Here is a 124,798-nt window from a genome sequence, read left to right as displayed (position 1 = left end):
ATATAGGAGGATTAGGATTTCGTGATTTTGAGAAATTCAAACTTGCTTTGCTTGCAAAATAAGGTTGGAGGATTCTCAAATATCCTAATTCGCTAGTATCCAAGATTCTCCAAACAAAATACTTTCCTAACTCAGAATTTTTGAAAGCAAAATTGGGCACATCTCCCTCATTCATATGGAGAAGCTTACTATCTGCTAGAGCGCTACTGCAACAAGGTTTAATTTGGAGGATAGGGAATGGTGGCTCGGTAAGAATCTGGGAAGATCCTTGGATTCCTCAACCTAATTTGTTTAAACTTCAAAGTGGCAGGAATCGATTGGGAAGAGAAACAAAAGTGAAAACACTTATACAGCATGAAACTAGAGAATGGAATATCCCTTTTTTAACAGTCAAGAAGTTGACCTTATTACTCATATTCCCATCAGTTATTGCAGACAACATGATCAATTAATGTGGAGAGGAACTACCGATGGTGACTTCACAGTAAGGAGTGCATATCACCTTCTAGGGGACCTGCAAGACAGAAACCAAGCTGGGATATTTAACAAACTATTCCTAAAAGAAGACTGGTGTAAATTATGGAAGCTCCCTATTCCACTAGCCTCGAAGAGCTTTTTGTGGAGAGCCTGTAGAAACATTTTGCCAACTAAAGATAATTTGTATAAAAAGAAAGTTTTGACAGATTCAACCTACCCAATGTACCTAGAACTACCTGAAACAGTGGAACATATTTTGTGGAATTGTGTATTAGCTTCTGATATTTGGAGTGTCTCCTCCAGAAAGATTCCAAAGAGCTTCATGGCACAAAATAATTTCAAACAGATCATGCAGGTAATGCAATAGAAGCTTATACACTCACGGCGCTTGCGCACTCCACAATTGTATGTAGAATTACTAAGTATGTTTAAGGGACACGTGCGCGGAACCGAAATATGAATGTAAATATATAATCCCACAAATCTACCCACAGATTATGCTAATGTTTCCCATTGATAGTCTGAAACAAGCCTGGGTTTCACAAATTTGGCACCATCTATACATATGTATAGTAAATTATAGGTCTCTCATTTGATAATGGCTTATGCACATCATTTTCATGAAAATCACTAAAGATATACCTCATAGACATAGTTAGCTTGTCAAGCAATTGATCCCATGAGCTTAAAAACACATACTAAACCAACAAAGAGAGAAGCTCAGTGACAGTGACAAGTCCTATAAAGGAAATTACCTTTCCTCTAAAACAAGTTGTTTAGGTATCTAACCCAAGTGTCTATTATCTTTAAGCCTATAGAAGCATTTATCAATAGCTACATGATATTAGTTATTTGGTGTATGAAGAGAGCAAATTGAAATCATGTCATAGGTCTATGATTCATGTTATTTGGTAACTTGATGGACTTGAAGTAGCCTATCTTGATCCATGTTATAGTCAATAGAAATACATTGAAATCCAGTCAAGATTGCTTATCAAGGCCAAACATGATTGGGGATCACAAACTTGTGTGTTAATAACATCATATCAATATATAAAAAATTAACTAAGACACATTATATATGACTGTTGGGCCTCTATGTGTAGAGTCTGGTTGTGTTTATGGCGATCCGGTTTGATGACCCGACATAACAATGATCCATTATGGCTTTTTGGTGGATTTTTAATGAAGTTTTTTGACCCATTTTGGCTCTTATTCTGACCTGACCCGCTCCCTAGGGTTAACGATACATATATTATATTATTATCTTATACGACCGCTCCACCTTATTTATTTATCATTTGAAATAAAATTCTTTGCAACTCCGTAGATTGTCGGAGCAGATACATGCAGTCACCAAAATCTTTTGTATCAGCAAATTGCCAGTAATAAGCCTGAAGTCATGCCCCTTACGTGAAATTGAATCAAAATCATCGATTAATTCTTTGATATCACGATGTTTATTAGTACAAACCTCCCCTGTAGCCCAAAAGGTGTAGGGAGAGGCACAATTCAAGAGGTAACTCATACAAAGGGAACAGAACAATTTAGAGGAGGAGGCTCTGAGCCTTTGTCAAGCTCTGTCTTCATGGCAAATGATCACAGCCATTAACCACAAGACTCTGAGCTACTTTCCAGACATCTTACCCAATAAGAACATTAGTTGTTATTTTATAGTTGTAATTAATTGAGACATGATCGATCTAATATAACTCAATTTATAATATGTATATCATCAAGCTGCCGGAGCTAGCGTTGACCGTTGGAGTGACTGCGGCCCAACCCCAAAATATCTATCAGTTTCGATAGAATATGAACGGAGGAAACAAATTTCTTTATTTTATGGCAACGTCTATCCATCTGCTGTTAATTTTTTTTTTAGTTTATGAAGTGCTTTTTATCTAATAATTTTCTAGATTTTTCTAAAAAGGAAAAAAAAATGGAAACAAATTTAAAAACCCATCTAATCTGATTTATATTGAATAACTTTTTAATTTTATCTTTCCACTTTCACAAATTATAATACAAAATATATCTCAAAACATTTTTATTCAAATAATTACTTTTGATTCTATTTATGTTAGTATGAAAAAATAAAAATCTAAAAAAAGATCTCTAGAACTTTTAAAGGATTTCATTTTATTCTTCAAAACCTATTAATATTGATGAAAAATTCTTCTTATCAATCACTATTCACCATCCCACATCCCGCACTCTATGAAAAAATTATAGGTATGAAGTGTAAGAATGAATAGTGACTGATGCATAATATTCTATTGAGATGCCATTCCTTTTAATTGCAAAGTTATAAATTTGATTTCTTTGTCTCTGTGTGCGTGCAAAGAAGTAACTCCATTGTTTCCACGCAATTCTCCTTATATCTCTTGGTCACTAAGTTTCCTTAAATATCTCTGTCTTCACTTTTGGTCTCATAAACCCAATCGGATGAAGCCCTTTTTGTTCAACCTTTTTTTTTTTTTTTCAGATAAATATTACCAAAATTATGTATACACATGATTGCTAGTCTCCCAATTTGCAATATATGGAACAAACTAATCCAACCACATTGTTTTGAAATACATTTTCTATGCAGCAAATAACTAACATTGAGAGAGATTAAGATTCCGTCAAAAATTTTAAGAGAAAGAGAAAGAATGACGGGAAGTAAACTCTACAACATTTATTTTTCCCTTATTACTGTCCAGAATATTTAAACGGACAACAATAAATATTATAGAGTAAGTACACTTCATATGTCTCTTTCACAAGAAAACCCAAAAATCTATTAATTCATAAATCAAGTTCCTCATATGTGAGAGACCATTCATTCTCTAATATCTTAGTTCTTTTTGTTTCAAATGATATGACACCGAGTAGTACTCCTCATGTTACACATGCCAAGTTGTTACTTAGGTGGGATCACTTGTAAATATCCACTATAATAATGGAGATTAGATTTGAGTACGAGATTTGTATACATTTATGCTTTAATTCAATGGGTATTAAGCTCGAAAGAAAATATCAAATGGGTCTTGGAGTGATTTAATTACTCTTGCGTTCCTTTTATGTAAAAGTCCTACAAGACGTCTATAAGGAAACTATTTAGTATTTACTATCGCTCTGTGACAGACTGGGCTTATGTCCATAGAGAGAAAAACTTTGGTTTCGTTTTATTCCCTCTTCTCTTCCCCTCACTTCGGCCGTAAATTCAACCTCACACACATGAAAACTTAGCTGTCTTCACAGGTACTCACTCTCTTCTTTCTCTTTCCCTTGTTCCTTTTTTTTTTAGAGTGTGTTTGGTTCTTGTTTGGATGTGTTTCGTAGTAAAGTTTTATAGGAGTTCTGAATCAATGCATAACATGAAAGCCCATTTACCCAGGCTTTGTATCTCGCACTGGCTATTCCATGGAGGTTATTGAATACTTAATCTCTTTCTCTTTACTTAACTGCACTACTGTTTATCTTCTCTGATGTCAGTTTATGCATTGGTATTGTTGCGTATGTATATAATGTGTTTAATTATCAGTTAATTTTTTTTCCTAGGATCAATGAGAATTGTTGACACGAGCTTTGGGTTCTCAATGATGTTATTAGTTTTGTTGTGATTTGATTTGAGTTTTCAACTCTGCACAACTTGTTTGGTTTGAGTTTTTTTTTTTTCTTTGTTTATTCGGTTTGATTTCAATTGTTGAGCATGTTCAATTCTTTTTTTATGTTGAAGCCTTATAGGACAATCGATCTGGGGTTGCTTATTTTCTTCTGGGTTTGTGACCTCGAAATTCTCTGCTGCGTGTTTTCCTTTTCTTCTTCTTCGTCTTCTGGTTGAGAATATGTTGCGCCTTGAGTTCACGTATTTGGGATGAGGCCTTAACTGGGTGACCACTTTATGCATGTCTCTTCACAATACCATTTTTATAGAGTGAGGATGTTGGCCTGTTGAGAAAGAGGAAGAGAGGGGATTGTGTTTTTCAGTCTGGAAATAATGATTGATGGGTTTTTGTGTAAGGCTTTGACTCTTGGATTTTATTGGGTGCTCAGCAAATTTATCTTCCTTGCAATATTGGTTGTTTTAGATCGACAATTTTCTCTAGTTGGCTGGGGAAGAGAGACCGTTTTCTTCTTTGCTTTTATTTCTTATTTCTATTGATTAAGAAAGTTTCTGTTTCTTCTATTGCCTTCCAGTTGATTCATGAGGTTTCCCTTTTACTTTTTGGATGTTTTCCTATTGGATGGTCTCCTTGATGCGTATGCCCTATCCCCGTGCCAGCCAGTGTCAAATTACCTTCACACATGCCTTGTGTGAGCTCATCTACGAAAGCTTACACATGGGCAAAAACATGCAAGCTTTTATGTTTACATAATTTCAGAGATGCTGCATTATATTGGCATTGTTAAGTAAATGCCCTTTAATTCTATCCAGGCACAGGACTATGGGTGCTTGAGGGGAAAAAAATAGCGGGATTAGGGTTGACGATATAAAAGAGACTTGTAATATTCATCCAAGTTGTTGAAATCATTAAGATGTTTAGCGTTGACAAGAAAGTGAATGTTGGGCATTTATTGGTATTATATTATGGTGGACACATTGGTTGTTTTTCTTCAGTTCTCTCACTCACTTCCAAATACATTTTCTGCTGATTCAGGAGCATTTTTATCCTTGGTTTTGGTAAGTTATTAACAAAACTCAAGCCAAGGGACTATATTAGTACTGTTTGTTTTCTTCATAGATTAATTGGTTAATAGCACTGTGAAGAAACATCTTATGCATTAACTTCCTGCATAGAATCTCATGTAGTTTGAGAAAACTCAGGGTATAATCCAATATCTTGAGGCATGAATTCTCAAACCCGCTAGGTAATTAATGGAACATTGTGCTTCCTGTTATTTGAGCACATTACTTGCGCTCATATTTGCCTGCTTGTAGTCCTAACTGTTTGTTTTGGGTTCATCAGTCTCATTTTTCTTTGTTTTATGTTAGCAGATGGAGTCAGTTGATCTGGATCATAATGGTAATTGCATTGAAGAAACATCTGACAAGCAGTTATTTCCTCCAAGTTCTCCTGATAGAAGTGATATATTTGGAGATCCACAGGTGAATACACGAGTTGGTGATGATTACCAAGCAGAAATTCCCTCCTTGCTGACAGAATATGAGCATCTTCAGCTTCTACTGAACCCTGCTGATTCAGGTGTCATGGTTGATGATTCCCAATCTTTTTTAACGGGTTTGCCTATCCCAATCATGTGGGTTCAGGAAGTTAATAGCATTGGAGATAAAACATGGGGATTTCCTAGTAACCATGATGAGGAAGTTAATCCAAACAAGCCTGCCGAGTCGAGAAACAGAAAAAAGATATATATTAAGTTGAAGAAGAAAAGTTCAGCAATCAATCTTGAACCCTTAGATGTTGGGTTGGAAAATGAAAAGGAATCAAAAACTGCAAATGTTGGAAACATCATGATAGGGAAAACAAGCATTGTTGGACTACATAAAAGCAAAAGGTATTCCCCAGTTCCAGGTTCTAAATGTGACCCTTGGAGTGATCCTGACGTGAACAGTTTCCTTCTTGGTTTGTACATATTTGGGAAGAATTTTGTTTCAATCCGGAGATTCCTAGAGAACAAACTGATGGGAGAAATGCTGTCCTTCTACTATGGGGAATTCTATAGATCTGATCAATACCGTAGATGGTCAGACTCCCGGAAGGCCAGAAGTAGGAAATGTGTAACAGGAAGGAAAATATTTACAGGATGGAGGCTACAGGAACTGTTATCCCGTTTGCTTCCCCATGTCCCAGAGGAATTTCAAAGTACTTTGCTGGAGGTAAAGCTTCTGTTCCAGTATCATTTGGTTGACTGTGTCACTGAGAAATCAATGTTTAAACTCTCATTAATTTGTTGTTATTGTAATTGAACTCATCCCACGTTTGTTGCCTTATGTGTTAAAATGTGCATCATACCATCTAGGATTCTTTCATAGTTTTGCTTCATGCACTGTATTTACATATTTATTCTCCTTATTTACTCTTCTGCACCTGGATAGGGGAGAAGTGGTAGAAGAATTTTGGCAGTATAGTGGATAACTCGGTCCAGAATTTTTTATTTTTCTTGGGAAAATTCTTTCACCTGTTCCATAACTTTTAATATATAATTGAACAATGCAAAATGAATAAGATAAATGCATATATAGATTGAAACATATTAGACCCAAGGCTTTTTTAAGGGGCAGTTTAGTAATTTTATTAATTTAGTATGTTTTATTTTCTATTTTTATTTTGAATATTCGTAGGTCTATTTCAGTGGGCTTTAAGAAAGTGTTTAGAAAGTTAAATAGGGCCTAGATAAATAAGAATTCGTTGTCAACAAAAACAAGACCGTTTAGTACCACCCAGTCTACCCTTTTTTTTTTATTTATAAAAAATTTATTGAGACAAGCAATGAGGCAAAGCCAAGTACACAGGAAGTATACAAAAACTGAACCTATTACATGTCAGGAACTAGAAAAAGAAACAAGAAAATCATGAACACTAGTTCCATTAAATACAATAGCTGAAGCCCTTTGAAATAACGAATTAAAGAAAAAAAAATCTAAGTTCATCCACCAAGCGCTCCTTATCTTCAAAGCATCGACCTTTCCTCTCTATCCAAATGCACCGCATAAGGCATAAAGGTATCATATTCCAAACAGCGGCAATTTGCACATTACCCCTTAAACCTATCCAGCAAGCAAAAAGGTCCACCACCCTCCAAGGCATCACCCAAGTCAACACCTATTGAACACTTCATTCCATAACAACCTTGTCGCATCACAGTGTAATAATAGATGTCCACGATTCATCAGATTTCTTGCATAAGAAACACCAATCCAAAACAATTAATCCACACTTCCTGAGATTATCCAACGTCAAAATCTTCCCTAAGGAAAGCAGACCAACCAAAGAACGCAACCTTTGATGGCACCTTACTCTTTCAAATAGTCTTCCAAGGAAAAGAATGAACCCCATTGCCAAGACGGCTTCTTATACCAAGAACGAACTGAAAACTTCTTATTACCAGTATGCTTCCAGACCATCTTAACCCTCATATCCCTCCCAAGCTGAGTAGCATACAATAAACCAAACAATTCAGAAACTACCCAGGTTACCCTTAATAAAGTCTTGCACAGAAATAATTTCTTGCTGCAGGAAGAATAACAAGATGGGTGTATTTACTGATGACTGATTAAGTGTATTTTAACTGCATCAGCTGCATCTAAACATACCTCTTTTTCCATTTTGTTTTTAGTTGGGGTAAGAGGGTATTTAATAATTACTTATAAAAAAAAGGGAGGGTATTTAATAATTTATTGTGAGTGAGTGGATCTGGTACTCAAAACGAGCACTGCCTTGCCTACTCTTGATTCTTAACTCCAACTTAAAAACTCTTTCTTAAGTAGTTCATCCAAATGATAAATACCATGGAGATTTTAAATTAACTTTAAAAACCATGAATATACTGCTGATTCTTAGAGACTAAAGAAGCTTTCGTTTTCTCTAATTGTTAGCAGAAAATTAGGTTTGGAAAATAATCTGAAATAAATTTCCCTTTTATTCTCAAAATTAAGCTAAGGTTTAAAATCTATCAGTTGAGATGGGATAGCTGGTTCCTGAATCTTAACTTTGTAACTAATTTTTAATAATTATAGCACATGTAAAATCACAACTTTAGGACCATGCTTAGCAGCTGAACTCCTAAAATCACATGACCTGGAGACCCAGATTTTGAGGAAAAGAAAATGACGAAGGAAGAGGTGAGGCTGGAATGTATGCTACAATTGCAATGGTGGAGACAAACAAAGTCAATAATGCACCTGTCACCTGTATTGCTGAAATCATGGGCACAAAGAAAAAGAGAACAAGAAAGAAAAATGGAAAGGGAATATTAGATCTTGTGGCTCACTCTTTAAAGTATTGAGTGTATAAGGCGTCTAGGTTTGGTGAAGAGAGAAGAACCTTTATGTAAAAGGATAATTTCCCTCTAGGATCCCATGATATGATGAGATGGCATCTGACTTTGAAACCTCATCATATGTATTGGACATTACGTCCATCCACTTGTTAATCCATGGTACAACTCTGAAATGGTAATTCACCTTTCCTAACCTGATGGTTCCTAGAAAGTAAAAGCTTCCCCAAAATGTGCGGTTAGCAATTCTCGTGTATAAACTATAACCATTGCATGCCGCTTACCTCAGCTTCTATGAATATTAGGTGGCTAATACCCATTATACTCATATCTGATTAGATGCTAAAAGGATCTTTGGATCTTTGCTGCAGATTGACTGCTTTTCCAATTACTGTGTTTAGACCCAAGTTGTTGCAGCTATATCTTTTTTACTTTGCTTGACAGAGAACTATATGTCCTTCAACCCTCATTTTGCTTGTCTTCTATAGGGCTTCAAGTCATTTGCGGAGGGAAGAACTTCATTTGACGAATTTGTCTTCTATTTGAAGTCAACTGTTGACATTCAGATTCTTGTGGAAGCTGTAGCTATTGGTAAGGGGAAGGAGGATCTCACAGGCCTTGCCTTAGAGTCTGGAAAGACCAATCAAATATTTCAAGTTTTTCCTAACCTACCAACCGGCAAAGATTGTTCCTCTCTTACTCCCAGTGACATATTAAAGTTTTTGACTGGAGGCTTCCGGTTGAGCAAAGCCCGGTGTAATGATATTTTTTGGGAAGCTGTTTGGCCCCGTTTGCTTGCGAGAGGATGGCATTCTGAGCAGCCTAAGAATCAGGGTTATGTGAGTTCCAAACATTACCTTGTTTTTCTTGTGCCTGGGGTTAAGAAGTTCTCAAGAAGGAAACTTGTGAAGGGAGACCACTACTTTGATTCTGTTAGTGATGTTTTGAGCAAAGTGGCATCTGAACCAAAACTTCTTGAGCTTGAAGCTGAAGAAGCTACACTCAGGAGCTGTAATGAGGATGGGTGGGTTCAAGAAGTGACATCGGATCCAGATGATTCATCAAATCATCAGCGCCATTGTTACCTTAAACCCCGAGTTACTACTTCCTCTCCAAATCCTATGAAGTTCACTGTTGTTGATACTAGCTCAGTCCATGGAGGAAAATCATCCAATGTGAGGGACCTGAGATATTTACCGGTTGAATACAAAATTACTTCTAGTATCTCCAATAATTATAGAAAGTCAATGTATGACTTTGAGGCATATGTTGCTGATATGCCATTGAAGGCTGAAAAAAATACAAATAAGCTTAACCACAATAAGGGTACAGTTTATACAAGTGGTGCAAATGGTTTGAAGTTCACTGTTGTTGATACCAGTTTGCTTCGTGGAGAAAAATCATCTGAGGTGAGAAAAATTAGATATTTACCCATTGAATTTAAAGGTATAGCTGATTTTAGCCATCTTTTGGGAGAAACTGAAGGGACCTCCTCTGAAGATTCACTGGATGCGCATGAGATTAATGCTGTTGACATGTTGTTGAACAGTGGAAAGAATATTGTACCTGCTAGTGATGATACAAACAGAAAGGTAATAAGTAATAATTCAGATATTACTTCGAGCCATCGAGATGATAAGGGCATTATGTCCAATGACAGGCAGCTAAAAACAACTATCAAGCACCAATTTAGTCGGAGAGTAAAATCTGGTAATTCAAAATCTGTTTCTCCTGTCATCAAAAGGCGAAAATTAACTGTTTGTTCTAAGTTGAAGACACAAGGTGTTATTGAGGACTTCTCAGAAGGCTTGGAGTTAAATCAAACAGGACTCTGTTTGCCATCGAGTTCTCCAGATGCAAGCAAGAATGTTAGTTCTCCAATGGATTCTCAAGAGAATGTGTCTTTAATTATTTCTTCACCTAAAGGCAGTCCAGGTGAGGAGACTATTGGAGGCATTCTCATTGGAAACTCGTCTGCCTTAGGCATGTCCTGTGGGATGAATGAGAAACATCAACCTCAGCCATCACTTGACCTGAACCTACCCCAGGTTCTGATAAACTCTGAAGTGGGTGAAGCATTAATGATGGAGGTGGAAGACAGCCATGGCATAAATGCAGACGGTTCATGCCTTCTATCTAAGGGAATGGACCTGGTTCCTGACACAATGACTTCTATGGATGTGGATAATGTAGAGCAGCAACTGATGAACCTGAACCCCAGAAGGCAAAGCACAAGGAAGCGACCACCCACCATCAGAGCATTGGAAGCTCTTGCAAATGGTTACTTAATAGTCCAAAGGAGGCAAAAGGGCACAGAATTTCAGACACATGAAAATCCATTCTCTAGTCCTTCCCGCAAGGCCCGAAGCAGAGTCAAAATAACTTCAAGTCGTGGTAGCACTAGTACCAAGACCAATGAAATGGAAAGAAAAGAAGTGAATGATGCTTGTGATGATAACAAAGGTATGGTTAGCAAAACTGTTGATTGTGTTGAAAAAAAATTGGCTCACTAAATACTCGGGATTTTCAGAACCACCTATCATCCTAGTGTTTTTAAGGACGATCTGGTAAGGTTTTGTTTTTTCCAATTGTGATTAGAAAATGGGTTTTTAATTACTCTGAAAGACTACCAGAGCAGTCTGTACCCCTTGTGGAAAGAAAGACTCTTGCTATATTTATTGCCATGACCTGGAAAAATTGTAGTCCGTTGGATGCTTTACCAACCATGGTATAGGAGAGTCCATCTTCACTTGTTTAGTTCACATAAAAACTAACCGTTCACAGTGCCCTTTTACCAAAAAGCTGAGGGCCCTTCAGCGATTTTCTTATGTCAATGACTACAGCAGAGAGGTGAATTCACTCTGCGATACATATGAAAATGTTATAGGCTACCTAATGGCAGATGTGTTGCTGGTAGTATTTGGAATGCAGGCAAATTGTCAAGATTCTAATCATAACTGGGCTGCTTTGGGATAGGCTTTGTAGATGCATACCAAGTTTCATATAAATGTGAAGATATCAGTAATCAGAATGGAGGTTGAATCACTTTAAAATGGCTGTTGGCGGAAACTCCTTCCAAGATAGAATGCTGTTTCAAGAGGTCACCCACCAATCAAGTTTCTGTATCTTCTCAGTTGAGCAGGTTCCTGTTCTCGATAAATGTCCATTGTGATGAGTACACTCTTCTTCTGGTGATTTTTCTGAAGATGTTTACTTAGTGACTCAGATTTCTTTTGTGATTTTATTGTTCTGTCTGTGTGATGCTTAGTTGAAAATAACGGGCTAAATATACTTTTTACCCCTAAACCACAGGGATTTTAAACTTTATGCTCTGGATTACCAAAATTGATACATTGCAACCTTAAATTACCTAGAATTGGCAAATAGTAGCCTCCCAAGTCTTCCCATTTAAGTGGAGAGAAAATAGGTAATATGACAAAATCTTGTTTATCTAATTTCAATGGAGGGTGTTATTTCACAATTGAGGTAGTTGAACAGGTAAATCTACTTATTTATTTTATATCTTAATACTTCCTTTCAAATGTAGGCTTGACTCCCCTTTAATAAGTAGACTCAACATGTCGAATATTTTAAATAATGTAATTAAGGTTCAAAATTAAGACTTTTGCTCTAATATCATGTCAAGACGTGTATTTACACCAAAGAAAAAAGGTTAAGATGTTAGTATATGCTCTTGTGATGGGATGATTTAGTTATTCTGAGCTGCAACTACATCGGCCTCCCTGCAAGGTGCAATTTTGTTGGGAACTTTGTTTTCCCCTATGTTCTTATGCATGTAGTAGTATGGTTGATTTGGTCCGATGTATCTTAATGCTTGCTCGAATGCAGAGTCTTGGTTGTTTGGTTTTTTGTATAATATGAATGGCATGATGTGAAAAGCAGGCATAAATTCTTTTAAGCCTGAGAAAGCCTGCTGCTGCTGCTGGTGGCATTGGCACAATAATCCATCAGGTATTTTTCAAAGCAATAAATATAGATAGAATCATGAGTAGAAAAAGTGTCAAGTCTGATCTTTATGTTGGTAGCATAAATTCTTTTTGTTGCAGACCTTAAGCAGGTTTTGTGGGCAAAACAGTTATAATGTCAGGTTTGGCCTACGTCCACATCTACCCTTTTATCTGTAAAAGTTGGATCTGGCTTCCTAAATCTGGCCCTGTCTGGTTTTGCAGTCCTATCTTGGCAACTGGGTTTGATGGGTTTCAACCCAAGATCGTGACCCACATCATCCCTATGGGACTAGTAATACATTACTTTTAAGATAAATAAATGCAAAAATATTTCATAATCATATGTTAAAATTAAAACATTTTTATAAAATGAATATATTTTTATAAATTATTTATAAAATTATCCTTAAGAGTTTAAAAAAAAATCATGTATTTATCATTTTTAGTGCTAGTTGCTAAGCATGAATCACGTGCTTTGTTAATTTGGGTCAGGAACCACAATAATGGATAGTTTATGAGAAAATTAAAGGGTTCAATTCCATGTTTTTGAAATTGTCGGCCAACAACCTTGTGGCCGAATGGCATCACACATGGTCTTTAGGAAAACATTGGGTCCATACTAGGGGTTCAAACCCCCCAACTACTAGGACTGATGTCTCTAAAAAAAAACCTACCTAGCAAATAAAAAAAACTTGAAATTGTAAATGTTATATAGTTTATTACCTAACACTATTGGATTTTTCTGATCAAATTTTCATTTGTATTAAACTTATTAGAGCACTGGCATTGGATTATATATCTATATATTTGCATAATATGATCTTAAATTAGGCTGCATTAGATTGTGCATGTCTAAAAATTTACATAGCTATAAACAGTGTTTCTACAAATTTAAAGATGCATTGTTCACTCTTCAAATATTATTTTATTATTTTTTTCTCTCTCCTCCCCCTCTCTCTCTCCACCAACGTATAGAATTTTAAATGATAAAATTTGTAGTGGTGCTAATTGTAAAATATAAAAAAATAATAATAATTTTAGGAAAATAAATCAATAATAATATTTTATTATTATTTGACTAAAAAATGCATAATCTAATGTGAGAGTTTTTCTTGATATGCAAAATCATTCTCTAAAAGCTGTGATTTTACATATGCTGTAGAGAAACCAATACTAGTGATCTTAGATGTGAGACACGTGTTTCTTAACAGGACAGAAGAAACACATATCTAACATTTAACGGGATTGGTTCATAGGCTCCAATTCTTGTCAAACATTACGTGATTAGTACAACTCTTATATATATATATATATATATATATATATATATATATGTACACACACACAATCCTTTTGGATTTTTTCAAGGACTCACATGCAATGCAATGTGGCAAAAGTTAACTCATGATTAAATTAACTCATGATTAGGAGATTTAAAAGTGTATGTGTGAAAAGCGTATAGCAAACAAGGGTAAAAAAAAAAATGTGAATGTCAAAGAACTTCCCACATCAAGTAAAAACAAAAAGAGTAGTTGGTTGGTGTCGTAGGAATGGATCAAAATCTAAAGACCTCAACTTTTTCCGTTCACCATTAATGTCTCAATATTCTATATCAAGATCTTTACTCAAAACACACTACATAATTGCTATATTTATCTCTATCCCCTCCCAAACAAATGGTATTAGAACAGTTTCAGAGCGTTTGAACTTAAAAAATAATAATAATAATTACCCTTTAGGTACATTTCACTGTCAATCAGCATCAATAATGTCATGAAATCTACTTTTTTTTTTCCCTTCATAACAAAAATTGAAACATTTTCCAGGAAATTTCAAAGAGGGAAAGAAAAAGTTTCCCTCTCTTTTTCTTTTTTTTTTTAAATTTTTTTGCCATATATAATAATGCTTGTTAGCCAAGTGATTGAGTACAGTCTTTGTCATTGGCTCCAATTCCATGAAGCAACTTCATTTGGGGCCCCTTTCTCTCTCACTGATGACTATAAAACACCTTATGTTTTCACGGATCATAACATCTTGTCTATATATTAATAAACATTGCAAATCCTTTTGCAAGATTTTATTACTGTACATGTAGAACACCTTTTGCCTGTTTCGCATTTGAGACAGCTAGGATTATTCTTGTATCAGTACGTTACAATTCTCTTTTCTTTTCTTTTCTCTTCTTCTTATCATAAATGATATTTGCAGTGCAAATCTTACTCCCTTTAGAAATCTGAAACTCACATGATACATACAATTATAAAATACATAAATATATACCGCGTAATCGCTTTAAAAAAAAGTGAGATCCACTATTAAAAAAAGTAATTTTTTTCGTGTGGGTCATTACACGGCAGTTACATAATTCACGATTATAAATATTTTTTGTTATTTTTTTAAATGAGTGAACGGCACTTGTACATTCTAAAACTATATATCTAGCACTATTATTATTTTGTTTTTCCTTTTTTTGAGTTTTATTATAAAGTATAGAGTAGATATAAAATATTTAGATTTTAAGTTTTTCTTATTAAGGACGCCCATTGCCATTGGCATCCCATTGCGAGACATTAAATCATGCATGGGATCCTTTTTTTGAAAGTAACTTTCTCAGCAATTTCTTGCAAAAACGATGGACCCATAAAGCAAAACCTTTTATCACATGTGAAAAGATCAGATCAGATCAGATCAGATCAGATCAGAGACAACACAAAATCCCTTCCCAACTTTCTTTCAGATCTGTCTCGATGCTCTAAATTTGAAGATCCATTGCCACATTTGTACCGCCATCAAATAGTTTGAAAAGGAAGCAAACAAAGGGTTTATTAGTTTCTTATAGTTTCAGGAGTAGGAATCTCATGTGTAAGGGAGGTTTACCCATGGAATCCTTAATTTATAATAACCATATAAAATAGAAAAATTATCTTTTAGTACTTCCTAATGTGATAATTTGATATTATCAAATGATTAATATACATTTAAAAAATAATAAATAATTCTCTAATTATTCTATCAACATTATAAAAAAAGAAATGATAGTTGCAGTCGTGAATGCGCAAGCGTCGCACAATCATTTTAAAAAAAGTAAAAAAAAAAGAGAAGACACATAAAAAAAAAATTAATTAATTTTTTAATAATTGACTCTACTCTTTTTCAAAATGACTGAACGAAACTTACATACTTCACGATTATACGCAAAGTTTTAAATTTTGTACCGTACCATCCGGTACGGTCAAAATTTTTCGTTTCGGCCGTCCGGCCGGTACAGGTACTATACCTGTTCCATACCAACCAAAATACCGGCCGATACCGGCCTCAATTTCGGCCTGTGTTTTTTTTTTTCGTTTTTTCAAATTACAAACTTATTTTTTAACCCTCAATTCAGACTAGACTATTTATAATTTATATATATATGTATTTGTATATAATTTATTTATATATAAACTATTATTTTAGAATATAATTTTTATATATATTTATATATATAATTTATTTATAGATCGACTATCCCGAAACGTTATCCTGAAACGCTATCCCGAAACGGTACCGGTATCGAAATATTTCATTCCAGTGTCTTGACCGGTACGCTGTCCAGTACGGTATTCAAAATATTAATTACACGTAGTATTACTTAAAAAAAAAAAAAAAAAAAAAAAAAAAAAAAAAAAAAAAAAAACGATGATTATAAATTTCTAATCAGGAGGGCATGCATGTGCAGCATTCGTGTCCTGAAATTGCACCCTACAAATGCAAATTATAAGTAGGTTCAGGTTCAGTACTTCTTTACAAAATTATTAGTATAAATCATTAATTTCCATCATTTATGTACTAGCTAGCAGCTAGCCCCCTAGCTAGTGTCATCTGTAATGTGTATTTTATATATATATATATATATATATATATATATATATATCTGCTTTTTCGGCCAAAAGGAATTAAACATTTTGCTTTTAATTAAATGATTGAGTATTTCCTTTGATCGATCATGATCATGTCACATGTTTTTTTCTTTTTTCTTTCTTTTTTTTTCCTTCATAGAATTTCATGTCATGTAAGAGAGAGAGAACAAAAAAAAAATGTATGGGGTTGAACAAAATCACCAAGTGTTCTATATATATATATATATATATATATATATATATATATATATATGGACAACCATAATCATGATCACCTTGAAGAATAAACTAATAATGAACAAGTTAATTGTAAAGGTCGCAATCATCATTGCCATGCAGAACAAGACACATGAACACGTCACTCTCTCAACATATTTAAAAATTCTTTTTCTTGTTTTTTAAATTTATCATATACTTCGCAATACTATTTTTTTGAAAACCATCTATCATCTTTCCTTGGTAAAGTATATATCCCTGTCAAGTGATCATGTACGCATGTATAATTACCAATTATTTAAAAATTTAAACCGATGAAAGAAGGTAAATTTTATTATTTATATTTTTAACACTCTTTCTCACGTGTTGATCAGACTCATCTTCAATAAGTAGACCCGGCACATAAAATATTTAATTAATTAAATAAAATATAAAGTCAGTATTCAAACTCAAGACTTCTACTATAATACTATATAAAATTATTACTTGTTCCAAAAATTTCAACATATAGATTTTGTTATTTATATCTTTAATTAACAACTACAAAGAAAGATACGAAGATTTGGCACATACTAGGGAAAAAAATGTCAAATTTATGGAAGGTATATGTCGATCATGATCAAATGTTGATTGATATAAACCCACACCCGTACTATAGATCAGTAATGTTATTAGATATAGTTTTAAAGTGTACAAATATCATTCATTCTCTACGAAAAAGAGTGAGATCCACCATTAATTTTTTTTTTTTTTTTTTTTTTTATGTAGCTCTCATATTTATCTTTTTTTTTTTTTAAACGAGTGTGCAAGACTTATATACCTAAGATTGTAAATATATATATATATGTCACGTAACTTAATTGTTTTTAGGACATAGTTTGTGTTCCCTTCTCCTTAAATTCAGTGATATATTCAGCCAGAAACGAAAACAATCAGTCCAAATATATTTATCCAAGCAAGAAAACTACAAGAATATTAATTTAGCCGTTGGAATATCTTGACCACAATATAAAATTAGCGGCCTAGACCGTATGTTTGATAATTCTACTTTCTGTCCTCTTCTTGTTTCCTATCCTATCGTTTATATCTTATCTTTTAACTTTTAATAATATATGTGCGAATACAATTATATATAATATGTGCATGTAGGGACAAGAACGTGGATCAGATCAGTACTCGACTTTCAAATATTTATTTATATAATGATCAGCGCTAGTGGACATTTTTTTTTCCTTCATTATCATGGGAAACAAACAATTTCTTGCATGGTATGAGTACCCTAGAGCTTGAAAATAAGCAATTTGGCAATTGCTGGTAGCACATCTTTTTACTAAACCCGTTTTCTCCATTTTAGAGGTTTCGGATACTTTTTCATTTTTTTTTTTACCCCCTCAATGCTTGAAAAAGTCAAAGTCAAATAATTAAAGCCTTGTTTAGATCGATGTTGAGATGAGATAAAAAATTTGTAAATAGTAGTGAAATAATTTGTGAATAGTAGTGAAATAGTTTGAGTTAATATGTTTTATGGGATTTTGAAAAATGAGAGGAAAAAAAGTTGAATGAAAAAATTAAAATTAAAATATTGTTAGAATATAAATTTTTTAATATAATTTTTATTTTAGAATTTGAAAATTTTGAGTGGTTTTTTATGTTTCGTTTGGAAGTTTAGAAAAGTGAGTAATGATTAGATGGAAAAAATTAAAATTAAAAATTGTTTGAGTGATGCTTGGATGTTGAGATGATATGAGATTATGAAATGAGTTGAGATCGTCTCAACATCCAAACGGGGCTTTAATCTCAAAGTACTTATATAACTTAGTCGAAGAGGGTTAAGATAATATTACATTAATTCGACTAAATAATTTAAGACAATTGGTAGAATGAAATGGACCAGAAAAGACCACTCAACTTAATTAATTCGACTTTACATGGCTAATTTGCAGATCATTGGACCGATGTCATTAGTTAATTGGTTAATTAGATCATATGCATATGGTAAGAAAAAAGAAAACAATGCGCATCATGATCGGAGTTGTTTTCTGAGGAAAGTTTAGTTGGTTGTTGAAACAATGCTTAGAAACTAAGAAACGTAATACATGCATGCATGCTTAGGACAGAAATAACAAGATTAATTAACCTAGCTAGATTAATTATTATGCACCTGAAGTACTAGATCATGAAGTGCGCGCGAATGAAAATTTTTTTGCTTTTGTGCGTAATTGGTAAAAGTACATCTCCCGATAAGATATAAGCATGTGAAAATTTTTCTCATCAATCACTATTCACCATCTTATACTTTAGATTTTATGAAAAATACTTATACATTCTATGAAAAATACTTCACATCCTATTAAAAACTATAAGTGTAAGGTGTGTAATGTGAATAGTTGTTAATTTGTAGTAAAATTTTAAATATTTTATATCTGTATTTTGAAAAATACATTATAATAATTGTTTTTATTTTAACGCAAATATTGTATTTAGTTTATATGTACATTAAACAAGAGTTTCAATAAGAGTGCTGAAAACATGAATTAAAGAACAAAAAGGAAATAGTACTTAACAAAAGAAAATGGGGTGACACAATAAACGGAATTTAAGCTATTTATCTCAAACAAATAATAAATACGTATTATTTTTCACAACTACATTTTAAAATAAAATATATTTTTATAAAAATAAAATTACTTAAAAAAATACTCTTATTTTAAAATATGTATAGCGAAATCATGTGTTGTAGATATCATTTTTTTTCTTTAAAAAAAAAAAAAAAAAAAAAAAAGAAGAGGAGGGTGGGTTGACGTGCTCATCCCAAAGAGAAGGAAAGTGGAAAGAAGATGAGGATGAAATGAAAATGGTGTACTGGTACGACAGACAAGCATTCACATGATTGCATTCCTAAAATGTAGCGAAGCAAAAGTCCACACTACCTAAGATCTATGCTAAGCTATAGCTGCCCCCACTCAGTCTACATCTCGACTCCCTTGCATGCAAGTAAGCATGCTCTCTACGCGCGCCTCTCTATCCCTCTCCGCCCCTCCCTATTCTCATACTTGTGCTAATTTCCTACGTTTCTTTCTCAATATATGCATGCACGTGTCACGCGGTTTTCTAAAAAAAATATATATTTATTTTGAGATAAGATGAGATGAAATGAAATGAAATGAGATGAGATATTTAAACATCTTCTAATAAAATTTCAACACATGCATTGTAAAAAAATATATTTTAAAAAATTTAAAAACTTTTATAAAACTTAAAAATTGTCCATATTTAAGAAAATAAGTGAAAAAAATTGAAGACGTGGAGTGGCCCTTCTAATAAATAGACATGAGTTTTCACCAAGTCAATCTTTTTAGTGCACACTTGGGAGTGCCTTAATTTACATTTACCACATTGGTTCTTGAACCAACCGCACATTATCTGATCTAATGACCTTTTATAAAGGGTTTGACTACATGTTCGCCAATCGATAAAATTGTGTGTTTATATTTAGTGTTGCAACACGAGATCGATATGCATGCATGAAAGCCCTTCTAAAATGAGAGATCGGAGAATTTATGGTTGAGATATTAATTCAGAAACGCTTCTAACAAGTGTCTCCTACAAAGCCTAATTATCAGAGACTCATGAGGATTTGCCACGTAAGGGGTACATGCAAAACCAACGCGAGACGCACAGTCGGAGATCCTGAATCGAGACCCCCCACAGGCCCACACCCCCTCCCTCTCTCTGCTCTCATTCTCTCTCGTGAAATCGAAATCCTTAACCTCTCTCTATCCTTCCCTCTCTCTCCTTCTCTCTCGTGGCCTGAAGACCTCAAATCCTACAACTTTACCCGTTGAGGATCTCAAGACCTGCAACTTTGTCCTCACATTGTTGGGAATAAGTGTAGCTAGGACTAACACGAAGTATAGTAGCGGAACTAAACGAAAGAAATTGATGACAATCATACAGAATGAACACCAAGAATTAAGTGGTTCGACTCAAAACGAGCCTACGTCCACTGGTGGGGTCGGTATCGAAGATTTCACTATCAACAGAGATGGAGTACAAATCAATACAACAAAACTTCACAAGGAAGTTATCTCTCAAAACTCTCTCTAGACTTCTCTCTCAAGAAAACACTAAAACAAATAACAAATGAATTCTGAAGTCTTAGGACAAGAGAGAGGCGCCGTTTGATATTTATAGGAAAAGTGAGAATTCACTTTTGTGAACATTGGCTCGAGCGAAAGTCGAGCGAGTGTCGAGCGAACATAGATATTCTGCACTTCGCTCAAGCCAACAGTTGTGCGAGAGTCGAGCGAAGCTCTCTGCCTGAACTCGCTCGAGCTGGGTGTCGAGCGAGTGTCGAGCGAAGCTCTCTGACTTGGATATTGCTCGAACTGAATGTCGAGCGAATGTCGAGCGAAGCTCTCTGTCTGAATTCGCTCGAGCTGAATGTCGAGCGAATGTTGAGCGAAGCTCTCTGTCTGACTTCGCTCGAGCTGAGTGAACCTCCGCTCGAGCGAACCTACGACACTTGCACTATTCAATCAGAATTCAAGCCACCTCATAACAAATATATTCGTCTCTTCCCCTTTACATAAACCCAACCGCACGATTTGCACAAAAGAAAAATTTTAATCAACCACACAATCTTATATAAATTTGAAGCATTGTCACAAAAACTTAGTTTTCATTTTTTTCATCAGTGCAGATGGAAGTTAATGATACAAGTATTGCTTGTAAGCAAAAAAAAAAAAAAAAACCTTGCGAACAAAGTTTTTCATTCCCCAGAATAGCAACTCTTGATAGTGGGTTATCCATATGCAGTACAATCGTCGTTCATATTTGTTGTCAAATAAAAAAAAATTCTAGAAATTTTTCAGTGGGAGAGAGAGAGAGAGAGAGAGAGAGAGAGATCGATCTTTGATTGAGTGTGTTTCAGTGGCTTGGTGGCTTCGACAAAGTGGGAAGGAGAGAATTCCTTTGAAAGCGAAGCGCTAGCTCACATTTGCTTCCTTGAAATACAAATCAAACAAGTTTTTAGTTAGTGAATTGAAGAAGTAAAAGAGAGAGAGTATTGGGCTTAGACACAATTGAGAGAGAGAGAGAGAGAGAGAATGGAGAAGGGGGTGGGTTTCGACAGAACGATGACCCAATTTTTTTTCCTCTGCATCGCATCTTACTAATGAGAAGATGTGTATCCCACGTGGCCCACTATGATTGGTTTCTGTTATTTGAAGAACAACGGAAACACGTGTGAAGTTATTCTCATATTACTTACCCCTAGTTTGGATACATAAATCATCTCACTTTATCTCATTTTATCTCATCTCATCTAATCTCATCATTACAATTTTCTCAAATCTCTACATAAAATATAATAAGCAATTCAACTTTTTAAAATTTTAAAATATTTAAAAAATAATATTTTAATAATATTTTATTTAATTTATCTAAAACCATATCATTTCATATCATTTCATATCATCTTACTATCCAAATGAGTTCTAATTTCTTAAGAAATATTATTTTTCTTCATCTTATATATTTTTATCATTTACAGTCGTATCACTTAACAAAAATAATATTATATATATATAAATAAATATATATATATATATATATACACATATTAGGTAAAGAGCATGTGTCATAGAGGAAATGTGACATGGCTTGTACCTAAATCATTAATGAAGTTGAACCGACTTAAAAATGGGTTTAAGTATCTTGTATGCATGTAGCAAACGTAATAGATTCAAAATCTATTAAATTGTTGTCATGTCGATATTATTAAATGGTATCAGCGTAATGCAGGCCAAACCCATCATCAATCATATCATTATCATCTCTTTCTCATTTTCAACGAATACATATCTTTTTTCTTTTCTTTTTTTAATTTAAATTCTACCGTTGGAATATTTGTAATCATTGATAGTTTTTTCTTTTCTTTTTTTTTAACAAAAGACCTTTATCCCTTAAATTAAAATACCAAAATACCCCTTTCTTTCTTTGAAATACCGAAAATACACCTACCCGGTCTGACCACTTAGGAAGTTGCTCCCTGGTTGCACGTGAACAGGAGAATTATTGGACTATTGTCGGGTCCTTTTCGAGAAGGATTCTATCAGTGACCGCCCGTGACAGAGAAGGTTATTTTGGTCAATTATGGGTTCACGGCGGCTCATACCACAGTGGCGGTTTTGTTATTTTAAATCATAAGGAGTGGTACTTCCGGAACATTATTTTACTTTTGTAAGAATATCTCCAGAAAAGGACAAATTTCCAACTACAAGGTCTTGTCGCCAGCATTGTCTGTAATAAATCAAATTGAGGGAGGAAAGAATATATTGTATGCCTAAATGACCCCTAAATTTAAAAAATATAACAAAAGCCCCCAAAAATGAAAAACATTTTGAATCATTCCCTTCCATTTCTCTTCTTTATCTTAATATGCACCCTTTAGTAGAAAGAAATAAGTTCGGTATTAAAAGGAAACAATAAACAAAATCCAAGTTTACTTGGTACTATTAGTTTATCGCTCAACTAAAACCGTCGTTAAAATGATCTATTTTTCGATCAAAAGTTCTAATCGATGTGTATCAAGAAAGTTTAAGATTATCATAATCATTAAATTTTATTATTAACGTTTGTTTGTTTGTTGGAATTATTTATTGAAATTCCTTGGTATGTAAAAAGAGAAAATAATTCATAGATATATAAGATCACCCATGGGGGTAGACTTGTATTGAGGAATAGTCTTAGTACTCAAGCTAAAGACAGCTTTTGTTTGGAGTTATTTATTGAGGTCTCCTATCTAGCTAACATGTACAAAAATAAATAATTTATAGAGACCATAAGAATCATGGGGCACACTTGTATTAATGAGGAATAGTCTTGCTAGCTCAAGCAAAAGTCAGTTCAATGATAAGATAAAAGACTGAAAAGAGGAATGATTGAGGCAATGAGGAGGTAATGACATTTGAGTACATGCTTCAAAGGTTAGTGTTTAACCAAACAGAATTTCAGTAAAACAATTCAGTCTGAGATTTTAAACAAATGTCATTTAATTGGTAGCAAAAATATTTTTAAAATTAACACAAAAGGTCCCACATCTATTAATCTGACTTTCAGAGATTTTTTGGTTCGATATTTACTTGTATAAGTTACTATTCACTTTCACATCTCGCACGTATAGTTTTTTTATAAGATGTGAGGATATTTTCATAGGATATGAAACTGTTTTTCATAGAATGAGGGTGAGATGTGAATAATGACCGATACAAATTCTTCTTTTAGTTTTGCTTGATGCTAAATTAACATATGAACTAACCAACAAAAATAGGGCATGCAAAAGGAGTAGAAGGGCAGTTTCTTGAATATCCAACAAAGTTAGGGGTATATTTCTATTGCTACATCCAACAGTGCCTTAAAAAAACATATTATATATTTTGAATACAAAGCCAGCCAAAGAAGAGTCCAAGCAAGCTCTTGTGTTCATATTGTGGCAGCAAGAGAACTCTCTCCTCCACCAGAAATGAAGGAGAATTTCCTGGTTTTTGTCTTCCCCTAGCTGCAACAAATCCCATCTTTCATGTTTCAGTTGTTTATTTTGTTTTATTATTGTTTATAAACAGTCCTCCCACAGAGCAGCAAGAACAATAAAAAGAGAGAAAGAAACAAGAGAGGTTGGAAAGGAGATTATCAAGGAAAGGAGACAAAAAGTTTGAATAATATCCTCTCCTTTTTTATCTTTTTCTTCCCTTCAATGTCGAATACTACCACAGGTGGTGATGGTGGGAGCTTCACTTCAGGAAATACTGCTGGAGATGAAGTTCAGCAACAACGAGATCAGCTGCTCACTGCAGATCAGTACTTTAACCGCAGCAATATTAATGGTTCCTCCACTAAACAGCAGCAACCTCCATCATCTCTTAAGAAGAAACGAAACCTACCAGGAAATCCAGGTGCTTAGTTTCATATATCTACTTTAATGAACTTTGATATTGGCAGGCTCATATATATCCTCTCTCTCTCTCTCTCTCTCACAGTGTTTTTTGCATCGCCTTCCGGCCATTAGATTTGGATCGATTGGTTTTTGAAGTTTTAATTTGGATTTAATGATCAAATCTGCCGTGAAGCTCTCGATCGAAGTTGGAAAAACTAAAGAGAGTTCTCGGCTTTTACATGCTCTGATCAGTCCAGCATAATTTTGATGATTCCATGTTTTCAATATCTGTTTCTACTTTTTATTTCTTTCTTTTTGTATTTTTTGGCTTTATCTTTTTCTTTTCTTTTCTTTTCGTTTTTTCTGAAACAATCGTATAGTATCAGATGGGTTTTGAGATTTATAAGAAAAATTCTATATTTGAGTTCATGGACCACATGTTTCATGCTAATATTTTGGCATATTGTGCTTAAAAGTTCATGATCATGCCTGCCTATAGATTCCTTAATGAAAGGAAGAAAAGAAAGGATTTTGGAGGAAGATTTCCGATCTTCACTTCAAGGTAGGCATGATGAAGTAGGACGTTTTCCGGACTTCTTCTGGTTTCTTATAACTTTTTATTATTTCTTCCTGGTTGATCACGAAAATGGTGAATTATTGACGGGCTATTTAAGTGCATGAAGGGATTCAATTATTGGCTTGGGATTACTTACAATCATTGTAGTAAACAACTGTTGCATGGCTTGCCTTGGCGGCCCTCCTCCTTTTCTCTTTATTTTTTTTTACTGTTTTGAGGTGAACACTTGAATATCCTTCCTACAGAAAATCTGCAGCTTCTCTCTCTCTCTCTCTCAACCATGTATTTATGATTCCCTTTTCTCAGGCTTTTTGTTCTTTTCTGGCTTTTTCAATTTGCACAAGCTTGATCGCACCGACCGATCATCGAGAACTCGATTGGCCCTCCAGGAAGTTTATTTTTCAAACGTCGCTTCTTAGAGTCTCATCATACTCTTATTTCGGATCAAGATGTCTTTGAAGATTCAATTGAAAAATGATGGAAAATAATCGCTGCAATTGATGATATTATGAACCACATATATAAGAACATATATAAAAAATATTATCTTTAAATAAGCTGAGAACGTTATATTTCGACTTTTACATTGCCTTTTCTCCAGTACTTTTGTTTAATATCCAGGTCCATATGATCTATAAATCAATGAATGAAACTCATGGCATCGGATTCTTTTTCGAAACCTCTTTGCAGATCCAACTGCTGAAGTTATCGCTCTATCACCAACAACCCTCATGGCTACAAACCGATTTGTGTGTGAAATATGCAAAAAAGGATTCCAAAGGGACCAAAACCTTCAACTGCATCGGCGAGGCCATAATCTGCCATGGAAGCTTAAGCAAAGAACAAGCACCGAAATCAGGAAGCGGGTCTACGTTTGCCCAGAACCTTCGTGTGTGCATCACAACCCGGCTCGGGCATTAGGTGATCTTACAGGCATTAAGAAGCATTTTAGCCGAAAACATGGGGAGAAAAAATGGAAATGTGAGAAGTGCTCCAAGAAGTATGCAGTGCAGTCTGATTGGAAAGCTCATTCCAAGACCTGTGGTACTAGGGAATACAAATGCGACTGTGGCACCATCTTCTCCAGGTTAGTACATTTACTTACCTATTCTCACTGTTCTTTTATATAAAAAAAAAAAAATATATATATATATATATATATATATATATATACAATGCTTGTGCGTGAATAATATATATGAACCTCGTATATATTATGAGATGTTTGGTGTGGTTTGACGATGCATATTGTCTTGATCATGAGGAGTGAGAATAAAACGTAGCTTTTGTTCCATTAAATGAATAGGAGATTTGTGTCCATGCCAGAAAGTGCTAGCTAGCTTTACTTGAAGTACTCTTTGTTTTAACTAAACGCCCTCATAAAGTTGTTCAAGCTTAATTATAAAGTCCTTATCCTTAAGTGGTTTAATTATCTAATTCTCATGGGTGATCATTGTATGCAATAAAAAATAAGAACTAGTAATAATGGAGTCTCTCTTTCTCTCTCTCTCTCTCTCTCCTCTCTCTCTCTCAGCTCTCTATTACTTGTTAACTTATAATTAGACTACCGTACCGCTTTGTTATGCAGGAGAGACAGCTTCATCACTCACAGAGCCTTCTGTGATGCCCTGTCTGAAGAAAACAATAAAGCAAAGCAAGGATTATTGTCCAACATGGGACCAAACTTGCAAGGACAGATCTCCGAGCTCATGCCCTCACTGCCCATCAACAACCCCAACCCATCAAGTGGAACATTCGGATTCGACCAATCTGATATCAAAGCAGTACAATTGCCATTGCCCCAAGAACTCATGTCTTTCCCGGCAAAGCCAGCTTTGAACATGACACGAAGCCATCTTTACACCAGTCCAAGAAGCATTAATTCGTCTTCCTCTCCAATATCCCTTCAGCCCAAAAAAACTTCTTCAACCATTTTCGAAGGAAATGGACACCAATTACCTCATGTCTCAGCCCACATGTCCGCTACAGCGTTGTTGCAGAAAGCTGCTCAAATGGGCGCAACTGTGAGTAATAATGGAATGAACTCTCCATTGATGCAGAATAATAACTTTGTTACAAGCATGGCACCGCCATCACTTGGTGCAATGCAGCCCCAAAATCATGATCAATCGTTTGTTAACCAGTTCATCCAGAAAGGCCAACAGCAAGAAACTTCATCGCAGTTTATCAACGCAATCGGCATGCTTAATAACTTGGGAATGACCAATATGGGAATGCTGCACGGTCTTGCTGATGATGAGAACAGTGCATTACTGAAGAACGTAAAGCACGACAGTAGTAAAAGTACTAATGTTTTGCACGGTGCAAACACAAATGGGAGTGGGGATATGATGACTGTGGATTTCTTGGGGCTCGGAGGAGGGTCGAGACGTACTGGGAATTTTTATGAACAACAGCAACAAAAGCAACAAGAAATGGGTTTCGATGGCAATGGTCAAAGATTTCAGGGATTGAGTCACTTTCAGCAACAAGCGCAAGCGTTAATGGAAAAACACATGTGGGAGGCTTGAGAATATGCGCATTGTTTTTTTTCAACTTTCTTCGAAACAATGCATTGATTACTCCCGAGAAAAAAAACTTCCTAGCTAGTACTCCCTGATCATGTAATGAAATTTTTTTTCCCTATATATTCTTCGTTTTATATAATTTTGATCTGTGCCCAAGTGATCAAGTGATCATATTAATTGCGAAAAACAATATATAGTTAATTGTAGTTTCTTGCTAAAGAGTGAGGCATATTTCGCGTTAGCTAGCTATGGTAAAGCAATTAATTTAGAATATTTTAGAATTCATGATTGCCCAGTTTATGGCCGGAGGTCTAGCGCTAGAAAATATGGGGTCTACGTTTTCCTTCTTTTCAGCTTGAGCCTAGGGATAATATGAATATAAAAATGAACGAAAGTGAGCACTGATCACGGGTGTACGTGGTAATACATTAACGAAAATACTCTAAAAGGAAAGACTGATATAACTTGATACGATACATCAAATTATTAAATTAGATTTAACGGATCCAATAAAACTACGTCTCTTTACAGTTATCGTATATTAATGCATCCCGTGAAATCATAGCAAGCGGAACATTTGGTGATTAATGTTTACTGCATAATATATTAATGACATCTGATCTGCGATGATTTTATTCACAGATCAGGATGTGATTACTTAAGGAGTTGGTATAGATAAACACGTCGGCCTTGATGTATCATGAGGATGTGTGTCATGTGTATGTGAGGATATAAGAAAAATCCATGCATGCATGCAGTCAGAACATGATCTAGAATATCAGTACTACTTATATTCTGAAAATCATGTTGTCACTGTTACTATTTAAGCCCTTGATATCATAATAAATCGCAAAAATTTCTCCACCAATTAGTATGAGATTCCATATTTACTACTTGTCGTAATTATAAATCCGATATAATACATTAATTCTGATTTATCAGTATGGGATCAGTGAGGTTTTGAGTGGATGCATGCATGGCACGTACAAGAAGTGCATTGCGCGCTTTGGCCTCTTTAAAACTAGGATCATTAATTTGGTAATCCGGGCAATAAGCTAGCATTTTGGAAGTGATGAAAATATAATATATATATATATATATATATATATATGTATATATGTGTCTGTAAAAGAAATTTAAATGAAAGAGAAATGATAGTTACAGTCGTGAATGCATAAGCGTTGCGCAATTATTTTAAAAAAAAATTAATATATACGGACCCAAATGAAAAAAATTAATTTTTAATAGTGGACCCTATTTTTTTAAAGCTATTGTACGACGCTTGCTTGCGCACTTTACGATTGCATGTAGCATTTTTCAAAATAAATTTAAATAAAAAAAGAATAAGAGAAGAAAAGAAAATGAGGCCGGAGACTAGAGATGTTGATAATTATGAAAATCAAATTAAAATAATAATTAAATCAAATTCTAATGATTATGAATATCAATTTCCTAATTTATACTTACAAGATCGATCCATGCAATTAAAAGAGTATATTGTCACGAAGGAGTGTGGCTTTTGTGCTGGATATTGATATATGTCATGACATCTCATGCATGCATGCAATTATATATATTGTTGAAAAAATAAGAAAAAAGTAAAAGTATATTAATATTCCATGCATGGATGATTCGTGATGTAAAAGATCGACGGTACGTACGTAGTAAAAGATCATGTGCTGGTCAAACACGCTCTAATTTTTTTAGTCAAAATGATTGGAAGTACTTCTCCTGCATATGGAATTTTAGAGAATTTGATGGCCCAAACGAAGAGTTTGGACTTGAGAATCATGCCATCAACTGGGCTAAAATTCATGACAGACAAGACAGACAGACTAATGGGCTAAAGATGGCCCTTATATTGATGGGCCGAAGCCCACCCATACCCACAACTTTCTAAGGAGAGCCCATTAAATGACACTAAATCCGTTACTCAAAACAGACACATTAGCATAATGAAGGTTGCGAGTATAACAGGTAATTCAGATTCAATCGTGGAGTCCAAAGCGAAAGCTAGGATATCGGAGAGTGGTATCTATGGCTCTAATGGCGACAAGAATTTGGATTTAGGGGTTTCTGACGAGGTTAGGGTGTCTTCAGTAGAGATGGATTCTGGAGCTCCGGAGAATGAGGTTCATGCTAGGGTTTCTGAAGGTTGGAGATCTGAAGAGCCTAGGGTTAGGGTTTCTGACGCGATTGACGGCGGTGTTGCAAGAGTAGGTAAGGAAATTGAATCTAGGGGTTTTGAGATTGAGGATGAGAGCATCAATCATTTTGATGCCCAAGATGATAGATTTGATTTCCTAGATGATAAAGAAGAGCATGTGGAGAAGAGTAAGACGTCCGAGTACACTTCTTTGTTGTCGGAGTTTGATGATTTTGTGGCCAATGAGAATGATGGGGCATCGGGTGGTTTTGGAATGTCGAGGGCACTGAGTTTTGGGCTCGAAGTTGGCGACATGGTGTGGGGGAAGGTGAAATCTCACCCCTGGTGGCCGGGGCATATATTTAATGAGGCTTTTGCGTCTCCCTCGGTGCGGCGCGCCCGGAGGGAGGGTTATGTGTTGGTGGCCTTCTTTGGTGATAGTAGTTACGGCTGGTTTGACCCAGCTGAGCTCATCCCATTTGATCTCTATTTCGCTGAGAAATCCTCTCAAACGAATTCGAGGAATTTCGTGAAGGCCGTGGAAGAGGCTGTCGATGAGGCGAGTCGGAGACGGGGTCTTGCTTTGGCTTGTAAATGTAGGAACCCATATAATTTTCGAGTCACGAGTGTTCAAGGGTATTTTGTAGTGGATGTGCCAGATTATGAGCCCGGGGGAGTTTATTCTGCGAATCAGATTAAGAAAGAGAGAGATGGTTTTAAGCCAAGTGAGACTCTTGCTTTTGTAAAGCAGTTAGCGTTGGTGCCAAGGGGTGGCGAGCAGAAAAGTATTAATTTTCTCAAGAATAAGGCCACGCTGTTTGCTCACCGAAAGGCAGTATTTGAAGAATTTGACGAGACCTACGCTCAGGCCTTTGGGGTGCAGCCGGGGCGTCAATCTCGTCAACATGTTCATTTAGATCAGACTGTTAAAGCGCCGCCTAAAGGTATAATTACATTCTTTCTCTCATCCTTGGTAGCAGTTATTTGTTTGCAAATAATCTATAGGGCCAGCGGACCGGGGGATTTTTCCTTGAATTAGCCGAAGTGTAATTGCGGGAAACTTCTTGCCGAGGGCTGTGCACTTCCGGATGATTAGTCGGAACGTTGTTTCGACACCCAGTGCCAAAAAAAAAAAAAACAGTTATTTTGATTCTTCGTTGCCCCAACGTCACACGCTCAAACACTGAATCTGAGCTACCCCTTACAGGGGCCTGCGTAAGTGGGACCGATACTGAGTAATTACCCTCTTGTTCACGGTACAAAAAGGTTTATAAGAGGACATGAAAAGAATGTAATGAACAATCTAGACTATCTGGGTATTTATTTAACATTTGTTCGATGCAGTGGTGCGTGAAAACGCTCGCCAATAAACATTTTTTATGAATAAAATTAGGAAATAAATATAGAAAGTTTTTTTTTTTCTTTTTTGAGATGTAATTTTATAAAAAGTGAAGAGGGACAAAACCCAAGTACAAAGACATACAAAAGAAGCACGACATAGAGAACTTGAATGTTCCAATCATACATAGATGCTACTCAATGGGTCAAATGCAACAGTACTAATGTTCTCATGAGAGAAGTCTATTGAACTACTTGTGTTATCATTTGAATGTTTGTGGGGTTCAGATTTTGTCAAGTAAAAGGTAGTGGTTTTCATGGAAACAGTGTAATATGGGTCTTAACACATCAGTGCATTATAAACTAGAATCAGGTAATATCCAAGATTAGTCGGGACGCTGTTCCCGGGCACCCGGTGCCAATAAAGGAAAAAAAAAACTAGAATCAGGTAATATACTTATTCCAGGAAAAAATAGGAGGCTAGATACTGGCAACAATGATGGTTGGTATTTCTTTTGCATTCACAAGAAGGCTTGATGATTGAGGGTGGAATCCTATTATAACTATCAGAGCAAAGGATAATGTGAACTATCTGTCGTAGTACTTTTGCAAATAATTACTTTGGAAGCTTTGGCATGTTTTATTAGACTTTGTAGGTTTCTTATAGAAAAGAAGGATTTTCTGGATTTAGTTTGTGTCTTGTGTAGATTTTTGGGGTGTTCAACTGGATCATTTAATAGGCAATCATGTCATCAGCATGAACCTCTATTTCCTTGTGAATCTTATCATGAAACAGCGTAGTCATGGCATTCTTTAGACCAAACGGCATCATCTTGTAATAGAACGTGCCCTCCTATCTGATATGGCCAAGGAAGACACAGAGAAAATGAGAAATTTGTGATGAATTGTTGCGATTATCCTGAGTACCTGCATTAAGTTATTAATTTAAAATTTTCTTATGTGCATCAATCTCAGTCATACTACCATGATCCTGGAGACCCTTTCTTTGGAACAACTGGTGACATTCTATTTTTGGAGCATCTGTTTTGATTGGTTTTTTGCCTTTTCCAGCTCCTTTGAGTGGTCCACTTGTGATTGCGGAAGCTCTTGGTGGTGGGAAAAGCGCTGCGAAACCTGTGAAAATCAAGGATCCTTTAAAAAAAGACAGATACCTTTTCAAGCGGAGAGATGAAACCAATAACTCAGAGACTCACCAAGGTAGCCCAGGGCAGGCAGTTTCCTCTGCACCATCAGTTTACATGGATGGGTCTGTAACAGCAGTGGCTGGGGATTATGTTCTGCAAAAGAGGGTGCCTCCTGCCCCTGTGATTCCACCAAAACATGAGGTTGCATATGTTAGCAACGATGTTGCAACCTCAAGTCTAGAAGGAATTGGCAAAGAAGTATCCATAGATCGGGCTGCAGCATACAGCAGTCCTCTTGGCCATCAAGATATTGCTTTTGATAAGGAGAAAGATTTTCTGCAGGGAACAAATGACAGTTTGGGGCCAAGTGAGTTTGTGAGTCCCACAAGCACAGGGTGGTCGGATTTGTCGAGGGACAAGGTATTCACACGTGTAACTGATGATGCATCTCAAGCCTTTCAACAGGAAGCTGAGCAAAAAATTTTGAGGCCATATGAAGGTCTTCAAAAACATGAGCTGAGTTTTCCCAGTGGAATGGAAGTGGGCAGTGGATCAGATCAAGTTAAAGACAGTCGTGGTGTTGCAGATCTTTCACCAATTGATACAATGCGTTCAAGTGGAATGACTGCTGATGGAGGAATTAAGAAGGCAAGAATTCTCAAAAGAACTACGACAGACTTGGGCTCTGAGAACTCTGTTATGGGGGAGAAAAAGAAGAAAAAAAGGAAAGACACTGGTAGAGAAATGAATTCTGAACATCCACAGAAACGTTTGGCTACTGGAAAAATGGGGACCCCAATGAGAAAAGTAGCAGGAAAATCCACCCTAATTGGTTTGGCTCCAAGAGAGGATTTTCAGGTTGAATATCAGAGGAAAAGTGTTAGCGCAAGTAATTCCTCAACCGAGTCTGTTGCAACACTTCTAACAGTTGACACGGGAAATAGTGACATCGAACTTCCCCAACTTTTGAGTGATTTGCAAGCCCTTGCTCTCGATCCTTTTCACGGTGTAGAAAGAAACAGCCCTGCAATTGTGCAGCTGTTCTTTTTGCGATTCCGGTCCCTAGTTTTCCAGAAAAGCTTGGTTCTGTCACCACCAGCAGAGGCTGAATCTGTTGAAGTTGGTCCCACAAAATCTTCATCTGGTGTTGGGGCTTTTGGCAGTCTTCCTGGTGAGCATGCCAGAGATCTTTCATCCTCAAAGCCTGCAAAATCCATAAAGAGACCCATGGATCCAACAAAGGCTGGGCGGAAACGTGGCCCTTCTGACCGTCAAGAAGAAATCGCAGCAAAGAAGTTAAAGAAGATTAATGCAATAAAATCATTGGCTGTTGAAAAGAAAGCTAGCCAGAAATCTTCTGAAAACCGGCGGGTAGAGGGAAGAGATTCAGTGGTACCAGCCCTGCCAAAGTCTTTCAGACCAGATCTTGTCAAGAAACTGGAACCGGTTGCAAAGGCAGTTAATCCCACCATGTTGGTGATGAAGTTCCCTCCCGGTACATCGCTCCCATCTGTTGCAGAGTTGAAGGCAAAGTTTGCCCGTTTTGGGCCAATAGATCAATCGGGTCTCCGTGTCTTTTGGAAGTCGTTGACATGCCGTGTCGTGTTCCTGCACAAGCACGATGCAGAAGCAGCATACAGATATGCTGTTGCTAACAGTTCCTTTTTGGGCAGCATGAATGTGAGGTGCTACACTCGCGAACTGGGAGTTGCTACAGCTGAAGGGTCTGAAACAGGCAAGGGCCGAGGAGATGACAATACCAATGAGTCTCCACGAGTTAAGGATCCTGCAGTTATACAAAGACCAGCATCCGGGCTTGTGAACCAGCCTCTACCAAAGCCAGCAGTCCAGCTCAAATCCTGTTTGAAGAAGTCATCTGGCGACGAGTCTGGGCAAGTAGCTGGTGGTGGTGGTGGTTGTAGTAATAAAGGTATCTCCCGTGTAAAATTCATGTTGGTTGAGGATGAAAGTAGTAGGGGAGAGCAGTTGATGGTTGGTAATAGAAACAACATCAACAACAATGCTAGTATTGCTGATGGTGGTGGTGCACCTTCTTCTGTTGGAATGGATTTTATTAGTAAGAACTTTCAAAAGGTCAGTCCTCCATCTCCATCGCCTCTTCCTCCACAATTTGCAAACGCCCCACATAATAATTTTCATCGTCTGGAAATAGCGCCCTGGAATGCACACAATCCTATTAACAGTCTCCCAGCACCACCTAGTGGTGGAACCTCAGTTGATATCTCACAGCCATTTTTGAGCCTATTGACAAGGTGCAACGATATTGTCACCAATGTGACGGGCTTGTTGGGCTATGTGCCCTACCATCCTCTATGATGAAACTGGCATAAAAATCTGATCGTTAATCTGGGATATAACAAGATTGATTGGCTTGAATATGGGGAGCAATCTCATCTTGAAAGAAAGCTATTTGTATCCTCGCAACGCGTTCGAACATGCATGATAACTCAATTGGAGGGCACCAATTGTCGCAAAAAAGAAAGAAAGAAAAAGAAAAAAAGGACATAGTGGTCTCCCTCCAGTCGAGAATCAGGAGCTTATTTTTTGGGAGGGCCAAGAGCTGTTCCAAGGCGACCAAATTCGAGCACAATTTGGGCTTTAGAGATGAGTATGATTTCAGAAATGTGGATACTCCCAAATGTAATGATATTGATAGTGGCATCTTGTGTATTTTGCTTTCTTTCCTTTTTTTTTTTTTTTTTTTTTTTTTTTTTTTTTTTTTTTTGGGTTGACATATTCGGCTTGGGGTTAACGGGTATCTCTGTATTTCAAAGTGGTGGGGATTTGGTCATTCATTTTGCTACATGGCCAACTATGGCATGACGGCCGCCTTTTGTAGTGCAACCCCTGGCCGTGCAAGTTGCAAATGTCATGCATGGGGGTGAGGGGGGCTCTTGCCGGAGCTTGTGCACTTGCGTCTATGCTCCTGAAACGTAGTGGTTGGTGAATATGATAATGGCCGCCTAGTTGATGAGAGGTAACGTTAATGTTTGCCATTTGGTGATGATATTTTATAATGACCGAGAACACAAAGGTTTCATTGCCATTAGTTCTTCAAAAGTGTGCCTTTACAAGCCACCTACTTAAAACTCTAATGAACATTGAATGTTATTATATTTAAAGTTTCAAGTCTATAACTATTCTTTTAGATTGTTTTTCTGAAGTGATCACAGATATGCTGTAAATAATAATAATAAAATAATTGTAGAATAATAAATAATAATAAAAATTAGTTAAAAAATAATAATAAAATAAAAAATAATAATAATAACAAAATAAAAAGTGATAGATAATATTCTACCATCCAAACTATCCCTTACTTTTGGCCGTCCAAGAGTTTTGGGAAACCTGAGAATAACGGTCCAAATCCAAAGTTGCAGTGACAAGTCTCAATCAATCAGTTCTAACTTAAAAAGGAATGTTATGTGGGGCGTTAATCTTCTCTCCGTAGGTATGTTAGACTTTACAATCCTTTTATCACTATTTTATTATTCTTAATATATTTTTTTAAGTATTTTTTAAATATCATTAATCATTAAAAAAAATTAAAAAAATATATTTTCACTAATAATCAGTTTTTTAACTATTAAGTAAAAAGAAAAAAAATTTAAAAATTAAAGAGAATAGTAGAAGATTAGTAGAGTGGCTATCATTATTCTCCTTCAAATTCCCTTTTCAAGAAGGCTGCGAAAAAGTACCCTTTGTTTTTCCGTCGAGAATATGTTCTAAACTTTGTATGTTCTAAATATACTCTGGCTATTTTCATCTAATATTTTTCTTTCATTCAATAATAACTATTTAGATTAAAAAAATATTCTCAAGCAAAATTACTTAATTTAGAATATAAATTTTAAAATTTAAATCTTCCAAATCAAATATTCATATTTCAATAATGTGTTATTATGCTCTACACATCGATTTATTTATCTAGAATTAAATTATAACGTTGCGACAATTGAACAGACACTCACTTAGGTTGTGTTTAGTTGTTGGACTAAATTTAACTTAGTCCAACTTATCTCAAACTATTTATTGATAAAATCTACTACTTTTTAAACTTTTTATAACAAAGTTAAACTCATCTCAACAAGAAAAAAAGTTAAACTCATCTTGATACAATTTATAAAATATTACTATTTACAATTCAACTCTTCTCAATATACAAACTTACTCTTTCAACTCGTTTGAATAATGAGATAAGATAAGATGATTTTAAATAAAAATTAAAAATTAAATAAGTTAAATTATTTTTTAATATTATTATTATTTTAGAATTTGAAAAAATTAAATTATTTATTATATTTTGTATAAAAATTTTAAAAAAATTATAATAATAAAATAAAATAAAATAAGATAAAACTATTTCTAGGTCATCCCTATCCACACGCACGCTGTCCAAGTCTCGCGAAGTTTCATGATGCGAAAGGGATGAAATTCCTTTCCGTCGAAGAAAAAGCCTTACAAATTACTTGCAATATTCACGCGTGGAAAACACGTATTTATTCTTTTTTATCTCATATTTATTTATAGAAACGATAATACTAAAAAAAAAAAAAATTCTTAGCTAAATTTATTTGAACAGAGAACATCAATCAATAATTGAAAATAACAAAATTCAAATAAAAAGAACGAAATTACTTAATTAAAAAATATATATTCTCAAGCAAAATTACTTAATTTAGAATATAAATTTTAAAATTTAAATTTTACAAATCAAATATTCATATTTTAATGATATGTTGTTATGGTCTATCCATCGATTTAAAAATAGAATAATTTATTTGTCTAGAATTAAATTATAACATTGCAACAATTGAACGGGTAATCACTCAGGTTGTGTTAGGTTATTGAATTAAATTCAACTTAGCTCAATTTATCTTAAACTATTTATTGATAAGATCTATTACTTTTTCAACTTCTCGTAACAAAATTAAACTCATCTCAACATTAAAAAAAAGTTAAACTCATCTTAATACAATTTATAAAATATTACTATTTATAATTCAATTCTTTTTAACGTACAAACTTATTCTTATGGCTCGTTTGGATAATGAGATAAAATGATATGACTTTAAATGAAACTTAAAAATTGATTAAAATATTATTTTTAACATTATTCTTATTTTAAAATTTAAAAAAATTAAATTATTTATTCTATTTTATATAAAAATTTTAAAAAAATTATCGAGATAAAACGGTTTTTATATTCCCTTAAAACCATCCCTATCCACACGCACTCTGTCCCCAAGTTTTACGAAGTTTCATGATGCGAAGGGGATGAAATTCCTTTCGGTTGAAGAAAAAGCCTTTCACGCGTTGAAAACACGTATTTATTCTTTTTATCTCATATTTATTTGTTTATAGAAACGATAATACTAAAAAAAAATCTCAACTAAATTTATTTGACAACGGTTAATTGTCGTCACCTCCGTTATATCCTCCGCTCTTTTCCCGAAAGACACCCTCCCTCACCCTCCTATATATATAATCATTCCAACCACCATCTGTCATCCCAATTTCCCACGCTCATCTTCAATTCCTTGTCTTCTGGAATTTCTTCCCCGATACTCCTTTTTCTTCTTCAATATGGAGTGCAGGCCTTTGGATATCGTAATCGAGTCCGCAAAGGACTTGAAGGACGTCAATCTTTTCTCCAAGATGGATGTCTACGCCGTCGTTAAGATCGAAGGCGTCTACAACCTCAAATCATCCACCCAAAAGACGCCCACCGACAAAGACTGTGGCACCAGCCCCAAATGGAACTTCCCCGTCAAGTTCACCATCGACGACGCCGCTGCTAATCAGAACCGCCTTACCCTCGTCATCAAGATCAAGTCCGACAGGAGCTTGGGTGACAGAGAGATCGGCGAAGTCCATGTGCCTATCAAGGAGCTTTTGGACGGTTTTGGCGATGCCAAGGAAGCGAAACACGCTACTTATAGCGTCAGGACCCCGTCTAGGAAGACGAAGGGAACTCTGGATATCTCCTACAAGTTCGGTGAAAAGTTCACCGCGCCTGAGATTAAAAGCAGGCAGGCAGAGCCGGTTATGGCGTACCCTGCGGGCTATGCCGCTGGATCTAGTGGCGCTGCCGCGTATCCGCCACAGGGAGCATACCCACAGCCCATGTATGCGCACCCACAGGCTGCGCCGGGATATGCTGGGTACCCACCTGGGGGATACCCGCCGTATCCACAGTACCCTCCGCCTGGCGGGTATCCACCTCAGCCGGCTTACGGGTACGGTGGATACGGGGCGCCGGTGCAGCAGCCACATAAACCAAAGAAGAATGGGATGGGAGGGATGGGGTTGGGGCTTGGAGCAGGATTGCTGGGTGGGTTGCTAGTTGGAGACATGATCTCGGATGCTGCTTCCTATGATGCGGGATATGATGGTGGTTTTGGTGATGGGTTTGATTTTTAATTGTTATTAATTTGTCTTGACACTTGTTTTTAATTGTCTTCAATTCGTTTTAGATTAGAGCGATTTCTGGGTACGTAAATGGAAGTATGAGGATGTAATATCATATTTAAAAAATTCTACAGATTTTGCACATATATGTGCTTTTGGGTTTATATATTTTTATCCAATGCAATTTTTTATTTTATTTTTTGTGATCACTACACAAAAAACAACGCTATGCTTGGAGCAATCTGTTTGCACTAGATAAGTCTAGAACTGGTTTGCACCGTCTTTGAATTCATTTTCTTCAGAGCCTCCTCCTGTCAACAAGAATTGTCTTTTGTTTCCTATTCTTTAGATGATTTTTCATAGTACATAATTAGAAAAAAAGATGAATGAACCATATCCTCTCCAGATTATTCTATTCTTGGTCTTTGACGAAGGAATCTCAAAGATGAATGAAAAAAAGATGAATGAACCACATCCTCCAGATTATTCTATTCTTGGTCTTTGACGGAGGAATCTCAAAGCAATTGACCTCCAACTTTCCAACTAGAAAGTGGCTTCAGCCGAAAGTAGAATTTTTGTTGGCAGGGCGTAATTTTATTACCTAAATTTTGATTTTTAAATATATTATCTATCCCCAACAACTTGGACTAATTTGCTTTCAAGATTAAAATTTTAAATTTTTTTATTTTATTATTATAATTTTTTTAAATCTTCATATAAAATAAAACAAATAATTTATTTTTTTAAAATTTTAAAATAAAAAAATATTCTAATAATAACTTATTTTATCTTTTAACATTAATTTCAACACATTTTATCTCATCTTTAAAAATAAACGACACCTTAGTTTTTAAATTCCATAAAGTTAGCGTTCCATTTCCATTGATAAGGTGGATAGAGACAAATCAAACACAGATTAAGCTCACGGTGCTAATAACATTCCCAAAGGTAACGGATTGGATTAGATTGGCACACAAAAGGGAAACAAACTAAAATAACAAAAATAAAAATTATGAGTGAATTTCTTAGCATAAAGAATCGCAAAAGATGTACTGCAACATGTACAGACATTACAGCCAGAGCCAAACGAGATGCATCAACATTTTCTGAACCGGCGTTACTCACGTTGACTCAATATATCGACAGGATTTCTCCGGCATAAAGGCAAATGAAAATCCAACATTTTAGGCGCCAATTCATTCGTAATTTTCATGTTACAATTTATATTAACAAACTGTAATTATAGGGTCACATAAATCCGATGATTTACCGGACGCACGATAAGATTATCGGTTCCCAGTAGACCCAGTGCGGTATGCAGTTATGAACAAACAATAAAGAAAAACGCAAAAGGCAAAGGGGCGCATTTTGGACACCTGCAAAAATAAAGAAAACAGGCAGCTTTCCATTTAACTAATTTTGAATTTACCATCTACAATTCCGCAACAGAAACTTGCGAAAAGGGTGGGAGAACCCAACGGAAATACAAAAGCACTCCAACCACCATCCTTGATGTAATACTAAAAGAAAACAACTACTTCTGTTATTCTATCTTTCTCGAGTTTAGGCTTTCTTGGGCGACTTGGAGACCTTCTCGGATTCGGAAGTAGCTGTTTTCTTTGGCAGCAATATTGGGTTGATGTTTGGCAGAACTCCGCCGTTGGCAATGGTGACGCCTTGAAGCAGTTTCCCAAGTTCCTCGTCGTTCCTCACAGCCAAAAGCACGTGCCTCGGATTGATCCTGTTTTTCTTGTTATCACGTGCCGCGTTCCCTGCCAATTCCAGCACCTGCATTTCATCCCAAGCATTCTGTTAGAACCATAAAAAATAGAAGATGCCGAGAAAATACAAGGCAAACAAATGGGGCTAGGTTGCGAATCTGAGTTTTGGCAAACAAAATAACCTGGATCTGAAATTTAAACATTCAGATTCCTCACATTTACGTTTTCGCCAAACAAAGAGCAAATAAAAAAAAAAAAAACCGCCATTATCTGTTTCCCAAGTTTTCAACAGCCAAACACAGGGAATGGTCAATCGAGATACATGGCACCATGGAGAGAAAGGGGCTAAAGAGCTTGGTAGGATCCGGAAGTACCTCAACGGCAAGATATTCAAGGACTGCAGCGAGGTAGATCGGAGCCCCAGTGCCCGTTCTCTGGGCGTAGCGACCCTTCTTCAAGTACCGAGCGATCCGACCCACGGGGAACTGGAGCCCTGCCTTGATCGACTTCGACACCGACTTCTTCCTGTCTCCACCCCTTCTTCCTCCCGCTCCCCTCGTCGTTGTCTTCGCGGCCTCCATTGGAGAGAAAATCTACAACCTCTGTGAACTAAAACGATCCGGTTTTTAGGCAGAATGAGGTATGGATCTTAAAGCGCTTCTTTCGAATTTGAAGTGAATTTTCAAGGAACTGAAGGCGGCATTTAATTTATACTGATGGGTGAAGAGCTATCCTGACTTCGATCGGACGGCTACATGTTGCCACGTTGGCGATCCGTGTTATGGTCCTAAAGCTTCTCACAAGATGACGGGTGTGTCAGTGAGACTGCCGCCAAAGAAGTGTGACACGCTGGCGATCCGTAGATTTCCCACCTCGCATAGATGGTGATCTAACGGTCTTAATTAAGTCACGTTGGGCATCCATGAGGTATTGGTTTCGGCCAATGGCACCGTCTCTTATACGCTGGCAATCCGTCGTAGCCGAGCTTGGTAACCCTCACAAGTGACAACCATTATCAATAGTGGAGCTAAATGCAAATGTAAATACATATTTAGCTAATAATTTCACTTTTTTTACTTGCATTAGATTAATAATATGCAAATTTTAATAAGATTATATCTCGTATATAGTTGTATGTTTCGTTTTGATTTATTTTAATTGATAGTAAATTTACTGGTATATTCATGAAATGCGAGTATTTTGTAATTTTTTTTGACTATTTGATGGCATTTTTTTTTTACTTGCTTTGTAGATCGGCTGGGTTTTATTTTTTGTATTGGATTTCTTGGTTTTTTATGACTCGTTGGTGTTGTTGGTGGGATATGTGGTTGTTGGTTGTTGTTTGTTGTTTGCTCTTTGACTAATTGATGGAATTTTTTGTATTACATATGTATTCATATAAGGGAATGACATTGATTTTGATACATGAAATTTGTATTGTAGACAACTTTCTAAAATTTGTATTAAGTTGATGAAATTGGCATTGGCAGCACATGCTATCATTTGTTGACGAGATTGGTGTATATTTGTTAATATTCAATTTTAAGACAACACATTTGGTGTATATTTGTAAATCTTTGGTTTTAATTGTAAAATATATTTAAAATAAATTTTAAGAAAAATAATAATAATAGCAAAATAATAATTTATTTTTATTTTTATTAAAATATGTATAATTCAATGTAAGAGTTTTTCTTAAATGGCAAAACAACTTTCAAAATATGTGATTTTACACTTGCATTTAACTATACCAACGTCAATACTCTAAGGTATTAACCACATGAGAGAGAGTGAACAGATTTAACTTAGGCTCATTTGGATGTTGAAATGGTCTCAATCTATCTCATTTCATTTTAACATCCGAATATCACTCAAACACAAATAATTTTAAATTTTAAATTTTAAATTTTTTATCTAATTATTACCTAATCATTATAAACAAAATAAAAAAATAATTCAAATTCTTTTAATTCCAAAACAAAACTAATATTATAACAATATTATTAATCTTATAAAATTTTTATTCAACTTTTTATCTCTTATGTCCAAAAACTCCATAAAAGATTTTAACCATCTCACTACTGTTTATAAACTATTTCAAACTTTCACTACTATTTAGCTTATATATTGCTTGGACTATATATTTCAAACGTTTGCCGATACGATCAAATTTGGCTTAGAAAAGTTGGTAAAAGAGTCAACTATGGCTTAGGTTTGCGTTTGGGTAAAGAGATATTTTGAAATATTTTATAAATAATAATAAAATATTAAATAATAGTGAGAAATAAATAAAAAATAATAATGATAAAAAATATATATACAAAACTGCGCATCCGGGGAATCGAACCCGGTCAGTACCGTGGGAGGGTACTATGATACCACTACACTAGATGCGCTAATTTTGATAATTTACTTGATGTTTATTATATAATGTCTTTTGATCTCTATTAAATTCAACCTCTACCGACTTTTCTCTAAGTTCTCCTCTCCTTTTCCACTAATGGAATATTTTATTGAAATAATTGAGAAAATTCTTTAAAGACATTAAAATAGTGATAATTGTTGTGGAAATTCAATGAAAGCGTTGCATTCAAGAAATATGCGATAAAATAAAGAATCCCAAAAAGAATGACAAGTGTCATCGAATATATTTGATCTGTTTGTATATTCTCTTGTTAAATGATTCTTGTGATCGCTCTCTTGCCATGACATATACTTGAATGCATAAGACACCCCAATGATTTACACAAAGACCTGCTGCAATAACTACAAAGGAATTGCTGGTTTATTTTCTCTTATATATTCACTTTGAAAAAAATTTATTTATAAGCTTTATTTTACGAGAATTGCTACAACCACAAAAAAATTTTACAAAAATAAACTCACAAACTAATATAATTTCATGTAATATGTTAGATCTACTTTAGAATCTGACGTATCGCATCAAGCCACGTCAGTTTATAAGTTTACTTTTGTAAAATTTCTTTGTAGCTAAAATATTTCTCTTATTTTATACACACTCAACATATCATTGGTATGAAAACTTTTTACGTCAGCTATGCTAAAAAATAATTGATTTTTTTTTTTTTAAAGTTATAGTAAGTCCCACTACAAGTGATGATGTGTTAACACATTGACTCGTGTAGCAAAACTAATTTAGTTCCTCATAAATTAGAAGGAGAGTTGCTTTGCATGTACCAAGAATAAAAGGAAAATAAAGGAATTCACATATGGCTATATTAATGAGTACATTACGCCCATTCTACCTCTCAATCAATCTCATTCTGTCCTTCAAGTTTCCTCCATTTTGTTCTAATTGGATTTTCAAATGCGTGAGATTGCAATTGAGGCTGTCAGTTTGAGTTCATGCATTCGATGGCAAAGCAAAATGTTATCGACCTGACAGACAATGACTTGTAAATCCATCCTCATTCCACCTCCACTCCAATGCTACCACACAAGTTCTTGCTTTACTGCTACAAATTCTCGAAATTAACTTCTTCTCTAATTCCATAATTCCGTCAAAAGCCTGTAGCCTCATTGGCATAAACCCCAGCCTCCAAAATGGAGTTCTTGGATTCGAAACCACCCCAACCCCCCCCCCCCCCCCCCCTTTTTCCCTCTAAATGTATAAAAAAAAAAACTTCTCTAATTCCTTTCAAATATGATATGATATGCTCTTTAACATGCAGTGCATATACAAAACCCTGCTTTTCAAAAATTTAATAACTGTTATTGAAGATCAAAACAACCCAATCGAATCTTAAAGATATGTTTTATGCTATCAGATTCAATGGCACCTTGATCACTGATATTTTGAGAGTTTCGATTCTATCCTTCCTCTAACTGTTCTTAAATCTGGGTTGCGTTTACTTGATTTTCTACTTCGTGAGGTTTGTGGTCCTCGCCGCTTTCGTTTCCATGGCCCAGTTGACCTTTCTGGCTTTCTATTCGATTGCACTTGCATCCTCTCTAAGCGCTGGCGTCGGATCTCAGGATCTGCCCAGCCTTTTCCCCATTCTGTGAAAGTTGTACAAGATTTACGCTTGCTCACTGACAGCAGCATATCTGCCTCCGGATAAACATAAAAAAATTGATCCTTTTCAGATTGCAAAAGTTCCAGGCCGAGTTTTGTTGGCTTTGGGAATTGAATCTGAACATGAATCTGCACAAGACAATCGATTTAAAAATGATGGCACACAAGACTAGCAACACACGATCAAGGACATGCATGCATACGAACTCAGTCACAAAAAGGAAATACCAACGCATGAGGTGCTATCAGACGTACAAACATAGATGGAATCATGGAACTTGTTTAGACGTAGCTCCTAGTTTTAGATGGGTGCAAACAAGTACTTTGCTATTTCCATCCCCAGTTGGACTGTGCATGGGAGGGACGTTAATGACCAACAACTTTTGATTTCGGTTTACAAAACACATCTAAAATAATAAAAATTTATGATGTAGGTCCCTGATCAAATATTTAGTCTCGATATAATGTCAAATTCAACCAAACTATGTCATCGCAAATGAGCATAAAATTGCCTGAAGTTCTTAATAACATAAAGCAGACTTGGTCTATAGTCCAGCAAGTCATGCTGGGGCCGACCAGCACAGCTGGTTAAAAACTCGGCCAAATGCAGAAGCTAGAATAGCTTGGTTGTCCATATAATTACCTGGGCATAGAACTTCTCAAGGTGTTGCCACTCACTTGGTCATATGGACTAAAGATTGGAAATTGGCATGGGATAAATCAATTTTTGATTGTATACCTTCTCATCTGCCTCTTGGATGTATCCTTTATCTTCCATAATCCGTGCAAGACCTCGCCACCATAGCAGATCAGTTGCCACAAATTTTTGTGACTGCATGTGGCCATCAGATAAAAACAAACAAATAGCAAGAATTTGAGAAACGTCTTAAACCCCGTATAAAACATCTGGCACACACATTCCCACCCCTGCAGAACACACAGAGGCTAAATTTAGTCACCTGCTCCCTTATTTTACTAACAAGCATTCTGAGATTCGGCATTTCCATAGAGTGCCGTTGCTTCCTGCCAGTGCATGTAGCATCGTCATATGAGCCATCCATAAAACTTTCCTTCTCCTGAAATTCATTGGGTCTCAATTTTAGAAATAACAATACTTATATAACCACCCTCCATCCATGAGGACATGATGTATCCATCAAGAGTTTTGTTATTTACAACTCATTGTGTAAACATACTACTTGTTGTGGAGCTCATTATAGTTATAAAATGCCAAAATACCAATACTACTTTATGCTAGTAGCCGATGTGACAAGCTTCAATATCAGTAGTGTATTGGGTGTATTAATAAGTATGCTTGCAAATAGATTTTTTTTTTTTGTCCATCAACTACTAGGAATTTCAATACTAATTGCATTTTGAAAATTGGCAATAAGTTTTTTAAGAATATTCATATATATATATATATTGATATTATCAGATCATTTATTAAAAGATAATTTTTTTCCTATCAGCTTAACATTTTTGGATAATTTGTAATTTAATAAATTATAATAATTCACATAACAATTACCGATCAAAAAATAATTCACATAACAATAATTCTAAATTCAAACCTTAACTCCATCGAACCTCCTATTTTACTTAAATTGTTCCACATGTTATGCCAATTTATTAATTTCGACATGCCGCTTGAGATAGAGTACTGGAACACTCATTAACAATTAAATTAACCTTTCTCTACTACTGTAAGTTTTTGAAATAATTGATGCATTAACACACATGTACATATGTTCATATGTCAACATGAATGTATATGCATATTTATACCATGGCAGAAAAATATGCTGCCAAAATATACCAAGAAATAGTAAAAAATAATAGTGTGGCACATATATTGCATGCTAAAACCAAATATATATGACAAGTAATGCAGGTAAATCATGAATTGAACTGACATGATGAGCAGCAATAGCCTGCATCAACACGTCTGCCTCCTCTTTCAAATTCTGCATTTCAGGAGGTCCATCAACACAAACATCACATCTGCATATTAGATGAGTATACCATTTAGCCATAACTAGAAAAAAGGAATACTAACCATGGCATTGTAGCATACTCATTGCTTAATGTTACAGAGATGATAATTATAGATTAACCTATATAAAATTTAAATAAAAGAAAAATGTATTGCTGATATCCTGAAATGAAATGAAGAGATACATACAAGAGACACTTCTCATAACTAAAATCCTCCCCAAAGTACTCCACAAGTGTCTTGGCCCGACAGCGAGAAGTATTCATGCCATATCTGTAATTGTATCATAGTATGTCATAAAATTTTCAAGACAAAAGGAAACAAAGATAGCTGCAAGGAAATGCATGTGACATTAACCTGAAACAGTCAGATAGCATCTTATATGCTTGTTTCGTCTGATCTTCACTTCTTTTGCTCGGCAAGAGTGATGGTACTCGTGTTAGATTTGCATACAGAGCTGTTCAGCAAAAACACAACACATTCTATGTAACTCTTTATACAACATATTTGCTTTTATAACAGTTTACAGCACCCTGTTGAATTATCTAGACTTCACAACAGAGACCATGCTCCACAAAGCTGAATAAGGTGAGCAAGGAGTTGAAGATACAGGCATTAAGCCGAAAACAAAAAGCATGTGGGAGCCGTAAGCAATAGAAATAAATTGCTGACTAAGAAAAAGAATTACTGCAATCTGCTAATTTCCCATCCCTGCCAGCTCGACCAGCTTCTTGATAGTATGCCTCCAAACTCTGGAAGCAAACTGATGATTAGAACAAGCTCACGTCACCAAATATCTTAAGATTATATTGCCATGCACAAGAGTAGCAAGTTTACAAACAGACAGATCATTAATTGACAATAATTTTATTCATAACAGTGAGTGCATAAGTCCACCAACAAAGAAATGAGAAACCCAGTAAACATTTTATATATTCAAATTTAAGGGATTACCTGTGGCCAACCATAGTGGATAATTCTTCGGACATTCAACTTGTCAATTCCCATTCCAAAAGCAATTGTTGCAACAACAACCTGGAGGTAGAGGAAAAATATAGTTGAGACATATTGAAATATTCTATCACCAAGTTATGCTTGTGAAATAAATAGAAATAATGAAGTATATAAGATTACCTTTCTAGATAGATATATGATTGATAGGAATAAAACTTTAGCTTCCACGAACCAAAATGGAATACAAATGTTATGAGACCATCTAAAATCTCTCTTGATGAATTTGATTTTGAATCGAAGTTATTTTATATTAACAAGACGTAAAACATTATAGTAATGACAAGAAAAGGCTAAAATGGACAAGTCTTACTTTTCTTCTTGATCTAATATTTGAGTCTCACCAAGCTAGAAACAATATTTAAACAGTCTTTCCATCTGTTAGTATTGAAATATACAGCATAGGCCTATTTAATACGAACTAATAGAAGTAAATTATTCTATAGGCACTATTTGCGCACAAAAGTAATATCCTAATTTCCGATTTGGACACCAACTTGACTCTTAATTGAGAAAAGACATATATAAAGGATATTCCCTTCAACTAAGAAAATAAAATTAAAAAAATTCATACCATTTAGGTACCTTTATCAGTACATGCCTCAAAATATTGCAATATTCAAACATAAAATTCCGCACATATAAAATCCATCTCTTTTTATTGAGCAAATTATATATCACCCTCCAACTTCTTCCAGGGAGAGTAAATTATATTCAAACTAAAGCTTATTGCCATAGGAAGCTATTAGTCATAAAAGATGGCATCTATGGACGTATAAAACAATCCTGACTTATCCATTAACAGTATCATCCATGAAGAATGAAAGCCCATACCTCTAAACTGTTTTCATGAAATTCCTTGTGAACCCGCCTTAAATGTGATTTTGGCAACTGAGAAAAGAAATAATCTCATATTAATCACATACCGAACAGAGAGGGTTCTAAAGTTTAGAGCATGTGATCAACACAATACTATAGCAAATGTTACATGAATGACGAGCTGGTAGAATTAATGAGGGGGAGAGTAGGACAATCATATAGCAAAAATAAAAAAAACAGAAAGAAAGTAAAACAGGAAAGCAATCATTGGCAAGCAGGGCTCAAAAGTACATGATAATCAAGTATATTATTCAATTGCTAATGCGTTCATCCACCTGATTTCCCTGTCTATTAATGTTTCCTCACCATCATATATTCTGCAGCCTTTTCTGCAGTAAATTCTATTTATCTCGCATATAAATTTCAACTTTTAGCTACAAGAAAACTTTTTTTTTTTTATCGGTAAACAAATTTTTATTGATCAAAAGAGAGACAAAAAGAGCCCAAGTATACAGGACATATACATGAGCACATCTATGTCTAGTTTAGAGAAAACTGGGGTTCAGAAATTTGGGAAACCACACATTTCTGCAAGAGAATTCTTTGTTGGTCTAAGAGATTGCCTTAGTGGGAAGACAAAGTCAGTGAAGCACGTTAGGATCATAAATAGAAAAAAAAAATATCACACCATTAGGCATATAAATACACTTATAGTAAATTGTCATGTGCAATACATACTGAAGCATTATAAGCAGCAGCCTTCACACCACGCCCACAAAGATATTTTGTGATGTTCAATGTCTCTTTTCTAGTAGGAACATATATAATGGTCAATCCTTGCTCTAAAGGCTCATTTGGTGGATTGACTGTCTTTGATAACCCACTCGAACCCCAGCATGCACGAGGAGATTGCCCACAGAATTCACCAAAGGCAACTGCAAGAATAAAAGTGATCGAAACATGAACCAAAAATCATTGATTTGCAACAATTTTAAAAGTTTAGTTATGCAACATAGTTAGTAATTTCAATGTTGAAATTAATTTCAAGTTCTAATTTACTTGTACCGACCAAAGCAACAGAACAGTAGTGAAGAAAAAAACCAAACAGTGGAAAAAAAGAAGAAGATCGGTACCATCCCAATCATCCACACCATGAAAGACATCCACATCATTTTCCAAATATTCAATGGACATTTCTTTTCCCTTCATAGCTGTTGACCCATTTTCCTTCATTGAATATGGCTCATCAATATCTCTGTCAGAATTCGAATCCTCAGTGTGGTTTAGATCATTTCGAGAGATTCCATCTGCCTTATATATGCAACTAATATCAGGGCCATCAGATGCACCACCTAATTCTTGTGACATTATAATCTGTTTCTTGTAACCAGTCTCTCTCTTTCTGACGTAAATGTCTATCAGTTCACAGAAATCCTTCCCATAGGAAGATGGTGAAGATGTTCTACTATGTTTTACCTGTAAATAGCAGCAAGTAAATCATAGAGATTTTTTCAATAACAAATATGGATGTTTAGTCAGAGGCAATGTCAAATACGGTGGTAGAACAAAAAACGATAATGAAAACAGTAATAGTCAAATAATGCTTAAAAATACGCCATCCAAAAACACTTGCAACTTTCCTCTTGGAAAGCAAACCCTCAAATTGGAAATCTCATAGAAAGGACCAATCTGGAAATAATGCCTGAGAACATGCTAAAAATACATTAAAAACCTCACCGAAAACTGAAGATTTGACCGGAAAAATGAAGTAAGCACAATCTTTGTCTCCTTTGACATGGATAGAGACTTAAGAATGTCTTCTCGAACCCGTATTGTGGCAGTAGCAGTCAATGCCATCAGTGGTATATCAAATTCTAAAAATTTTAAATTGCAAGCACTGAAGTTCTCCCGCAACACAGACAATCGCCTGAAACAATACATAAGTCAAATAATTACAACAACTCTAATCATCTAATACAAGACCTACATTGATGGGCCTCAAAGGAGCTCAAAGGCACATTCACAGACAATGTAGACATATTGGTTACTAATACGCAATAAACAGGTGATCGTTCTTGCTTCCAAGCCAAGAGGTGAAGGGCAAGTTGTATGCACATGTGAAAAGGAAAGTAATAATATGCAATAGTTACAAACAAATCCGACGACTGCTGCTGATAATAATAATAATAAAAAAGAGCATTTGGGAAAAATGGAAAATCATAAACCTGTAATCAGGCCGAAAATCATGGCCCCACTTGGAAACACAATGGACTTCATCAATTGCAAATAAAGCAATTCCACGACTTTCTGCAAGCCTCTGAAGTGGTTTTATCAATCTGCAATAGTGGAGATTGTATTTTCTTTTAACTACAACAGGAAAAAAATCCAAAGCCTCTTTAAAACACATGTCACATAGGATATGATTTTTACCTTAAAACTGTCTCTGGACAAACATATATTATGTCATACATGCCTCTCATTGCTTTCTGTTCCACAGAACTATCAGGTTGCCCAGACCCAAGAAAGCAAGCAGAGACCCCGTGTTTTGCAAGTTTTAAGCACTGATCATGCATCAAGCTAATCAAGGGGGAAATCACCACTACAACCTTCCCTGTTAATAATGCTGGAAGCTGAAAACACAGTGATTTTCCTATAGAAAGGCAATTATGTCAAAGTAATTAGCACCCACCCAAACAAATAGTAATAGGTACATACAGATAGATACATAAAACATACGAACATTACCAGACCCTGTTGCAGCAAGAACAAGGCAATCTTGGTTAGCAAACCAGGCAGCCAATGCTTCCTTTTGGAAATTCTTCAGAGATGAATAACCAAAATGATTTTGCAACAGACTGATAACTTTCTTCTCCCAATCTGTTCCAATTTCTAACTCTTGAGTGCAATCCCTATGGTCCTCTACATAAGAAGGCGACACATTTGATCCAGACACCAACATATCAGGTACAACATCAACCTTGCTTGGTTTTGGTCTAGCTTTGAATTGGAAATGGTCCAGTATGCTAGACTGTCGCGTTTCACTTGAAGGATGCAAGGAGGAAAAGGCTCTCTTTTGCAGAGCCTTTCTATTGCCCGTGGAACATCTAGAACTACTTGACGTGCCCCCACCATTTCTACAAGGACCATTCAAGATATAGTCAAGTGCATCAACAAATGATGGACCCCTTGCTTTTACACCTTCTTTGACGGCAAAATCCTCAAATCCCATTTCAATCAATTTTTCAATGACTTGGTCAGAAGATGTATCATTTCCATCCATTATATGAAAGTGTTCTCTGAGGAAAAATTGGATACCAAAAAGTCAAGGTTACAACAAGAACAAAGATGTATAATTGAAAAAGGATCAATCTCCTGTGATGTCCATGCAGGTAGATATCCAAACTCTAACATATGAAACCTTAAATCAAATGTCTTTATATGAAAATAAGACAAGACAAACTCCTAAGCAGAGAACTATTCATTCACAAATTTTCCCAAAAGCAACACTGTCTTAGTCTTTGTCCTCAAAGAGATAAATTGGGGGGAATTAAAAAGTCATGGCTAAACATAAATTATCAAAAATTACAGGAAAGGGAAAAAAAGTAATAAAACGCAACGATGAGAGGATTGTCTCGGAGAGTATCAAAGATACAACGTCAAACACCTAATTAGCAGGGAACCAAAATTGAAGATAAATTTCATAAAAATGAATAAATAAACATTAATCACAGCCTAACACTAATTTCAAATGAAAGAAAAAAGGGAAACCCAGTCCTACTAAATTATTCATGTAAATCTAACCCTATATCTTCTTTTTTTTTTTTTTTTTATAAGTAAGAAATTTATTGAAGCCACGTAATTAGGCATAGCCCAAGTACACAGAAAGTATACACGAGAAAACACCTAATTACAAGCTAAAGCTGAAAAAAAGCACGAAATTCATTGGGACTAAACCCATCCATTACAAGAACAGAAGCCCAAAGCAACAAAGAATGAAAAAAGAAAGCCCTAATCCCATCCACAGAGAGTTCTCTATTGTTGAAACAGCGACCATTCCTCTCGTTCCAAATACACCACATAAAGAAAGAGGAACCATCTTCCAAACAGCTGCTATTTGATGATTTCCTTGAATCCCTCTCCAACAGGCCAAACGATTCACCACATTCTTAGGCATCACCCAAGCAATGTCAAGCTTGGCAAAGACCTCATCCCACAAAGCCCTCAACACTTCACAATGAAGAAGGAGATGATCCGCCGATTTTCCACACCTTTTGCACATAAAGTACCAATCTGTTACTACAATACCGCGCTTTCTCAGCTTATAAATAGTAAGGATTTTCCCATGAGAAGCCAACCACCCAAAGAAACGGACCTTAAATGGCACTTTGCATCTCCAAATATATTTCCAAGGGAAAAAATCAGTTCAGTATAAGGCTGTGACACCAAAACCTTGTAAATCTAACCCTAAATGAGGCAGAGGGACAAATCAGTATCCGAAACTCATTGCTAAAGACTTAAGGAGCAAGTGATCTCACTGGGGGGAAAAGGCATAAAAGCATTAATCAAGCACAATCCATTCTTTGCACAGTCAAGGTTTTTTCTTTCATTTGCTTTAAGAATTATATCAATAAAAAGAAACAAAGACATAATTTTTTTTTCCCGTGACTTTATAAGCAACCTACTGGAGAGTCAGCAAAAGTCTTCTTTAATACAACTCAAAAATTTATAAAAATCAAATAATCAATGCAAATCCCTACATGTCTTTTTATTGGCACTAAGTGCCCGGAACAAAGTCTTAAGAAATCCGGGGAGTACACAAGCTCTCGTAAAGAAGTTTCCACATGTGTAATTCGGATAGTTTAAGGAGAAATTCTCCTGTCCGATAGCCCCAAAAGTGTGAATGCAAACTCCTACATAAAAACACTCAGTTGGTTTTCATTGTGTACAACCTTTTCCTCTCCATTGTCGCAGCGACCAAATAATGCCTCTATTGAAAAAACAAATGTTCTATTCCGATTCCAATTAATCAAACGTTATAATATTAATTGCAGAAGATCATCGAGAAGCAACATCAGATAAAAAAGACAAAATTAATGGCGAAATTATTACAATGAAAAATATAATCAGAAAACCTGAAACACACTCCAGGGAGAGAGAGAGAGAGAGAGAGAGAGAGAGAGAGAGAGAGAGTTCTGACGTATTAGATGCGTTTCCCGCCAGACGGTGCGAAACTTTGAATTCGGGAGAAATTTCTGAGAGTTCGCACTTCGCAGGGCAGGTGGGTCATAAGGGGCAAAACATATTTCACATCGGAAAAACTCACGCAGATTAGCAAGCAAGTCTTGCTGGTACATTACCTTTGGATGCAAAATCCAGACGACGTCGTATGGCTCAGATCTGGTGGGATACGTTTTATTTTTCTCCAGACGAATCAATATATTTAGTGGGTAATTTTCTAAGTAATTTTTAGATAATTTTGTGTAATACTTTCTTCTTATTATAAGATATTATATTAAAATTAATATTTTTTACAATCAGTTTTAATAACATGACATTTTATATTAATAATTAATATATATATATAAAATTAAACACAAGGCTTTTGTCTAGGAAAAATGTTACTTTGTCCAATCAACTTGTCTCATCATTTTGATACTTCATATATTTTAATTTTTTTCTTTACTTAATAGTTAAGAAAGTGACTTTTAGTATATTGATATTTTTTTAAAAATTTTTTTAAAATGTTTTAAAAGGATAAAAAATTATGAAAAAAAAAATAAAAGGGTGATAATTTTGGCTTAGCAGTGAGTTGCAGCGGACTACTTTGAGCGACAGAGTAGCACCACTCTTTCTTTGTTGAGATTGAAAAATTTTATACATTATATTATCATTTCACTCTTATCCTATTATATAAGATGTGGTGTATTTATTACCACTAAATAATATGATAAATATTACTCTATAAAATATCATCTAATGATAATAAATATGTTATATCTTATATGGTGGGATGAAAATAAGATTGTATGGAGTATGACATTACTCGAGATAAGAGAGCACACAGCATGCTTTTGCCTATTAAGTAACATATGCCAATTCAGCAATTCTGATTCGGGTCACCTTGAACTAGCTGAAAATGTTATAAATAGTTATTGCAAATCCTCACTAATCAATTGGGTCTACTCCACTCAATCCGACAAAAACACCTGAGACCAACCATTTAGAATTGGCAAGAAATTGAATCTACATGTTTGAAATCTCTGCATCAAACAAAAGACAAAAGTTACAAAAAAGCAATTTAACCTACAGGAATGGTGCCAGAGGATTCGGACTGCGTGGAGCTTTCGAGCTTCTAAGCTCTTTGCAAACATTGTCTAACATGCACAAAAAGTCTCTCACGATCACAAATATTCGAAGTGGGTTGGCTTCGTCTTTGCTCAAGTTTCCATGAAAGTACTCGGTAATTTCTTTGACATGTGTTAGGACCCTATCTTCATCTCCCTGCAAGTCTTTCAGATTTTTCTCTGCATAACTCAGGAAGGATCTTATGGAGCTTACAAAGTTACCATTTTGTTCATCCATAGACAAGTCCTTGTACACTAGATGTTGCAGTTTAGCCATTCCATCAGATAAATTCGAGACAGAGCTTGCAAGAACATCCAAATCAATTGTAGCTGTCTTTTTCACGTTGTAGAGTTCAGTACTTAGACTAGAAACAAGATCAAGGCCCATTCTTCTGTAATCTTCTTCCCTCTCTTCAACGGTTTTCGTTTTGTTTTTTTGGTTGATCCTCCCCATAATGCTATCTGAAACTCTAATACCTTCTGACCGGATTATTTCTTGGACGACAAAGTGGAGCAAGGTAGTTTTCCCATCTGTTCCTTTCACATCAGCAAGTTTAAGGAGGGCATCAAGCTTAAATGCTCTGGCACCTCCTCTGATCGTTCCAATATTCATACGGTTGCCTGTTTTGAGCACGGCTTCGAGCAGCTTTAAGAAAAGCCTGCTTGATCTGAGCTCCTTGCAGGCCTCCTAGCAACAATTAAGCATAAGTTAGAGTGAGAATGATCATTGTATTGGAAATATTGGTTTTGACAAAATCTGAGATTTTTATGGTTTGAAGGTTACCTCTAGCACCGAAAAGAAGTTCTTCAGATGGACTACCTCATCTTCAAAAGTTTCTCTGTAAAGCATAGCTTCAACTCGTAGAAAGGCAAATGGTATCCTTAGAATTACTATAACAAACTTCTCTGCAGACCCCAGTTCATTAATATCTCCCTTATAGCTACAGAGTTTAGCCTCTTCTTCCTTGGTCGGTACCATCTTCACCAGTGCCTCCAGTTGTTGTAAACTCAATCCCTTCCCTGCCACAAAGAGTACATTCAAACTTGAGACTCCCAACTCTGGCATAAATGCCTTTCTTTTATGGGGCATCCATAACAAATGGTGCTTTAGTTTTTTTTTTTTTTTTTTTCTTGTCACTCCCTCCTCCCCACAACTCTCAAAATGTGAAAAATTAAAAATAGGCACTGGATTATCCATCACCCATGAATGAAATTTTAGGATTTATACCTTGTAATAGAGTTTCACATACTTGCTCAGCGGTCACATTCAAGGCTTTTGAGAGTATAGTGATATTCTGTAGTCTCTTTGGCTCAAGAACATGCTTGCTTGGAGAGGGAGTATTGCTCTTTGCTTCATCGCTCTTCATTGGATTTTGTAGGTTGTATCCAAAAAGTGATTCAATCATTTCCTCGTCCAACCTGTTTTTGTTTTTTATATAATGTGTTCAGTCTTATGCAGTAAAAGAATGCAAATTGTAGACGATAACACAAAGCAACTTACTCAAATGAACTTGACCGGAGCTTATCCCACACCATAGAACGATCCGGAGCAGCTCTAACCTTGTCCCAGTGGAGTGGCTTCAATTTTGGTAACGGAGCTCCGTCTTTGCCCAATGGAGTAAACGGAGTCAATTGAGATGATGGAGGCAGGCCTCTTGCAGAGTTAATATTGCCTTTCCAAAGTGGAGGTGGACATGGTGGTGGAGGAATACAAGATGGTGATTGTGATGGTTTAAGGTGGGTTTCAGGAGAAGAAGGGAAGTCTCTGTGTGGAGTTCTATTTGTTCCTGATGAAGAATCTAAATTTGCAGGAGATGACAGATTTGGCAATTCTAAAGAGCATGAAGCTTTAGATGTAATTATATTTGATAAGTATGAAGGAGAACATGTCATAGGTGGTGGTGGAGGGGGCGGAGGTGGAGGTGGAGGCCGTGGTGGTGCCGATGGGTGCTCGGAGCCTTTTTGACAATCTGAAGAATATTCAACTGTTAGTTTTTCCTGTTTGGGATTGCATGGAGGTGGGGTTGAATCTTGTGTGGAGCTAAGATCTCCGGTACCAAGAGACATTTCTATGTCTAAAGAGTTTGCCAAAGAAGCTTTGTTCTGTGACACTTGTTCACAGAATGTATTTGATGTCTCACTAAGACTACCAGCTGAAGCATTGGAAAGCCGGATGTTTGATGAAAATGATTCACAAAATGAATGGAAAGATTCATCATCAGATGAATGACATTCAATTGGAATAACTTTGTCACCAGGTGAATGATTACCACCATCTGATTCATATTTGATTGACTCTGCATCCTCATGAATAGATGTAATTTCCCTTGTGGAAGAGCTACTAGCATTATCAGAATCCACCTTTTTCAGTTCTTGGTTTGGCTCTTGAATCGCATGCAATGTAAATTTAGGTGTGCTATGACATGATGAAGTGTTTCCAGCTTCAGAAGGTTGCTTAAGAAAAAAAGTCTGCTGCTCTAAATCTGTTCCCAATGAATTGAGATAAAAGTGGTCAAGGCCAAGATTTTGGCTCACCTTGCTTGCTGAATTTTGGGTACTCACTTTCTTTATTTTACCTCTGATTCCTCCTTTTTTGCTGTAAACCGACACTATTCTTGTGGGTTTCGTTCTATGTTTTCTGCGCTTCTTGCAGACCCAAATGAGCACAAGAGCACAAACTAAAAAGGCAGCAACTGCAGACAAGATGACTGCAACAAGAATCGTTCTAACTCTGTCTTTATCTCTATGCTCTTTTTGAGACTTGCGGTGATGTGGTGCAAGTGAACTCGAGCGCCGTGCTGGAGGATGGGGATTTGCATGGATATGCAGCACTGGAACAGGAGCTGGAGTTGGAGCTTCAGCTTCAATGGCGGGTGATGGAGAGGGTGAAAGCAGCACAAACTCAGACCCACCATGTGATGGGCTTCTTCTGTGGAAGCTCTTTAGTCCAAGCAAAGCTCTAAACTTTTCCACTATCAAACCTCCCCTCTCTCCATTTTCATCCTCTCCTGAAACTTTCTGAATTCGGTTTTCAATCCTATCTCCATTTTCTTCCCTGAGGTACAGCTGTTGTACGCGGCGAGCACTGAAGTCTTCTGCTGCATTCAACACAACGGTTGAAATCAAAATGTGGCTATTGCATAATGATAGGAGCATGAAAATGATGATGATCATGTGGAGAATCTCAGAACCGGAACCCATGTTCTTCCAACCAAAATCATCAGAGCAACGATGAAACTTACTACTTATGCATCTGCCTCCCCTTTTTGTTTCATTCTTTTGTCTTAGAAAAAGTTTAATCTGAGATTCTGAGTGGTGTTTGTAAAGTGCAATGAAGATTATAGTCAGAAAGTCTTTAATGCTACTCCAAGGAACCTATGCCTGGCAGTTGTACTGCTCCTCATTTACTCCTCCATTCATGTACTTCTTCTTCTTCTCTCTCTTTCTTAAATTCTTACCTTAATAAATTAGTCTGCAAAACACTGTAACTATGCATCATACCTTTCCTTCAGGAAACCTTTCTCCATCTTAAAGCTGAGCTTGTTGTCTGATTTTGGTCAGTGATCATTACTGTAGCTTTACATTTCCTTTGATTTTGTTTATTACATTTGTTTTTTGGAGTCAAAAGCCAAGTCTGTAAATTTGGATCATGAATTTTACAGTTTTTCTTTCTTTTTTTCATGGCTTTCATGGATTTTACAGTTAAACAAAGCTTTCAGTAGCTATCATCGAACAAAACAATGAAAAAGTATCTAGGTGGGTCCTGTGTTGTTGGACTTCCTGACTATTTAGAGGGTGATTGTGTAACTTTTCGCCAACCCTATAATTGAAAAGATGGAGTGAAAGGTGGACCAATGGTCCACCACTTTTTCATATGATCTTCGTGGATAAATTATGGGAGTATCATCAAAAGATAACGAGTTTTAATATGTAAACTCTTTTTTTTTTTAATATTTTTTATGTACTTTATTAACGTGATTAGTTAAAATAATTATTTTATATTAAAATAAAGTAACATAACCAATCACGTTAATAGAATGTATAAAAAATAAGTAAAAGTGACTATATATAAAATTTTTAAAAAATAATATCTTGGTCCATGACATTATTTCTTTTGGCTGCATAGATAATACGTTTAGTTCCTTTTTTTTTTTTTCCCCTCTCCTTTAGCTTTCTAAGTATATAATTAGTATTTTCTGTGTAAATCGTGCATGTATTCTCTCATTCATCACTAACATTAGTATTTTTAAATCCTGGCTGGAATGTATTTAGTTTGGATTAAGTTTTATTAAATTTTAGGGTCATGTTTATGATAATTCTTTGTGTAATCCATTGCTCGATCCACTTTATATAAGGTATTCTTTCATTATAACTGGCAGTTTATCAATAAAATTGAGATATCATCCTCTTTTTTTAAAAAAAAAATAGGAGAACCAAAAGCTAATATGTTTATTTTTTAAAAACATCTTTTACACACCAATATAAATTTTGAGAAACTAATTAGTACTCATTTGGATAATGAGATGAAATAGTTTTAAATTAGCTGAATAAAATATTGTTAAAATATTATTTATTATTATTATTATTATTTTAAAATTTAAAAAAGTTGAATTATTTATTATATTTTGTATAATAATTTGAAAAAATTATAATGATAAGATGAAATGAGATGAGATGATTTCTCTATCCAAACAAACTCTTAGAAGTAGGGGTGGGCAGCTGGGTGCGACTGCTGCCTGCTGCCCTGCCCCTGTTCGCCCCACCTCCGCATGGCGGGGCGGGCAACCCCACTTCACCCATACGGGGGTGGGGCCCCATGCCCCGCATCTAGGGCCCTTATCGGAGGCGGGTGGCTGGAAGGGCCCAACCTGGCCCCGCCCCCGCTTACATTTATATATATATATTATATATAAAAAGTTAAATATATATTTATATATATAAACATAAATATATATTTATATTTTAAAAATTGTGTATATATAAATATATATTACAATTTGTTAGACTTGTTCACAAAATATATATTTGTAAATTTAAAAACTACATAGTTTAAAAGCTAATACATTACAATTTATACAAAATATACACTAACAAATTTAACAATTACATAGATTTTAAATTATAGTCATATTTAAAAAATTTAAATTTATAATTTTGGTGTAAAAATGTATTTTTAATTATTTTTACACTTAGAAATAATTTTTAAACTAAGTAAAATGTAGTGTTTTTTTTAAGTAGATGAAAGCGGGATGGATTGGAAATCCACCCTGCACCCCGCCCATCGAGTCGGGATATCCCACCCTCGCATCCTGGGGGCAGGGGTGAAAACCCCACCCCTCGCCCCGTAGGGGGTGGATAGCACCTATACTTAGAAGTACTATCTTACAACGTTGATGGTATAAAACATTAATCTTACTCTAACTAGACAATCTAAAACACTACCCACAAGATTTTATCAATCATACATATGCAATTGCAATATTTCTTATTAATTTGGAGCAGTCATATGCATTTTATGACAACACTTACACATGAAGCTAATTAATTTTTGGACATTCTCACTCACTTGGGCTAGTTTCCCATTATTAAAAACATGGCAATAAAGAAGATCATGTGATTGAAAGTGAGTCATCACATATTCAAGAAAAATCTATTTTGCATATACAAAGAGATATAATAAACTGCATATCACTAAATACTATAATAAATAATAGGAAATAAATGAGCCAAATTCAAATCATCTTGTCCATGGCCCCATCTCCCTCTTGGAAAAAGGTTAAAGTGCAGTTAACATGGGTTAGGTTTGGTTAAAAACAGGCCAAGAACTGTTCAAAGCAATTCAACATGAACAGCGTGACCCTTCTTTCCCTGAGTTTTCTTCAACCGATCCTTGATATAAATTTAGATGTGCACTTTCTTCAACAGTGTACACTTTTTTTAAAAAAGTTAACTAGTGAGGTTTTTCTTTTTTTTTAGATGTTATTTTTCTTTCAAAAGTCTTGCACTAGATGGTTACCACCTGAATTTTCACAAATTTTTTTTCAAAAAACTCAAAAAGAAGCAAGCTGCCGCCATTTACTTAGTGCTGCGCTGCTGCTATCAGAGGCGCAACTTCTCTTGGCGCTCTTCGAATGACCATGCGCGGCGCGCACCATGGGCTGTGCTGGGCAGCACCATATGGTGTGCGCTGCAACAGTACGTTTGTGCGAACAGCACAAGGCGGTTTGCGCTGCCCCAACTACGTACTTGGCGGTGCACTAAGAACCATGCTGCCATGAGGTTGGAACCAGGAATGGCAGCCATGGCCACTCGGGAAGGGAAACAAACTCCAGGCAGTTTCAACACAAAAATTATCCGGAAATACAAAAACAGAGGCCGCCGAAACTCAAAAACTGGGAGCAACCCGATAATAATTAAAAAAAAAAACGTGGCTCAGCTCATGAATATAGAAAATCAGTACCTCTTGCACCGAAATAGGACTGTTGTTGCACACGTTCGGCCCTTCCGGCTCCAAATATCTCTTCCCGGTGGAGCAAAAAGCAACACTCACAATATTCACAGCATAAGAGCCATAAGCAAAGAGAGAACCAAGAGGAAAAGTACTTCACTTTCATCATAATTTGTGTACGTTCCAACAAAGTGATCAGGAGGACAGACATTTATCTTGCAACGAAGTGGCTGTTTGGCCACTTCAATGCTAAGGGCAAACCGTAACTGCATGCATGTTTGGTCTCAACGGCCAGAAGTTACTTTCAAGCCAAGGGGAGGAGGCGCGGGCGCGCCTATCCTGTGGCACCCCCAAGTAGTACTGCTTGGCTTAAAAGGAAAGATGTTAGGAAAACAGATACGCTAGCTATAATGATTGGAATCCTCCACACCAAATCATGCATGTTTTTTACGAGAGATTACGTATCCTAGTACTCTATGCTTATCATTATTCACAGAGTGCTTATCATTATGCTGCAGAGTGCTTATCATTATCCTTTGTGTTGACCTTCGTGTTTATCAACTGATGCATCTTTATTTTCAGAGGAGCCCATGTGATCTTCTACAAGAAGCAAGACCAGATTAGTTAGGAGTGGCAGTTCCCTTTGACAACGACGTCAATTTCCACATGAAGGTACCATCAATTATTGTTAACTTTATTGCCCAGCTTATAAATTAATTCGGATCCGAACTCATCATCTAATCAAAAGTGTTAATAAGTTAAGATCTTGGGCATATTTATAAGAAATGAACAATTATCTTTTGTTGAATCGATTTTATAAGATGAGTACGTTAGGTCCATGAATTTCTTTATGGTACGTATTAGAATCTATCACAGGACGAATGAGAGCTTACACTACTTATCTTGTGATAAGGACCAGAAAAAATACTAGTAATCCCACATTGCATGTTGACAAGGTTTTAGATATATTTATAAGGAATGAACAATCATCTCTTGTTGAACCGGTTTTATGAGATGAGTTAAGTCTATAAATTTCTTGAAAAAGCTCACTAACTTTTTTATTTTCTTTATTCTTTCTTCAATCAATTTTCTAGGCAATTGCTTTTGGAATTACAGTCGGAGTTGTGCTAGCTAGATCAGGATATTGGTGCACATGATCTAACATGTGCGCACATGACTAATTCCTAGGATATTATATATATACACCCGCCAAATGGAGCCATATTTTGGCTAGAACTAGTTCGTACGTGAGAGATCGGTTTCGTCATGGGTAGATTTTAATCCAAACAGTACTGAATATTGCTAGCGTGACCTGACCAACCAATCGGCCAAACTAATTGAGTTTATTCAGATCATCGTACTGTAGCTAGCCGAGAACCGATCGAGTTGCACCCGGAGATGTCGACGTAGGATTTTTTTTTTTATTACATTAATCCCTTTTCTAACTTTTTTGTGCTAAATTGTCATAGATCATATCCATGGATGCATCTGTAAAGCATACCATCTATATCACTATTTTTAAGTAAGCAGTAGACTCCTGAAAGGCTCTGCATATTATACATGTCATATAAACCCTAGGATTTTTTAGCTGCAGGCAGTACTGTATGTATTATATACACTAAAAAGAAAAAAGAGGCATCGTGTATTATATTATGCAAATAAATAAATAAACAGTGAAAGTTACTTGTACACTTTGAAACTAATATCATTTCTAAAGAATCTATGCCATACATTGATGGCTGTCCATCAAAGTATCGAATTTTAGCCGAAGGCCCGCCCTTCTCTCTCTCTCTCTCTCTCTCTCTCTCTCTCTCTCTCCCCTAAATCTTAACAAGATTTAGGGCATGGTATCTTAAAATTTTTATTTCATGTCATCTTCTTTTTAAATTTAAAATTTTCAAATTAATTATTACAATTTTTTCAAACTAATCGTTATAATTTTTTTAAATTTTTAAATAAAAAATAAAAAAAAAATTCAATTTTTTCAAATTTACAAATAAAAATAATATTATAACAATATTTTAACTTTATAATATATTTTATTTAAAATTTTAAAAATATTTAATTCAAATTACCTTATTACTATTCACAAACTATGTATACTATGATCTACAAAATTCTAATATGATCGCACTCCACAAACGAGCCCTTAAAGAAGTTATTCCTTCTTCTCAAGTAATCCTACACAATCTTCTCTTTCCCCTCTCATAGGCTCTCCTGTTCGTCCGATGGCAAAAGCAGACGCCAAGACCGAAGCTAAGGAAGTAGCTAAAGACGTACCGGAAGGAAGTCCTCCAGAACCTCTCAAATACAAGGTAAAACTTGGTTTCTATATATCAACAACACTCACTCCTTTTTGAATAAATTTTAAGACTCCACTTGTTTTCAAACCTCTTCTGCTGATCTTTTCTAGACATGGGTCTTGAAAGTCTCAATCCACTGTGAAGGCTGCAAAAGAAAAGTAAAAAAGGTTCTAAAAAACATTGAAGGTGACTCCAAAACCTAGTATTAATTCTTTGCAATATTTTTTTCATATTTATTTCTGATCATGGGAATTATGGTTCTTGTTTACCAAAGAAAAAAAGGTCTGCTTCTTTTATACTGGTTCCATTCCTTTAAGTTAACTCTCTTTTTCAATGTTTAAGGAAAAAAGAAAGATATACTCTTGAAATCTTGTGGATTAGGAGATTTTCTCGTCTGGATTATATCTACTTCTGCTTAATATCAGTATATCCATATTTCTTCCGTGTTTTATCCAGTTTTCTTTTCCATGTTTGATCTATTTCATCTGCAGTTTCCTTATTCTTCTCGTCTTCTTTTCCCCTCCTTTCCCTCTAATATTTACCGTTTCCCCTGAAAAACTTGGATACTTTCAATTGGAGTCTCAGGGGTATATACGACAGACGTTGATTTGAAGCAACAAAAGGTCATTGTAACGGGGAATTTAAACCCAGAGATTTTGATCAAGAAATTGGTAAAGACAGGCAAACATGCAGAGCTTTGGCCTGAAAAAACTGGCAAAAAAGAGAAAAAGAACGGCAAACCCAAGAACAAAGAGAAACAAAGCGACCAAGAAAGCTCTGAGGAAAGTAACCATGGTGATGATAAGGAAAAAGAGACAGTTGAAGTTGAAGATCATCAAGACCCTGCGAAAAATTGTGACGGTTGTGAAGGCGGTGTTGCAACTGGTAAAACCGGTGGACAAGCGAAGGAGCCAAAGCCTGAGGTGAACGTAGCGTTCGGCAACCAGACACCGGCAGCTGATAAGCAGGGTGGTGGTGGCAGTGGAGGCAAAAAGAAGAAAAAGAAGAAAAAGAAGGGGCAAAAAGCGAGTAACAGCAACGTCGATGGGGCCGAACATTCAGGCAATGCCCCGCCACGCACAGGATCAGCAAATAGTACTGGTCAAGGTCCAATTCTAGCTCCAGCTAATAGCAGCCCTCCACTTCAGCATGTGTACACTCGATACCCACCAGCCAATTACAGCTCTCCACGTCAGCATTTGTATGATCAAGACCCACAACATTACCACGTAACTCCAATGAATGCAACGAGCTACAGTGTGGCATACCCTGCTAGCACATCATACTACACCTCACCACCATCGTATGACTATCTGTATATCCTCCAGGGTCCTCCAGGGTGCGAGACCAGGTCGGAGCATCCACCGGCGGATCGTGACATGTGTTCCTTGTTGCGCCGGACCGTCTCAGAGATATTCAGTGATGAAAATCCAAATGGGTGCTCAATCATATGACCTTATATTTTGCGATCAGTGGATTGCATTGGCGTTTTGGGTATATATAGACAGCTTATGCCACTATTTGTATGAGCTAATGGTGGATGCATGGTGTACACACACACGTGTAATCCTGTAAACCGGTCGGATTTATGTTATCTAAATAACAGCCCACCAATAATGTATTGACACGTAGGCTGTCTACCACAACAATCTTGTGGCCGATGCACTGCATGGAAACTCCCCTTTGCTATTTCGCATCCATTATGGTTTTTCCTAAGACTGCGTTTGGATGTTCAACTAAGTTGAGATGAGTTGAGTTCTTTATGAATAATAGTGAATTGAGATGATAAAGTAAGTTTTGTGGAGTCCATTTAAAATGAGTTTAGATATATTTATGAAAATTTAAAAAAGATTATAGGTCCTACGTATAAAGAGTTGTTGAGTTGTAAATGGTTGTGGGTCCTACATATAAAAATGTTTTGAGTTGAGATGAGTTTAGTGGTTTGAGAATTGAGTGTTTGAATGTTAGATTCGGTTTAAAATTAGACTAAACTGAATTGATCTCAATGCAGTCCAACAACCAAACGGGATATAAAGTTTGTATTTTTTGTTGCCCTCAAACTAAAATCAAATTTTGTTGATTAATACTTGAGGACTATTATCATCTTATAGGAAACTTCTCCAGCAGTTTCAATTGATGGGCATGAGAATGTGCTTGATGATGATGAGGATGCATTATTCAAAGCAGCTGCAAATCAACATGTATATGTAGCCATCCCCTTGATTTTTCCAAACAGTTCTTCCCCTTTATCTTCCCCTTTTCTCTTCGTCTTCCCCACTTTTTCCCCCACTCTCCCTTCAAGATCTGAAAATCTTTCTAGGAAAATACAATAATTTGATGCACAAGAAAATGCCCAGAAACTATTTCTTCTTCAACTTTCTTTCGATACTAAATTTTGCTTCAAATCATTCATCAAGTACTTTGCTCAGAGTCCCAACTCACACTAACATTCCTCCAATCACTTCATCTTCAAATTAGTACAAGGTAATGCCTTCATCCAAACAATACAAAACCCAAATATTAAAATAATACAATAAACTACAAATACCCAGTAGAGATGGCGACACCAAGAAAGAAAAAAACTTTTTTTTTCCACCAAATCCATGTCAATGAACCCAAAATAAACTCCAATGTGGCTAAAAGTTCAAGAAACAACTAACTGAGTTTTCCTCTTAATTTTGTTGTGCATTATTGCATGGGGTTTTTATAGGAAAATGTGGCACAAAGCTAAATCATGGAGTTGCAGTTGTAGGCTATGGAACAACTCTTGATGGAACCAAGTACTGGATAGTGAAAAACTCCTAGGGATCTGAATGGGGAGAGAAGGGTTAAAAGGATGCAGTGCGGCATCTCTGATAAGAAGGGATTGTGGGGCAAAATCGACTGCCTGGGCAAAATTGACGAACTAGTGGGGCAAAATCTGACTAGGAGAAATCGGCATCGGACTGGTGGTGGTGGACTAGTGGATGCTGGCGGTGCATGCTCGGCATGAAATTGGAAGCATAGAAAGGGGGAATTCGTGCAGCTAGTTTCCTCTCTTCAGCTTTCCTATGGAGTTGCCCTTGTCTATCCCATGTGAACGAATGCAGATTGAATTTGATGTAATTTCTGACGTGGCAAAATGTGAGTGGAGGGTTGTTATTTGGAGAAAAGTGGACCGACCGTTTAGAAGCGGTTCTCATTTATATATAGACGTGAAAGGAATGTAGTAGAACATCCTCAATAGACTAGCTAAAAGCTAAATTTATTGAGTATTTAGTTATTAGAGAACAAAATATGATCATAAGGATTACTTAAATTTCAAATAAATGAACTTTAGCTACAGTGACTTCCAAAATATTTTTTAAATTTAAAAATTACTGTAGATAAACCAAATACATATTTTATTAATTATTTATCTTTCATCTTTCTCATCAATTACTTTGACTTCCTCTTTCTCATCAATTGGTTCGACTGCTTCGACTTCTTCCCTCTTAATTATTTCTCTTTCTATTTTCTCATCAATAACATTAATTTAATTAGAATATAATTACTAATTCACATATAATAGGTAGAATGATAAAATTAAATAAATTAATAATTAAAAAAATTAATATTTTTTAAAATAATATTATTTTATTACTATATAATGAATAATACAATGTGAAATTTTGATGTGAATGAAATAGTTAAAGTCAAATTTATCTCATATTATTTTATTATTATATAATAAAAAAATAACTATTCCAATGTAGGGATTGGGATAGCCAAAGCCAAATTCGTTTCACATTAGCTAAAAGTGTCCTTTAGTTTTGACTAAATCATTGAGAGTGTTCTAAGGGGTAATAAATGGGGTTTGTTTTAGGTCTCGTTTGCATATAGAAAAGGTTTCATCTAATCTCATGTCATAATTATAATTTTTTCAAATTTTCACACAAAATATAATAAACAATTCGACTTTTTCAAATTTCAAAACAATAACAATATTAAAAAAATAATATCCTAATAATATTTTATTCAACTTTTAACTTTTATTTAAAACCGTATCATCTTATCTCATTGTCCAAACGAGCCTCAGTGAGTTTTGAGCTTTGGTGCATGGTTGTGCTTACCTCTATTTAGTAGTGTTTATGTTTTGAGGTTGGTTTAAGATGATAGAAGCAGTATAAATGTTACTGGCCTTAGAGCATTCCCATCCCATTCTCTATGAAATTTTCTATAATTTAGTTAAAAAGTACATTCCCTAAAAGTTTTTTTCTAAATTTCACTCATCTTCAAACTTCATATATCTCATTCCCTATCATTTCTTTATTCTATCAAAATAATATTTCTCTATTATTTCTCTATTACTTTTTTCTCTCATTTCCATTTACAAACTTAACTACTTAATATTTTTTCTTATATTTTGAACAATTACACTGGTGAATATTTTAAACAAAAATGTAATTTTTTTGTGGATATAATAATATTTTTAAAATTAGTTTTTTTATATTTTGGTAATTAATTAAATTATTTTTAAAATTATTATTTAAAACTATAACATCTATGAGTATATATGAGAGAAAGTGTAGATGATTGGAAGAAGAATTTATTTTATGTATTAGAATAAAAGATTGATAAAAAATGTGAATACTGATTTCCTATATTTGGAAAACTACTGTTCATTTCCTAAACATTTTTTCTAAAATAGGGATTAGGACGTAAGAAGTATTTTGATCAAAACCCTAAAACAAAACTCAAATTATAGGGAATCCAGTGCTTTGAGACACTGGATGTGAATGTTCTTACAATGGTTCTAATTAGGTACTGATGGTTTAAATGGCTAACATATATATAAGAGTTATGTTATTTATAAGCTTGATGTGAAATCATTTACAAATAATTTTCAGGTTTTTTATTAATATATTAAACACACTTTTTATAGAAAAATTTGTCGCATCAGTTTTAATTAAAAACTTATAAAAAAAATTAAATACAAACAAAAATAGTACATAGATAGTAAAAGAGTAATAATCTGATCATTATCCATTTATTAAATGAATGCGGCGGATTTACGTTACACACCAAACTTATAAATAACATAATTCATGTGCGTGTACACACACTAGATGTGAGAGATGATGAGCTTATGTTTGTATACATCCATGCAGGTTGTAGCATGTCTCTCTCGCTCTCACATTCGCCAAAGTAGATTTGCATTTCGGCCTTTAGTGCATTATATGCTATAGATCATAGATCCAAGAAAGCAAAGGGTTGGAGTACGTGGCAAATATATTTTGACCATTCAAAGACATAGACCTACTAATTAGACGGATTCCTAATAATGCGGTCGAGTAAATCGGGAAAAATTATATCGTTATGTTTGAAAATCGTGAACCAATGGAAATGTGTCGTTCGTGGCCATGTAACCTTGGAACCCCATGATCTTTTTTTTTTTTTTTTTTTGAATGATATATGTCCCGCTATATTTAAATGTTAAACTGAGTTGAGATGAGTTGAATTCTTTATGAATAGTAGTGAGTTGAGATGGTAGAATGAATTTTGTGAAACCTATCTAAAATGAATTTAAATATATTTAGATATTAAGATGAATTTAGATGTATTTATAAAAAATTAAAAAAAATTATGAATTCTACGTATAAAGATGTGTTGAGTTGAAAAAAATTATAACTCATGTAAAGAAGTTTTGAATTGAAACGTTTTTACAAAGCAATTCACAAAGTTTTGTGTTGAAAGAACTCATTATATATGCCCCTGAAAGATTAGCCGGTGTTTGGTCCTTGTTTTTTGTGTCCCTTCTGAGAAACTTACAAAGTTTCATGGGTTTTCTTTATATTTTCGCTTTTGAAAAGCATCTCTCTCATTAAACGACCTTTAGCATATGTGTGAGATAGATAATTAGATTGTTTTGATGTTACTTCCTTTCTTTAATGTGGAAGATTGTTTTTATGTATTAGAGGATAATCCTTGGGCTAACTCCACTTGTAGGCAAATTACAAGTATCTCCCACCTCGTTTTCTGCAAGCTGATTTTTGGCTCTTCAAAATGGGTTTATTCAGGGTCACATGGGTAATTAACATATAAAATTCTGCATTTGATGGTTCCTGCCTGCATGCAAATCGTCTAAGGGAATATGTGGACTCATTGTTTTCCATAACTTTTATCACTTTTTAAACAAGTAACTCCCAAAACAACCAACTTCTCGCTTTATAGGAGATTTGGATAGCAAGTTGAGATGAAAGTTGAATAAAATATTATTATAATATTATTTTTTAATATTATTTTTATTTTAGAATTTGAAAATTTTGAATTATTTATTATATTTTTTTGTATAAATTAAAAAAGATTATAATGATTAGATAAGATGAGATGTAATGAATTGAGTTGAGAGAATGTGTCAATCCAAACAACCCCTTATCACAATCTTTATTCAATATCAATAAAAACTCTTTTTAGGGTTTATATTCTCTTGGCCACTTGAGTGTCCTTTAACATTCCAGTCCGTCTTTGATATCATGGAGAATCTTATCGTTTTTGTTCTTATTCTTCACTGAAGGGACATAAACATGTACCACCTACAGTTTTCAAAAGGCAATAATAACTATTAAATTAGATATCTGATTAACAAAAGGTTCTGTGTCATATTGGAAGGAGGTCTAGTAGAATGGTGGGTCCCTTTTAGTTTATATATTTTTAAATGAAAAATATTTTAATCACAAAAATATCTCATAAAAAAAACCTGCACATTGATGTAATACATTATATTATAAAATAAATCTAATGTATCATAAGAATACATGTCAATTTGTGATTTAATTTATAGAATCTCTTTCCGATTGTCGATTATAGTACTTCTCTTTTTAAAGATTTTGATCTATAATCATTGGATTCCATATTTGGACCAATGACTTGCATGGTAGAAAAATGTTGAAGTCATTACATATCTTACCATAAAAAAATAAAAAATAAAAAACTTTATATGATTAATGGCACATTATCAATGTATATTGATTTATTATCCCTTTTTTTTTATAAACTTTTTTATTGGTAGAACATAAGTTTGTAAAACTTATGAAATAAAACTTGGATTACCTCTAACATTATTCTGTACTATATAACTTGGGGTGGGTCTACGCCCACTGCTGGGAGCTCCCGCTAATGCATTTTGTATTTTTTTATTATTTTATTTTATTATATGAATTTTTTAACATCTTTAAATATTTTTTAAAAAATAAAAAAATTCACAACATTATTAAAAAATACTTACTTAATCATGAAGTAAAAAAAAAAAACTAAATAAAAAATTAAAAATCACCGGCAGGAGCCCCCAACGGTGAGCATAGCATTTCTCTATAACTTGAGAGTGATACTTGATACTTGTTGGCTTGTCTTAAAATGAGTAACAGGGGAGTTTTAGGATGGTCAGCATTATTGCTTGCAAACTTGCAACTCAAAGATCAAGAGAAAGCAGTTATGGAATAAGTAAACAATTTCCATTTCTCTATTGCAAGTAGAAAGAAGGAATGTGGAGAGAGGAAAAAAAAGAGTCCTAATGTGTATATGTTCATAGACATGTGATGTCAGAGTATTCTAATTTCTTATCAATCAGGTGCAACTTCTGACACTATTGGAGTCTTCCTGTTTGTTATTTTCTGAGAAATTTTCCCTTAGCCTGATTCCTTCAATCCAATCCATCCTCCTTTGTCAAGCCTCTCACTCATTTCTTAAATCTTTTCATTGGTGACAAAATAACAAGGCCTTGATTTTTAAACCTCACTCAGGTAGTTGGAAGGTCTGAGGACAAGTGCAGTCCAGACTCCATTCTAATGTTATTACTATAAATATTAGTTCCCACTTGATTTTTTTTTTGGGTATAAACGTGCCTAGCTATGTCATTCCACAGAATACTATGACAGATAATCAAGTGATAAAGGTTTCTGAGCTGAAAATGAACCAGCAGTTGAGTGCAAAGTTTCCCAGTAAATCAAACTTCTGCATTTGCTATGAGTTGTGCCGAACTCTGTTTTCTTGCATATAGGATGTTGTATCTATCACTCTTTGTATTAGACTATCCGATTCGGTCAAAAAATTAGAGAGGATATCTCAATTGTATAGCAAAGCCAGCCCAAGTGGCTGCCCTCATAACCTTCTCAAAATCAGTCACCCCTTTTGGATGTTTCCCTATAACCTCATTATATGAGACACTGCTAGATGAGATTTCAGTCTCCTCAATCAGGGAGGATTGTCAAATTACTGAAAGCATACATACAGCCTTCCACATGACCTTTAGAATAGATATCTAACCTCTTTTGAGTTTTAGGGGAAAGGGAAATGGGTTTGAAAAAGAAGAGAAATAAACAAGGAGAAGGTGCCAATCATGACAATAATGACTTCAATTATGAATAATACAATGATGCAACTTCCTCTAACTGCTATGTATAATCAGGGTAATAAGTTTTGATATCTGGTTTTGGTTTTTTGCTGATTATGTATCCCCCAGGTATCTTGTGGTTTTCCTCTGCTACAAGTGAGGGCTATCAATAAAATTGGGTATCGTCCTCTTCTTAAAAAAAAAAAGAAAAAAAAAAAAAAAAGCTATGTATAATCAGGGATTAACCAATTGCTTAAGAGCTACCTAACTTTTAATAGAGGAAAATTCATAGCTACAAAAGAAATGTTTAGCTAAATGGCAAGCATAAAAAATTGGCAGGTCTGATTATTAGGGAAACATGTCCCCAAATAAATGGCATACAAGTGGTTTCAGTCAAATCTCATTGATAATTTAACCCATTAGAACCAAATTAATGCTTTTAAAAGGCAAACGCATGAGAGGAGGTGCAAGGAATAAAATGGATTTGAATAATATAAACTCAACTCAGGATAAATAGTAGAAAAGACCCACCATGCATCCATCCATGCATGCTCGTAATTCCCCTAATGATTCCAACTTTTGTCATTTGATATTTGTTTAAAGATGCATTGTCAAAGGGTTCTGATTAACCATTTACATGAGTTAGTTGGTGGAGCATGGCATTTCAGTAAGACGATGACAAGCTGGGATAAGAACTGAAACAGATAATCAATTGAAGGGTCGAAACCATGTCAAAACCAGTGTAGTAATTAACCAAAAGAGCTAGTCGGGGAATTGTCTTTCCTTTTTGTAAGAGATAGAGTATCTCCAAGTAATAATCATCCGTTTCATTTCATCTCATTTCATCTTATTATTATAACTTTATAAAATTCTTATACAAAATATAATAAACAATTTAATTTTTTCAAATTTTAAAATAATAATAATATTAAAAATAATATTTTATTTAATTTTCTTCTAAAACTATCCCATATTATCTCATTATCCAAACGGATTATAGCGGCTATGGTTTTATCCATATGTATTGTTTAACACTTGATGGATTTGGCTATGACCCGAGTTTGTATTTAATTTAATGGCCTTAGTTTGGGATGTCATTGGGCTTATACCAAATATTGACCCAACATTGATCTTGATGGTTTGTTGGGAGTTGGGACATTCATGGGAACGAACATGTACCACTATCGAATTTTATGGTCGATCTGTCTTTCGTATCATTCTGGATGCAAATATTTTGTTAACCAAGCCCAACATTGATCGGAACTCGTTTATTTTCGTAAATGAGATGAGACGAGACTAAAGTTAAAAGTTGAATAAAATATTATTAGAATATATTTTTTAAATATTATTTTTATTTTAAAATTTAAAAAAATTAAATTGTGTATTTTATTTTATATAAGAATTTGAGAAAGTTGTAATGATGAAATGAGATGAGTTTGAGTAACAAACCTATTCTAATGGCACCGAACTTTGATGCTTACATTGCAGCTCCCTGAAAGGGAATCCCTCGGAACAGCCTACCACAACACATGGCTAGAATGAGCATGGGACCTGGGACCCCAAAGGGGATGACATGCTTGGGGGATGGCAAATACACTTTATTCTTCAGGTAAACTGTTCATAAAATTGTTTTAATTATGAAAAGAGAGCATGTTCTGCTTCCATTGAAGTGTTGGTAACCCCGATGTGCAGAAAGTGCAGCAAAAAAGTGGTAGTGGTACTGAATAAAGGCAAGTTCAAGGGGAAAGAAATCTGAATGCCAGTGAACAGAGGGAAATTCAAAGGATTAGCACAATGCAAATTATCAAAAGCTGCATCTAGTAGAAGGAAATGAACCTGCAGATCCCTATATATATGTGGTACTAATTCTTACTGCTTTCTTCATTATCAAAAGCAGCATCAAGTTTCACATCAAATCTTCAGCTCATGATCATTGCTTTTACTTGGCTGCAAATTGCAATGGTGTGTCTCTCTATGCGTGCGCATGTGTGCGCTTGTTCCCTGCATTTTGTGAATTGTCCCTACTGAAATGAAATGTTTATGAACTCTCTCCAATGGCTATATGGCAGTATGGTAAGAAATGCACCAATGAGGCCTTGCTACTCTCGTCAACCATAGCACATGCTGACCATAAGACACTCCCTAGGTCCTACTTTTCTAAGGGTGGTCGTACCAACATTCTTGCGTGCATCCTGATGCATATTGACCATCAACTATAATTGCATTGTCTTGACAGCTTGTTACGATAGCTGACATGCTAAGAAAAGGATCACGCAGAAGAACCTGTTGGTTATAGTGCTAGTTAATTGGGTTGTTCTTGCATATATGTTTCTGCTCCTCGCATGGCTAATATTTTTACAGTTTGCTGCTTTCAAATAGGTCAGATACTAATGTTCCTGGTTTTTCAGAACGAAATCCTGGTAACTAGGCAGATGGATGAGGATGATGATAAATTGATAATGATGATGAGGATGGAATATATGTTGTTCAGTCAACATCACCATATATACCACAAGGTAAGAGAAATGATATTTGCAGTTATAGAGTATGCAAATGTCGTGAACTTCTTTTAAAAAAAAATGAGTAAATATGAGATTCATATGAAAAAATTAATTTTTTAATAGTGGACTTCACTCTTTATCAAAAAATGTGCGCATCGCTTGCACAACTCATGACTTATCTAGCATTACTCATGAGAAAATGTAGGGACAATGGATCTCTATCTTAAAGACATGTTGAAGCCTACTGAGTTATGCTGTAGCAAATTCTGTCACTTGGGTTGTATTTCCCCAAAGGTCATGAGACTTTCTTCACTGTCATAGTTAGCTTTTTCATTGCTATTTGTTCAGAATATATAAAGCAGAAGTTTGACATTCCGATGGGAAATGCTTGAGATGATTGTCCCAAGTAGTATAAGCCCTTAAGGTGGAGAATTTTATGAGCCAAGTAGGGCAGGGGAAGATTAAAATTTTGAACTGATTGGAAATTAGTTCCCCCATTAAATTTTGCTGTTTCCCAAGTCGAAAAAATCTGCAAGTTGGGACGACTCAGCACCCAGCTTCTCTACTTTTCTTTTTTCTTTTTTCTTCTGGTACACGGTTACAAAATACAAGATTTAATAGAGTGGGAACCAATAATTATTCTAGATTAATAAATACATAACAAAAAATAAAAATCAAAGAAAGAGGATCCGAAGCCAACTTGGTTGCCGCCCATTTCCCACAAAAGGGAGCCGCTTGAAACGATTTTGATACAATATGATTAACAAACTATAAAACTATGATTGAAAGATGCAGTAAATTGTTGTGTGCTGCATTTTATTAGTCTAGATTGGCTGAATGAGACTTTCACTACCTCTTTAACTTGATCATTGGTTTGGAAAAACAGAAGAACATAAAGAAATAGCAATTGAAAGATGGGTTGAATCGCCAACAGACGACCGTCACTAGTTGTAAAGGCACGTGTAGGCCACGCGCCACTCTTGAATAGAAGTAATGATTGAATCCAAGAGATCCAAACCCGCTGACCTTGATGGTGCTGCGCATGGCTACGATAGACTTCCCATGGCACAACAGTGCGTGAGTCTAATGCTCAATGTGAGCTGTGCGTGAGACGTACGCGTCGCTCTTTTAGTCAATTTTTTTCTATCATCCGAATGATTGGCAACTAGAGAATCTAGCTTCTATACTTGAACGGGGATTTGTTTGCTCTATCTCTCTCATTTTGAGTTTTAAAAAGTTCCAGCAAAAAGTCTAAGCAATTTAAGGCCCCGTTTGGATAAGTAGTTGGTCTCATCTCACCTCAATATCTAAATAATTACTCGACACTTTTTAATTTCTATTTCATACTTATTAATCTAATTATTACAACTTTTTCAAACTTTCATATAAAACATAAAAAAGAATTCAACTTTTTCAAATACCAAAATAAAAATAATATTATAATAATATTTTAACTTTATAATATTTTTATTCAACATTTTCTCTATTTTTTTTCTAATGAAAAATGCTACATCCACCGAGGATGTAGCACGACAAAAGATACGAATTCATATTTTATTTTATTACTTAATTGTTAAAGAAGTGTTTTGAAATGAGTTTGAGAAGTTTTTCTTTTTTTAAAAAAAAATTAAGGGATTTAAAAAATGCTTAAAAAAAACACAAAATAGAGAGGTACATTTTGCACTTCTAGTGGGAAATAGGAAATAAAGATCTTAATTCAAATTATTTTATTATTATTTACAAATCATCTAAGTGTTATTTACAAATTTTTCATATCATCTCATTCGACTATCCAATCGAGACATAAATCTAGTTAAATGAACCTGTTTCTATGTTAATTTAAAAAAAAAAATAATAATCTTTTTTCTTCTGTGGTCAATCTCGTAACATATATTTTGTCTGTTCTTGAAATTTAAAAAATAGTTTGAAAAAAATAAACGACAGAATTAGTTGAATTTTGTTGTAATTAAAGGGAGTCATCTTTCCTTTTTTTTTTTTTTTTTTTTTTTTGTCTATCGTCTTTCTTCGGAGCAGTTGTAATTTAGGAGAAGGATAATGAGGAGTTTCGGGTCTTTTCTGTGGAGGAGACAAGTTTTCCCATTAAACCCAATGGGCCTCTTACGCAGCCCAGGGGCCAAGCCCAGATAATTGGACCCTGAGTAAACATACCACATCAATTGATACCAGACAATTCTCTTAGTTTATGCATTGGAGGCGTCCTAATTTAGATATTGAAAGTATTTCAGATATTTTTAGAATATTTTATTATTATTTATTATTTTGCTATTATTATTTATATATTTTTTTTATTATTAACTACTATTTAATATTCTATCATTATTATTTTTTTATTATTCATAAAATACCTGAAAATACATGACTACCCAAACTCAACAGCATCACTTCTCGTTGTATATTGCAAGTGATTAGAGTGCAAACATGTCCATAACATTCCGTTAAAAATTGTCAATTAATTTCATTTAATAGTGTTTTTTTATTACATACATATGACAATTAAGGTCCGGTTTATATTTGCAAGTCATCTTAATTTATTTTAACTTATCTCACTATTATTCATTATTATTTATCAACTTTAACTCACAAATCTCATTATTATTTATAACTTATCTCATTACTATTCATAATCTATCTCAATTAATCTCAACTTATCTTCGAATCCAAACGACACCTAAATATAAATATTAAACGAAAAAAATATTGTTCAACACTTTAACTTACAGCTGGCTTTGAGGAGTTGTGGACGCGCAAGCACCGGCCCTACCGAATCTGTATTTGTGGCCCCCACATCCTGTAATCGGGTCTGCACGTTACACACCCGTTTAATGCGCTGACGTTTTTTGCCAGGAGGATAAACAAATAGAAAAACTATTCAAAATTAATAATCTTTATATTATTTCCTTTTCTAAAAATAAAAATAAAATTAATACTTGAATTTACACTACTGTCCCTTCGTAATCTCATTTTTTTACCTACTTTATTTTTATTTTTATTTTTATAATCATTGAATTTTGTTATCTTTTTAAGAAACATTGATCCAATGGTGATTAGAGACGAATGCGTAGCAAATTATGATAGCAATGTTATAGTCATGGTGTAATCTCTATCATTATTTTGAAACAAATATAAATAGGTTTTAAATTTTTAAAGTTAATATAATACATTTCTAAATTATAAAAATTATAAAATCAAAATCTTATTAAATTCTAACGAATAATATAGATGAAAAAAAAACGATGTGACACAATCTTAACCGTTGGTGCATATTATCGCATTTTAATAGATTGAGAGTGTAATGTGTTGATTTTAATTATTTAAAATGTAAAATAAAAACCCCTAATAATTTAAGGGTGCAAAACTTATTTTTATCCAAAAATATAAAAGGATATATAGGGCTGTAAAATTTTCGTCCGAACCGGTAAAACCTACCGGACCGGACCAAAAATTTATTTAGTCGGTTTCAGTCTTCTATATGTGAGGAATTCAATTTTCAGTCCAATCTCAAGGTGAGTAATTTTTGGACCAGTCCAGACCGAAATCAACAGAACTATATATATTTTTAAAATATTATATATATCTAAATATTATTTTATATAGTAAGTATATAAGTTAATTATGTAATTCTCATATATTCTATTACCATTGACTATATAAAATATTAAATAATATATACTGTCAATTAATCATATATCATAATCCATATTAAGAATGAACTTAATTTTAATTTTAATAATTTTGATTTTTTATTAATTTATCTACAAACAAAATAAAATTTAATTATTTATTAGCTATTGGGCCGGACCGGACCGATAGCTAATAGTCCGGTCCGGTCCATATGAGTATTTGGTCAGTTTCAAGATGAAAAAATCCTAAATCAAAAGGGTTCGATCCAGTCCCAAAATCCTCTTATAGACCGACCAGACCTAACCGAATTTATCCCTAAATATATATATATATATATATATATATATATATATATATTGAGCAAATGTCTACAAAACTACATTTGAGCTAAAAAAAAGGAATAAAATGAGTCTTAAAACTAAAAAATGAAAGCATTGATTGATGGAGGCTCCGGCCCAATAGAAATTGGAGGGCAAAGTTTAAAACTTTCCTTTAATTATCATTCATCTTCCAAATATTCTTTTTTCCCAAAATATAATTTTTATTTCATTCATCGTCTTAATCCCAAAACGTTTATCACTATCAATAGTCAGCGTACTAAACCTTTAGGAGTTCGCTATAAAGACTCTAAACTTAGTGGTATACTTCCTCTATATGTAAATAATTTGTATGAAAAATTAAGAATTTTTCTTTTGAATTAATAGAAGTACACTTGCGAAAAACTTCTTATTGTATACCTTGAAATTAATTAGATCTATGTACTTGGACACCCGATGCTAAAATGTAATGAACCTGACTATTCTTTACTAATTTGTAATAAAGAAATAGAAGATGGTTTCTGCGATGAGTAATGGAATGCACACAAGATGTTTGATAAAATGAAAAAGAGAGTAACAAAAAGAAAGAAGATGAAAATAGCTACATCTTGGGGGTATTCGAGATTCTTAAGTCCTCTAAAAAGGTTAACAAACAATTCCAAGAGATTTTCCACAATCCTTCAACCAGTACCCCCTTCCCCTGCATATTCTTGCCGGCTAACTAAGTAGGTTAATACCAGGATAACATGTGTAAAGTAAAATAACAGTTTTCCCGAAAATAAAACAACTACAAGACTTTAAAGACAATTTATCTAAAGGAGCAAAATGCTGCGACGGTACTTCCCAGCAAACGAGGACAGGATCATAATATATATATATATATATATATATATATATATATATTTAAAAAAAATACTATATATATAAAGAGATTACATAAAATTAATTTTATAAATTGACGTAATTTTATATAATTCGTCAAATTTATTTTAAAATTTGATCATCTCAAATTACATTAATTTATAAGATTATTTTTATATAGTCTGTAGTCTGGCTATTTAAAAAACAAAAAAGCCAGCGTATTTTTTTTTTTTTTTGTTTGAAATAATGATTGCTTTCATTCATAACTCAATTAGCGGTTGTGAATGCAAGGAGGATCAGTCCAGATTGTTCTCATTAGATATATAGACTCGAGGCCTTCTTTGCTAAGCATACCACTACATTGATATTCCTTGGGATATGACATACAGACCAACAGGCTTAAATTTTCTTAATATCTCTAACCAGCCGACCCACCGAATTCCAGTTGCCCTCCACTCCTTCGATGGCCTGGACCAAACTCAGAGAGTCACCTTCTAACACGATGTTTGCATAGGATTACAGCTTTCAAAGCTGCAAAGGGTCCAGCCAGGAGGGGATCGATCATCAAGCCAGCGTACTAAACCTTATCCGATACAAATTTTATTGGTTAAATTAATTAAGCACCGATCAAGCTCGACGTTTGTACACGTGCTTGATGTAAACAAACAGAAAATGCGAATTAATCAACGGTGACGGAAGGTAGCAGGTGGCGTGGGAAGAAGGAAACGTGTTTGGGTTAAGAGAATCTTGGGTTGGGTTGTAAAGATACCCACGCTGGTGGCCAGTACGTGCTTTCATGTTCATACCTAAATCAAAAGCGCAAAGAAAGAGACAACCAGTCAACTTTAGGGGTCAACCTTTGTTACCTCTCCCACTCTGAATTTGCATTTGCTTTTCAACTTAACTACCAATTTGCCATTGGATAGAGAGGCAGAGTTGGGTAAAATACAGTGGGTGGATTAATTTAAGTTTCCATTTCCATTTCACACCTAATCTTGGAAGAAGATTCATATGAATTCTCCTCCTCCATGCTGAGCAGTTCAATTTCTATAAACAATTGATTAGGTGATGTTGCACGGAGAACTAATGTATTGGATTTGGTATCTATAGTAATGTCTCGTACTTATTCTCTCTAGGAGGATAGAAGAGATTTTTAAGTTTTATTTTATTGAGCGGCTTATCTGTTAGAAGAGAATTTGTTTAAAAGTTAAGATAATATCCGCAACAAAGGAATTTATGTGTGGAGAAGCTTCAAAGCTGATGTATAGTTTGACTTATAGTTTAGATTTTTTATATATTGATAAGTCACAATTGTAACTTCAATTCAATAATAAAATGAGTCTATTTTCACAAAAAAAAAAAAAAAGAAGTAACTGTTGAAATGAATATCGTCTGGAACCTATTTGTGGCATGTTTTAACATATTGCTAACTGTGGTAGCATTTTCTAACTTTTTCCATAACAAATGTTGGGATGATCGATTTTCGAAGTTTGAACATCGTTGTTGAAATTGATGCCTTCTAGATTACGTTTCAAGATCTCTTTAGTCAAGTGGTAATAATCCATTTAAAGGTCAAATTTTAGAAAGCGCCTTTTAGTTTTCTTAGCTCTAAAATTCTAGAGGGATAGAGTGGGAAGACCAAAGCTATATATAATGTCAATTGGATAGAAATCTCTTTCAATCTGAATTATTTTCTCTAATCATCTATAAAATTATAAGTGTTCAGTGAGTATTTAACATCAAACATGCACATATTTTTTTTAAAAGTCTAATTACTTTATAAGATTATAATGCATCTCTTGGACATGCCAGAAGTACATATTTTTCTTTTCGAGTTTTGCTACTCATCATCCTATATATTACATATATCACTTATTTTTATCTTTTTTGTTTTATTTATGCTAAATTAATTAAGTTTTTTTACTCATCATTCGTATTACATACTTATTAAAGAAAAAAATAAATAAAAAAAATTATATGTGGTATATGGTGTAAGGATGATGAGTATAATTTGAAAAATACTTTAAACACAAAAGAATTACATAACAGTAAATCTACAAACTGATATAGCTTGATGTGGTCCATCAGATTGTAAAGTTATTTTTATTGTAAAGTAGATCTAACAGATCCTATGAAATCACATCAGTTTGTAAATTTATTTTGTGTAATCTTTTTATGTATGTAACAGTTCTCGTATAATTTTTCTTTTCTTAATATCATATAAAATAATTTTTTACATAAGCTATTATTCATTATCTCACACTTCACACCTTAAAAAAAAAATTTCACACTCTAATAAAAAAAAAAAAAACTATTAGATATATAGTATGAAGATAAATAGTAACTGATGTAGAACATATGTACCTTTGATATGCTCGATAAATGTGATAACTTCATAAATGTGATAAGGAAGGAAAATCCTTTTCATGTCAAATATACTCTACCCACTCTGTACCTAATGGCAGCTAAACGTTGGTGGGCTATAACAACGCCAACTACGGCCATAGTAGTCTCAAATTGCTGTAGACATTATTCTCTCTTTTTCAACCCTCAAGTGGCATTACTGTGAATATCAACAAAACCAATCCCAAACAGTTCCCTTCATTCCATTTATAAGTCCCAGCTCTCCCATTGTCTAGTTGTCCTGAGTTCAATTTGGAACTACAAAACAAAAGAAACAGCACAGATACACAGAGAAGGAAACAGAAGAAGGAAGCCTACCCAGAAGAGAAAGAAAAGACAGAGAGAGAAAGAAAGAGAGAGCTTTGTTTCCAAAGCTATGGCTGGCGTCTTCTATTCTTCAGCTGTTTTTGGGATCTGTGCACTGGTCTTAGTTTTCAGCTCCTCATCATCCACCGTCCATGCAGGCGGGTTGTCTCACCACCAGCTGGGTTTAATACCGACCGGATCATCCTGCAAGGGAACCGTGGCTGAGTGCCTGGCCGGAGAGGAGTTTGAGCTGGGATCGGAGATCAGCCGGCGCATTCTGGCCACCAGCAGCTACATCAGCTACGGTGCGCTGCAGAGGAACACTGTGCCCTGCTCTCGACGCGGGGCCTCCTACTACAACTGTCAGGGTGGTGCTCAGGCCAACCCCTATAGCCGTGGCTGCAGCAGCATCACAAGATGCAGGAGTTGATTTCTTTTTTCTTTTTCTGTAGAACCATTTCTGATTTTGTTTTTCCCATTTTTTTAAATGGGTTTGATTGTTTACATGAAGAAGTCGAAGGAGAAAGAGATTGGCCGTGGCGATGAGTCATTTAGTGCTGTGATAATTATATTTGGATGTTTCTCTACAAGATTATGCTTATTATTAGCATTCTGTTCTCACAAATTTTATCTTCATCTTTTTCCATGGTGATTATTTAGGAATAAAGATCTATGCTTTTTCGCTAATTGATTCAAAAGTTTTGGGCTTTCTGATTCTTGTGTATGTTCTACAATTTCTTCTCCATGTTGTTTAATGGTTATCTCGATTTTACCGAGACAATTCATTGAAATTCGTTTGTTTTTAGGTGATACCATTCATTGAAATGCGTTTGGGGATGCCATTCATGGAATTTATCTGTGATACTTATATCGTTTTGGTCGTCTTCTTCTTCTTCATCATAATGCACGATATCTGTCTAGTTGTTTGAATCTTTTATTCGGGGACTTGTAGATCTTGCCTGCTTCCTTCTTTTTTAATCTTTTCCTTCCCTCTGTGACGGAAGAAGCCGGGGGGGGGGGGGGGGGGGGGGGGGGACAAGAACAAAAGTTTTTGAGTACCAAGAAATGTAACTACAGAGAACAGCAGAATTCTCCAAAGAAACGGTACATAAAATATATAATAAAAACTGTTTCAAAAGTACTTGGTGCCAAGGAAAATAATAGGTTATCAGTCTCTTATTATCTATTTATTATTATTTTCATTTGATTTTTTTAATTTTTAATTTTATTTAATTAATTAGAATTAATTATTAATAAAACTATATATTTTTAAAATTTTTAAAAAATACTTTAAAAATATAAAAAAATAAATATGCTATAAATAATAAATAGATAGTAAAAGAATAACAAAGTATTCAAGTCTCCACGTGAAGTGGATTATTGGATATTAAAGTTATGTTTAGATTAATGAGTTGAATAAAATATTATTTTTTAATATTATTATTAATTTAAAATTTTAAAAAATTTGAATTGTTTATTATATTTTATATAAAAATTTAAAAAAATTATAATGATAAATTGAGATGCGTTGAGGTAACTTTCTAATTCAAATAAAAAATATTTCAAATTAATTGCCCTGAGTAGTTCTCAAAATTCAATATTAATGGAAGCAACCCTTCCTTCTTTAAACCTTTTTAGGTGCTGTTTGGGTTGTAAGGTTGTTTTCTAATGGTGGTGGGGTTCTTTCACAGCCTAACTCGCACCAAATAGGAATGAATCATGGTCCCACTTGATAAACATAATTTTATGCAGGTGGTCCTACAACATCCTCAATTTTAACTGTTGCAGCATCTCTTTTTTTTTTTTGTGAGATTTTAATGACCCTGAGGGGCTATAAAGACTTTTCCGTCTTTTTATTGAATTAGATGGTATAAATTTTTAAATAGATAGGCATAAAATGTGGATGTCATGACATTTAATGATATTTATGGTAGTATGAATTTCATACGAGCATTTTATGGTATATTTATCTTCTAAATTAATTGATGTCATGATGATGGTATATGGTGTAAAGGCCTTGTCTTTCACCTGGATATCAAGAGTATTTAAGATGATCTATAAATAGTAATGAATAATTTATAAATAAAAGTGAATAATAGAGAAGTAGTCTGAGAATATTGAAGTAGTATGAGAATATCTGAGAATAATTGTATTTTCAAACAAACCCTTTCTTTCGGTATTGGACCATTCAAATTTTTTTTTTTTAATTTTTTTATGTTCAACCAAAATTCCAATTACAATAAGAGAGTAGATTCCTACTTTATACCTCTAGATAGTGAAGAATAAAGCCAAGGTGCCACAAAATATGAACCAAGAAAGAAGGAAGCAGTCTTGAAAGCTCAATTGTGAAGAAGATCCGAAATGTAACATTATTCAATAGTCTCTTAACTTGGTAGAGATTTTCTTTTTATTCTTTATTTTGTTGAAAATGATGAAAGAAAATTGTAATTCTACATCTTAAATTTTGTTTTTTTCAATCAATTTTGTTTTCGTTTTTATTTTAACCAGACAATCATTCATTGAAATTAAATAGAGTTCTTACAAATATTGATATTATCAAGGCAAATAGCTTGACTTACAAAAGAAGGACAAAAATCCTACCACATCTCAATATCATTGACACCCTATGTATGTCTTGCCAACTAATGAGCAGTCATATTACCAAGTCGATTCACATGCAAGACTTGAACTTCTTGAAAACTTCTCATCATCTTTCGAATATCTTGAAGTAGAAATTTAAAATCTGTTAGAAACTCAGATAAATTATTTAAAGCATTAACAAGTATCAAACAATTTGTTTCTAATAATAATTTTGGAACTCCTCATTATTCACATAATTGAAGACCTCTTTACAAAGCTATTCCCTCAATAAATTTTGCAGAAGCTTCCCTCTCCATTTTGTTACAAGCCACTAAGACATCTCCTTTATAATCTCTAATAATCATTCCAACCGTAGTTGATTGTTGATAAAAAAAGGTAGCCCCATCCACAATCAACTTTAGAAATCTTATAGGAGGTGGTTTCCAACACACAACTTTGTTTATATCCTTATGAGAAACATAAAAAACTTGTAAATGTTTATACTCTAACTGTAAAGAAAGGGCATAATTAACTACTATTCGATTTTGCAAAGAAACCTACTTATAAATGAATTTATTCCTTCTATACAATAGACCCCAAACAATACATATAAATCTGTTCAAAGCCTCATCAGAGCCTCTATCCCTAGCCAAATTAGCCAAATCTCAAAAAGATAGATCAACTTCCACAGTTCCCAGATGAGGAAAAAATTTCAGCCAAGTGTTTATAACTTCTGAATAGTAAAAAAGTGCATGAGCAGTATCTTCTCGATCTTGAGTATAGAAATCATCTTCTAAAACATGTTTCCTCTTCAAATTCTGATAGGTTGGCAACTTCTCTTGGCAAGCTTTCAATGTGAAAATCTTCATCTTTTTTTATAATTTCAACTGTCATAGACATTTTCAAAAAACTGTTTCAGTTCTTTCCCTTGAATGTTGCCCCATCGATTGAGTTTGACCCTGCTGTAGCAATCTATAAGCACTCTTAACTGAGTAGGACTCTTCTCATGTACCCAAAATCAAGCATCGTTAGTACTTGTAAGAATACTCAACTTCATAATTTGCTTAACGACATTTGTTAATATAATATATTTTAAATGGCTTCCATTCAGGTATATAAAATCATTTAAGATTAGGTGCACCAACAAGAATAATGAAGAATAATGAGATGGAATGACAAATAATAATAATAATAATAATGAGATGGGATTGGGATTGGGATTGGGAATCAAACGGCTAACAAAATGTAATAAATATTATGTCTATCAAATATCTAATTGTTAAAGGTTGAAAAACACGTCCTAGCATATGGAAACGACACGTAAGATGTGTAATTCGGATGCAGCAAATAGAGACTGATTTGAGATTTTCTCTTAATTTTTAGAGTAAATATAGATAACAGTCACTGTTAAGAGTAATTGTTTTGCATATATAATATTGTATCATATAGATCACACATCTCTCGAGTCTAAAAATAAGAAGTAGAGAACTAGAATCAGTCATATAATAAATATAAAATGTACACTTCTATAGTAACTTTCTCTAACATTACTCTAATTTTTATATTGTTTTTTTAAGTTTTAGGAATCTAATTTAATTTTTAATATTTTTTGATGATGTGGCGATAGGTGCATTTTCTATGGTTTTTAGAAGAAAATAAAATAAAAAAAACAGAGGAAATACACCCGGAACAATCTCTCAGTCTACTTAGCATTAGGGTAGTGAATCAAATTTAAAATAATATTATTTTATTACATAATTTTAATAAAAAATTTTATTTAATAATAACTTTATCATTTTCCTTAACATTATCCTATCAATATACACGTCTTTTTATGATTTGACTATGATTAAAAACATGTAACATTTTACAAAGTTAATAGAATTGGCCGATAGCTATTTCAAATCATTTCATTTTATCTTATTTTATTTATTTTTTAAATATTATTTAAATATAAATATTTTTTAATTTTTAATTTTTTCATCTAATGATTATATAATCATACGACTTTTCCAAATTTACAAATAAAATATAAAAAATAATTCAATTTTTTTAAATCTCAAAACAAAAATAATATTAAAAAATAATATTACAATAATATTTAACTTTATAATATTTTTATTCAACTTTTTATCTTTCATTTCTCAAAATCAAGTAAAACATTTTAATTCAAATCATTTCACTACTATTTACAAATTTTTTTATCTCATCTAATCTTAACATCCAAACGAGACCTAGTGATCTTTTAAAAATAGACACCTAAGAGTCTGTTCGGGTTGCAGTATGAGTTTTAAAAAGTGCTTAAATAGTTTTAAAATCTCTTTAATAGAAAAATTATATTGTTTTGGTGTTAAATATTAAAGCACTTTTAATCTCAAATAAGCTAAAAAATACGTTTGGGAAAAAAAATCATTTTGCTTTTCTATTAAAAAGTGATGTTTTTTTAGATAATAAGGAACGTAATTCAAATTTTAAAAAGACTATCAATGGATGAAAATATCCATACAACTTTCAGTTAATTATAGCTTTCAAATTTTCAAGAATATGGTCATAATTTTTAAAAATTTAATCATTATCATTTCTACATCAAAAAACACTTTTTTAATTTATTTCCAAACAAATGTAACTTGTTTAAAAGTGTTTTAAATATATGGTTATCAAACAGTGAATAAATTTTTAATAACTCAACTTATTACTTAAGTTATAAGTCTTATAATTATAAGTTATATTTCTCATCGCAAGCCCAAACATGCACTAAGAGCATCTCAATGGATGTTGTAAAATATAATTAAATGTAAAATGGACAATGCTACTATGCTCATGATTTATACAACTCACTTTATTCCTTGGCGTGACACTATATTGTTATGCCACATGGTTTCTTAAAAAAATTAAAAAAAAATGAAATGATAGAAGAAATCTAAGATTTTAATCTTCATTTTTTAATATTTTGTTAGTACCATTTTGTTTTGAATATATATATATATATATATATATATTATATATGTTTAAGTTTTTTTTAATAAGCCACGCTAATGGTACAAAATAAGAGATATAAATGAGGAGGCATTTTCAACTAGAAGGAATCTGCTGGAGATGGTGTCATCAAGGAATTAGATGATACTATAGCATCCTCAATTTTAACTGTTGCACCATCTCTTTCTTTTTTTGCGAAAGATTTTAATGACCCTGAGGGGCTAAAAAGACATTTCTGTCTTTTTATTGAATTAGATGTTATAAATTTTTAAATAGATAGGCATAAAATGTGGATGTCATAACATTTAATGATATTTATGGTAGTATGAATTTCATACGAGCATTTTATGGTATATTTATCTTCTAAATTAATTGATGTCATCATGATGGTGTATGGTGTAAAGGCCTCTTATCTTTCATCTGGATATCAAGAGTATTTAAGATGATCTATAAATAATAGTGAATAATAGGGAAGTAATTTGAGAATATTAAAGTAGTCTGAGAATATCTGTGAATTATTGTGTTTTCAAACAAACCCTTATTCTTTCCATATTGGACCATTTAATTTTTTTTATGTTCAACCAAAATTCCAATTACTATAAGAGAGTAGATTCTTACTTTATACCTCTAGATAGTGAAGAATAAAGCCAAGGTGCCACAAAATATGAACCAAGAAAGTAGGAAGCAGTCTTGAAAGCTCAAATGTGAAGAAGATCCAAAATGTAACATTATTCAATAGTCTCTTAACTTGGTAGAGATTTTCATTTTATTCTTTATTTTGTTGAAAATGATGAAAGAAAAATGTAATTCTACATCTTAAATTTTGTTTTTTTCAATCAATTTTGTTTTCGTTTTTATTTTAACCAGACAATCATTCATTGAAATTAAATAGAGTTCTTACAAATATTGATATTATCAAGTCAAATAGCTTGACTTACAAAAGAAGGACAAAAATCCTACCACATCTCAATATCATTGACACCCTATATATGTCTTGCTAACTAATGAGCAGTCATATTACCCAGTCGATTCACATGCAAGATTTGAACTTCTTGAAAACCCCTCATCATCCTTTGAATATCTTGAAGTAAAAATTCAAAATCTGTTAGAAACTTAGATAGATTATTCAAATCATTAACAAATATCAAACAATCTGTTTCTAATAATAATTTTGGAACTCCTCATTATTCACATAATTGAAGACCCCTTAACAAAGTTGTTCCCTCAATAAATTTTGCAGAAGAAGCTTCCCTCTCCATTTTTCTACAAGCCACTAAGACATCTCCTTTATGATATCTAAGAATCATCCCAACCGCAGCTGATTATTGATGAAAAAAAAGGTAGTCCCATCCATATTTAACTTTAGAAATCCTATAGGAGGTGGTTTCCAACACACAACTTTGTTTATATCCTTATGAGAAATATCAAAAACTTGTAAATGTTTATACTCTAACTGTAAAGAAAGAGCATAATTAACCACTATTCGATTTTGCAAAGAAACCTGCTCATAAATGAATTTATTCCTTCTATACCATAGACCCCAAACAATACATATAAATCTGTTCAAAGCTTCCTCAGAGCCTCTATCCCTAGCCAAATTAGCCAAATCTCAAAAAGATAGATCAACTTCCACAATTCCCAGATGAGGAAAAAATTTCAGCCAAGTGTTTATAACTTCTGAACAGTAAAAAAGTGCATGAGCAATATCTTCTCGATCTTAAGCACAGAAATTATCTTCTAAAACATGTTTCCTCTTCAAATTCTGATAGGTTGGCTACTTCTCTTGGCAAGCTTTCAATGTGAAAATCTTCATCTTTTTTGGTAATTTCAACTGTCATAGACATTTTCAAAAAACTGTTTCAGTTCTTTCTCCTGAATGTTGCCCCATCGATTGAGTTTGACCCTGTTGTAGCAATCTATAAGCACTCTTAACTAAGTATGATCCACTCTTCTCATGTACCCAAAATCAAGCATCATTAGTACTTGTAAGAATACTCAACTTCATAATTTGCTTAACGACATTTGTTAATATAATATATTTTAAATGGCTTCCACTCAGGTATATAAAATCATTTAAGATTAGGTGCACCAACAAGAATAATGAAGAATAATGAGATGGAATGACAAATAATAATAATAATAATAATAATAATAATAATAATAATATGGGATTGGGAATCAAACGGCTAACAAAATGCAATAAATATTATGTCTATCAAATATGTATTTGTTAAAGGTTGAAAAACAAGTCCTGGCAGATGGGGCCTATCATTGTAACACCAAAGACGGAGTGTCAGATTTTAGGAAAACTATTTGGCATTTTCGGAATACAAATTATATGTTATACTTATCCTAGTTATATAATTAAAATCATTTATATAAATATTAAATGAGTTTTACAATACACAATTACTTTTTAGTATTCTTTATATATTTTATTGATGTGATTGGTCAGAATAATTATTTTATATTAAAAAAAATAACGTGAATAATAACATTAATAGAATACATAAAAAAAAATGCAAAAATAACTGCAAATAAAATTTTTATTATTCTAAATCCGTCCCCATCCTACCTAAATTTCAAAGAAGCTTTGCGCGCCCAGCAACTCTTCATTATCTGCCAACAGCACAAATTCAACCTTCTATGAACCCGAGGCCAACATTCATTCTAAAACAATCTGGATCAGTGTTGAAAAAATAAAAAATTTATAATATAGTACTTCAATGAAAATCTATTTACAAACTCTATTTTTTATAAATAATTCTATTTTGAAAGCATTCAATGTTAATTATTTTAAAAAAATATTGATGTTTTAGGCTATGTTTAGATATTGAGCTAAGTTTAATTGAGTTAAGTATTAAAGGAAGTTATATAGGGTCTAAAACTGAGTTTAAAGTGTGTTTGGATGTTAAGATAAGTTTAATCATTTTTATAAGTAATTGAAAAAAATTGTAGGTCCAACGTATAAATATGTTTTAAGTTGAAAAAAGTTATAAATTCACTTATAAGAAGGTTTTAAGTTGGGATGAATTTAGTAATTTAGGTATTTAGATGTTAGACTCAGCTTAAAACTAAACTAAACTTAACTGAGTTTAGAAACCAAATGCAGTCTTAGTTTTGATGTATTAACAAATTGATTTGTGTATAGCAAAATTCCACCTAAATTACCAAAGATCAATGCTACGTACAATCTCCAAATGGAGACTGCATTGCAAGCCTAGTTAATTTTGTCTTTAAATTTTTTTAAAATTATAATAATATCCTAATCAAAATAATATATTTTTTTATTTAGTGAAGGACTTACACATGCAGTCTCCAAATGAGAATTGTAAATAAAATTTCTCATTACGAAAATTAAGTCGACATTAGACTCTCGATTTATTAAACAATTACGATATGCTCATCCTACAATATCAATATTAAACAGTTGAAAAATAACTAAACAGTGTCGCATATTTTGTTTTCTCGTCTGCATACGTGTGTAGATATAACATGTCTGATAATGTGGCATCATCATGTGATACCACATAGTTTATTAAAGGCCCGGTTTAGATATAAAAAGTTTTCAATTTATCTCATCTAATCATTATAATTTTTATAAATTTTTATATAAAATATAATAAACAATTCAATTTTTTTAATATCCTTTTGATTTGAATATATTTCTTTTATATTTTTTTTAATAAATCACGTGTCACCAAACCAAAAAAATCATCCAAACGACAAGTTTCAAATGTCTAAATAACAATACTCTTTTCCTAAACGTTAAAATGAGACATTATCACATTAATTATGTATCCGGAAGTGCAGCGTTTAGGATGAAAGATATCTAAAAATAAAAAAGAAAATGATTTCAGAGTTCAAAAGGTACAAGAGCAAAATTTAAAAAATAAAGAAAATTACTGTGTCGGAAAACATGAATGCAGCACACTTGTCATGCCATAACTAACCATACAAGGACGCATGTCATATGGATATACAGTGAGCTTTTAAAAACCAAAAAATATACAATCAATTTGGCTCTTGAGTATAAAAGTATAATAAAAATTCCAAATATTAAAAGAAAAAAAAAAGACCCCATGAAAGGTTTCCCTTGCAGCATTCACAATTGATTTTTTTATCATATACTTCAAACATGAAAAAAAGTTTTTTTTTTCATTCATTTTTTATATCTTTAAACACTGAAAAAAATCACAAAATCATTCAAAATTATTTCATTAATCACTAAGTAAAAAAAAAAAAAAAATTACCTGGACCCACCTGTCAGTAAGAGTAGCATTTTTCGTACTTCAAAATACATCATCAAAACTTATTTTTTCTATTTTATATATTGATTTTTACAATCATACATCAAATTATCTATTTTTTTTCTATATCATTTAAATATTATATTATTTAATATTTTGTAGGAGAAAAAGTGCAAAAAGAGAGATATTATTGTGGGAGAAAAAGTACAAAAAGAGAGAAAAAAAAAATTAGTTTAGATAAAATATAAAGTTTTCATCTGATCTCATTTCACTTCCCAAACAAGCCTAAAATATTTACATTTATGCACAATATATACTATATGTAGTGACAACACCGTAAAAAAACTACATGCTACATGCTACAAGTAGACATAAAATACAGATAAATGATTTGTACAAGTCATGAATAGACAAACTATATACAAACCCTTGTAACAAAATAGAATTCACTTTAAAAAATGTAAAAAAAATATATATATATTTTTTATTAATAAAACTCACTTTTTTATAAAAAACTTATATAACATTTGTATATTTAAAATTTCCATCCAGCATTACTCTAAAATATAACATCCGCTGGACCGCATTTTGGGCTACTTTCCTTCAAATTTTACAGAAATATGAGTTTGTCAAAACCCATTAGAATGCTCTACATTGGATGGCCCTTTGATAGAGTGGCCGACGAGTCACCTCTTCGATGGGTAGCCGTTAGCACCTTTTTTAAGTTTTAAATCTTTTTTCTTATTTAATTTAATTTTGTTATTTTAATTTAGGCTTAATTTGGTTACACAGATCAAATTATTTTATTTCATCTTATCTAATTATTATAATTATTTTAAATTTTCACATAAAATATAATAAAACATTAAAGTTTTTTAAATTTTAAAATAAATATTATATTAAAAAATTATATTTTAATAATATTTTATTTAACTTTTAACTTCTATCTCATCTCATTTTATAATAAAACAAGAGGTTAATCTTTATTTTTTAAGATAGATGGCATGTCTTTGTTTCTTATCTCTTAACGTTTAATTTTAATTTTTATGTTGTTTTTTTTTTTAAGTTTTAGGAGTCTAATTTATTTTTTTAATATTTTTTGATGATGTGGCAGGTTAACTGTACATTTTTATGAGAGAGCGTACTGATAGGTGCATTTTCTATGGTTTTTAGGAGAAAAGAAAAGAAAAAAACAGAGGAAATACACGCGATACAATCTCTCAGTCTATTTAGCATTCAAAAATGTTGTGGACAACCGGGTTCGCGTCCTCGCCGTGGCAAAAAACCAAAACGGCGTCATCTTTGTTTTGGGTATTCGAAGGGGTCCTCGTCTCCATCCCCATTTCATTTCCCGCAAAACACACTTCTCTTCTCCCCCACGCTTCCATCTTCTCCGAATCACCATCTTCTTTTTCTTCTCTGAATCGTTGTCTTCTTCTTCTCCGACTCGCTGTCTTTTTCTCCAAGCCGCAAACAGACCTTTCTCCCGAAACGCATCCCACGATTACAAGTAATCTTCTCTGAATCGCTCTGTCGACTTTTCTCAATCCCTATATTTCTTCTTCTCTAAGCCGCAAACTGACCTCTCTTCTTTTCTTCGAATCACTGTCTTTTTCTTCTCCAGAAAGTAGATTTTTTCTTTTCCAAGCCGTAAACAGACCCACAACTGGTATGAAATCCCATACCCACAAAGCCCCGAAATCCTAACCCTAACCCTTTCAAAGTTCAAAACTTTAAACAATTTTCTAACCTGCATTGCCACCAGCGACATAGTTGTGGGAGTGAACAGAGGACCTAACACAGTGTTTGGCTCCCAGGTAAGGTTCCATTTTTCAATTTTGATATCTGCAGTATTATATTGTAGCTTTGCTTTTTTTTATTTGGGAGTTTCTCGAATTTGGTACTGTATTGTGACTTTTTTAGATTTTGTGAGTCGTGGTTTTCTAATTTATTTGAGGTTTTTGTTTAGAGGCAGTATTGTTTATATGGTTTCTGAATTTCGTGGGTATGGATATTCTGGAAGTAGTTGTTGGGGATGTTGGTGTTGTTTTTAATTTAATTTTATGAGTAGACAATGATGTTGTTATTGATGGTTGTTGGAAATAATCAATTATCTGATTCCTGTGCCACATGTGTTGAACGTATTGCTAGATGTGATACCCTTTCTGATCATCAAGACAATTATCAACTAATAATAATAAGTGCATGATATTTTGGTGAATCTTTTATTTTCACAGAGATCTGGATGAAAATTAAATTTTGTGATTGTTTAGCATATTCCTGGTTGAAATGGTACTTTGGATTCATTATTGTTCTCAATCTGCATGAGTCTTATCGCAAGTTGATAGTCGAGCATATGCTTTGTTTGATGAAACATGTTTCCAGGTCTCATTTTGTCTTTGTGAAACATGCTTTGTTGAGATGAGAATGTGAGTACTTTGCAGATTTAATTATATGTGACTCTTCTGAGTTATTGTATCTTTTTCAAGACATTGCATACCTATGGGCAGAGTGTCTACTCACAAGTTTCAATCTAATGCAGTTCATCAGAATTAGTCATGAACCCAATTTAATCCATGTAGTTTTTTGGATTTCTCATGTAACATTTTATAAAACATCATGTTAGAATGTCGTCATCATCATCATCATCAATGTCTTCTTCATTGTTTGCAAAACGTTATTTGGGACAAGCACACTACTTCTGTAAGGTCAATGCCACATTGAGATATTTAAGTACTACAAGAAATCCAGGACGACCCTTCATAGGGTGTCCAAGTACAATACAGAGGTAACTACATGATTTGTACATCTATCATTTGTAAATTATGGTGATGAATATGTTGTACATCTAATATTTTTGTTAAATGTATAAAATGATTAGGGATTACCATACTGTAAATTTTTCAAGTGGGCAGATAGTAATGAAAAGATTGAGTTTCATCTTCAAGAAAGAAATAATGAACTATTAAGAAATGAGAAGGAGCTCGAGAAGATATTGGACGAGGTGAAAAAGACGAAGGCTGAGCTCTGTAAAAGAGTGGATGAAATCAGGAAGAGAGAGCTGGGGGTATCCAATAGAGAGAATGTGCTTCTGGAACAAGAATATGAAATGAGGCATCGACGCATACTACTAAAAGTGTCGTGGACTTTTTTTTTTTTGTAGTTGCATGTTACTTGGTAGTATCTAAGTAATTGGTCTAGTGTTAGTACCTAAGTATTGGACTTTGTACTCTATGTAAATATATTAAGTTCAACATTGCATACTGTGTTATGCAATGTAGTTGCATGTTACATTGCTTACTTGTCTCTAATGCATTTGTATGTGTTTCCTCCTTTCAAACCTTTATGTTTAGTCATATGGAACACTGAAGTCGTAGATAGCAATGCTTATTTGTAATGCTTGACTAATGCATTTCACAGCTTGTATTTTTACCAATTCAATGAAGAGAAACACTGCAGTTTTTTGCAAGAACTGACATGGAATACAACACATGTTTATGTCACTTAATTGCAAGAACTGACATGTAGTTTTCAGGCTATGTTTTCAATATGGGCGTTTGAAAAATTGTTGGGCAAAACAGGTCCTTGTGTGCCATATAATACAAACTGAAAATATATCCAGTTTTATAAGCAAAGTCCTCCAAAAGTCTTTGTGTTCCTGCATGATACATCCATTCATCCATAATGCAAACTGGTCAAGCAAGCACCAAATACATTCATTCATCCATAAGCTCATCATGTAAACAAACTGTCCACATGTATATTTAATACATCCATTCATCCATAAACAATACACAATACAAAAAGCTAGACATTTTTGTACATTTAATCAGATCATTGCAGCGGTTGTGATCCATCCAACACAAAGTCCATCGGCTATGATCCATCCAACCCAAAATGCATTTGTAAACAATAAAACATGTATATTAATGTAGAGTCATTATAACCAGGAACATTAAAAAAATAAAAAATTTAATCACCTAGTTGAATTCATGGATCCCATTTTTTCAAACCTGTCCAAATAGATACACGTGTATATAGCACCAAAAAACTGCATGTTTAACACTCCCATCTGGATGTTAAACACCAAAAAAACGTGTACACGCATGCATGCAGAACTTGTTACCGATACATAGATAAATATACATAAAGCAAAGAGATATACATGCAGCACTTGGGACTTAGATATACATGCATCACTTGCTTTTTTATACACATAGATATACATGCATGCATGCAGCACTTGTTTATCTATAAGATAATTCTTGTAAAAAGTTGGGATACACTAACACTTTCGTGACGTTGAATCACTGTTCCTTGGATATGGGTTCCACTAATGTCAAAAGCTGTGCTTTCTGGAATGACCTAGTCAGAAATACTTGTCAAAACCCAGACAAAGTACAATATTTTAATAATGCGTATGTACTTATAAATATACCTGCACGTGTCTAGCATTGGTCAGTTCAATCTCTGAATGGCCAAATAAAGATCTCTGTGTGCTTAATATGGGTGTATCACCTCCGTCTCCCTAATAATGAAATAACAAATAAGAACACAAAATTGTCATATTTGCTTTTGTAAAATATAAAAGAAAATGTCATATTAAATAGACACACCTCTTTGCGTTTTCCCTTTTCTTGATTTTTTTTCACTTTCGCTTTAGCTTTTCGCATATCTTTCTCCATCCTGGATGCTCTCCTCAGAAATGAGGGTCTGCCTTTCCCACACACAACATTTGGATTACGAACTTGCCCAGAACCACCAATAGTAGTTGTGCCCTCTGCCGATATTGGAACATTAGAACCTGTTTGGGTGAAGGATGGGGGTTCTTGGTTGGCACGATACAACTCATTCATTGCATATAACTTAGCTTTTGCATCCTAAGTATGCTCTTTCGAACCTGCTGCAAGAGTAATCATCTTATAGTAGATATTCAACATCTCTAAATATCTATTAGTATCTGCCCGTTGTTCCGCCGCATCATAGCTACTGTGGATCAACGTATATCGCCGTTTGATATCCTTCCTCCATCGATCTAAAACGTAACTATCTGGCAAAATTTTAATCTCGTTACATCTGAATACGGCCAAAATGTGCCTACACAATATCCCCCTCATCTGGAATAATCCACAAAAATACTTTGCAGCTGAATCTACTTCATTAAAGTCCATAGAATATGTAACTAGCTTAGTGAACTCTGCCAAATGAACTTCATCCTTTAGAAGATAAGTCTTCATTGCACCATCACTTTGATGTAACTTTGGATTCATATCGATCATACCGGTAATTTATTGTTGTACTTCCTTGAATTTCGAATTTGTGTACAACTCTTGAAACCTCTTTTCAATTGGAGATCTAGATATGTAAGGGGTTGTGACACTAAATGAGTGGAAGTCTGCGGCATTTTCATTCTCATTTTTTTTTCAATGCACTATCAAATTGGTCGACAAACTCTTTCAGATTCATCTTAGCATTAACATACCCGTAAAAAAAGGCATTCATGCTCTCGCTCCGCTGCGTTGTACTCATTCCAGCCCAAAAGTAGTCTTACAAAAATGCTAAAACCCAATACTCACGATCAGCATATAAACTTTGTAACCACATATTTTCTTGCAAATTATACATGGTAATTAACTCAACCCAACTTGTCTCAAACTCATCAACACTTTGGCTGTCATACACATATTTCATTAATGCATTTTTCATTCCAGTTTTGTAAGAACTATAGGAACTAAGTTTTTCAGGCACTTCGTTCAGTATATGCCACAGACAAAATCTATGTCGGGTATTTGAGAAAACAATACCAATTACATTTTTCATTGCTCTATCTTGGTCAGTGATAATAGTTTTAGGAGCTATACCATCTATACACTGCAACCAAGTTTGAAATAACCACACAAAGATCTTCGTATCCTCACTGGAAATCAATCCTGCTCCCAAGAGAATTGACTGCCCATGGTGGTTTACACCAACAAATGGTGCAAACGGCATCCCATATCTATTCGTCAGATATGTCGTGTCAAATGTGACCACATCACCAAAATATTGGTAGGCTGCTCTACTACGGGGGTCTACCCAGAAGACATTCTTTAACCTCCCGTCATCATCTAAATCCATCAATGCAAAGAACCCAGGATTTTTGTACTGCATCCTACAAAAATACTATCGTAGTGCACCAGCACCACCTGCGCCAAGTCTTAGATATCTTGCCTTACTGATGTAATTACGACAATCTTTTTTTAAAAACGGGAGATTCTCGAACCCACCTGCGCCAACAACAAGAGATCCAAAGCTCTTGTTCATTCGGACACCAGCCATATCATTTGTATTTAAAACTCTTTTTATAGCATCACTCACTTCTCTATTATACCGAAAGAAATGAGATTTCTTTGGACTACGGTCGTGGTTATGGATGTTATGAATCGTAGTCAACTGAAGTTTTCCATCAGATTTTAAGGCATTAAATCTTGCCTTACATTCCGTCTTTCCTGTCAGATGTGGATTGACAACATTGAAAATTCTATTAAGGGCCTTCCCATCACGAGCACAAGCAAGGGTGGCATACCTAACAGTATCATCTTCTTCCCTCTCAGTCCTTTTCGTCATCACCCCAAACCCGCACTTCTGACCATACTCCTTATAATAACTCACAAAATCTTCAAGAGAATTAAACTACATCCCCTTTTTTGGCTCCCCAATAATATCATCACCATCAATTTCAACATTCTGAGATGTTCCGGCACGTGGATCATTGGTTTGCTGCAGATTTGGTAAATCCTTATTAATTTCTTCAACTGTAGAGGATGTACATGGCGCTTGAGTTTCCCCACCACCAGGTCTATTAGAATCTGACCCAACTAGTATGCATGTAGTGGAGCTTGTATTGATTGGCGACATTAGAGGTTCTATGTTATGTGGAAATGGGTAACCAGCATTTGGCAGAAATCCTGGTGACCATGCAAGCACTTGTCCATTTGAGCTACAAGGTGTTAGTGTAGATGGATGATCTTTCCTGTTTTCCATGCTGAGAGGCAACCAAATGCAAATCCTGGAAATTAGAAAAGAACAACTTAAGTGCATGGAATAAGATTAACGTGCACAAAATGAGTTCGGTGTAAGATTTACCACTATCTATGAAGACAATAGAAGCCATCACCTCTTATTCTATGAAAAAATGACATATATTTCTCAAAAATTAAATAAATTTTGTAGTTACTTCTGTTTGGAAGCGTACAAACATGTACATATTTGATTAGATATTAAAGACTTTGACGTAAGATTTAAAGCATAAACTTTTTGTTTTTTTTTTTTTGTTTATTATCCAAGACAAACATCAAACCCCAACTAGATTAATTTGATTCTGAAATAGATACATATATATATATATACATATATATATATATATATATATATATACAGCATAGGTGAATTAATCTTTAGGGACTTTAGTAATTTTTGTTCCAGATGTGTCAACGTAAGTGCACAAACCACAATAAAGAAAAATAAATGAAAATCTGCAATAAAATTGCTACCTTCAAAGCCAACAATTTTTTTAAGCTTCTTGAATTTGTGACAATGTACAATCTCTATGCAAACTGATAGCAAACAAACGTGAGAATTGGAAGAGAAACTCTCCTCTCACTGGAACAAATGGAAATTTCAATTCAATGTATAGTCATTTGTGAGATTTTAGCAGATCTAGCTACTGAATCTTTCAGAGGATAATATACCTGTCAATCAGTCACTCTCTCCCCCACGATGATGAACGCGACCACTCGTTTTCTCACCCACGACGACCATCGCGACTCAGAGCTAATGCTCTGTACTATTTTTTGTGGATCTTTATTCAACAGCGTCCCTCGATTCTAAATCAGGCTTAGATGAAAATGGAGAGGAGAAGCTCGGGCTCAGACGAAAATGGAGAGGAGAAGCTCGGGATGGGGTGAGGTGCAGCTGAAAATGGAGAGGAGAGTCAGAGACCCATTTCATTTTTATTTCCCGCTTTCTTCACTTTTTTTTTATTAAAAAAATGAGGTGGCATATGCCACGTCAGGCGGGGCCGCGGCGAGGGCGTAACCCCAGTTGCCCTCAGAAGAACTATTTAGCATTAGGGCAGTGAATCAAATTTGAAATAATATTATTTTATTACAAATTTTAATAGAAATTTTTATTTAATAATAACTTTATCATTTTCCTTAGCATTATCCCATCAATATACACATCTTTTTATGATTTGACTATAACTGAAAAAATGTAACATTTTACAAAGTTAATAGAGTTCGCCTGAATTGGCTACTATGCCAAACAATCTCATTTTATCTCATTTAATAGAGGCTTTGTCTATAAATACTGTATTTGGTCTCCAGACTCACTCACTCAATCTCTTTCAGTCTTACATCATCTAAATAGAGTGGAGTAGAGTTTGGAAGTGCCAAACATCAGTGAGAAATTGCAGCAAAACACTAAGAAGCATCAATGGCTGGAGGTACTGTTTTTTTGTCATTAACTTGTCGATTCTTGTTTGAAAAGTGTTTATTCCACATTATAGAATCGCTATAGAGCTTTCATTTGGTATCAGAGCCCCGTTTTATCTCTGCCTTGGTGATTAAAAATATTGCTATGTTCATCTCTGTTTTTGGCTAAAAGTTTTGAAAATTTTAAGTTTTGATTTTTAGATTTTTTTATTTGAAAGAAGTTTAGAAATCATTTAGAAATAGTTTTTCTAAACTTTATGTGTTTAAAAACATGTTTTTTGAAAACTTTATGTGATTAAAAATGTGTTTTCAACTTCATTGAAAACAACATGTCGTTTAGGGAGGGAAGTCGTCCATTCAGTATTGATAAACGACACGTTGTTTTCGGTTTGGTGAAAACGACATGTCGTTCAGTTCGGAGTCCTTTATCCAGTATGGAGATAAATGACATGTAGTTTTCAGTTTTGCTGAAAACGACATGTCATTTAGTTTGGCCAGCGTTCATTCAATATAGCAATAAAACGACACGTCGTTTATAAGTTTAATAAAAACAACATGTCGTTTATGTGACCTGTTTTTCTTTTTAAACAATAAGGAAAACGACATGTCGTTTTTCAGTTTCGGAAAAAACGACGTGTCGTTTGTATGGGTCAGTTTTTCAAAAACTTTTATAGATGGTTTGGAAAGTGGGTTTTTGGGCCCACGCCCTTTATGCTTATAATTTTTATGCTGTATAGTTGTGCTTATAATTTTTATTTAATTTAATTATATGCAATTTGGATAATTGTTGTGTAAATTTATTTATTATGCTCGTATTTAGTTTGCATGAATTGATTAATTTTGCTTTATATTAATACATGCAATTTTTTGATGAGTATATAGTTAGAGGCATGAAATTAAAAGTTATGCACAATATTATAGTTTTGATTATGCAATCTTTATGCTTATATTATGAATATTTTGTACATAATAATAACATGTTAGTATTAGTTAAAATTATGTAATTCATAATATTAAGCTAGTCTTATGCAATTTAATGTCTAGTGATCCATATAATTTTAATTAATTAGAGAATAGCCACAACATCTTTAATTAAGTAAAATTATTATAATTAATTTGGATCACATACAGAATATTAGATATTAATTGTAATTAATTATACTTAATATAATAAATTTTATCCCATAGGAATTTTTATTATATTTATATTTTTAATTAGGATAAAATATCAAGTTATTCATAAATTACCCACATGAATTATGAATTTAGTAAATAATTTGATAGTTTTATCATAAAAGTTTAATCTAATATAGAATATACATCAAATCATAATATACCCTTTAAAATTATGAATTAAGTAAATAATTTAATAAAATTTTAGCTTACAGACAATTTTTATGTCATTAGATTCAATTTTTAAGCATGATTTACATTGGTAAAACATGATATTTTTATTTAGGCCCCAGTTTTAACGTAAGCATGTAATATATAATTTTATGTAGTTGCACAATCTGTAAATTTCTCTGATATTCGTTATGATATCCCTGAACTTAAGGGAGATAACTATAAGGTCTGGAAGGAGATAGTTCTTCTTCATTTAGGGTGGATGGACATAGATTATGCTATTAGGAAAGATGAACCACCATCAGTGACTGATACCAGCACTGCAGCGAACATTACGCTTTATGAGCGATGGGAGCGATCTAATCGCCTCAGCATGATGTTCATTAAGACTAGAATTTCTACTGGTATTCGTAATTCTGTCGATTAGCATGAAAATGTCCGAGACTTACTAAAGGCAATTGATGAACAATTTGTCACTTCAGACAAGGTACTAGCAAGCACCCTAATCATGAAGTTTTCATCCCTAAGACTCACCAGTGTGAGAGGTGTGCGTGAGCACATTATGCAAATGAGGGATAATGTGGCTCAATCGAAGAAACTTAAGGTTGAAATGTCGGAGTCTTTCCTGGTGCACTACATCCTGAACACCCTCCTACATCAATATGGACCATTCAAAATCTTATACAACACACATAAGGATAAATGGTCAATTAATAAACTCATGACCATGTGTGTTCAAGAGGAAATGAGACTGATGGTGTAACAGGGTGAAAGTGCAATGCTGACAACGCGTGGAAATGGCAAGCCAATTAGAAAGGAAAAGGCAAAATACCTCCCCAATGTGGTATTAAGAAAGATTCTAGATGTTTCTTCTGTAAAAAGAAGGGACACATGAAGAAGGAATGCGCCAAATTTCAGAAATGGCTTGCAGACAAAGGTAATCCAACCTCACTTGTTTGTTATGAATCTAATATGGTTAATGTCAATATTAACACATGGTAGATTGATTCTGAATCAACAATCCACATTTCAAGTTCCTTGTAGGGTTTGCAAAACCTAAGAAAGCCAGTAAGAAGTGAGCAAAACATCTTATCAGAAAACAAGATGGGCTCACATGTGGAAGCTGTATAAACTTGCTATTTAATTTTATCTAGTAATTTTGTTTTAAAGTTGGAAAAAGACCTTTTATGTTCCAAGTTTATCTAGAAATTTGATTTCAGTTTCAAGACTTGTACTTTTTGAATATTTCTTTAATTTTTCAAATTCATCATTCAATTTATTTTTTAAATTTGATTTTGTTGGGAATGGTACTTTGTCTGATGGTCTTTATTACATTAATTTACAAAACAATGTCACTTATGATTCAATGCATGTTCACACTGGCACTAAAAGGTGTGTTATTAATGAGGATTTCTCTAAATTATGGTACCGGAGATTAGATCATATCTCTATAGATAGAATAAAGGATTAGTCAATAAATGGGTACTTAATACTCTGGATTTTACTGATTTTGAGACTTGTCTGGACTGCATAAAGGGAAAGCAGACCAACAAGTCAAAGAAAGGTGCCAAAAGAAGTTCAGACATATTAGAGATCATACATACTGATATATGTAGTCCAAACATGGACTCACATGGTCAGAAATACTTCATCTCTTTTATAGATAATTACTTACGATATATGTATCTCTACATGCTTCATAACAAGAACGAATCATTAGATGCCTTTAAGATCTTTAAGGCTGAAGTAGAGAAACAATGCGGTAAGCAAATTAAGATCGTGAGATAAGATAGAGGTGGAGAATATTATGGTAGATACACAGAGGATGGACAAGTACCTGGACCATTTGTAAAGTTTCTTCAAAAGCATAAGATTGTTGCCCAATACACCATGCCGGTTCACCGGACCATAATGGTGTAGTAGAAAGAAGAAACCGAACATTATTAGAAATGGTGCGGAGTATGCTTAGTAGCTCCAATCTTCCTAAATCCTTGTGGGCTGAAACACTTAAGGCGGCAATGTATATATTAAATCGAGTTCCAACCAAAGTTATTCCTAAAACGCCATTTAAATTATGGAAATATTGGAAACCGCGTTTGCAACATATGCGCGTTTGGGGATGCCCGTCTGAGGTGAGAATTTATAATCCACAAGAGAAACTAGACCCAAGGACCATTAGTGGGTATTTCATTGGATATGCTGAAAGAACCTTCCACCTCAAGTGATAGATTGGTTATTGTTTACAACACCCCTCAAGTACAAACTAGTGTTGAACGACCAATCACAAGCTGCTGACGACATTCCAGTAGATCAGGTAGTTCAAGAATTGTCAACAACTTTTGAACAACAAGTTCAACCACATACTTCTCTGGAAGATGATGGTACAACATTAAGAAGATCTATTAGAGCAAGGAGATCATCAATTCTTAATGATTATATTGTGTATCTGTAAGAATCTAACTATAACATTAGAATCGAAAATGATCCCGAATTCTTTTCACAAGCCATGAGTTGCAAAGAATCAGAATTATGGTACTATGTCATGGAGAAAGAGATGAATTCTATGAAGAGTGACGCAGTCTAGGATCTTATTGAGTTGCCTAATGGTGTAAAAGTCATTGAATGTAAATAGGTCTTTAAGACAAAGAAAGACTCATTGGACAACATTGAGAGATACAAGGCAAAACTTGTTGCTAAGGGATTCACTCGAAAGAAGGAATCGATTACACAAAAACTTTCTCTCCTGTATCTAAAAAAGATTCCTTGCGTGTTATTTTGGCATTAGTAGCCCATTTTGACTTAGAGTTGCAATAAATAAATGTGAAAACAATATTTCTCAATAGAGATCTAGAGGAGGAGGTTTGCATAAAACAACCTGGAGGATTCTCCTCTAGTGATGGTGAGCAATTGGTTTACAAGCTCAAGAAATCCATATACGCTTTAAAACAAGCATCCCGCCAGTGGTATTTGAAATTTCATAATGTAATTTCTTCATTCGGTTTTGTAGAAAATATTATGGATCAATGTATATACCAAAAGGTCAGTGGGAGTAAAATATGTTTTATTGTTTTATATGTGGATGACATTTTGCTAGCAACCAATAATAAGGGTTTGCTACATGAGATAAAACAATTCCTCTCTAAAAATTTTGATATGAAGGATATGGGTGAGGCATCTTATGTCATTGACATTAAGATCCATAGAGACAGATTTCGAGGTATCTTTGGTTTGTCTCAGAAAACCTATATTAATAAAGTTTTAGAGAGATTCTGGATGAAAGATTGTTCACCAAGTGTAGCTCCCATTGTGAAGGGTGATAGGTTCAATTTGAACCAATGTCCGAAGAACGACCTTGAAAGGGAACAAATGAAGAACATTCCATATGCTCCTACTGTCGGAAGCCTAATGTATGCTCAAGTTTGTACAAGACCTGACATTACATTTGCTGTGGGAATGTTGGGACGATATCAGAGTGATCCAGGTTTAGACCACTGGAGAGCTGTAAAGAAAGTAATGAGGTACCTTCAAGGAATCAAAGAATACATGTTTATATATAGACGGACGGACAATCTGGAAGTAATTGGCTACTCAGATTCTGACTTTGTTGGCTGTATTGATTCACGCAAATCAACATCAAGATACATTTTTTTTTTATGGCCGATGGAGCTGTATCATGGAGGAGTGCCAAGCAGACATTGACTGTCACTTCCAATATGGAAGCTGAGTTCGTCTCTTATTTTGAGGCTACTTCACATAGTGTATGACTTAAGAGTTTCATTTCTGGGCTTAGAATTATAGATTCTATCTCTAGTCCATTGAAAATGTATTGCGACAATTCAGCTGCTGTTTTGATGGCTAAGAACAACAAAAGTATGAGTCGAAATAAACACATCGACATTAAATATTTAGCCATAAGGGAATGTGTTAAAGAAAAGAAAGTGGTAATTGAGCACGTCAGCACTGAGCTAATGGTCGCTGAAATATTATTACTTAAATGCAGATTATCAATGTGTTTAAGATGAAATATTATATTAGAAGTGTGGACCAAGTGGGAGAATGTTGACCGTTTCTTACGAAGTTTAGGAGCCCTTGAAGTAAATTTAGGAGCCCTTAAACCAGTCTCTAACTTCTTTAAGTTTAGGAGCCCTTGAAGTAGTTCACTCTGCCAAATGAAAGCTCTATAGCGATTCTATAATGCAGAATAAACACATTTCAAATAAGAATCGACAAGTTTAATGACAAAAAAAAAAGAGTACCTCCAGCCATTGATGCTCCTCACTGTTTTGCTGCAGTTTCTCACTGATATTTGGTACTTCCAAACTCTACCCCACTCTATTTAGATGATGTAAGACTGAAGGGGATTGAGTGAGTGAGTCTGGGGACCAAACACAGTATTTATAGACGAAGCCTCCATCAAGCTTCGGTGTTACGTGTCTCATGTGCTCAGTTTGTCATGAGATCAGTTTCTACATTCTATGAACGTGATGAATAAGTCAAAGTGGACCACTTCAAGGGTTCTTAAACTTAAGAAAGTTAGAGACTCATTCTCACGAACAGCTTCTATAAAAAACAGTCAACAACCATGTGGTTTTTTAAAAAAATAAACATGAAATAATGTAGAGAATTTAAAGTTTTAGTCTTTTTATCTTTTTATATTTTTTGGTATCATTTTATTTTGAATATATATATATGTTTAAGTTTTATTTAATAAATTTAAACATATAGCTACAATAATACCGTCAGATATATTAAATTATAAAATTATTTTTATTATAAAATAAATATAATATATCGTATCAAATCAAATCAAATCATTTCAATAACTTTACTTTTAACTTATCATTTATCGTCATCCACCTCCTTCTGTCTTAGATCCAAGCTGAAAGCTGCACCACGCGTTCCGCTCTGCATATTTTTTTTCTTTTCTGTGATAAACTTTCTTACTCCAAAATTCTCTGTATCTCGAGATTCGGTCCAATCTCGCTGGAAGACAAGTAACATAATAGAAGGAATCTGCTGGAGATGGTTGCACTTGTCATCAAGGAATTAGATGATCCTATAGCATCCTCAATTTTAATTGTTGCAGCATCTCTTTCTTTTTTTGTGAAAGATTTTAATGACCCTGAGGGGCTATAAAGATTTTTCTATCTTTTTATTGAATTAGATGGTATAAATTTTTAAATAGATAGGCATAAAATGTGGATGTCATAACATTTAATGATATTTATGGTAGTACGAATTTCATACGAGCATTTTATGGTATATTTATCTTTTAAATCAATTGATGTCATAATGATGGTATATGGTGTAAAGGACTTGTCTTTTATCTGGATATCAATAATATTTAAGATGATTTATAAATAGTAATAAATAATTTGTAAAGTAATCTGAGAATATTAAAATAATCTGAGAATATTTGTGAATAATTATGTTTTCAAACAAACCCTTATTCTTTCCATATTGGACTATTTAATTTTTTTTTTAAATTTTTTTATGTTCAACCAAAATTCCAATTACAATAAGAGAGTAGATTCCTACTTCATACCTCTAGATAGTGAAGAATAAAGCCAAGGTGCCACAAAATATGAACAAAGAAAGAAGGACGCAGTCTTGAAAGCTCAAATGTGAAGAAGATCCGAAATGTAGCATTATTCAATAGTCTCTTAACTTGGTAGAGATTTTCCTTTTATTCTTTATTTTGTTGAAAATGATGAAAGAAAAATGTAATTCTACATCTTAAATTTTGTTCTTTTCAATCAAATTTGTTTTTTTTTTTTTTTTAAATATCCAGATAATCATTCATTGAAATTAAATAGAGTTTTTACAAATATTAATATTATCAAGTCAAATAGCTTAACTTACAAAAGAAGGATAAAAATCCTACCACGTCTCAATATCATTAACACCCTATGTATGTCTAGCCAACTAAGGAGCAGCCATATTACTTAGTCGATTCACATGCAAGACTTGAACTTCTTGAAAACCCCTCATCATCCTTCGAATATCTTGAAGTAGAAATTCAAAATCTGTTAGAAACTCAGATAGATTAATCAAAGTATTAGCAAGTATCAAATAATATGTTTCTAATAATAATTTCGGAACTCCTCATTATTCACATAATTGAAGACCCCTTAACAAAACTATTCCCTCAATAAATTTTTCAGAAGAAGCTTACCCTACAAGCCACTAAGACATCTCCTTTATAATATATAAGAATCATCCCAACCGCAAATGATTGTTGATAAAAAAAGGTAGCCCCATCCACAATCAACTTTAGAAATCCTATAGGAGGTGGTTTCCAACACACAACTTTGTTTATATCCTTATGAGAAATATCAAAAACTTGTAAATGTTTATACTCTAACTGTAAATAAAGAGCATAATTAACCACTATTCGATTTTGCAAAGAAACCTGCTCATAAATGAATTTATTCTTTCTATACCATAGATTCCAAGCAATACATATAAATTTGTTCAAAGCCTCCTTAGAGCCTCTATCCCAAGCCAAATTAGCCAAATCCCAAAAAGATAGTTCAACTTCCACAGTTCCCATATAAGGAAAAAATTTCAGCCAAGTGTTTATAACCTCTAAACAATAAAAAAGTGCATGAGCAGTATCTTCTCGATCTTGAGCTCATAAATCATCTTTTAAAACATGTTTCCTCTTCAAATTCTGATAGGTTGGCAACTTCTCTTGGCTTTTCATGTGAAAATCTTTATTTTTTTTGTTAATTTCAACTGCCATAGACATTTCTAAAAAACTGTTTCAGTTCTTTTCCTTGAATGTTGCCCCATTGATTGAGTTTGACCTTATTGTAGCAATCTATAAGCATCATTAGTACTTGTAAGAATACTCAACTTCATAATTTGCTTAATGACATTTGTTAATATAATATATTTTAAATGGCTTCCACTCAGGTATATAAAATCATTTAAGATTAGGTGCACCAACAAGGATAATGAAGAATAATGAGATGGAATGACAATAATGATGATGATGATGATGAGATGGGATTGGGAATCAAACGGCTAACAAAATGCAATAAATACTTTGTCTCTAAAATATCTAATTGTTAAAGGTTGAAAAAAAGGTCCTGGCAGATGGGGTCTATCATTGTAACACCAAAGATGGGAGTGTCAAATTTTAGGAAAACTATTTGGCATTTTCGGAATACAAATTATATGGTATTCTTATCCTAGTTATATAATTAAAATCATTTATGAATATATTAAATAAGTTTTGTTATGTATAGTTATTTTTACGTGTTTTTTGCATACTCTATTGATATGATTTATTAAAGTAGTTATTTTATATTAAAAAAAGTAACGTGATCAATAACATTAATGGAGTGCACAAAGAATACCAAAAAAATAACTACACATCGAATTTTTGTTATTCTAAGAACACTTTCATGGGATTAGCCAAAGTTAAAGGACATTTTTTATGAATATAAGAAAAATTTGATTTTTGACTATTCCATTTACATAAATCTCCACATTAGAATAGCTAATTTTTCATTATATAACAATAAAATAATATAAAATGAATTTAATTTTGGTTATTTACATCAAATTTTCACATTAGATTATATATTTATTCATTATATAGGAATGAACAATTAATAATTTTAAAAATATTTAATTTTTTTAATTATTAATTTATTTTATTTTATCATATTTTACTATTTTACCTATTATATATTAATTAATAATCAATCACATTCTTATTAAATTAATATATCACTAACTTAAATTAATATATCAATTGTGATAAAATATGTGATAGAAAGAAAGGGAGAGAGACATAATTAATAAAATATATATTTGATGTATGTACAATAACCTTCAAATTTAAAATTTTTTTAAAAGTCACTGTAGATATTTAGAATTTAGTTAATCTATTGTGAATATATTTTACTCTCTAATAGTTAAATATTCAATAAATTTAATTTTTAGATAATTCAACAATAGTGCTCTAAATCCGTCCGTATCCTACTTTAATTTCGAAGAAGCTTTGCGCGCCCAACAACTCTCCATTATCTGCCAACAGCACAAATTCAACCTTATATGAACCCGAGGCCAACATTCATTCTAAAACAATCTGGATCAGTGTTGAAAAAATAAAAAAAATTATAATATAGTACTTCAATGAAAATCTATTTACAAACTCTATTTTTTATAAATAATTCTATTTTGAAAGCATTCAATGTTAATTATTTTAAAAAAATGATTGATGTTTTAGTTTTATTTTTTAAGTCAGATTTCACTGCAAGTAATGTATTACACTCGATTACCAAAATCAAGTCGACATTACACTCGATTTATTAAACAATTACGATATGCTCATCCTACAATATCAATATTAAACAGCTGAAAAATAAAAAAGAGTTTTGCTAAGAATAAACGGTTTGATTCGTACCGATACTGATATGATTTTTTTTATTGAAAAGAAAAACAAAAGAACAAAAATTTTGAGAAAAAAATGTCTTCTGTCTCACAAAAATTATTTCCGTCTCAATTCGCACCATTTCATTAAACGAATAACTTATATGTCATAATCGATGGTTGGTTTGGTACACGAACTCACCTGTAAAAAGACTTTTCCAATAAATAAATATTGTCGCATATTTTTTTTCTCGTCTGCATACATGTGTAGAAAGTGCAATGTCTAAACTCCCACAATTTAGATATAACATAAATCAAAGAGATAAAAATGCTTTGTACCTTCGAGGCTTCATAATTAATAAAAAAAATTCAATCTTGTACCATCCATTAAGATTTTACCATATGAATTTTTACCACTCTACAGTCTTTTCATGAATAATACTATTTGATCATAAAAAAATTTACTGCTCAGATAACACTATGGTAATATGACATCATCATGTGATACCACATAGTTTATTAAGACTCTATTTGGATATAAAAATCTATCAACTCGTATCGTCTAATCATTATAATTTTTTTAAATTTTTTATATAAAATATAAGAAATAATTTAACTTTTTTAATATCCTTTTGATTTAAATATACTTTTATATTCTTTTTTAATAAATCACATAACACCAAATCAAAAGGACCATCCAAACATAAATTTCAAATGACCAAATAGCAATACTCTTCTTTTCATTCATCCTAAACGTTAAAATGAGACATTATCACATTAATTATGTATCTGGAAGTGCAGCACTTAGGATGAAAGATATCTAAAAATAAAAAAGAAAATGATTTCAGAGTTCAAAAGGTACAAGAGCAAAATTTAAAAAATAAAGAAAATTATTCTGTCGGAAAACATGAATGCAGCACACTTGTCATGCCATAACTAACCATACAAGGACGCATATCATATTGATATACTGTGAGCTTTTAAAAACCAAAAAAATATACAATCAATTTGCCTCTTGAGTATAAAAGTATAATAAAAATTCCAAAAATTAAGAGAAAAAAAAAAAAAAGACCGAAGAAAGGTTTCCCTTGTGAGTGGCCCATTCACAATAGATTCTTTATCATATACTTCAAACAGAATTTTTTTTTTTTTTTCATTCATTTTTGTAAACTCTTAAACATTTAAAAAAAAATCACAAAATCATTAAAAAATACTTACTAATCACTAAGTAAAATAAAAAAAATTACCTGGAGCCAATCGGGACCCAACTGTCAATGAGAGTAGCATTTTTCATACTTCAAAATATATCATCAAAACTTATTTTTTATATTTTATATACTAATTTTTACAATACACAATACATCATACATCAATTTATCTATTTTTTATTCTATATCATTTAAATATTATATTTTTTAATATTTTGTGGGTGAAAAAGTGCAAAAAGAGATAAATTATTATGGGAGAAAAAGTACAAAAAGAGAGAGAAAATAAAAAATATTATTTTAGATGAGACAAAATTCTTATATGATCTCATTTCATCTCATCTCATTTTATTTTCAAATATAATTTAAATAAAAAAATTTCCAACTAATCATTACAACTTTTTCAAATATTCAAATAAAAAATTAAAAAAAATTAATTTTTTCAAATCACCAAATAAAAATAATATTATAAAACTATATTATTACAATATTTTAACTTTATAATATTTTTTATTCAACTTTTTCTCTACCATTTTTTAAAATCCAAAAAATACTCAACTCAAACTATCTCACTATTATTCACAAACTATCTTACTACTATTTACAAAATTCTCATATCATTTCACTCTCCAAACAAGTCTTAAAATATTTATATTTATGCACAGTTCATGCCACATGTAGGGACAACACTGTAAATAACTACATGCTACATGCTACAAGTAGACAAAAAATACAAAGAAATAATTTGTACAAGTGTCAAATAGACCAGACTCATGCAAGTCCTTGTAAAAAAGTAGAATCCACCTTAAAAAAGTGTAAAAAAATATTTTTTATTAATAAGATTCACTTTTTTCTTTTTCTTTTTTTATAAAAGGCTTATATAAAATTTGTATATTTAAAATTTGAGTAATGTTACATATATTTGTGGAGTGCACAAGTACCGTACAGTCGTTTTAAAAAAGAGTGAGATTTATTATTAAAATATTATTATTTTTATGTAAATCTCATATTTATTTATTTTTTTTAAAATTATTATAGAATATTTATACACTGACAACTGTAACTAATATTTCCTTTAAAATTGACATCTATCGTTACTCTAAAATATAACATCCGTTGGACGGCATCTTGGGCTACTTTCCTTCAAATTTTACAGAGAGATGAGTTTGTCAAAACCCATTAGAATGCTCTACACTGGATGGCCCTTTGATAGAGTGGCCGACAAGTCACCTCTTCGATGGGTGGCCGTTAGTACCTTTTTGAAGTTTTAATTATTTTTTCTTATTTAATCTAATTTTGTTATTTTAATTTAAGGCTTGATTTGATTATACAGATAAAATTATTTCATCTAATTATTATAATTATTTTAAATTTTTACATAAAATATTTAATTTTTTAAATTTTAAAATAAAAATTATATTAAAAAATTATATTTTAATAATATTTTATTTAATTTTTAACTTTTATTTTATCTTATCTGTATAATAAAACGACTACTTAATTTTTATTTTTTAAGATAGATGGTAAGTCTTTGTTTCTTATCTTTTAACGTTTAATTTTTATGTTGTTTTTTTTTTAAGTTTTAGGAATCTAATTTAATTTTTTAATATTTCTGATGATGTGGCAGGTTAACTGTACATTTTTATTTTGGAAAATAATTTGTGTCGTGAGTTTGTATTAGTATTATTTTTGGAAATGCGACTCAATATCAATATGGTGCTGCTACATGCATGAGAGAGCGTGAGAGAGCGTGCTGATAGGTGCATTTTCTCTGATTTTTAGAAGAAAAAAACAGAGGAAATACACCCGGTACAATCTCTCAGTCTATTTACCATTAGGATAGGGAATGAAATTTAAAATAATATTATTTTATTACATAATTTTAATAGAAAATTTTTATTTAATAATAATTTCATCATTTTCCTTAGCATTATCTTATCAATATACACGTCTTTTTATAATTTGACTGTGACTTAAAAAAATGTAACATTTTACAAAGTTAATAGAGTCAAATCATTTCATTTTATATTATTTTATTTATTTTTTAAATCTTATTTAAATATAAATATTTTTTAAATTTAGATTTTTAATTTTTTTATCTAATAATTATATAATCATACAATTTTTCCAAATTTACAAATAAAATACAAAAAAATAATAATTCAATTTTTTTAAATATTAAAATAAAAATTATATTCTAACAATATTTGATTTTATAATATTTTAATTTAACTTATTATCTTTCATTTTTTAAAATCAAGTAAAACATTTTAACTCAAATCATTTCACTATTATTTACAAATTTTTTATTTCATATAATCTCAACATTCAAACTAGACCTAGTGATTTTTAAAAATAGATACCTAAGAGTTTGTTTGGAATTACAGTATGAGTTTTAAAAAGTATTTAAATAATTTTAAAATCTCTTTAATAGAAAAATTATATTATTTTGGTGTTAAATATTAAAACACTTTTAATCTCAAATAAGTTAAAAAATATGTTTGAAGAAAAAAATCATTTTGTTTTTCTATTAAAAAGTGTGGTGTTTTTCTGAATAATACGAAACATAATTCAAATTTTTTAAAAAAATGTTAATGAATGAAAATATTCATACAACTTTTAGATAATTATAACTTTCAAACTTTCAACAATATGATCATAATTTTTAAAAATTTAAATAATTATCATTTCTACATCAAAAAAACATTTTTTTAGTTTGTTTCCAAACATATGTAACTTGTTTGAAAGTGTTTTAAATATATAATTTTTATACAGTAAATAACTTTTTAATAACTGAATTTATTACTTAAGTTATAAGTCCTATAATTATAAATTATATTTTTCATCGTGATCTGAAACATGCATTAAGAGCATTTTAATGAATGTTGTAAAATACAATTAAATGTAAAATGGACGATGCTACTATGCTTATAATTTATACGACTCATTTTATTTCTTGGCGTGACATCAAATTGTGGTGTAATCTAAGTTATTAGAAAAATTTAAATAATAGAGGAAATTTAAGATTTTAATATTCATTTTTTTATATTTTTTAGTACCATTTTATTTTGAATATATATATATATGTTTAAGATTTTTTTAATAAGCCACGTTAATGGGATAAAAAAAAAGGTATAAATGAGGAGGCATTTTCATGTAAATTATGAAAAAAGTTAATCAAAATAGAGATCCAATTGACTGTTGTAAATTATTTTTATTTTTCAAATAACTACAGTAATACTGTCAGATATTTTAAATTATAAAATTAATTTTTTTTATAAAATAAATCTAATCCATCGTATCAAATCATTTCAATAACTTTACTTTTAATTTATCATATAAAGTAAATCATCTTTATCCGTTATCGTCATCCATCTACCTCCGTCTTATATCCAAGCTGAATGCAGCACCACGCGTTCCACTCTGCATATTCTTTTTCTTTTTCGTGACCAACTTGCTTACTCCAAAATTCTCTGTATCTCGAGATTCGGTCCAATCTCACTGGAAGCCAAGTAACATGATGGAAGGAATCTTCTGGATATGGTTGCACTTGTCATCAAGCAACTCATGTATCCTTCCTTTTTCTTTAACGGAAAAAAGTTATTACTCTTTTATTACTTATTTATTATTTATTTATATTTAATTATTTTTAATTTATTTAATAATTAAGAAAATGATCAGTAGTAAATTTATATATTTTTTTAATTTTTTTAAATCGTTAAAGATGTTAAAAAAATATTTAAAATAAAATGATAAAAAATAAAAACACTATAAATAATAGATGAGTAGTAGATTGTTAATAAGCCTATCACTATTATTTTTTAACTATTTTTGCATCTATAGCTTTTAAATTTAGAGATGAGTTAAAGTAAATTGAAATAATTTTAAATAAGTTAAATAAAATATTATTATTTTAAAATTTGAAAAAATTAAATTATTTATTATATTTTGTGTGAAAATTTAAAAAAATTATAATGATAAGATGAGATGAATTTCGAATCTAAATGGGCTGGAAAAACAAAATATTATTATTGGGGTGCTTGTTTGATTCGATCGGGTGGTGTTCATATTTCTTCAAATAGTTATCCTTAGATTTCCTTGATTAGCTGATAGATTTTTCAATGGGGGGATGTTTTGAAGTCGGATTTTCATGCCCTTGTTGCTGGAAGTGATAAAACCAAGCACACGGGTTTAGAATTGTCACAGTGACACCCCCATTTCACTTCTAAGAATTAAATGTATGCATTGCGGTATGGGAAAGCGCAGATGCACATATGGTCACGAAGATGCAGCAAAAGAACACCACTTATAATGACTGAAAATGAAAACTTCAAAGTAGACGAAACATGAGTTTCTCAGTTTTTTAAATCCTAATTTTGATTTAAAAATTTTATGTGCAGTCACTTTTGTATACTTTTTATGTATTTTACTAATATGATTGTCTGTGTCACTTTTTTTAATATAAACTAATTATTTTGATCAATCGCCTTAATAGAGTATGCAAAAAGTACATAAAAGTGACTGTATATAGTAGAAAATGATAATACTATATACAGTTATGTGGTGGGCAGTTTTCGCATACTTTTTAAAAAGAAGTGAGGGTTGTTATTAGCTATGGTCATAAAAAAATTATACAAAAGTAATTCTACAAATTGACGTGATTTCATATAATCTGTTAGATTTAATTTATAATAAAAATAATTTTATAATTTGACGAATCATATGAAACCACTTCAGCTTATAAGATTACTTTTATGTAATCTATTTGTGGTTAAAATATTTCTCTTAAAAAAATAATTTTTTTGCATGGATTTTAAATTTATCAATTCTTTCAAAATAAGTACCCAAAAAATTGAACCCTTCAAAACTGTAAATTGTGAGTGCGATGATTTTACAATTATTCGTTTGGCCAGTAGAGAACTGCTTGTTATTGAAATCGCTTGTTAACAATTTCAGTGTTTGCAACTCTGCCTTACTTTGATGTGAGTGCTACCATATATTTGTTCGAAAATGATTTATAAACAATATTTTTTACAGCATTTTATATAATTATTTTTTAAATGAGATGTATTTTTATAAAACATCTTATAAAAATAATATAATTTTATAAAAATATTTTCATTTTATAATATGATTGTGTAATATATTGTACAATGTGTTGTGTGTTCATATATGTTTAAATTCCTTGTTGTACAAAACTTTAGGATGCTCGTTGTGTTTACGTTCTATGTAATAGGATATACTAGCTTGACGTTCGACTCTTCAAGGGAGAGTTCTTCTATATAGTATCTACTGTAGCAGTGCACACAATGCACACACTACGTGAATGCTTTTGATCCGTGTTTTTTTTTTTTTTTGGTTTTTTTGGTTTTGCACCAGACGGCTTCTCCTCGTCTCTATCTCTCATCTCGGCTCTCTCTCACATCGTCTCTCTCTCTCTCCTCGACTCTCTCTCTCTCTCATCGTCTCTCTCTCTCTCTCTCTCATCGTCTCTTTCTTCTGGACTCTCTCTCTCATCTCGAGCTCTCTCACTCATCTCAGTCTCTCTTATCGTCACTCTCTCTCTCATCTTGGTCTCTCTCTCTCATCTCCGCTCTCTCTCTCTCCTTTCGATTTTCTCTCTCATCTTCGCTCTCTCTCTCATCTCGGTTCTCTCTGTCATCATCACTCTCTCTCTCATCGTCGGTCTCTCTCTCATCATCTCTCTCTAACATCTCGGTCTCTCTCTCTCATATCCCCTCTCTTAGTCTATAGTAATTTCGAATTTAAGAGATGAATGTTGTAGGGTGTTTTTCGTCATTTTACTTATGCCACATAAGGGGTGTAGCGGCTGCTCCCACTACAGTGGTTTTTCCCCATATTTTTTCATCTAGTAATTGTGAAGGTGCTTGTCGTGTTGAAGGTCCAAGTTATAGGTAGGGCTGTGCAGGTGACCCGAAAATTTGTTGGACCCGATTAAAATGGCCCGATCTGACCCGAATTTTATTGGGTTATTGCTGATCGGGTTTCCAACCCAACTAATCAACGGGTTTACATTTTGGTTTCAACCCGTCCGAATATAAAATCACAGTACTTATCTTTAGTTCTCCAACCCCTCCCAAAGTTCTCCAACAGGTCGCTGATTGCCAAGGACAAGTGATATTCAGATTTCACTCAGGCCTTCTAGAAACCAGAAAGGGTCGCTGATTGCCAAGGATTTTTCTAAAGCCATTCTACAACCATCATTCCAGTGCATTTACCCAACCAGGAGTAATGAATGAAGTATTTCTCTGGTTGGAATAAACAGAGCCACTGCAGAGTGGAGCGACAGAACCTAGCATTGGGCAGTGAGCAAAGAGACGCGGCGCGCGGTGGTGCGACGTAGAAGTCATCGGTCTAAGACCTGACTTGCAGCTGTATTTTTGTAAGAATAGCAGAAAAACAGCAAAAGAGAGCAGAGGGAAATATATGAAAAGTTGCTGCTGCATTCGATTGATTAAAAACTTTACACAGTACTGCTGCTTTATACTAAAAATAGACCAACAAACCTAACAAACTAAGGAATCTTTACAGCACAATACCAACTCTGTTCAGCTAAGAATAACAACTTCTAAAATTACAAAATGATACATTACAACTCAGCTGGAAGAAGGATCATCTAGTAATTTAACTACAGATTTATTACAAGAGGTAAGTCCATTTGATGAAGAGTGTGGCTGCATATCAGAATCATCCATGTTGCCACGAGCAGCTACGTCCATATCTAAGGCTTGGGTGTACTGATGCCATGCTGCTCTAATACCCCCCCCCCCCCCCCCACAAGATGGAGAATAGATGTTGACTATTCTCATCTTGGACAGATGTGAGTAAAGGAGATAGGATGGAAGGGATTTAGTGAAGATGTCAGCAAGCTATGATTGTGTATTAACATGAGCAGTATGAATGCTACCTTCTTGTATTTTATCTCGTATAAGATGACAATCCACTTCAATGTGTTTTGTCCTTTCATGAAAAACTGGGTTAGCTGCTATATGTAAGGCAACTTGGTTGTCACAAAATAAGTCTGCAGCTTGTGGATGAGAGATGGAAAGATCAGTAAGCAACTGTCGAAGCCAAGTTAACTCAGTACAAATAGATGCCATTGCACGATATTCTGCCTCAGCAGAGGACCTTGAGACAACTGTTTGTTTCTTGGATATCCAAGAAATAGGTGACTGACCCAAGAAAATGCAAAAACCAGTGACTGACTTGCGTGTGTCTGGGCATGAAGCCCAATCTGAATCACAGTACCCTCTAAGATGGATGGAAGAAGTGGAGGAGAGGAGTATTCCTTGGCCAGGTGCATTTTTAAGGTATCTTAATACCTTTTGGGTTGCAGCAAGATGGGATGTAGAAAGGTGGTCCATGAATTGACTTAGCACTTGGATAGGATAACTAATGTCTGGTCTGGTTAAGGTTAGGTAAAGTAAACGACCAATGAGTTGTCTATAAAATGTGGGATCAGCTAGAGGTGTCCCATAAGATTTGCTTAATTTATGGTTTTGATCCATTGGAAGCTTGAGAGGTTTAGAAGCTAATTGTCCTGATTCAGCAAGAAGATCTAAAGTATATTTCCTTTGGCAGAGATGAATACCAGTGGGGGATCGAGCAACCTCAATGCCAAGGAAATATCGTAAAGATCCAAGATCTTTAATTCTGAAGTTGGCATTCAAAAAGGTTTTGAGGTCTGAAATTGAGTCAAGTGAATTACGAGCAACTACTATGTCATCAACATAGACTAGTAGTGCTGTAAAACTTGTATAAGTGATATGAGTAAACAAACTATAGTCAGACTTCGATTGGGTGAAACCAAATTTAATCAAAGAAGTGGAGAACTTATCATACCATTGGCATGAAGCCTGTTTGAGTCCATAGAGGCTTCTGAGTAGCTTACAGACCTGTCCAGGTTGACCTTTGGTGTAGCCAGGTGGTTTTTGCATGTATATCTCTTCATTGAGTTCACCATTGAGGAAAGCATTGTTAACATCAAACTGTTGCAAGTGCCACCCTTTGATTGCAGCTAAGGCAAGTATGGTTTTGACAGTGTCAATTTTCACTACAGGTGAGAAAGTTTCATGATAGTCCACCCCTTCCTGCTGGGTGAAACCCTTAGCAACTAACCCTGCTTTCTTTCTCTCAACAGTACCATTAGAATGGTACTTGGTTTTATAAACATATTTGCATGTAATGGGAGTTTTGCCTGGGGGCAAGTCAGTAAGGATCCATGTATGGTTAAGCTCTAAATCTTCAATTTCAGTATCTATTGCCTTACACCAATCGGGATCCTTGGCAGCTTGCTTGTAAGTGAGTGGATCATGATGTGAAGAAATAGTAGCAGAAAATAAAGAAAATGTAGGTGATAAATTGGCATAAGAAAGTGAGGAAGAAATGGGGAAAGGAATACCTGAAAAAGCTGATGCCATGCTCACTGATTGAGTGGATGAGATGAAGGATGCTTGTTGGCAATGGAAGTCTTTGAGATATTGAGGAGCTCTTCTTGTTCGAGTAGATCTCTGAAGAGGAAGTGAAGAGGGAGGATCTGTGATGGATGAGGTGGGAGATTCTGGTGATGGGTTAGTGAGAATAGATGATGTTTCTAAAGGGATGGGCAAGGGAGTGATAATTGGGTGTGAAGGAGAAGAAATAGAGGAAGATGAAATTGGATGAAATGAAGTAGAAGGTAACAAGTTGGAAGATGATGGGATTTTAGATTGATGATGGAAGGGAAAAATATTTTCATTAAAGGTAACATCCCGAGAGATAAAAATAGACTTGGTTTTTAGATCAAGTAGCTTGTACCCTTTTACCCCAAAAGGATAACCAAGAAAGATGCAATGTCTACCTCGAGGGTCAAATTTTTGTCTGTGTTGAGATATTGTAGAGGCAAAACAGAGACATCCCAAAATTCTCATGTGAGAATATGTGGAGGGTTTGTTAAAGAAAAGCTAAAAAGGTGCTTTATTAGAAAGTAAGGGGCTGGGAACTCGATTAATGATGTAAGCTGCAGTGAGGATGCAGTCATTCCAGTATAAATTTGAAAGATTAGACTGGAATTTGAGAGCTCTAGCTATGTTCAAAAGATGTTGATGCTTCATTTCTACAATCCCATTTTGTTGTGGGGTTTCCACACAAGTTCGATGGTGAATGATTCTCCTTTTATTGAAGAATTCTGTCATTTGAAACTCAAGGCCATTGTCACTTCTAAGGGTTTGCACTTTGGTGTGAAATTGAGTTTCAACCAGGTTACAAAAGACTTCAATGCATAATCTGGTATTAGATTTTGCCTTTAGTAAATAGATCCAAGTACTCTTAGAGTAATCATCTACAATGGTCAAAAAATATTTTGTTCCATCATATGATGTTACTGAGTTGGGTCCCCAAATATCACAGTGAATGAGTTGAAAAATTGTGTTGCTTTTATGTGAGCTAACTGGAAATGGTAGTTTATGGTGCTTTGCAAGTGGATATATAAGACATGGATTAGTATGGGTAATAGTGGAAACATGATTCTGAATGAGAGGATCTTTGATTACATTGAGTTTAGAAATAGGTGTATGGCCCATTCTACAATGCCAGATATCAGAAATTAGATCAACATCTTTGAAAGTAGCTGAAACAGAAATATTTTTATGTAATGAAGTAGAAAAATGATCTAAGAGAGCTGTTGGGGACACTGGTTCAGCAAGCAAGTGGTAGAGACCATTCTTTATCTCACCCATGCCAATCGTGGTTCATGACAAAAGGTCCTGTATGAAACAAAATTGTGAAAGAAAAATAAAATAGCAAGAGAGTGAGTTGATCAACTGTTTGGCAGAAATCAAATTAAAATGGAAAGAGGGAACACATAAAACATTATTTAACGTTAATGTGGTGTTGATATGAACATTGCCAATGTGAGTGACAGGTGCAGTGTGATTATTTGGGAGTTTAACAACAAAGGAGACTTGAGATGTGATAGAAGAAAAAAATGAGGTGTTGCAGACCATGTGGTCTATAGCACCAGTGTCAATGATCCAAGGCAAGTGTGTGTTAGAATGATGTGTGGAAATGAAGGAGGTAAAGCAAGAAGTGATACCATTCATGGTGGAGGGATGAGTACAATCTGCCTGGACATTATTGACTGAGTGACTAGCAATGGAAACCTCTTTTGTCTGCAATAGAGATAACAGTTGCTGGTATTGGTCCTTAATGAAAGTGAAGTTGTCATCGGGTGAATCTGTGGATTCAAGTGAAGTCATATTGGCAGCAGAGATGCCATGCTGCTTAGCCTTGCCATGTAGTTTGTGCCCAGGTGGATAGCCATGTAATTTATAGCATTTGTCTGCTATGTGACCTGTCATGTGACAGTGAGTACAAATGGGGGCTTGGGCATTTCCTGCCTTGAAGCATGTATCCAGAACATGCCCTTGAATTTTACAATGGCTGCAAAAAAGTCTATCACGTTTTGGTTGCTGGGATGATTTGAAATTTGGTTTATATGGAGAATATGGTGGTTTGACAGCAAGGGTCATCGAGTCAGGTGAAGGAAGGCCAGACAACATGAGGTGTTGCATTTCTTGCTGCTGGATCATGGAGAAGATTTTATTTATGGGAGGTAAATGATCTAAAAGCATGATTTGATCACGGGTAACCAGAAATGAATCATTCAACCCCATGAGGAATTGAATGACACAATCCCTTTGGTATCTGTCAAGTAGGACAGCAAGTTTTCCACAAGTGCAATTAGGCATAGGATCATATATGATAAGTTCATCCCACAGTGTTTTAAGTTTGCCAAAATAGACACTAACAGAATCATTATCTTGTTGCAAACCTGATAAAGCCGTTTTGAGCTGAAAAATCCTGTGACCATTTTGTTGAGTGAACCTGTCTTTGAGTTCATTCCAGATTTGTGCAACATTATCCACCAAGGCGATACTGGATTTAAGAGAAGGGTTGATTGAGTTGTGAAGCCAAGACACAACTAAGTCATTGCATCGTTCCCATGCATCATAAAGAGGGTCAGTGGTCATTTTTGGTTTTAGCAAGGTTCCATTGATGAAACCAAGCTTGTTTTTGGCACGAAGAGCTCGGGTCATAGCTCTTGACCAGGTTGTATAATTCTCAGAGGTGAGAAGGTCAGGTACCAAGGGTAGTGAAGGGTTATCGCCATGGTCGAGTCTGTAGGGATTGGTAATGTTGGTGAAATCCAAAAAGAAAGATTTGTTTTGATCAGGAGCCATTTGAAAAATATCCTTACTCTCAGTGGCTCTGTGATACCATGTAAGAATAGCAGAAAAACAGCAAAAGAGAGCAAAGGGAAATAGATGAAAAGTTGCTGCTGCATTCGATTGATTAAAAACTTTACACAGTACTGCTGCTTTATACTAAAAATAGACCAACAAACCTAACAAACTAAGAAATCTTTACAGCACAATACCAGCTCTGTTCAGCTAAGAATAACAACTTCTAAAATTACAAAATGATACATTACAACTCAGCTGGAAGAAGGATCATCTAGTAATTTAACTGCAGATTTATTACAAGAGGTAAGTCCATTTGATGAATAGTGTGGCTGCATATCAGAATCATCCATGTTGCCACAAGCAGCTACGTCCATATCTGAAGGCTTGGGTGTACTGATGCCATGCTGCTCTAATAAATTTCGTGGGATGAGGAGGTGGCTAGTGTCGGCAATCACAGAGGAAGAGTGGCAATAGAGAGAGGAAAAACAGAGTGAGGAGTGTGGGCAGAAAAAAATGGAGAGAGAGGCAAGTGGAAGGAGAGAAATACGAAGAGAGTTGGGATGTTGTCTGCCATCTGGAGGAAAAAATAAAATGGAAGAGAAGAAAAAAATAATGGAGGTTACTTCAGCCATTTCGCTGACCAAGTTGAAGCTCTTCGTCTTCGTTCTCAGCAAGGATGGGTAGAGGTGCGTGTGTTTAGACTGAGTATGTTTGACGTTTGTTATGGCCTCTTGAGGAAGGGGAGATGGGAGCGGGTCACTGGGCATTGGAGAGAAGAGTGGGAAGAGGTTCTGTTGATGAGTTTTGAGAAACTCCAAACGCAGCACGTTGATGATGGTGAATGGGTTGCTGGGTTTTCATTTGTTGGGGGTATTTGTTGTCGTCGATTACTTTTTTCATGTCTATAGATCTCGTCTTTGGGAATTTTCATCTGTAGAAAATGGATACAAACAAGGTCCTTTGCAGGCTGTCGATGAAGAAGAAACAACAATATTTTTGTTTTTTAAACATGAGGTCGGGTCATATGGGTTCGACCTGATTCTATTTTGATGGGTCGGTTGGGATCAGGTTGGCGCCTTAAATAGTGGCGTTCGGGTCGGGTTGGGCACAAACCAGATGTTTCCAGCTCATGTTGCAGGCCTAGTTATTGACAGAGTAATATTAGGTACAAATTCAAATGTATAAGTTTTTTGTAAAAATATAAGTCTAAGTAGTTTTTCACAATTTTTTCATAGTGATGCCCACTTTTTTATAAAGGGTTTGCGAAAACTTGTATATTTGAAGTTTGTATATATCATTTCTCTATACGATATGCTTCATATTCAAGGGGTGAAAGTTGAACCTACTGATTAACTCAAATTCCTTGTATGAATTATCGAAAATGAATATTATTAGGAATATTCTCCTAATTTTATCTTTTTTTTTTTATAAATAATTTGAATCAATTTCAATTTTAGTTTGACTTATAAATTTGGATCAATCCCAAAACATAATTATATGATATTGTATATGAAGAGATATTGTAAATATCTAAAGATATAAATATATTATTAATAGTTAAAGGAAATATTTGAAATGAATAAAAAATATTAAAAAATATAATATTTAAATGATATATTCTCTAGAGAACAAATAGATAAATTTATGTATGTTAAATTATAAAAGTCAATATATAAAATAAAAAAATAAATTTTTATAAAAATGAATTTAATGATATATTTTAAAAGGTAGGATAAAGGAATCCCAAATGTTATACACTACATTTTCATTTTATTTTGATCATACAAAGTGGTATGTGATATATTCATCACCATTAGATGATAAAGAAGCATGTAATAAATGATCATTTAATGGTGATAAATGTGCCACATCTTACTTAGTGAGATGAAAGTGGGATGGTAGTATGATGTATAGAATTTTTTAAAAAACAGTAATTTTCCTAAGAAAAATTCTATACACCATATTATCATTCCATTTTCATTCTACTAAATATGATGTAGCACATTTATCACTATTAAATAATTATTTATTGCATGTTTCTTTATCATCTAATGATGATGAATGTGCCATATATCAATTAGTATGATTAAAATAAGATGAGAGTGTGATATATAAGATTACTTTTTTCCTAAAATAAATGCCAAAATTTATTTACTTGAATTAAATTTTAATATTTAATATCAAAGCATTTTAAAGCCGAAACGTATTCCTCAGTATCCTGATTCCTCAGTCCTCACCAAAGAACAAGGCAGAAAGGCAGAAAGGCAGAAACAACTTCACCGCGCTGTGAACGCAGGTTCGTTCGTTCCCAACGAGATTCGTGCCACTTATTGCCAGATTTCTTTCCTCTTCTTATATAAACCTCATCCCTCCTGTATCGGCCAATCGAACCTAATCATCTCTCTCTCTCTCTCTCTCTCTCTCTCTCATTCACTCGTATATTTTTTTTTTTCTTAGTTGCTCGATCATGGAAGATTTGAGATCGCAGGCTGAGATGGTACGAAAGTTCTCATTCGAACATAAGTATTCTTTTGTGTTTTTTTGCTTTAGTTTTCGAATCGTGCAATTGGGTTTCTGATTTTGTTTTCAATCAAGTTTCTATGCTTTAATTGACGAACAAGTTATGATTTTTAGATTTTACGCTAAGAGGCTGACTTGGTTTTCTTTTTTTGGT

At 33.6% G+C, this 124,798-nt stretch overlaps 11 protein-coding genes and 1 long non-coding RNA gene across 16 annotated transcripts in view; 8 read left to right on the top strand and 4 right to left on the bottom strand.

The window, feature by feature from the left end:
* Positions 1–3,555: 3,555 nt before the first annotated feature.
* Positions 3,556–11,746, top strand: LOC121262752. Of its 2 annotated transcripts, none has more exons than XM_041165346.1 (4): positions 3,556–3,723; positions 5,459–6,304; positions 8,913–10,887; positions 11,401–11,746. In XM_041165346.1, the coding sequence occupies exons 2-4, from the start codon at positions 5,462–5,464 to the stop codon at positions 11,463–11,465; spliced, it is 2,883 nt and encodes a 960-aa protein (XP_041021280.1). In that variant the 5' UTR covers positions 3,556–3,723; positions 5,459–5,461; the 3' UTR covers positions 11,466–11,746. The 2 variants fall into 2 exon arrangements, with proteins under 2 accessions (XP_041021280.1, XP_041021279.1); XM_041165345.1 differs by having other exon boundaries at positions 3,557–3,723; positions 5,462–6,304.
* Positions 11,747–23,913: 12,167 nt separating this feature from the next.
* LOC121262590 (zinc finger protein GAI-ASSOCIATED FACTOR 1-like) lies at positions 23,914–27,687 on the top strand. 2 transcript variants are annotated; one of them, XM_041165123.1, is made up of 4 exons: positions 23,914–24,050; positions 24,133–24,462; positions 25,711–26,107; positions 26,609–27,687. In XM_041165123.1, exons 2-4 carry the CDS (start codon positions 24,264–24,266, stop codon positions 27,549–27,551), a joined length of 1,539 nt encoding a protein of 512 aa, XP_041021057.1. In that variant the 5' UTR covers positions 23,914–24,050; positions 24,133–24,263; the 3' UTR covers positions 27,552–27,687. The 2 variants fall into 2 exon arrangements, with proteins under 2 accessions (XP_041021057.1, XP_041021056.1); XM_041165122.1 differs by having other exon boundaries at positions 23,953–24,462.
* A 1,806-nt stretch (positions 27,688–29,493) lies between these two features.
* Positions 29,494–34,878, top strand: LOC121262344. Its single transcript, XM_041164788.1, has 2 exons — positions 29,494–30,638; positions 32,104–34,878. Exons 1-2 carry the CDS (start codon positions 29,504–29,506, stop codon positions 34,512–34,514), a joined length of 3,546 nt encoding a protein of 1,181 aa, XP_041020722.1. The 5' UTR covers positions 29,494–29,503; the 3' UTR covers positions 34,515–34,878.
* On the top strand, positions 30,645–31,427 carry LOC121262345. The gene is made up of 2 exons (XR_005940089.1): positions 30,645–31,305; positions 31,385–31,427. It is a non-coding gene; the product is annotated as an uncharacterized LOC121262345 (long non-coding RNA).
* Positions 34,879–37,681: 2,803 nt separating the features above from the next.
* Positions 37,682–38,741, top strand: LOC121263443 (protein SRC2-like). The gene has a single exon (XM_041166331.1). The coding sequence runs from the start codon at positions 37,785–37,787 to the stop codon at positions 38,619–38,621; it is 837 nt and encodes a 278-aa protein (XP_041022265.1). The 5' UTR covers positions 37,682–37,784; the 3' UTR covers positions 38,622–38,741.
* Positions 38,742–39,994: 1,253 nt separating this feature from the next.
* On the bottom strand, positions 39,995–41,021 carry LOC121263845 (histone H2A.1-like). The gene is made up of 2 exons (XM_041166923.1): positions 40,705–41,021; positions 39,995–40,397 (listed from the first exon to the last, which is right to left on the bottom strand). Exons 1-2 carry the CDS (start codon positions 40,909–40,911, stop codon positions 40,173–40,175), a joined length of 432 nt encoding a protein of 143 aa, XP_041022857.1. The 5' UTR covers positions 40,912–41,021; the 3' UTR covers positions 39,995–40,172.
* A 2,943-nt stretch (positions 41,022–43,964) lies between these two features.
* LOC121263444 (ATP-dependent DNA helicase Q-like SIM) lies at positions 43,965–53,503 on the bottom strand. 2 transcript variants are annotated; one of them, XM_041166332.1, is made up of 16 exons: positions 53,390–53,503; positions 50,938–51,488; positions 50,623–50,842; positions 50,418–50,528; positions 49,930–50,119; positions 49,326–49,668; positions 48,931–49,127; positions 48,208–48,264; positions 47,317–47,397; positions 47,051–47,114; positions 46,720–46,819; positions 46,552–46,635; positions 46,283–46,370; positions 45,326–45,442; positions 45,106–45,198; positions 43,965–44,495 (listed from the first exon to the last, which is right to left on the bottom strand). In XM_041166332.1, exons 2-16 carry the CDS (start codon positions 51,470–51,472, stop codon positions 44,136–44,138), a joined length of 2,640 nt encoding a protein of 879 aa, XP_041022266.1. In that variant the 5' UTR covers positions 51,473–51,488; positions 53,390–53,503; the 3' UTR covers positions 43,965–44,135. The 2 variants fall into 2 exon arrangements, with proteins under 2 accessions (XP_041022266.1, XP_041022267.1); XM_041166333.1 differs by having other exon boundaries at positions 45,326–45,439.
* Positions 53,504–54,319: 816 nt separating this feature from the next.
* Positions 54,320–61,210, bottom strand: LOC121263811 (formin-like protein 11). 2 transcript variants are annotated; one of them, XM_041166892.1, is made up of 5 exons: positions 60,997–61,210; positions 56,038–57,634; positions 55,765–55,955; positions 55,321–55,556; positions 54,320–55,224 (listed from the first exon to the last, which is right to left on the bottom strand). In XM_041166892.1, the coding sequence occupies exons 1-5, from the start codon at positions 61,193–61,195 to the stop codon at positions 54,496–54,498; spliced, it is 2,952 nt and encodes a 983-aa protein (XP_041022826.1). In that variant the 5' UTR covers positions 61,196–61,210; the 3' UTR covers positions 54,320–54,495. The 2 variants fall into 2 exon arrangements, with proteins under 2 accessions (XP_041022826.1, XP_041022827.1); XM_041166893.1 differs by having other exon boundaries at positions 56,038–57,631.
* A 1,928-nt stretch (positions 61,211–63,138) lies between these two features.
* LOC121261846 (heavy metal-associated isoprenylated plant protein 35-like) lies at positions 63,139–64,837 on the top strand. Its single transcript, XM_041164246.1, has 3 exons — positions 63,139–63,299; positions 63,398–63,473; positions 63,873–64,837. Exons 1-3 carry the CDS (start codon positions 63,213–63,215, stop codon positions 64,739–64,741), a joined length of 1,032 nt encoding a protein of 343 aa, XP_041020180.1. The 5' UTR covers positions 63,139–63,212; the 3' UTR covers positions 64,742–64,837.
* A 16,751-nt stretch (positions 64,838–81,588) lies between these two features.
* Positions 81,589–82,354, top strand: LOC121263830 (protein RALF-like 33). The gene has a single exon (XM_041166910.1). The coding sequence runs from the start codon at positions 81,738–81,740 to the stop codon at positions 82,095–82,097; it is 360 nt and encodes a 119-aa protein (XP_041022844.1). The 5' UTR covers positions 81,589–81,737; the 3' UTR covers positions 82,098–82,354.
* Positions 82,355–97,020: 14,666 nt separating this feature from the next.
* On the bottom strand, positions 97,021–98,079 carry LOC121262210 (protein FAR1-RELATED SEQUENCE 4-like). Its single transcript, XM_041164607.1, has 2 exons — positions 97,740–98,079; positions 97,021–97,580 (listed from the first exon to the last, which is right to left on the bottom strand). Exons 1-2 carry the CDS (start codon positions 98,077–98,079, stop codon positions 97,021–97,023), a joined length of 900 nt encoding a protein of 299 aa, XP_041020541.1.
* A 26,314-nt stretch (positions 98,080–124,393) lies between these two features.
* The window catches only part of LOC121263424 (REF/SRPP-like protein At3g05500), a 2,200-nt gene continuing 1,795 nt past the window's right edge, over positions 124,394–124,798 (top strand). Inside the window, exon 1 of the mRNA XM_041166300.1 lies at positions 124,394–124,621. Coding sequence (XP_041022234.1) covers positions 124,592–124,621 — 30 coding nt within the window. The 5' untranslated portion in view covers positions 124,394–124,591. The remainder of the gene's footprint in view (positions 124,622–124,798) is intronic.

This window comes from Juglans microcarpa x Juglans regia, chromosome 4S (genome assembly GCF_004785595.1).
Source record: "Juglans microcarpa x Juglans regia isolate MS1-56 chromosome 4S, Jm3101_v1.0, whole genome shotgun sequence".
In the NCBI taxonomy this organism is placed as follows: Eukaryota; Viridiplantae; Streptophyta; class Magnoliopsida; order Fagales; family Juglandaceae; genus Juglans; species Juglans microcarpa x Juglans regia.
Note: the sequence above shows the minus strand (reverse complement) of the source record. Positions and strands in the feature narration are given on the sequence as shown.

What these genes read in the sequence shown, in the direction of transcription:
- LOC121262752 (XM_041165346.1), top strand. Translation starts at nt 5,462, where the DNA reads ATGGAGTCAGTTGATCTGGATCATAATGGTAATTGCATTGAAGAAACA. An exon ending in TTCAAAGTACTTTGCTGGAG is followed by an intron (nt 6,305 to 8,912) that starts GTAAAGCTTCTG and finishes TGTCTTCTATAG; the next exon opens with GGCTTCAAGTCATTTGCGGA. An exon ending in TGCTTGTGATGATAACAAAG is followed by an intron (nt 10,888 to 11,400) that starts GTATGGTTAGCA and finishes GCTTTGGGATAG; the next exon opens with GCTTTGTAGATGCATACCAA.
- LOC121262590 (XM_041165123.1), top strand. Translation starts at nt 24,264, where the DNA reads ATGTCGAATACTACCACAGGTGGTGATGGTGGGAGCTTCACTTCAGGA. An exon ending in AAACCTACCAGGAAATCCAG is followed by an intron (nt 24,463 to 25,710) that starts GTGCTTAGTTTC and finishes ACCTCTTTGCAG; the next exon opens with ATCCAACTGCTGAAGTTATC. An exon ending in TGTGGCACCATCTTCTCCAG is followed by an intron (nt 26,108 to 26,608) that starts GTTAGTACATTT and finishes TTTGTTATGCAG; the next exon opens with GAGAGACAGCTTCATCACTC.
- LOC121262344 (XM_041164788.1), top strand. Translation starts at nt 29,504, where the DNA reads ATGAAGGTTGCGAGTATAACAGGTAATTCAGATTCAATCGTGGAGTCC. An exon ending in TGTTAAAGCGCCGCCTAAAG is followed by an intron (nt 30,639 to 32,103) that starts GTATAATTACAT and finishes TGCCTTTTCCAG; the next exon opens with CTCCTTTGAGTGGTCCACTT.
- LOC121263443 (XM_041166331.1), top strand. Translation starts at nt 37,785, where the DNA reads ATGGAGTGCAGGCCTTTGGATATCGTAATCGAGTCCGCAAAGGACTTG.
- LOC121263845 (XM_041166923.1), bottom strand. Translation starts at nt 40,911, where the DNA reads ATGGAGGCCGCGAAGACAACGACGAGGGGAGCGGGAGGAAGAAGGGGT. An exon ending in TTGAATATCTTGCCGTTGAG is followed by an intron (nt 40,398 to 40,704) that starts GTACTTCCGGAT and finishes GATGAAATGCAG; the next exon opens with GTGCTGGAATTGGCAGGGAA.
- LOC121263444 (XM_041166332.1), bottom strand. Translation starts at nt 51,472, where the DNA reads ATGGATGGAAATGATACATCTTCTGACCAAGTCATTGAAAAATTGATT. An exon ending in TGGGAAATTAGCAGATTGCA is followed by an intron (nt 46,820 to 47,050) that starts GTAATTCTTTTT and finishes TTTGCTGAACAG; the next exon opens with CTCTGTATGCAAATCTAACA. An exon ending in AGTTATGAGAAGTGTCTCTT is followed by an intron (nt 46,371 to 46,551) that starts GTATGTATCTCT and finishes TCTAATATGCAG; the next exon opens with ATGTGATGTTTGTGTTGATG.
- LOC121263811 (XM_041166892.1), bottom strand. Translation starts at nt 61,195, where the DNA reads ATGTCTGTCCTCCTGATCACTTTGTTGGAACGTACACAAATTATGATG. An exon ending in ATGTGAAACTCTATTACAAG is followed by an intron (nt 55,557 to 55,764) that starts GTATAAATCCTA and finishes TCTTTGTGGCAG; the next exon opens with GGAAGGGATTGAGTTTACAA. An exon ending in ACTTCTTTTCGGTGCTAGAG is followed by an intron (nt 55,225 to 55,320) that starts GTAACCTTCAAA and finishes AATTGTTGCTAG; the next exon opens with GAGGCCTGCAAGGAGCTCAG.
- LOC121261846 (XM_041164246.1), top strand. Translation starts at nt 63,213, where the DNA reads ATGGCAAAAGCAGACGCCAAGACCGAAGCTAAGGAAGTAGCTAAAGAC. An exon ending in CAGAACCTCTCAAATACAAG is followed by an intron (nt 63,300 to 63,397) that starts GTAAAACTTGGT and finishes GATCTTTTCTAG; the next exon opens with ACATGGGTCTTGAAAGTCTC. An exon ending in GGTTCTAAAAAACATTGAAG is followed by an intron (nt 63,474 to 63,872) that starts GTGACTCCAAAA and finishes TTGGAGTCTCAG; the next exon opens with GGGTATATACGACAGACGTT.
- LOC121263830 (XM_041166910.1), top strand. Translation starts at nt 81,738, where the DNA reads ATGGCTGGCGTCTTCTATTCTTCAGCTGTTTTTGGGATCTGTGCACTG.
- LOC121262210 (XM_041164607.1), bottom strand. Translation starts at nt 98,079, where the DNA reads ATGACGAAAAGGACTGAGAGGGAAGAAGATGATACTGTTAGGTATGCC. An exon ending in ATCTCTTGTTGTTGGCGCAG is followed by an intron (nt 97,581 to 97,739) that starts GTGGGTTCGAGA and finishes TGATGGATTTAG; the next exon opens with ATGATGACGGGAGGTTAAAG.